General features: G+C 41.9%; 2 protein-coding genes across 3 annotated transcripts; one reads left to right on the top strand and one right to left on the bottom strand.

Moving 5' to 3' along the window:
* The first annotated feature begins 38,997 nt into the window (after window positions 1-38,997).
* On the top strand, window positions 38,998-87,356 carry NRDE2 (NRDE-2, necessary for RNA interference, domain containing). Its single transcript, XM_063090552.1, has 14 exons — window positions 38,998-39,080; window positions 48,632-48,740; window positions 49,987-50,214; window positions 53,928-54,077; window positions 58,833-59,283; window positions 60,270-60,675; window positions 62,078-62,211; window positions 71,399-71,519; window positions 77,017-77,192; window positions 79,291-79,677; window positions 80,449-81,347; window positions 82,473-82,611; window positions 86,295-86,366; window positions 87,007-87,356. The coding sequence occupies exons 1-14, from the start codon at window positions 39,017-39,019 to the stop codon at window positions 87,130-87,132; spliced, it is 3,462 nt and encodes a 1,153-aa protein (XP_062946622.1). The 5' UTR covers window positions 38,998-39,016; the 3' UTR covers window positions 87,133-87,356.
* A 5,700-nt stretch (window positions 87,357-93,056) lies between these two features.
* On the bottom strand, window positions 93,057-106,684 carry PSMC1 (proteasome 26S subunit, ATPase 1). 2 transcript variants are annotated; one of them, XM_063089478.1, is made up of 11 exons: window positions 106,609-106,684; window positions 102,845-102,898; window positions 101,724-101,820; window positions 99,840-99,964; window positions 99,425-99,610; window positions 99,106-99,234; window positions 98,098-98,194; window positions 96,484-96,673; window positions 95,384-95,535; window positions 94,685-94,839; window positions 93,057-93,381 (listed from the first exon to the last, which is right to left on the bottom strand). In XM_063089478.1, the coding sequence occupies exons 1-11, from the start codon at window positions 106,609-106,611 to the stop codon at window positions 93,247-93,249; spliced, it is 1,323 nt and encodes a 440-aa protein (XP_062945548.1). In that variant the 5' UTR covers window positions 106,612-106,684; the 3' UTR covers window positions 93,057-93,246. The 2 variants fall into 2 exon arrangements, with proteins under 2 accessions (XP_062945548.1, XP_062945549.1); XM_063089479.1 differs by lacking the exon at window positions 106,609-106,684 and adding an exon at window positions 103,346-103,360.
* Window positions 106,685-120,628: the final 13,944 nt, after the last annotated feature.

Genomic DNA, 120,628 nt, shown 5'->3' with positions numbered 1-120,628 from the left:
AAAACAGATCCAAATATAATTGTTTTGCCTCCTTCCCACTGATATAATTTGAGATGCTGAATTATTCAAAGGATTTCTTTTGATGGGCATCCTGATATTTTATCTGGGGCAAAAATGGTAATTCTTCTGTTTAAAGTTGCTGATTTCATGAAGCTTTTTAATCAGGGCTCGACTTCCCACTGGTTTTCAATTTACTTTCAGTACACTTCAGTGTTTGTGAAGGTTTTAATCCCTTTCAGGTTGGAATGTAATTATCACAGTATAGTGGAAGGCAATGTTAGGACATGACTGACAATGCAAGCACTTGCTATAACAAATTTTCTTTTTCTTTTTTTTTTTGTTTTTTTTTTAAATAACGAATTTTCATTGGTATGGATCCTTACAACTGAATCAAATATTAGAAGTCCATATCAATCATAGAGAACTATAGGAGAGTTCGATCCAGACCGATATTAGCTTCTCTGGGCTCCCTTTTTTCTGAATGGAGACATTGGCTAAGATTACCTCCTACCTACTACCTCCTGGAAGGTTAATGCTTTTGCTAATCATCTCACGATTTAATGATCACATACTCTTTCTTTTTTTTTTTTTTTTTTTTTTTTTTGTCGTTTTTTCGTGACCGGCACTCAGCCAGTGAGTGCACTGGTCATTCCTATATAGGATCCGAACCCGCGGCGGGAGCGTCGCCGCGCTCCCAGCGCAGCACTCTACCGAGTGCGCCACAGGCTTGGCCCCACATCCTCTTTCTTTAGAATTTTCTCTTCTCTTGGGTTGACCAAGTCCTCTGATTGACTTTCAGGAAACAGTGTGAAGTACTATTTCTACATTGAGCCCAATCAGAAGACTCTCCCCTCCATATTTTTCTGTTTATTTTGGTTATTTATTTAAGATTTTTATAAATATTTTAAAAGTTTTACATTTTTGGTCAAAGTGAAAAGTATTCTTTTGTAGGCAGACTCTGGTAGTTTACTTAAAACATTTTTGAGAAAGCTTCTGGTGTTTACTTCTGCTTGCTCAAATCATGTTTCAAAATTTCTAAATCATGTATATATTTTTTTTTTTTTTTTTAAAAGATGACCGGTAAGGGGATCTTAACCCTAGACTTGGTGTGGTCAGCACCACGCTCACCCAGTGAGCGAACCGGCCATCCGTATATGGGATCCGAACCCGGGGCCTTGGCGTTATCAGCACCGCACTCTCCCGAGTGAGCCACGGGCCGGCCCTAAATCATGTATATTTGTTTTTATTCTTTTTTCCTCTCTTTATTATGTAGCCATGTTTCGTAATCCATAGGCTATAGACCTCTTTGGGTTTCCCTGGAATCTTTTTTTTTTTTTTTTTTTTTTTAAAAAACGACCGGTAAGGGGATCTCAACCCTTGGCTTGGTGTTGTCAGCACCACGCTCAGCCAGTGAGCAAACCGGCCATCACCTGTATAGGATCTGAACCTGTGGCCTTGGTGTCATCAGCACCACACTCTACCGACTGAGCCACCGGCCGGCCTTCCCTGGAATCTTGACTACTTTGAATTTCCTTACAGCAGGGACATCATTTCTATTGCTAATTATATGTCAATGCCCTTTTGGGGGATGATGCTTTTATTCTTAAAATACACTGTCATAAAATTAAGTGATTATACCAAATACCAAAAAATTTTATAGAAATGAAATTGCTCACAAAAATAAGTCACTTTAGGAAAGAAACCTCATAAATAATGAGTGTTTTTGTGAGGTTCAAGTTTAAAGAAAAAAGTAAGGTTTGAAATAATCTTGAAACTGAGCTGGCCTGTTAGCTCACTTGGGACAGCATGGTGCTGGTAACACCAAGGTCATGGGTTTGGATCCCCTTACTGGCCAGCCACCGGGAAAAAAAAGTAATTGGGCTTCGGGGAAGGACTTCAAATGTGTAATTTTCATATCAAAACTTAAATGCATAGCTACTATTTAATTTCAAAGTTTAGTTTACTTTCTCTTCTGCCATAGGAATGTTCCAGTGGCCATAAATCCCAAAATAAAATCATTGCCAATTTTATACCTTTTACTTAAATATGCAATTAAAATCTTTTTCTTTAGGCAATTACTTTTGGAAGAATAAGGTACCAATGTAAAATTTAAATTGAGCCAATTGTTTATATATGGCCCCATGTAATAAAGAATATTTTAAAAGCTTGTTAAGCAGAATTGCTTAATAATGGAATAAATTGGCTAGAAAAGAAGCAACTAGATCTATGAAGCCTTCCATAAAGACTCAAGCATAAATTGGGGGTCACTCTTGGGAATATTTTAGAATATATTTTTCACTGGAAGGGAAATTAGACCAGATGTACTCAGAGATCCCTTCTAAGAGTCTAACATGTTAGGAAACTTCAGACTAATCCTTTACATAGTTAACCTTAACAATTTCAGAGGGTATGAGTGAGAGACATTTTGGGGATGTCCAGTCATTGTTATGGAAATATATCCCAAGCTGGGGCAGTGGAGAAAAATCTGTTTCCCTCCTTGGTGCCATTGAAGGCATGCTGACAGTAGAGAGAGAGAAACAATTGAAATCCTGTAGCTCTAAAAGTGCTTAATAAAAGCAATTATCCATTTCAAGGCTAGCCTTTTAGCTTAGTTGTTTAGAGCGCAGCCTTATAACGCCAAGGTCATGGGTTCAGATCCCTTTACGAGCCAGCTGCCAAAAAAATTTATTCATTTCAAGTATCATCTCTATTTCTGCAGATCTGCAGCAAGTCCTTTTTAATAGAAAGTGAGGATCATTTCTTATTATTAGGTTATAGAGTTTGATCTCCCCAAAAAGATAATTTTCCTTTGATAACTGGCAATGTATGGTGGCACGTACCTTGTAGGATCTGGATGTTGATTAATCAATGGTGAAGATTTTTCCTTTTTTTTGGCTGTTGGCTAGTACTGGGATCTGAACCCTTGATCTAGGTGTTATAACACCACACTCTAACCAAATGAGATAACTGGCCAGCCTATTTTAGTGGAAGAGTCTTGAGATCAGACAAAAGGGAAGGATATGCAGGGTACCAGCTGCGTATCCTCTACTGCCCCCTAACATACATCTAGTTGAAGGGGAAAATAGCTTTGTGGCTTCCAGTGCCTGCCAGGTGTCCCTGAAGCACTGTGTTAGAATTCCTTGGGATGTGGTCTTGTTGACCAGGGTAAGTAGTAATGTGGTGTTTTGTTTCTGACCAGTGGTAAGCTGACCGTTAGCAAAACTATGACATAAGAAAAGGTGTTTTTGGCACCATTCACCCTGGTCCACACTTTTTCTCCTCCCTGCTCATCAAATCACAGCTTCCACCTTCAGACATTTGGGGTCTTGATTTAGTATTCTCCATGGCACAACCTCTACTCAAGCTTTTCTTGAAGAGGACAGGAGGAGGAAAGGGTATGTTATTAATATGCTAATAAAAATTTAGGTTAATGTCTTACTTCTCTCAGGGGTATGTACATTTTAGACTTTTCTAGTTATGGAATGACAGAATCAGCTGACAGCAGAGGTATTTTAGGGCCCTTCTGGAAATTACATCAGGTTAAACTATCTCAGCCTGTCTTCTTTTAAGGTCTTAACCTCTATATCCTCCTCATACCACTTTTTCTCATTCGTTTACTCAGTGCATATTTACAGAGCGCCAAAATGTGCCATGCACTAGACTAGACACAGGGGATACCATGACGAGCTAAGGAAAGGCACAGTCCCTGATGTTTGTAGTCTTATGAGAGATTTTGGCATTGGTCAAATAATTATATAAATAAATGTCAAGCTATAACTGTGTAAATGCTATGAAGGTGAAACAGTTCTGTTGTGTGTCGGGGGAAGCGGGGAGGGTTGGAGGAACTGGTTGGCCTAGCCAGGAGGTCCAGGACACGTACCCTAAGAAACTTTGAGCTGAGTGAAGTTAATGAGGCAAAGGGGATTGTAGGATATATTCGTTTCCCAGGATTGCCATAACACAGTACCAAAAACGGGATTGCTTCAAACAACAGATACTTATTGTCTTATAGTTCTGGAGGCTAGAAATCTGAAATCAAGGCATCTGCAAGGCCATGCTCTCTCTGACCACTCTAGGGGAGAATCCTTCCCATATCTCCTACCTTCTGGTGTTTGCTGGCAGTGAGTGATGTTCCTTGGCTTGCAGAGGCATCACTCCAGGCATGTGGCCCCATGTATCTTACATCATCGCCCTCTGACATGTCTGTGTCCAAATTTCCCTTTCTATAAGAACACCAGTCATATCAGGTTAGGGTCCACGCTAATGACCTCATCTACCTGATTACCTCCATAAAGACCCTATTTTCAAATAATGTCCCATTCTGAGGTACTGGGAGTGAGGAATTCAGCATCTCTTGGTGGTGGTGGAGGGGGAGGGACACAATTCAGTTCATATCACAAGGTAAGGAGCAGAGGGGTAGAAGAGTTTCCTAGGCAGGAGAAGCAGCACATGCAGAGGCTGTCTGTGTGGAGCAGAGTGAGAAGTGTGTGAGGGTCAGCCGGAAAGGGAGGAAAGGCGAGGCCGTGCAGGTACTTGATGGGCTATATTAGGGATTTTGGTTTTCATTGTAAAAGCAATGAAAAGTCACTGAAGAACAAGACATGATCAGATTTGTACTTTGAAATAATCCCTCTGGCTGCAGTGTGTAGGGTGTGTTGGTGACAGCAGGAATGGATGCAGGTGCAGCAGTCAGGAAGTTACTGCAGTAGAGCAGGTGAAAGAGGAAAGGACGTGGAGGAAATTGGTCACAGAAGGTTAAATCAGTAAGCCTTGATGACAGGTCAGATGTGGGGGTGGAGGCGGGAATGGTCAAGGATGATTCAGTCCTAGATTTCTGACTAGTTTGCCTGACTGCGTGGAGGGGACACTGAGAGAGAACCAGGTTAGGGACAAAATCTGTAGTTTAGTTTGGACATGTTGGGCTTGGGATGTTCCTTGTGGAAATGTCAAATAAGCATTTGTAGATCTGGAGCTTAGAGGAAAGGTCCTAGCCAAAGACATGTGGATGAGAGAGTCTAGAGGGAGAAGTCTAGGGCAGTAGCTGAAATAGACCTGCAAAGATTGAGGCAAAGCAGCCAGAGAAAAAGAGAAGACTAGGAAGACTAGCAGAGTGGGGCTTCACAGAAGCCAGAGCAGAGCTAACCACCCAGCCTGAGGGTGGTTATTTTTTAAATGGGAGAGCCTTCAAGCATGTTGAAATGTTGCAGTTGAGAGGGAGAGATTGAATATTTGAATGAGAAAAGGGTAATTGAAGGTTGTAGGTATACAGCAGAAGACAGAACAGAAGTAGCCTAAGGTAGGACAAGAGACACTTCCTCACTTAGCAGGACTCTTTAGGATTTTGTCACTTGGGGGATAACGGCAAGTGGGGGTGAAACTTCACCTTGAGTGGAGAGAAGGGCTTCTTCACCATGCTTTAAACTGCTAGGATGTCTTTAGGGTTTGTGACTGTCACTGTCCCCACCCTGCTACAAGAAAAGGAGCAGACTGTCAGTGTCTGCATGTTTAATATATTTCAAATATCCAAACAAATCAATTTTTTACTTCCCCTCGCCCCTGGGCAGGGGTCAGGTAGAGAAGTGGGAAATAAAATTGTGTGCTAATAAAAGATCTATAAAACATGGTGCTGTTTGCCTCAAGATCCAATACATTTGTCCTCCCCTCCCTTCTCCATCCACAGAAATCAGCATCTCAGGGGCAGGGTTACTCAAGGGCTGTCCTTAGGGTACCTGATGGGTTGGGGGTCACTGTGCCCACTGTTTTTCCCTCCTGGCTTTCCTGTGTGGCAAAGCAAAGTGGGTCTTCAGCATGTCAGAGGGAGGACCCCACACGCCTCCTTCTTCAGATGGTCCTTAGAACTGAGCTGATGCTGTAGGCCAGAACCGGTGCTCTTTACTCCTGTTCGATAGAGTCTAATCTGACAGCTGCTGTAAATACAGGAGGACCCAAAGGTCAAGTCTTTAGTAAGTCAGTTTTGGTAATTACTATAGGTTTGATGTTTGTGTCCCCCCAAAATTCATATGCTAAATCCTAACCTCCAAGGTGATGGTATTAGGAGGTGGGACCTTTGCGAGGTGATTAGGTTATAAGAGTGAAGTCCTCATGAATAGCATTAGTGCCCTTATAAAGGAAACCCTAGAGAACTCATTCACCCCTTCTACCAGGTGAGGACATAGCCAGAAGACAGCTGTCTGTGAACCAGGAAACAAGCCCTCACCAGTCACTGGATATGCCAGCACCTTGATCTCGGACTTCCCAGCCTCCAGAACTGTAAAAAATAAACTTCCATTGTTTATAAGCCACCCAGACTATGGTATTTTATTATAGCAGCCCAAATGGACTAAAACAGTGATCTAACTAGTTGTAGGGAAAATATAGGAAAATGGTCAGGGCCCCTCAGATGTTCAGAATCTTGCTGAGCATTTGCTGTAAATAGCCATGTGCTCCCAGGTGTTCCTCAGTTACTATCTGATGTAATTGTGTATGGGCCCCCAGGTGTCGTGGGTGATGGACCTAAGTATAAAGGACTAACTTCTCTGATACATAGTGCTTCTCGGGACGCTTTGGGAGGCCGCTAGGGTAGCTGTTCCTAGCTTTGAATAAAGCCTATTAATTTTTTACCCACGACTCCCAGGATCTTTTCCTATTACCTAGCTCATGGACCTGCATGTGAAGTGTTTGTGACCCAGTCTGTGCAGTGGACTTGAGGGGTCTGTGAGCCCTAGCCCTAGCAATAAGCTAGTAAATTATAAGACGTGCCGAATAGTAAAACAGATGATCATTTTCACTTCTTAAAATAAAACTTTGTGATTTTCAGTCACTTCAAGTCACGCATTTTCTATTGGTCTTTTTTTTTTTTTTAACTTTCTTTTTTGGCAGCTGGCCGGTAAGGGGATCTGAACCCTTGACCTTGGTATTATAACACTGCGCTCTATTGTTCTTCTGAGGCAATAAAAGAAATTATAATTTTTTTTTTTCATGCCACTATCTAGTTCAAGTCCAATCTAGAACAAAGTCCATCTAGTCCACTTCATCTGGGTGATGATTTATTTGGTAGTATTTGTTATTTCTGGCTCCTCTTATTTTTTTTAAATTCTGGATTCACTTGGTCCTAGATAAAAGCCTTCCTGGGCATTCTCTAATGTTTTCTTGTTTCAATGTATTTCATTCTGCATTTTCTCTGTCAAGTTTTGTGCCCCAGATATGCATTTGTAGGCTGGCTTTCAGCTGAGCCTGCTTGCGCTTATTGGTGCTACTGATAATGAGAGACTGAGCCCCAGTTGGTGGCCAACTCAGGAACGCTCTAGTTCATCCTGGCATAAATAGCCTTAGAATTTCCATGGAAACCTTTCTTTTTAATATTTTTATTTTTGTCTTTAAAAATAATTGCATAGGCATTTCCTGAAAATATTCTTTTTGTAAAAGATTTTATAAATCCCAAAGTATTTAAAGTAAGATGTTAAAAAAATTATCTGCCATCTCTCTTTCCAACACTCTCCTCATCAACCCTATGTACTATTTTCTAAGTATGGTTTGCATCTTTTCAGTACCTTTTCTGGATACATGTACCTAAATACTTCTGTATTTTTTGATGATGTATATGAATATGTATGTTTGAATTTATATGTACGTATACACACATATATACAAATACATATTTATGAGATTTTTTTACATTAACAAAATCATATCATACATATTATTCTATTGACTTGGATGGTGTGTGCGTGTGTGTACTTTTTTTTTTTCTCTTGGTGGCTTGCCGGTGCAGGGATCCAAACCTGTGACCTTAGAGTTACAAGGCTGCACTGTAACCACCTGAGCTAACTGGCCAGCCTATGACTTGGATTTTCATCTCATGTGTTTTTGCAGTTTTTCTCTTCCCCTTTCCTTCTTTCCTCCCTCATCTCTTTTTTAATCACTGCAAAATATTCCATAATACAGATGTATCATTATGGAGCCAATTTCCTATTGATGTTTTTTGCAAGTGGTGTCCTGGGCATATACATGAAAATGTTTTGAAAATACCTGTGGCATCCTTTCTGCCTCCATTGCTCCCCCAGGCTGTGCTACCCTGGACTCCCTGTGTGGCTTGACTGGTCTTCCAAGCTTCTGGAAGAAGGAGCAGAATAGGGGCTGGGGGCTGGGAGGGCAACATGACAACCATTGCTGCCATGGCCCGTTCAGTCAGAGAACCAAGAAAACTTGGAAATGTGGCAAAAGCAAAGGTGTCTTAGGAGGAGCTGCAAACACCAATGTTCCTGGATGTCCAGGAGCAGAGACAGGTACCTTGCTTTGGGAAGCAGAAATTTAAGATTCTGGGCTTTGACAGAGGACACAGCACATGTTGCAATCTTAGTTTGCTTCAAAGGACATTCACTTCTTCCAAGGCTTTCCCCAATGATATAAGTTGACACAATTGGCTGATTTGTATATAGAAAAAAAATAGTTTGATTTCTACCTTACATCATATATCAACATAAATTTCAGATACATTAAGATTTAAATGTAAGAAATAAAACTAGAATGTACTAGGAGAAAATGCTGGTGAATATTTACATATTCTGGGGGTGACCCTGACTTTTCTTTTTTTTTTTTTTTTGTCTTTTTCGTGACTGGCACTCAGCCAGTGAGCAGCACCGGCCATTCCTATACAGGATCCGAACCCGCGGCGGAGCGTCGCTGCACTCCCAGCGCCGCACTCTCCCGAGTGCGCCACGGGGTCGCCCGACCTTGACTTTTCTAAGCAGACACCAAAGGTAGAAATAAACCGATTTGACTAAAAGGAAATTATAAAAACTTTCACATGAAAACAAATTTCAACATAAGCAAAAATGTAAGGTGCACAACCTGTGAAAATATATTTGCAAAATATACAGTAGACCTGTGTAACATTTTATATGCATATGTTTGAAGAATTCTTATTAAGTAAATAAGACAAACTTCTCAATAGGAAAATTGGCAAAGATCATGATTAAGCACTTTACCAAAAACGAGATAGAAAGGAGCATAAATATTTAAGTATAAATTGGTACAATTTTTCTGGAGCTAATCAATCTTATATGTTAAATCATATATATACAAAGTTTTAAAATTTTTATTCCCTTTGTCCCAGCAATTCTACTTCTTAGAACTGATCCTAAAGAAATAATGATGGATGTGCACAGAGATTTAATTCACAGATATTAATTTCAGTTTTATTTATAATATTTTTAAAACGGGATATGTTCTATCAGTAAGAATTGATTCATGAATGGTACAACATAATGTTAATGAATTTGTAGTATATCATTGATGTAGAAAAACAATGACAGGCAAAGATGCTCATGGTAGACTGTCAAGTGAAAAAATCAGGTTCTGAAGCATCATGTACATGCAATGCCCCAACTTTTTGTTCCCTAAAATGCACTTAGTCATGGGGAAAAGGACCAAAATGTTAATAGTTAGCCAGTTTGGAGGGATTATGACTGATTTTAATTGAATTATTTTTTCTTGTCTTATACATTCTAAATATTTCGTGTATTACAAAATTATTTTTAAATAAATTAATATTTTCCATGTACTATTTTTAATTCATTGATCTTTAGTTATCTCTTTATATGTACATATTAAAACATTATCTTCTTTTGTTGGGTCTCCTATTTGGGGTCTTTATTGGAGAAATCTTTAGTAAGTAGAGGTGCTAAATCCTACTTTAAAAAATAGGAAAGAACAGATTTAGAGGTAAAAAAATAGACTAAAATTTCTCTTTTTTTTTTTTTGGTAATAAAACTTATTACAATTTAAGACAGGAGACACACTCTGTGCAATAAGTGCCTCACAAACACACTCCTAGAAATACATCAAGTAAATTCTGGCTCACTTTTTATGTGTGGACAAGTACTGCTATAGATATTCAGGAATGTAACAAATATTAACACTAGTACTTTTTTCTTTCTTTCTTTTTTTTTTTTTAAAGATGACCAGTAAGGGGATCTCAACCCTTGACTTGGTGTTGTCAGCACCACGCTCAGCCAGTGAGCCATGGGCCGGCTGTAACACTACTGTTTTAATTACCATAAATATTTGTGTATGATACAATGAATTAAGAAAAATTACATCACTTTCAGTTGTTAGCACTTCTGAACTGTGGAATTAGTTCACTCAAGCAGTTTATTTTTAATTAATTTTATTTTTAATTCACTTGATTTAACTTAAAATCATTTTTCTGCAAATTCAAATGGAGCTCTCCTTGCAAAGCAACATTACCCAGACACATTGAACATGATTTTTCGCTTCATCTCCCATTTCCATCTTTGGTCATAGCTGCAAAACATGGTTTCCAATGAAGATGGATTTCATTATCAAGTCCTCTAAAGAAAGTTACCATATTCCTATAGATGAGTGGTCAGTTTTAAATTGTTTATTATTTTGGGTTTGGTGAAATCCTTTCACAGATATTTAAGATAGCTAAGTAGAGGAGCATGGTGGGATATTCACTTATTCATTCAACAAACTTTTATATAGCACTTACAAAGTGCTAGGCATTACACACTGCCCCCCGTTCCTTTCTTCAAGCCTGCCATGTGCTGCGTGCTGTGCTAGACTATGAGGATACCATGCTGACAGGCAAACTTGCCCTCATGGGGCTTGCATTCTAGTAGAAAAAAGACATACATATAGATGAGTGCAAACTGCAGGTACTTGAGACAAGTATGTTGGGGAACAGTGGAGAGAAAAGAAGAAGATCAGAAAAGGCATCATCAGCAGGGCCGAGCCCATGGCGCACTCGGGAGAAAAGGCATCATCGAGGAGAGGAGTCTGGCTGAGTCATAAAAGATAAGGAGATGCTTCTGGTGAAAGGGAATTCATAATTCTGATGGCAACATGCAGAAAGAAGAGAGAGAAACTGCACTAGGCAGGGGGCCTGGGTGAGTGATGGTAGGACCCTGGCCTGAGGGAATAGCTGAGGTAGAGATAGAAATGCAGTCTTGATGCCCAGATGTAGTGGATTGAATTATGTCCCCCCAAAACTCCCTGAAGCTTGAATTGTGTCCCCAAGTTTTATGTATTAGAAACTTGGCCCCCACTGTGACTGTTAAGAGGGTGGGAAATCCTATGATGGTAATTGAGAGGGGGAGCCTTGAAGAGGTGATTGGATTGTAGGACTTTGCAGTAGTGAATGGATTAAAAATGGTGGTCAGGGGCGTGGTTCTGAGGGCTTTAAAAGAGGAGAGTCTCTCTCTCTACCTCTCTCTGCTCTCTCTGCCTCCACCATCTTGCAATGTGAGACCCCTGGGTCACTGTTGTCACCACCAGATGGACTTTGGACTTCCTAGCTTCAGAAACTGTAAGCAATAAATTGTGTTTTTCTTTATAAATTACCTAGTTCCATGTATTTTGTTATAAGCAACATAAATGGACTAATACAGAAAACTGGTACCAGAGAAGTGGGGTGTTTCTTATAACAAATACTTGAAAATGTAGAAGTAGCTTTGGAACTGGGTGTTAGGCAAAGGTTGGAGGAGTTTTGAGGACTCAGAAAAAGACAAAAAGATCAAAGAAAGTTTGGAATGTCTTAGATACTGGTTATGTGGTGGCAAGCAGAATGCTGATAGAAATAGGCACTGTAAAGACCCTGTAAGGAGGTCTCAGATAGAAATAAGAAGGAGTCTATCAGGAACTGGAGCAAAGACCATCCTTGCTGTGAACTGGCAAGGAATTTGGCAGCATTGTGTCCATGCCCTAAGAATTTGTGGAAGTTGGAACTTAGGAGTTGTGAACCAGAGTATCTAGAAGAAGAAATTTCTAAGAAATTTCAAAGCATTGAGGAAGCTGCATGGCTACTTGCAACAGCCTATGCTGAGTTATGGTAGCAAAGGCACAATGTAAAGCCAGAATTTAAAAGGGTAGCAGAGCGTAAAGATTTGGAAAATTTGCAGCCTGGCCATGTGGCAGAGAATCAGAGAGCATTCAGTGGTGCAGCTCAGCGAACATTAGTTAAGAAAATTAGTACAAAGGAAAGGGAATATCAAGAGAAGGAGAAAAAGGCCCTGAAGGCATTGCAGAAGCCTCCAGGGCCAATTCTTCCATTTCAAGCACAAAGACCTAGGGAGACAGAATGGTCTTGGGGAATAGGCTTGAGTAGCCCTCTGTGGGCTCACTGCCCACAGCTATCTTGGGAAGCCGCTTCCAGCACCAGCACCCCAGCTGCTTTGGCTACTCCAGCTATGGGTAAATTGGCTCCAGGTGTGGCTGGACATGAAGCTTTGGAAAATACAAGCCAGAAGTCTTGGCGGCATCCATGTGGGGTTAGGTCTGCAAGCTTGAAGAATGCTAGAGCTGTGGAGGCTTGGGAGCCTCCACCCTGATTTCAGAGGATGTATGGAAAAGTCTGGCAGTCCAGGAAGAGATCTGTTGCAGGGGCGGTGTCACCACAGACAACCTTCACTAAAGCAATGTCAAGTGGAAACGTGGGGTCAGAATTGCAGCAGAGAAACCCCATCAGCACCATGTCTAGTGGATCCGTGAGTGCAGGACTACCACAGAGACCCCAGACCTGTGGAGCTACCAGAGTGGAACACCAGTATGGGAGAGCTGAAATGTGGCCCGAGACCAGAAAAGCCATAAGAGCAGAGCTACCAGAGGATTTGGGGACCGAATCCCCACACCGGCATGCAAAGGACATTGAACATGGAGTGAAGTTACAAGATACACCAGCTTTGAGATTTAATGGCTGCCCTGCTGGGTTTCAGGCTTGTGTGGGACCTGTTGCACCTTTCTTTAGGCTTGTTTCTCCCTTTTGGAACAAGAATATGTACCCTATGTTTGTCCCACCATTGTATCTTGGAAGTAGATAATTTGTATTGATTTCACAGGTGGGACTTTGAACTTTGGACTTTTGAGCTGAAACAAGACTTTGGGGATGAAATGAATGTATTTGCATGTAAAAGGGGCATGAGTTTTGGGGGGCCAGGGGCAGAACACAGTGGATGGAATTATGTCCCCCCCAAACTCCCTGAAGATTGAATTGTGTCCCCCAAGTTTTATGTATTAGAAATTTAGCCCCCAATGTGACTGTTAAGAGGGTGGGAAATCCTATTATGGTAACTGAAGGGTGGAGCCTTGAGGAGGTGATTGGATTGTGGGACTGTGCTATAGTGAATGGATTAAACATGGTGGTCACGGGCGTGGTTCTGAGGGCTTTAAAAGAGGAGAGTCTCTCTCTCTCTCTCCCTCCCACCCCCCTGTCACTGTTGCCACCACCAGATGGACTTTGGACTTTCCAGCTTCAGAAACTGTACTCAAAATAAATTTTGTTTTTCTTTATAAATTTCCATGTATTTTGTTATAAGCAACAAAAATGGACTAATACACTGGATATGAAGAGTAAAAGCAATGAAAGGGGTGAGGAAGACTCTTATTCGGGAAGCCTTAAAGTCACCTGGGAGGGGGACATTGGTTCTGCCCCTGATGCAGGAACAGATTGGAAGGAGATGAGCCGACTCAGGTTGGAGCACCTGTGAAACCCTGGCTGAGTGCTGTAGGTCGAAAGGCAGGGGAGCGCCTGGGCCAGAAATACAGAGTTGAGAGCTACAAAAGAGCCTGATGTTTTAGAATCTTAGACTCTCACTTTAATTATTACATTGACAGAGCCACTCTTTCATTTCCAATATTTCAAGTTATTCATCCCATAAAGAAACATTCCCAGCAATAATCACAGCACTGTAGTGACTAACTTTGCATTATAATCACCTAGGCAGTTTGAAAATATAGTCCTGGATCCCTCCCCAAGATTCTCATTCAGTAGGTGAGGCAGAGACAGTCAAGGTTCACCAAATATCCAGGTACCCACCCCTGCCACACCCCCTCCCCTGACCCATATCTCTGCCCCTGTTCCAGTTGTCAGGGGGTGGGATCATGTGAGGAGTTCTGGCCAACAGATGGTGAGTAGATGTGATCTGAGTCGCTTCCACTCTCTCCTTCCCCTGACACAGCAACAGCAGGAGGCCTTGTCTCCAGATAGGGAAGCCATAAGAGAAACAACGTGTATTCCCAAGTGCCTGCTTGAACGGTTCCCTGGAGGACTCTGAAACCCAAAATAGACTTTGCATGAAGGAGAAATAAACCTTTCAGTGTTAAATGGTTGAGGTTTTAGGCTGTCTGTTACTGCAGTATAGCCTACCCAATCCTGATCAATACAGCCTGCCTTCCCAGGAGCCCCAAACCAGCTTTTTAAACAGGCACTGCTGGAGATTCTGGTGCAGAGACCCACTGACCATATTTTGTGATCAGCCACCAGACAGACTGTGATTGCACAGTTCTCAAGGGTACCTTAGAAACTTTCTTACCACTCAGAATGTTAGATCTGCCATAAAGGAGCTTTGGGTGGCAAATGGTGTGTCCTTCACTGAGAAATGTTAATGGTATATGTCATTGAAGGAAGCATGATTCGCCAGTGTAATTAGTGTGGTGATCACAGTTAAACATTTACTATGTGCAAGGCACAGTGCTAAGTGCTTCGCACACGTTATCTCATCATCCCCACCCTTGCAAGGTAGATATGATTGTACACAGGGTGGAAGTGGTAGAGTGTAATTTGAACCCAGTTCTGTCTGATTCCAAACTTGCACTTTGACTTACAGACTCTCAATTTGCAAACTTTACTCCCCTGACATTTTAGAGCTGGGGGCCCACAACTGAGGGTGACTTTAGTGCCCCCATCAGAATGACTTGCAAAGATGTAATAATACTAAAGGCTGTGTAATTTTAAATAGTAAAAACATTTTAAAACCTACTTTCAGATTTTCAGCTAAGCATTTTTCAGGCCTTGGATCTAGCATACTTTCAATTTTCCTAACAATAAGTGAAGATTTTTTATTTCTAAAGGATGCAAAGGAAACTTGTTGTGGAATTACAATTCCTTTTATGGGGATCCCAGATTCTAATGAGTTTGCATATCAGCAAATCAAATTGATAGCACAAATTACTTGTAATAGAATTTCAAGTTTTATGCATTAGCTATGTCAAGAAGTCTAAAAAATATTCTCCAAATTAACAGTCTATGTGATTCGTTCTTTTGTGATTCTCAGCAACTCATTGTCTTCCTACCTAAGAGCAGAACTGTCTCTTCTTGAGGCGTTAAATTCTCCATCTTCTCTGAGTCATATAATTTTGCATTTCCTGCCTCTTCAGGACAGGTGGCAGGAGAGGCCATGCAGACAGAGAGAACAGTATGACCCACTGAAAACCAGAATTCAGTTAACTAGCGGATGGCCAGTGGAGGGGGTAGGAATGTTTAAGCATAACAAGAACAACAGAATGCCTCAAATGCCTTCTCAGTAAGAAACTGTTGTCCCAGCAGACTGTGGATGTGCTTTTAAAAATCTTTTCAATGTCAAACCAGTGGATAGGGTTATTGTGAGGCACCCTCCCACAAGAAATGCACTTACACACCACTCGTGCAGAAAAGGGCAGTTTATTCACTCCAGCTGGCCAGTGTTCGTCTCCCAAGGAGCAACCAAGGAAGAGCGGCCTTGGGCCTTGGTCTTGTGGGGTTTTTAAAGGCAAAAACTACATCCTGTTGGCCCATGGGTTTGTCCAGGTGCACAAAGCGAGGTAGGGAGCTAGGTCACAGAGGCCGAGAATGAGCCGTTCGAGCAGTCAAGCATACAAGTTTTCATTGTGTATGGTTCCTGTTCCCATGTAATAGTTCACTGTGTATGGCTCCTGTTTCTATGCAATTGTTTTTGTTTCTATGAGAAGGTCAACTGTTTCTCATGCAGAGGGGGGTGTAGTCTGCAGGTCAGACAGGGGCAAAATGGAGTTACTTAGGTTAAGCAAGCAATTCTACAGAAGCAGACAGCGTACGTTATGAGCGTGTAGGGAGCTCTATTTCATTCCCAACTCCTCTTTAGGAAGGAATCAAATCATTGATTCATTGGTACTTAATTTGTTGTACTTAGTACGTAAGACAAGGAGTTTGACTGATTCTACTAGTTTTTGAATGTAGCTACTGAGGCAGGAAATTATGCAGGGTCCAATAGTAACTAGGAAGAGATGGAGGACGAGGGGACCAGAGATTGCTGTTATTAAGGTCATTAACCAAGATGACCAGAAAAAAAGATTTTCAAACCAATTTTTATCATTCCTATATGACTCTTCTCTTTCTTTAATGTGTTTTCTGTCTAGTGCAAGACTATCTCTAATAACAGCCAAATGGTTGGTATAGAAACAACAGGTTTTCCTAGAGCCATATATAATCCACCTTGTTAGTCTGATTGTGTGAGGATTATATATGGGAGCAGCTGCTGCTGTGCATTTAGACAAGTCCAGCCTCTGTGTAGGACACAATGACCACAGCAAAGCTAACTTTTTACAGCATTGTTAAATTGACCACTTGGTGTAAACTTTTTTAATCAAAGCACTTCACATTTTAAAATTGTTATTTAATTGGAAAAACTCTCAATAAACTAGGAATAGAAAGCACCTTTCTCAATCTAATAAAATGCATTTACAAAAAGCCCACAGCTAACATCATACTTAATGGTGAAAAACTGGGTGCTTTTCCCATAAACTGAGGAATAAGGCAAGCATGCCCATTCTTGCCATTTTTCTGCAGCATTATATGGGGCCGGCACTGTATACTAGCCAGTCTGCTCATGACAAAGAAGGAGGTCCAGATTGGAAAGGAACAAGTAAAACTGTCTTTGACTATAGATGGTGTGGTTCTGTGTGTAGAAAATACTGAGGAATCCATACAAAAAGCTACTAGAACGAAATATGTTTGGCAAGTTTGAGGATCTGAGATTAAAATGAAAAAAGCAATTGTACTTCTATATACTAGCAATGAACAGTCTGAAAATGAACTTAACAATTTCATTCACAATAGCATTGAATAGAAGAAAATGTTTAGGAAGAAATTTAACAAAAGCATGCAAGACTTGTCTGTTGAAAACTACAAAATACTGCTAATAGAAATTAAAGACAATCTAAATAAATGCAGAGACATTTTATGTTCATGGACTAGAAGACAATATTGTTAAGATGTCAATTCTTTCCAAATTGATCTATAGATTCAATGTAACCCCTCTCAAATTCCAGAGGGCCTTTTTGCAGAATTGACCAATTGCTTTTGTCAGTGGGTAGGCCTCTCTGACCAAGGGGTGAATCTGGCGTAGTACCTTTTGGAGGGCCTGAAGAGACTGGTTAGTGATTTCAGCAAGTTTATCATCTTTGACACAGGGCAACAGAGAGAGTGTAATTCCTTGTGTGTAGGGGGGTGCATTTAGCCCTTAGGAAGTAGGCTCACCCAGTTCTTGCCAGGCTCTAGTTTTAATTTGGTAAGTGTTTCTTTTAAAGTCCAATTCATTTGTTGTACCTGTCCTGAACTTTGTGGCCTATAAATACAATGTAAATTCCAATTTATTTTTAATGTTTTAGCTAATAATTGGGAAATTTGGGCTGTGAAAGCTGGGCCATTGTCAGACCCCAAGGTTACAGGTAGGCCAAATCTGGGGACAATTTCTTGTAACAATTTTTTTAGTGTTATCTGAGTGATTTCAGTTTTGGTAGGAAAGGCTTCTACCCATCCAGAAAAAGTGTCTGTGAACACCAAAAGGTAGCAATACCCATATTGTCCAGGTTTTACCTCGGTGATGTCAATTTCTCAGTGTTTGCCAGAGTTGGTTCTTTGTGCTCTGGTTCCAGTGGGCAGCCTTGATTTTGGCCCTGGATTTACTTGTGAACAAATTTTATATCTGGTAACAATGCCTTTTGTTATTTTGTCAAGATCTTGGATGTAATATTTTTTTAAAGTTCATTTAATTTTGTGGATCCAAGATGTGTTCCTTGATGTATCTGTTTAATCAGCAATCTGCCTAGAGCTTGTGGCAGAAGCAGATAGCGTACGTTATGGGGGTATAGGGAGCTCGATTTCAGGGTCAAATGTCGACAAGCATTCAAAAGGGCTTTTTCTTATCAAATAGAGAGATTTGTTGCAAAATCATTATCTACAGTCTACAGCAGTTGGTAATCTTGTTAGAAACCTTTACTAAAAGGCTTTCTGGGTTTTGGGTTTTTTTTTTTTTTTTTTTTTTTAAATTCCCTTCAGAAATGGGTGGCATGGAGGGAGAAGTTAGTGTAAGATACCGTGACTGGGAAAGTGTTTTTCCTGCTATTGCTAAGAAGGTTTGGTTGGTTGATATAATTTAATGTCAACTCCCAAAGCGGTTGAAAATGTTAGAATAATTACGTGCAAGTCCATGAAATATCTCCAAACATGATTTGCTCAGATTCCATTTTCAAACAAAGGAACGTGGAAGAAAAATGCCCCTGCATTTCCAAAGTGACCCATCCAGGAATCCACACCTTGCCTGTGCTGAAGAGCCACAGAGAAAGGAATTTACCCTGAGTGGAAAGTTCACTGAACTTGCTGTGCTGATTATTTGAAAATTACTTGTTCCAAAAGCCCTTCAGAAACCAGTAATCCTATTAGCTGGGCTTCTGGAACAGTTACCTACCTGCAGTAAAAAGTAATTACAACTGTCAGCCAGCAAATAACTGCTCCAGTGCCTAAATGAGTGGGAATTGTCTCTGGAAGGAATTATTGTTCCTAAGTGAGTCAGCTCAGCCCATCATCTCTGCCTCGGTTGCTGACAAATTGGGCCATCTGCCCAAACCAGTGAGGAAGGGTGAAAAGGGTGAAGGAGCTTTAATTGTGGGAGCAAGGCAGGAGAGGGATCACTCAGAGTTTATCAGCGGGAGGCTTTCCTGAGCCACGCTGGGGCAACGAGACTGCTCTGCTGAGCCACCTTCAAGCCTTTGGTACCCAGGGCAGGTTTTACATCCAAGATCTTGGCCACTGGCTGCATCATAAAACCTCTGAAGCTCCAACCCTTTCTTTCCATTCTTTGCTTCTAAACTTTACAAGGGGATCTAACAGACACAGATCCCTCAGCACACACTGGCTAACAGTGTAGTGGCATTAAGGTAGACCATTTCCAAAGGAAATGTATGGGAAGGGTTCAGCAAGGGCAGAGAATCAATTTGTATAAGGAAAAAATTCCAGTACATTGGGAAAAAGTCTTTCCAGTAATACTAAAAATCCCAGGTATTCAGGAGTCCTATAGGTCCCCAACTCTACCTCCTGAAAAGCCAGTTCTACTTTGCTTGGTATCTCAATGTCACCAATAGCTGGAAGGACTGCAATCTGTGGAGCCTACTCTGGACTGGGAGAAGCCAGGCCATGAGCCAGCTGCACAGTCTTTGACCCAGGTTTTCTAGGCCTCAGCTTCATCTTGTGTAAAATGAGAGAGGCAGTGGTTGTTGAGGGCTCTCCTGTTTTGAAATTCTCTGCATTTGGGGCACAGTTGGGCGGTGTGGTCTGAACACTGGCGGAATGCTGCAGGCAGCCAGCTTTGGGGATAAAAGTTTGGAGGAGGTCTCCAGTGATTTCTTTTTGGAGTTCTCAGGGACTTAACTGAAAGGTGTTTAAAAGTGTCCCTGTGCATGGAGGTCCAAAGGGCATGGTTAAGTCCTGGGGGAAACAGAGATATGGAACTGCTACAGATTTGGGAGGGAAGAGATTGTCAAGCAGAGGCCTGACACATGGTAGCTGTGTGCCTAGAGGCTGGGACCTGTGGAAGTGACCTTACTTTCCTGGTCTAGATATTATCTTTTATCCTCTGCAAATGAAAATGAAGCAGGAACATTCTGTTGGTGACCTCCGCTGACACAAAGGACGAGCCACCAGCCTCCTGCTTGGTCTTCCATCTCAGTAACAGCTCATTTGGCAACTCAGCATTGCCTGCGTAAATAACAGACCTTAGAACAGTTACGTCGCTGTGCGCTAGCCCTGTTTTTGGTTCTCTCTTCAGCCCAAGTTTAGTACTAATATTGATTCATAATATTGAACACCTAACTTGTCTGTGAACACATTTACTCCTTAGAGACCAACAATATCAATTTAGAATAGGTTCCTAAGAAGACATGAATTCTTTCCTAAATAATTATGCCTGGGGTTAGTTGCATAAGTAATAGTAATTAAGAAAATGCCTGAGATGATTATTTACTAATTATTAATTCAAAGTGTATTTCCTTTCTCTCCACTTCAGATTTACTTTGTAATCTACGAAAAATGTTAATAGAAAAATACATTTAATGTGCACTTACTAAAGATATCACTGGGCTTTTAGTGCACTGCTTTAAGCTGCTTAGCAACCACAGTGCTTTTATAAATAACAGGGATTTTTTCCCCTCTTTTTTATTTTTATTTTTTCCTTTTTGGAGGCTGGCTGGTTCAGAGTTCCGAACCCATGATCTTGGTATTATAAGGCTGTGCTCTAACCAACTGAGCTAACCACCCAGCCCAAATAACAGTTTTTGATGCAAGGACTAGGGCAATAATGCATCTATTTTTTACAAAGTACTTTGTTTGACCTATTTTGCTGGCAAATTTTGGCCCGGTGAGACTCTCATTCCCCATCAGATATGCTTTATTTTCAACATAACACTCCACATTCATTTTGTAAGTGTCGAGAGTTACTCTTTGCTGAGCCCTGAGCTGGGCACTTCAGTGTGGTGGAAACTGAGAATCAAGAAGCTCCTGACTGCCTTCTGCTCTTATTGACCTTGGAGAGCTCTTTTGCTCTGGAGAGAGCAAAACTTGGAGAGCTCATCTTGTCATGATTTTTTTTTTTTTTTTTTTTAAAAAGATGACCGGTAAGGGGATCTCAACCCTTGGCTTGGTGTTATCAGCACCACGCTCTACCGAGTGAGCCACGGGCCTGCCCATCTTGTCATGATTTTAAATTCTATGCTGACAACTCTCATATGGACATTTCCAACCCTTTGCACCTCCAGACCCACACCCCCAATCGGTTATTCTGTTATTTGAAACCAAACTCTCTCTCTCTAGGCTGGCCTGGGTCTGGGAGGAGTCTTTTGCTGAGCCTTGAAGCGTCGAGCGTGGGCAGGCATGCAGAGGTGTTCAGGTAGGAAAGCAGCAAATGAAGGGTTAGGAGTAAAAGTGATGTGGTGGAGTCAAGGTGAGGAGACTGGCCAGACTCCTGTGGGTGGTTCAGATGAATCAGTTAAACCTTGTGTTCGATGGATGGAAAGACTGGGCGAGATCCATGTACAGAATGGACCGGAAGGAGGAGACTGGAGTGGTGGCAGGGGGATCAGTCAGGAAGCTGTTTAAATATCACAGATATAGTGTGATGATAATATTGATTAAAATGACAGATTTTGGTTCTTTTGGAGGAAGAGAGTGTCATGGGCCCTTTAAAAAAAATTTTTTTTTAAAGATGACCGATAAGGGGATCTTAACCCTTGACTTGGTGTTGTCAGCACCACGATCTCCCAAGTGAGCTAACTGGCCATCCCTATATAGGATCTGAACCTGTGGCCTTGGTGTTGTCAGCACCGCACTCTCCCAAGTGAGCCACGGGCTGGCCCTAAGCCCTTTGAGAATAGAATGCAAACTATGAGTCTTCTCCCCAGAAAAATATGCACACATGTACCAAGTATTATGTGTGATTTGGGGCTTTATGGGTCCCCACAGGTGATGAAATAAGTGGATTTGGGATTCCCAAAGGAAACAGGAATATTTGCACAGGGTAATGGGTAGAAATCAATAGGGAGACTTAAGAAGCAGAAGCAGTTTGGGAAAGAAGGTAACAAGTTTAGTTTCATACAGCGGGACGTGGGAGTGGAGCTGCACTTTGGGCGGCGTGGCTGGAGGGGGAGATCTAAATCAGTTGACTAGATTGCAATAGTCTTCATTTTGAAATTGAATGACCTCCCTTAATTAACAGACAAGCAGAAAGCAATCAAGTATTTCCCAATGTGAATAATGGGGGCAATGTTTATGCAGGTAATATTCCTAAAAGAGTTTGGGATCACTGTGATAAAAACCATACATAGAAAAATAGACACCAGGTGAATTCCTAAGTAAATTATTTCATTAATACTTGCTGTAAAGCTTAAGAATTAAACTTAAGTTGTAAGAATCATGATCTGGATAGAGGCTGAGCATTTAAAATTATAATTATAATATAGTTATTATAGTTAACAATAAGCTTAAGGTGAACGGATACATTGAGATCTTTAAACTTTTCAAAATCACTTTCGCAGCATCTACATGCTGCAATGGAAGAAGTGGAAATCAAAATAGCATGCCTCTGCTGTCTGGGGTTCCCTGCCTAAATCACCCCAAGCTGACAGCTGGGGCGTATGCATTTTTTGATCCTGTAACCTGCACTCAAGTGAGAGCTCTTTGGAGACTGCTCTCCTAGGAGGGGTCGGGGAGAACGATATGTTAGTTCCCAAAATATCTGGAGCTGTGTCCACCCTGTACAAGAAACCATCACTCTGACATTTGGATTTGGGGAATTCACCAGTTCTAACTGGGGTCAAAGGGACACACCTATTCCAGAGTCTAGGTGGGATGTATCCCTGAATCTTCCCTCCCAGGCTCTTCCCACCTTCCCAAAGGGCCTGGTGGTCCTCAGACAGGCCATACAGAGGCCTGCATGGATCCAGGCTGGGACTGATCTCACCATACCCACAAACCACCGCAGAACTGAGCACTTATGACTTTCTCAGTACCTGCATTTTCTATTCATTACAACCTATACACTTGCTCTCTCCCTCCAGGTTCATCAAATAACCTGAAAGCAGATACTTTAGGATGAATTATCTGGGTATTTCTGGGCAGAATGGTTTATTTACTAAAATAATTTTCTATGGCAGTTTTGGAGGCCTAAAGTATCTTTATTTCCCAGGGGCTACATAGATTTTGGGACCCATTAGAATGGGTCTAAAAGACCACCATAACAGGCCTAAAAGACCACCACTCCCCAGAACTTGCAACATCTGGAATCCTGTTGCTTATTTATCTTTGTAGCAATGGTCTCTTATCAGAAAACATCAAATGACAAGAGAATTCACTCCAGCTAAGGATCCCAGCATCTGGTCCTCATACCTGATGAACCATATTAGTTGGACAAACTATAACTCTGTATAGCCTTCGCTGATGTTCGGAATGGGGATTCTTTTTTTTTTTTTTAAAGATGACCAGTAAGGGGATCTTTTTTTTTTTTTTTTTTTCTTTTTCGTGACCGGCACTCAGCCAGTGAGTGCACCGGCCATTCCTATATAGGACCCGAACCCGCGGCCGCTGGGAGCGTCGCCGCGCTCCCAGCGCAGCACCCTCCCAAGTGCGCCACAGGCTCGGCCCAGTAAGGGGATCTTAACCCTTGACTTGGTGTTGTCATCACCATGCTCACCCAATGAGCTAAGCGGCCATCCGTATATGGGATCCGAACCCGGGGCCTTGGTGTTATCAGCACCACACTCTCCCGAGTGAGCCATGGGCCGGCCCGGAATGGGGATTCTGAGATACGCACATCTCTCATCATTGAGGAGGGATCAGACGATAAATCCACTAGGTCTTTGAAAGCATTATTTACAATAAGATTTGAAGAAAAGAAGGGTTTCTCCTTGGCCCAAAAAAGAGAATTACCCAGAACTGCTTTGGTCTGTTCAGCTGGAGGAACCAGGGCTGGCATGGTGGGGACCTGTCCTGGGTGAGGGGCTCCTGGAGGGTCTCACACAGGCCTCATTAAAGGGATGGGTTTAAATTAAAGAGGAAGGAGGAAGATAAGGAAAAAGTCCTGAGTATCAGGTCCGAGGGGTAGGAAAGCCTATAAGCAGGGAACAGGTTGGGGGACAAGAACTGAGGGGTCAGGCCAGACAGATGCAGGTATGACAGACTTGTGAACTGGGCCAGCCCTGTGACCTAGGAGGCAATGGCCCTGGGGGGACCTATTGTAACTCAAGGTGGCCAAAGGGGTGAGGGCGTATTGGCCAACTAAGACATGCCAGAACAGACTAACCAGGAAAATTCTAGAGAACTGAGTTTCCCTTATATTTGTGATACAGAAATAAAATTCCTAAAATTAGAGTTGAGAGTTTCCTTGTGTGATGGGTGTTTTGCATAAGTTTACAAAGGACTAATGAAAAATGCTTATTAATGGGCCGGCTCCGTGGCTCACTCGGGAGAGCGCGATGGCCAGCTGAGCGTGGTGCAGACAGCACCAAGCCAAGGGTTACGATCCCCTTACCGGTAAAAAAAAAAAAAAAAAAGAAAAAGAAAAATGCTTATTAATTAAACTGCTACCAGCTCCTCTCAAGCACAGGTTTCCTTCTTGTGTTTTGAGAGAGCTGGTCTCAAATTGCCTGAGCAGCCAAGGGACTGCCCAAGCCTCTGAGGTCTTAGTAGCACAGCGTCTTATCATCAGGCCTATTTTTCTGTGTTAACAACAGATCTTTCTTCCTTGACTTCATCCTTACCTGTCTTTTTTTTTTTTGGCAGCTGGCTGGTACCAGGATCTGAACCCTTGACTCTAGTGCTTGGTGTTAATCAGGACCAGCTGTAACCAAGTGGGTTTTTTAAATTTAATTTTTCTTTTTTTTTTGGCTGCTGGCCGAGTACTGGCATCCAAACTCCTGATCTTGGTGTTATAACACTACACTCTAACCAGCTGAGCTAACTGGCCAGCCCCTCATCCTTACCTTTGAATATCAAATCCCTTGTGCCAAGCGAAAAGCTTCCATTTCTATTGGTGCATCTCAAATCCCTGTAGAGTTAGGACCACCTGGCAGAGGGAGTTGAGCTGGCTGGAAGAAGCCTCAGCCCCAGTCGGTGTCTACCCTGGCCAGGCCAGCTGGGCTTGCTGGAGCTGAATGTGGACTCCCACAGAGCCCTTGCCAATGGCTCCCCCTCACTTCCCGCTGCTCTTCTAGCTCCTCTATGATTATGGGAGCAACACAGTGAGGCCTCCTCCTGCCTTTCCCTGCTCAGCCTCACCTCCCTGTGAGTTTTACAGCAGGGACCATGTTCTACATGGGGTGCCCCTCCTGGCAATGACACAGGATTTCTACAAGATTAAAAACCCTCCCTGGGGGAATGTTATCTCTGTGTTATGTGCCCTCAATCCTCAGAACCCAGGACACTGCTAAGAGCCTTGTCAATGCTTAATCCAAGAAATTGTCAAATAAATAAAATGTATGGACACATTTAGGTCTTGGTGCAAAGCGTTGCAATCACTTCTGGTGGTTCAAAGAGTTCATAGGATGATTTGACACAGTGTCAGTACTTTTAAAATCTCAGCTGCCTCTTGCTAATACCATGGATCCTAGAGAGTCTTGCTTTCCACCTCTGTGGCTGATGATGGTTTGCCATGACTTGCACAGTTACTCAAGGGCAGGAGACCAGATTTTCCTGTGCATTCTCATTGTGAGACGTTCGCTTCTAGAAGGTTATTCACAAGTCCACCAACATGGAGCCCAGTGTCACTGGCTGGCATATTAGAGATACTAATTTAGTCTTTTGTCTTCATTACATGATCCCATTTAAAAGAAAATCTCCTCAGCACTGTTCATCTGATTGCTCAGAGTCTCGTGCTGTGATGTATAAAGTTTTACAGTAATTGAAAAAGTAATGAATAATACCCAACGCAGCAAATAAATCATTTTCAAGTTCATTAACTCAAAGCACCAAATGTAGAACACTATACCAGGTGTGAAATAACATTACCCGACACTAAGAATGGGGAAGTGGGAATTCATCTCATTTTAATTTTTAATGCACTTTTGACTGCTTAAAAAAAGATATTAAACATTAACATAATTTAATATGTACACTGGCATTTATTAAACCATTGATTTGCAGGCAAAATAAGCCACATGTATTTTTAAAGATTCAATAGTGGTAATTAAGTTGAAGGTCAAGGAGGAAACTATTATCAGCATATTTGCAGAATCCCCTGTAGATTATGCAACCCATATGCTGAAGAAATGTGAAAAGTTGCAATCCACTGCTTGATGCTCTCAGGAACGTTGAATTATGCTTTCACTTGTTCTCATGAAACAGTTAGCTAAACATTTGAGGATAGTGACAAATCATGGGATGAATTTCCATCCTTGATGCCACCTTTCCGTCTGGTGTAGAATGATCTGTCTCTTCTGTTTAAGCCAATCAAGCTGCGTTATGGAAGTTCTGTTTATAACGTGAGCCTCACTAATGAGGCAGAATGGAGTACTGCACTGGGAATGTTGCTTCCTCTCAATGACTGTCACTACCATGTGACATTTCATTGCTGAAGTCTTTGAATTTGAGGGCCCTGACTTGAATTTTGATTCTTTAAATACAAAAACTCACTCAAAATAAGTAGCAAATTGGGATGGTTTTTCACTAAGGGAAAAAGATGTTATGCTGGGGTCTGAATTAGTTGTTAAACCAAATCAGGAGCTATATCAACATATGTGTTGGTTTTTTTCCTAGTTGTAAAAGTGGATTTATCTGTGAAAATCCACTTTGTGTTAAAATTGCACATAGGATTCCAAGCGGCTGAAAAACAGAACTTTTAAAATTTGGTCAGTGTATTTGTCCACTCTAACAGGCCCTTTTGGCTTAAATTATCTAGTTTCACCAGCTACAATGATCAAATTAACTAAACCAAGTATCCACTAAGCACACAAATAAATTCTATTAACGAAATAATAATAAAATTCATTTCCACTCCAGATTGCTTTTTGTTCACATGTGTGGCCTCTTTGCTTTTGTACCTTGTAGAGGCTCCTTGGTACATGGATTGCAATTACTTATGCAAAAAATTAGCAATCAGAAATGGAAATTTATTTAAATAATCCCGGAAGATATAAATTTGGGACTGAACTGTCCTTTTGAAAATAACTTTTTCCTCCTTTATCATAAAGGTAAAAAGATTCTTTATATGAGTACAAGATGTTACTGTGTTTACTTCGGGGTGTATACACATTATTTTTCAAATACATATATATATATTTTGTTGCTGTTATTCCCCAGAAGTGTGGTCAAACTAAGCCTATTGTCTTAAAACCTTTTAAGAAGAATGTCAAATATTGTGGCAGCTTTCCATTCTAATAAGAATAAATTGACTTCACCAATTTTTTTTTTTTTTTTTTTAAAGATGACTGGTAAGGGGATCTTAAACCTTGACTTGGTGCTGTCAGCACCACGCTCTCCCAGGTGAGCCACAGGCCGGCCCCATCTTCATCATTTTTAAGGCTTTTTAGGTTGTTCCCAATTTTTTACTATTGTAAACACAATTGATGCATATTTAAGATAAATTCCTAAAAAAGGACTTGCTAGTTCAAAAATATTCCCCTTACCTCCCTCTCTTTCCCTCAACCTGCCTCTTTTTTTCCTCTTGTGATTTTTTTGATACATATTACCAAATTCCCATCCAAAAGATTTCTAGCTAGTTATCTCCCCACCATAAGTGTATTGTAATGTCTGCTTTCCCCACATACTGGTATTTTCAGACTTTTAAATCTTTGATATCATTTATTGTGGTGAAATTTCCAATTCTTCTGGTTTTGGCGTGTGTTTTTGAAAATAATTTAATCAACCAAAATTCACTTGGTATTAAGGAGAACTAGAATACAGTATAATTTTCCCCCCAAATTAAAATTTATTTCAAAATAATTAAGTAATCCATACTCTATTCACTGATTTGAAAAACTGTACTTATGACGGACTAAATAAGAACAATATATTTTCACATGATTATTTGCATATCTTCTTTTGTGAATTGCGTTTTCATTTTATTTGCCTGTTTTATGGGAGAGAGTCACATTTTTCTTATTTATTTATGACAGCTCTTTATATTTCTTTTTATTTTATTGGCGGCTGGTCAGTACAGGGATCTGAACCCTTGACCTTGGTGTTATAACACTGTGCTCTAACCAGTCGAGTTAACTGGCCGGTCCTCTTTATCTATCTTAAGGATATTAGTCCCAGATAGTGTAAATAGTTTTTTTTTTTTTTAATTTGTCTGCTGGCCAGCTGCCAAAAAATTTTTTTTTGTCTGCTTATCTATTTATATTTGGTTTTGACAGTTTTCTGTAGTTCATAGGTTTTACATTTTAATCTAGTAAAATCTATTAACATTTCCTTTTTAGAATTTCTAGCTTTGGTGTCATATTTATGATGTCTCCCTAGTTTTCTACCAGTGCTATACCATTTACATTACTGTAGATTACTATAACAATATGTTTCAAATATATTTAAACAGTTTACTATTTGAATGGTGTTCTCACATGATGAAGAAGGTGTTGCTATTAAAAATTGAGTCTTTGATCTCATCTTTGCTGCAGTTATACTGAAAAAACATCTTTCATTGTCCTATCACATCATCTTATGAACATTATCTGCTAATATATGCGTTTCTCTTTCCAGATTATGAAATCCTTAAAGGCATCTCTCACCTGGAGATGATATTGTATCACCAGTGCAGAGTGTAGTACCTAGCATGCAACTGAAAGATATTTATACTTTTTAATTTTTTTTTTTTTAAAGATGACTGATAAGGGTATCTCAACCCTTTATTCGGTGTTGTCAGCACCACACTCTCCCAAGTGAGCCACAGTCTGGCCCTATACTTTTAAATTTTTTAAAATAAAAAAGAAGGAGCTATTCTTTTGCTCACTGTTTTTTGGTAACTTTTTCATTTATTTTAGTGGATTTTTTTTTTTAATTGAAGCATCATTTCAATATTAACCCAAAATTCTTGTTTTTGGTCTTTCAGACCATAAACATCTGTTTATAAGTTGTTGTTAAAACTACAATTTGAATTAGATAATCTTTGCTTAATAAAAACCTACATTTGGTGAACCTGTTCTAATAGATGTTATTAATCTTACACTATATTCTGTGTATTGTAGTGAGCAGGACTGAAGCCATGTTAGGACCTAAAACTTCATGTGTTCTAAAAGATTTCAAAAGGACAATGACTGGTTGGTTGGCTCAGTTGGTTAGAGCACAGTGTTATCACCAAGGTCAAAAGGTTTGGATCCCCAGATCCCTGTACCAGCTAGCCACCTAAATAAATAAATGAATAAATGAATAAATAAATAAATAAATAAGTAAACAAACAAACAAATACATGAATAAATAAAAGACACATTTGTTTTTTCTTAGCATGCATTTCTCTGAGTTTTCTCTTTTCCCATGGTCATTTAATTTTTTTTTTTTTTTTAAAGATGACCGGTAAGGGGATCTCAACCCTTGGCCTGGTGTTGTCAGCACCGCACTCTCCCGAGTGAGCCACGGGCCGGCCTGGTCATTTAATATTTTGAACCTTGGTTATGTGGCAAGCTGACATTATTTACATGAATGTAAAGTTGTTTTCCAGTCAGCCTGGAGCTGCAGACTTGCAGGTACTGTCCAAGGGAAACCAAGGAAGACATTAGTAGAGCTATGCTGGTTCCACCCCTCCAGCAGGACCCTGAGATAACAACAGGGACAGGAGCAGAGACCAGGAGTCTTGATGAGACTGCACCTGGCCCTTTGCACGTCCGCCTCCCTCCTTTTCATTTCCAATGTTCCATTCCCTCAGCTCCTCCTTAAACCCCTGCCTGAAACCTTAGAGCAAGGAGACAGTTCTAGTCTGTCTCCTTAGACTCTGATAATAAACTTCTTGCCTCGCACCAACATTTGGGACTGACAAGTCTGGTTTCTAAGCAGAGAGCAGCAGGACCTGGACACCAGTAACATGTGAAAGAATCCATCACATGATATTGTAGGATGGATTCCTGGTAGACAGGAGAGTGAACGAAGGAGGGAATGCTTGCTATATTATGTCTTTTTCAGGACTGAAACATGTCTGTATCTAATCTTATTCCTGGTGATGAGGTTTTTTTTGTTTTATTTTTGTTTTTTTCCCACAGTGATCTCCATGTTTATTAGGATTTAAATATTTATTAAAAAGTAGAGTGTGTTACAGTTGCAGTTTATTAGAGATTGTGCAACATATACTTGCATCTCTTTTTACTAGTCTATATTTAAGGGAAACAGGCAGAAAGCAACTGAAAAATATATTGTCTTAGATGTACGCATTTGTTGATGTTGATGGTTTCACTTTTTACCATAGTAATTAAAGGAGAATCCACTCTCCTCTTCCATTCTTAGGAGGGCAATGCAGAATGGCTTGAGAAAGGGGGCAGCATAGACTAACGGCGGTAAGGGGATGGCTCTGGGGGTGTGTGTGTGTGCTTGTGTGTGTGCACGTGTGTAAAGGATTTGAAAGGCAGAACCTTTACAACTGTACCTTTTTGATGGTGATGGTGACATTTTTGTTGGTGTAGGCAGGAAAAGTAATATCATTTCCTCACGTCACAAGGTTCATGGCTAATACTCTATGATACTGTGAAAATATGTATTTGGTCTCGTACCATCCCCTGACATACCATTCCTAAAATCTTTAGAATCTCCAAAGTGATAAGTGTCCTTTTGTATGCTAATGAGGGTTGGCAGCCCCTGTGTAACTTCAGGATGAGGGCTGGTCACAGGAAAGATCAAAGCAGGACTTTCAGTCCCATCCCCCAACCGCCCGGAGGGAAGAGAGACTGGAGGTTAAGTTGATCACTAATTGCCAATGATTTAATCAATCATGCGTATGTGATGAACCCTCCATTAAAAACCCAAGAGGCCTGGGATTGAAGAGCTTCTGGATAGCTTAAGCTCCCAGATAGTGGAATTTCCTGGAGGGTGGCATGCCCAGGAAGAGCATGGAAGCTCCTTGCCCCTTCCTGCCATCTCTTCATCTGTATCCTTTGTGATATCCTTTATAACAAACCGGTAAATGTAAGTATGTGCTTCCCTGAGTTCTGTGAGCCCCTCAGTAAATCAACTGAACCCAAGGAGGGGGTTATAGGAACCCCAATTTATAGCCAGGGGTCAGAAGCACAGGTAAAACAAACTGTAGCTTGCAATTGGCATCAGAAATGGTGGGGGGGGGGGCAGTCTTGGGGACTGAGTCCTCAACTTGTGGGATCTGACATTGTCTCCAGGTCAGAATTGAACTGGAGGATACCCAGCTGTTTCTGCTGAGAAATTGCTTGCTGATGGGGAGAAATCCCCACACATTTGGTTGTAGAAGTCAGTTCTGTGATTGTGATCACTGCTGAGTAAGAGTATAGGAAAAACACCCACTTTGTGTTTTTTCATAAATACTTACACCCCTATAACAAAAGACAGATTAACAAGATAAAAGCATAACAAATTTATTGAACGGAAGGTTTACATGACACAGGAACCTTCAGAAATGAAGATTCAAAGACCCAGGGTAAACTGTAATTTTATGGACTGCAGTGCAGGGTTGTGATTGGAGAACAAAAGGGTAATTACCAAAAATGATAATTAACTGGGGGAATTTAGCAAGGCCTGTTTGTTCAGATTCTTCTTGGTATCTCTGAGTCTTCATTCCTCTCCTCTGGGGTATAGGGCAGGACACCTGTCACATGAGGGTCTTATGACCGACTTTCAGGGGAGGTAGGTCAGAGAATTTCCCTATGGCCACGTGTCAGAAGAGAAAGGCAGGAAAAGGCCAGTGGGTGACCTTTCTGCTTCTGCAGTTTTCTGTTTCCTTCAGCTTAAAACCCTCGGTATGCCATGAGGTCTGTATTAGTCAGTTATCTGCTGCTTACAATGGAATACATGAAACTGGATAATGTATAAAGAAATAAAATTTATTTCTTATAGTTTTAGAGGCTGGGAAGTCCAAAGTTGAGGTGTGTATCTGGTGAGAGCCCTCTTCTTGGTGGGGAGTCTCTACAGAGTCCTGCGGTGACCCAGGGTGTCACATGGTGAGGAGAGAGGGGCTCAGAAGACACTGCTGTGATCTGAATGTCCCCCAAGCTCACATTGGAATTTAATTTCCAATACGGTATTTGAAAGGTGAGGCCTTTAAGAGGTGATTGGATCATGAGAACTATGCCCTCTCAAATGGATTAATCCATTCATAGGTTAATGTGTTAACGGTTTAATGGGTTATCACAGGTGGCTTTATAAGGAGAACACAAAAACGCTCTTCCCCCTCATTATCAAGTGTTATTGGTGACATTTTTCTCTAATTTCTGCACAACTTCTCAAAACGTGACATATTTCAGACAGATTCTTGAGGATGCGAATTGTGAGTTAGGCATAAATAGGCTGGTTTAGCTATGACTGAAGAACTGTTGCTTGGGATTGTGTCCCCATATCAAAGACATTTTCAGCCTAAGAACCCTACTCTTCTCCCCTGTCCCCCCAAACAAAACAAAACAGAAAGCAGATCACACCAATGAAGTGGCCCAAGCTCTTTTATTTCTTTGCTGATATCTCTAGTTTCCAAAGGGCACATTTTCTTTCTTTCTTTTTTTCTAAATTTCATAGGGACTACCAGAAAATTGCTTAAGGTTGAATGAGTTGATAGACCTGTTTCTCCAGTTTGCCTGAGGGAGTGAGTGAAGATTCTTTTCCTCCTAAGATGAAAGGAGTTTGCTTTTACATGCTCTGGGTATGTAAAAGTCTAGTTTATCATTTAAACTAATTGGAGATGTTGGTAACACCAAGGTCGAAGGTTCGGATCCCCATGCTGTCCTGCCACTAAAAACCAAACCAAAACAAAAAAACAAACAAAATTAAATAAACTAATTGGAATACCTGGGATTGTGACCTTGAGCATTGAAATGAGCTCTAAGATTATGACCTTGAGTGTGGAAATGGCATCGTTTAATCATTCATTCTGTATTATTTAGGACTCAGGGAGGCAAGTGACAGAAAGTCAACTTGAATTTGTTTATTGAAACAGGGAATGTATTATAATGATGTTGGGCTGTGTCCTAGAACCCAAGCATAGGAATGAAGCTGAGCTCCAGGGACAACTAGACTTAGTTTCAGAACCTCTGGGATCCTCCTCTCCCACTTGCATCTGATTTTACCCTTGTCTCTCCACAGTCAGGTTTCCTCTGCTTTTCCACCAGCTCCTGGGCCAATACATCTTGCAGTCTAGACAACAGAGACCAGCTTTTCTTTTTCAGTTCTAGTTCCAAACTTCCTGGAAAAGAACTTTGCTTGGCCTGGCTTGGGTCAGAGCCGAGTTGAGCACCTACCAACTAAAAATTTGGCTGAGTTGGGCCACATCACTCCAACCTATCAGATTGGGCTAGGACAGCCAGGCCACATTGTGCTGACATGGCCATCTCGTGGAGTCAGAAAGGAAGGTAATAATTAAGCAAAGCAAAGGATGTCCACTACCTATTCTTTTTTCTATACTAACCTTCTCCAAAGTAAGTGGGAATTATGTAGGCACAATTTTGCCAACAAACAAGTACTGAGTACCTACGTATTCTGGTTCTAATAGCCTCTTGTCAATCCTTTTGTTCATATTACGTCTTCTTGTGACATTACCCTGAAGACTGTTTTCTATCCCCCTTACTTATGCCCACCTCTTTTTCATTCTTTATGGCCAGACTGGCTGCCCATTTTACTAAAATCAAGACTGTACATTTCTCATCCAACTCCTCTGCGACTAAAACAATGACCTCTTTTCACATTTCCCTCCTGCACATTTTTCTTTTTATTTCCTTCACATATCTTCTCTTCCTTCCTCCCAGCTTCAGAGAAAAGATTCACTCTTGTCAGTATCCAGAAGTGATTAAGATCCATGAGACAAACATAGGCTAATGAGAATACACCAGAGACTGAGATAGATGCTAGACCAGCAACTTACCAGGGTAGAGTGAGTTGTCTCTGCCACAAAGAATAGAAATACTTAAAAGTAGAAGGCTGGTCAGTTAGCTCAATTGGTTAGATGCAGTGTTGATAACCACAAGGTCAAGGGTTCAGATCCCTGTACTGGCCAGCTGCCCCCCCCCCCCCGCCAAAAAAAAAGTGTTTGTTGAGCAGTGCACTCTTCGTTTAGTCAAGCCACATAGAAAAGTCAAATCATAATTTGAAACCACTTTTGGTTTATTCTGAGAAAACTCTGCCATATGCATTGGAAATACCCAAAGTCTACAGATTGGAATAACAATAATAGTAATAATAATGATAAATAGTTAAAGTGAGTTGTTTTGGTGCCTTCTGGGGTGGTTTTTCTATGCAGAAAAGGCTATTCAAATGTTTACTTTTAGTTGAATCTAACAGTAAAACGTTTGCAGAGGTCTAGCAAACTATGGGCATGAGTCAAATCAGCTCACTGCCAATTTGTATGGCTCATGAGTTAAGAATGGTGTTTACATTTATAAATGTTGGAACAAATAGAAAGGGGAATAATATTTTGTGACATGTGAAAATTGTATGAAATTCAAATTTCAGTGTAGTTACAACAAAGGCAATATGTCCTGCTAAGTCTAAAGTATTTATTGTGTGACCTTTTTCAGAAAAAGGTTGCCATCCCCTGGTTTAAAAGATTAGAGTTCAATTTATTAAAGCAACAGATTCTTTATTTTTAAGCTTTTAAAAAATCAGGTGGTTACACACTTGTGAAACCACCATCATAATCAAGACACAGAACGTTTCTATCACTGTCAAAAGATTCCCCATGTCCCTCTGTAGAACATCCTTGCCTCTGCTCCCAGAGCCAGGCAACCAGTGATCTACTTCCTGTCATTATATACTAATTTGTGTTTTCTAGAGTTTTGTATAAATAGAATCATACAGTAAGCACTCTTTGTGTCTGGCTTTTTTTTTTTTCGCCCAGCATATAGATTTTGAGATTCATTCATATTTTTGTGTGTATCAGTAGTTTGTTTCTTTTTACTATGCTTTTTATTAAAAAATGAACTTTTACATTTCTAGTTAAAAAACTTTGTATTATGAAATATTAAAATGTACTTACGAAAAAAGGGCAAAATAGTGTGTAAATCCCCATGTATACATTAACCCAGTTTCAACGATTATCAACCCAAAGCCAATCTTTTTTTTTTTTTTTTTTAAGGTGACTGGTAAGAGGATCTTAACCCTTGACTTGGTGTTGTCAGCACCACGCTCTCCCAAGTGAGCTAACCGGCCATCCCTATATGGGATCTGAACCCGTGGCCTTGGTGCTATCAGCACTGCACTCTCCCAAGTGAGCCACGGGCCGGCCTTCAAAGCCAATCTTGCTTCTACCACGCCTCCACCCATCAACTCCCTCCTGTATGAATTTGAAGCAAATCCTAGCTGTCATACCATTTCACTGTGTTTCAGTATGTACTTCTAAAAGATAGGGACCCTTTAAAAAAGATAAAGCCACAGTGCCATTATCATGCCTACAAAATTTTAACAATAATTACTTAAGTTTATCAGATATCCAGCCAGTGCCCAAATTTTCAGCTGTTTTGTAAATATCATCAGTTTACTTATATAGTTTGTTTGAATTAGAATCCAAATATAATCTGTGCAATACTATTGGTCAAAATGTCTCTCAAACCTCTTTGAATATATAAGTCCCCTGTCTTAATCCATTTGTGCAGGTATAACAAAATACCTGAAACTGGGTAATTTATAAAAAATAGAAATTTATTTCTCACAGTTCTGGAGGCTGCAAAATACAAGATAAAGGTGCCGGCGGTTTTGGTGTCTGGTGAGGGCTTCTCTCTCTGCTTCCAAGAGGGCATCTTGTTGCTGTGCTCTCACATGGCAGAAGCTAGAAGGGTAAGAAGTGGGGAATGCTAGTTTTCTCCAGTCCTTTTATAAGGTTGCTAATGTCATTCATGAGGGCTTTGCACTCATGACTTAATCACCTCCTGATGGTCTCACTTTTAAATACTATCACACTCGTGGTTAAGTTTCAACATATGGATTTTGGTTGGGACACAGATGTTCAAACCATAGCATCCCCCTTTGGTTCTCCTGCTTTAGTTTCTTTCCTTCTACTTTATTTGTTGAAGAAACCAGGTAGTTCTACAGTTTCCCACAATCGGAGTTGTGCTGACTGTATCCCCGGGTGGTGTTTAACATGTTTCTCCATTCTCTTCATTTCCTGAAAAGTGGTTGTTGAATATAAAGGAATAAATATTTTAATTGAAGAATAATGTTCTTAAATTTTCAAGCGAAGCTTACAGATTTTATTTTATTTACGTCCGATAAGTTTTAGCCATAATTTTTAAGGGTTTGGGGTAATGTTTGTTCTAATTTACAAAGGCAGTCAATTAAACATTGTCCAATATAATATAGGATTCTTTGGGGCTGGCAAACTACAGCTGTGGCCCCACCACCTGTTTTTGTAAATAAAGTTTTATTGGAACACAGCCATGTCCATTTATTTATATATGTATTGTCTATGACTACTTTCCTAATACAATGGCAAAACTGAATACAGTAATTCCCTTTTATCCATGGGGGATACGTTCCACTATGGCCAGTACATGCCTGAAAACGTGGATAGTACCGGACCCTATATACTATGTCTTTTCCTGTACGTACATACCTATAATAAAGTTTAATTTATAAATTCAGCATAGTAAGAGAATAACAATAACTAACGATAAAATAGAACAATTATAATAATATACTGTAATAAAAATGTAAATGTGGTCTCTCTCTCAAAATATCTTATTATACTGTACTCAACCTTGTGATAATGTGAGATGATAAGATGCCTACGTGATGAGATGAAGTGAGATGAAAGACACATGTGTAGTGATGTAGTGCATGTCAGAAGGAGGGTCATCTGTTTTGGGTGGTCCTGGATCATCAAACCATCACGAGGCTCATGATTGGATGTCAGGGGCAGACAATGCTGATGATCAATGGGTGGGTAGCATTTACAGTGTGGGTGTGCTGGACAAAGGGGTGATTCATGTCCCAGGTGGGAGGAAGCAAGGTGGCAGATTTCATCACAATGCTCAGAATGGTGCTCAATTTAAAACTTATGGATTGTTTAGTTTTGAAATTTTCTATTTAATATTTTTGGATTTTGGTTTCCCACAGGTAACAAACTGAAAAGGAAAACTGTAAATAAGGGAGTACTGCTGTAGCTGTGACAGAGGCCCTCTGACCCATAACGCCTAAAATATTTATTATGTGACCCATTAAGAAAAACTTTCCTGACCTCTGCTGAGCATTTATACATTTCATATAAATTTTTAAATTTAATGTTATTTCCTTTTTAGGTACTTAAGGTATCTGACAGTGTATCAATCTTCTTCGAGTATTGATTCTTATAAATCTAATCAATTACACTTACAAATATGGTAAATCTTATATTGTCTTAGATGTCCTGAAACTCTGCCTAAACATTATTAAAATTTCAACTTAAAACCAGTAGTCTGTATCAGTTACTCAATTACACATTTTAAATTGTTCTTATGATGGAGTCTTTCAAGCCAAATTCTCTTACACATCTGTAAATACACAAACTACCTAATATGCCCAGATTCTTTCTTATTACAGAAATATTATTATGGCTTTGATTTCTTAAACCTTCCATATTAATTCTTATTTTTCTGGAGTAAAAAGATATGAAGCCTAGGCAGAAGACTGTTACTATCCCAGGTACCTGAAGTGATCTGCTAAGAAAGGCAGATGTTGCCCCAATTAATTGAAGTAACTTAGAGTCAGAGATTTTTGCAGGACATGAGATTTAAAGTTGCAGACGTTCGGGGGATTACTGCCCATACCGTCATGCTAAGCCCCTTTTGGTAAGTATTAGGTCGTGGAGTTCACAGACTGAAGGGTGCTGATTTTGGATTTACGCACCCAAATTCTCACACAGATCTGCAGCCTTCACAAGAATCCATCCATATCTTAATTAGATAATTAAATTGGTATCTCTGCTTTCTAAAGTATTTCCTATTTAACTCTTAAAATCTTTGAACTCTCTGGAATCCAAAGAAATATATCTTTATTTATCTATTCTCAGTTGCAAATACATACCAGAACTTTAAAAAGTAAACTCAGTGCCATTAGTTTATTATTACATCTAACAGGATTACAATTACTTGATGTCATGTAATATTCTGCCCACCTTATTTCTTCATTTGTCTTAAAAAGGTCTTCCTATAATTTGTCCAATCAGAATCATAATGTGGTCATATACTGTATTTGGTTGATCTCCTACGATCTTTTAATCTACCGCAATCTCCTGCCCTCTTAAAGGCATTGATTTGTTGAAGAAACCCTGTTAATAGTTTTCTATAATTCACCACATTCTGGATTTGCCTGTTTCCTTCCAGGTGGTATGAAGTCTTTCATTTTATTTTTATTTATTTATTTTTTTGGCAGCTGGCGGGTAACAGGGATTGAACCCCTGGAACTTGGTGTTCTCAACACTGAAGTCTTTAAACTTCTTCCTTTATCTGCTATATTTCTGGTAGCAGGCTTGATTAGATTCAGATCCAATTTTTTTTTTGATCAAGAACGCTTCAAGAATAAATAGATTTTCCAACTATCAAAGACCTTTGGGGGCCGGCCCGTGGCTCACTCGGGAGAGTGCGGTGCTGATAACACCAAGGCCCCGGGTTCGGATCCCATATATGGATGGCCGGTTCGCTCACTGGCTGAGCGTGGTGCTGACAACACCAAGTCAAGGGTTAAGATCCCCTTACCGGTCATCTTTTAAAAAAAAAAAAAAAAAAAAAAAAAAAAAAAAAGACCTTTGAACTAGATGGGCCCTTGCATTCTTCCTTAATCCTAGGATTTTTAAAATGGCAACCCGATTGAAGTTTGGCTATCTTCCATGGCTTTGAGTCGAACTTGCAGTCACAACTCACTTAATAAGTGCTCTTCCCCGGTTAGACACAAGGCTAAACACTTTATATATATATATTCATTTTATCTTCTCAGCGTTTCGCAGTTGAGTAAACTAAAGCTTACAGAGATTGATTAATATGACCTAGTCAGCAGGTGAAGGTGTGCGTTCAGAGGTCGACCCAGAACCCGAATTTGCTAGTCCTTTTCTGCTCTGAACTATCCCGCCTCCCAGTTTCCGCATTTCCGGTTTCACAGGAGCTTGCGGGTACCAACCACTAGGAAGTCGTCACTCTCTGCGCGACCCACCTCGGCCCCGTCCCATCGAGCCCCGCCCCTCCTGGCCCCGCCCCTCCTGGTCCAGGATCAAGACCTCCCGAACTCTAGAAAAACCACACTTCCCAGAGTGCACCGCGAAGCCAGAGGCCTCAGACCGGCGCGCGCTCGCGGACGCCATTTCTGTAGAGGGGGACGGCGGTGCGGCCTGTAATCATGGCGCTGTTCCCGGCCTTTGCAGGAGTTAGTGAGGCCCCTGATGGCGGGAGCTCCAGGAGAGGTAAGCACACAAAAGGACCGAAGAAGGCACTCGGTGAGTTTAAGAGGCAGTTTCTCGGGCCTAGGTCTCGGCCCTCGCCTTGTATTTGTTTATCCATTTTTATCCCAGAGTTCTCTGCGGCGCTGCAAGGCCTTCTGGGAAGGGCTCCGGGCCTCCTCCGGGGTCTGCGGCCCAGATGCTTCTTGTGGGGCTAGGGTTGTAGAGTTATGGAAAGGGGAAGAAAGCTGGGGGAGATGCCCTGGAGTTGGGACTTCGATATTATCATGTTGTTGGACCTCATTCTGTCTCCGAGCGTCGGTTACTTCACTTTTAAAATGGGAATCATGGTACTCCACATCTCAAGGAGACACCTGATGCAAATGCTGTGTGTTTTTATTACCTCTTTCTTCCTTTCCTGTTTTGCTTTTTTCCGAAATGCTCATTAGGTTCATATATTTTGGCAGGCCTGTAGTAGGGGATTGGAATCCAGAGCCTAATCAAAGTCTCCAGAAGGGCACTGCTCTGAGGGAAGAGAGCTAAGATTTATTTCTTGAGAGCCTACTGTGTGCCAGGTTATGGCTGTACATATTTTATTTAAGCCTCAAACATTCCAAGAGGGCCGCATTGTTAAAAATTGAGACGTATAGTGAATTCATTTAAAAAATAGTTAATCCTGTATCATGTGCTTTATGTGGCAGGGCCCAATTGTGTCTGACACCTGTTATATCCTCAGATTTTTTTTTTTTTTGCAGCCATTTATAATTATTGCTTAGGTCCATTATTTCTTTGAAGTTGCAAAGTGGTTATTTTCTAATTTTATCATTTCTCCTATATTTATTAGCATCAGTTATTCTGTAAAGAACTATTGGGCCCTGAAATATAGTACAGGCAGGGAAGACAGGATGAATACATGATTCATTCCCTTTGTCAGTTTTCAGAATAATGAATGTCCTAGCAACTTCTAGAGGTGACCAATGTGGTGTTTTTTGTTTTCATTATGAACTCATGAATTTTTAACATTTATATTTCTGTCCATTGCAGATAGTAGTTTTCCCAATGTTCAAATTGTCCCATCGTTGGCTAATGGGTGCTTAATCAAGTTGGTGCCTGAGTCCTTATGGCATGACCGAGTCATCTTTAATAGCTTCCTTGCTTTCTGTCCCAAAAGATGTCCAGGGCTCATCATCACTTACATATTCTGTTGTAAGGGATGAGCCCTGAACTTGGTCATTTCTCCAAGGAATCCTGGTTTCTTTTAGTGGAAAATGGAATGGATATATTAAAACCACAGACTGGGTGTTAGGGGTATCATCGCTACTGGGTTGTCGTTACTTTCAGACTTTGTAAGTGGACAAAACCAGGAAGAGAAAATGCGTCATGAATTCATATTGATATTTTCAGTCCAAATTTAAGATTATGAAATTTTTACCTAACTGCTTTGATTTAACTTTCGTGTTTTTTTCTTTGTATGTTCAAAATAACAGTATTCATTGAATGCTAATAGTTTCAGATTTCTTTATGGTTCTATTTGTTCTTGATGTGTGGTCAAATTATTGTGTTTTATAATCACTTGAAATAATTCTCTGTGTGGTTTTGCCACCAATTTGATACACAATTAGGTATATATGTTACATTTCTTTTCAATATTTAGGGATCGTTTTTTCTTCTTTTTGATTTGATCTTGTTTTATAATGATGTAAAACATTTACTAGTTCTAAAGTTGAAAATATAAACCAGGTATATTCAGAGAGATAAAAGCTGTCATCTCTGTTCTTCCAGCCTGTTACTTTTCTTCTCCTACAGATTAAAATTTTCATTAGTCAATGGTATCCTTCCATTTTTTCCCCTTAATATAAGCAACTATATTTCTCTTCTCTTTCTTAAATGCATACTATGCTGCATTTTACCTTAAATCCCCGAGATCACTCTAACAGAGTGTAGAGAGCTTATTCATTTCTTTTTACTGGCGCACAGAACTCCATCATGTGGATGTCACATACTTTGTTCAACCAGTCCTCTATTAGGACATTTGGACTGTTGCCAGTCTTTTGCTGTTATAAATAGAAACACTGTAAAATGCTATAAAAATGTAAGATAGCATTAGTAGTAGTGCATGTAGAGTTTCAATTAAAAAACATTAAACTCCTGGACGAGAAAGACAGGCAAGACCAAAATGATTGAGAGGGGCTCTGCCCTTCACTGTCCAGGAACTGTTAATAGCTAGGCCAGGATTTAAGTGGGCATCACATTCGGTAATGAGTCAGGTTGCTCAGAGGCTATATTCAGCAATATTCATTCCTTCAACCGGGTATATGGAGTCTCCATTGTGTCACAAGCAGCAGAGAGCCCCCAGTGTCTGATCCCCCCAATTCTCAAGCTTTTCTTCCTACCTTCAGATTGTTTATTAGGATTGTGTACCCTAAAACATTGTTGCTTGGGAGTCAAATATTTGGACAGAGTTGGGATGGAGGATGGCATATCAGTTCATTTAACCTTTATAACAACATATGCAGGTGTATTATCTGTATTTGGGGAAGAAACCAAACTCATTGTGTTTTTACCCCAAACCTGCTCTATTTTTGGTGTCTACATATCAGAAAATGGCACCACCATTCACCCAAGCCAAAACTTAGACACATACCTCAACTCCCCACTTCCTCCCATACCTCAACTCCCCACTTCCTCCCATTCAGTTCTTCATCTAGTCCTTCCAAACAACTCTGACATTTTTTAGTTTCTTTCTGTTCTCACTACCACTGCCTAATTTTTGCCATCCTCCTCCCTTGTATTACTACAACAGCCTCCCAAAATAGTCTCCCCGTCTTTAGTCCTGCCTTCGTTCCCTGAACCGCTGTCCACACTGTACCAAGAATCACTGGTCTAAATGCTTTACAAATATTAAATCATTGAATCTTCATAACAGCCCTATGAAGCTGATACTGTTGAAATGGAGGCACAGAGCCAGTAAGTAACTTGCCCAAGGTCATGTGGCTAGTAAGTCACAGAGCCAGGATTTGAGCTCAGGCAGTTTAGCTTCAAAATTCATGCTCTTAAATACCACTCTTTGATGCTGATCTTTCGAACACTAGATCTGATTTTGTCACTCTTGCTCAAAACTTTCTACCATCTATCTGCCCGTTGCTCTTAGGGTACTTCCAAACTCTCTAATATGTTTTTTTAAGGCCCTACCTTTCCAGTTTATTTTGCCCTCACCTCCCCCTCAGTCCCAGTGGTCAAGCCACAATAACTTACTGCTGTTTCCCAGAGAGTCATGCTTTCTTACTTTCAGACCTTTGTATGAACTATTTCCTCTGCGTAGACACTTCCTAGGAGCGTATTTGCTTAACTCCTTATTCTTTAGCTATTAACTGAGATGTTCTCCCTGGCAGCTTTCCCTGATCCATACCTAGTTATGTGCTCTCATTATACCCTGTATATCTTCTCTGTCTTGGCGTTTGTTGCATTTCATGTAAGTGACTATCAGTATGTCAGTTCCATAGGGTAGTATTGGGCCTGTCTTGTTCATTGTGTATTCCTAGCACCTAGAACAGTGCCTGACTGTCAGTAAAAAATTACTGAATGAAAAAAAGAGACTCGGATTAAGTATTTTGCTCAGAGTTGCACAACTAATAAACCATAAAGCCAATTTGAACACAGGTTCTTCTGACTCTAGAACTTGTTTTATAAACCATGCTATAATATTAGAATGTTGGGATTTTTGTTGTTTAAACAGTACCTTTGGAACTCCTGGGTCTCTTCAAATTGTAGCTTAAGTTCCATGGAAAGGCTGACTTTGCTCAGGTTCTCTGTAATTGATGTCTTTTTCTCTATAAATGATAGGCTTTTTATAGCAATTTTATGTTTACAGAGAAATTGAGCAAAAAGTACTGATAATTCCCATGCCCCGCACCCCCAACAATTTCTCCTGTTATTAACATGTTACATTAGTGTGGTACATTTGTTACAGTTATGAAGCAATATTGATGTGTTATTATTAACTCAGTTACATTAGGGTTCCCTCCTTGTGTTGTACAGTTCCATGGGCTTTGCCAAATGCGTAAAGTCATGTGTTCACCATTACAGTATCACACAGAGTAGTTGCGCTGCCCTAAAAATCGTCTGGCTCTGCCTTGTGATCTTCATCTTAAAGTTCGCAGCCAGGTTTGCTGGTGCTTTTTGGACAAGTTAGTTTGTGCTCCCAGATTCTTTGTCAGAAAATAAGGGTTTTGATCACAAAAAGAGCTTGGCTTATTTTTTTTAAAGGAATAAACCTCTTTCCTAATATATACGAAGGGTCTTCAAAAAGTTCGTGGGAAGATTCCACTTAATTCCATTTTTCCACAAACATTTCGAAGTCCCCTCTATATGCTAATTTATTTATACAGTCAGCCCTGGAAATGTTTTTTTTTGAATTATTATCTCTGGAGGGGTGACACTCACCTCTGAGTTCACTTAAACTAATAATCTGCTATTTTGTTCTAATGGAATGGGTGTAGAATATGGACATTTTATGCAATTATGATTCAAAATTTGTTTTAAAGTTTAAGTCTTCATGGCAATTTTTTCCTCCCTCTATCCATAGTAGAATTGAATTAAAAAGACCTATTTTTCTTCTAGTTTTGGCATGCATTTTTAGAAATATTTGATCTTTGATCCAACTAGATTTTATTTGGTACTAAAGAGAATTAGGATACAATATAATTTTTCCCAAAAATTAAAATTTATTTCAAATCACCAGTTAAATAATCCATATTCACTGATTTGAAATACCATACTTATACTAAATTCTGTTTCTATGCTGTTTATTCTGTTCTATTATGTCTAGCTAGTTTTATACCAGTGCTATACCATTTAAATTACTATAGATTACTGTAGCAATATATTTTAAACCTGGTAAGGCAAGTTTACTTGAATATTTTAATTTAAATGGTGTTCTCAGCTCTTATTTCAAGGTTATAAACAATAGTTTGGGTATGATGAGGAAGGCGTTGCTATTACAGATCAAGTCTTTGATCTTATCTTTGCTGCAGATATACTGAAAAAACATCTCTTTCATTGTCCTGTCACATCATCTTAGGAACGTTGTCTGCTAGTGATGGAGAAATAGAGTTATGTAATAAACTTACCACAAAGAGTATTTCAGCTTAAAGTATTCAGTGATGATTCATTATATTATTTTCTGTTAAATTACCCTGAAAAAAATACACATGCTTTGGTTCTACCAGATTCCTGCCTATTTTTGTTGGGCAGCAGTTCTAAAGTGTTTTTTCTGCCTGATGCTTCTGTCTTTCTTCCTTTCTAAATTATGTGTATCTGTAATAAGATGTACAGCACAGTGCTAATTTCCAGGCAAGTTCCAGCCTGTGATTATTTACTAACCCACAGGGATTAAAGGTTTGTCAGACAGTAAGATTTTCTCTCTTAAGCCCTAGGCATTTGGTATCCTGCTGGTCTTCTCTGTAATATGTTACATCTTGCTTAGTTTTGGCACCATTATCTAAATACATATTTGATTTTTATCAGGAACTTGTAATTTATGTGAGGATATAAGTAATTGTTGAAAAGAACTTTGCAATTTGATTAATAAAGCATCTTTTAATCTTAGATAACTTTCTCCAGGAATCTGTTTAACTAAATCCTTTTTTTTTTTTTTTTTTTTTTTTTTTTTTTGCAACTGTACAGGGATCAGAACACTTGACCTTGGTATTATAACAGCGTGCTCTGAACAACTCAGCTAACCAGCCAGCCCATTTAACTAAAACTGAATTTAACAATCTGAATGTAGTATTTGAACAGTTAAAGTTATAATTATAGGCATCATGTGAACAGAGTCTCTGTTGTTCAGCACTATACCCCCAATACCTAAAACTTTGCCTAGGCACATAGTAGGTACTCAAATATTTATTTAATGATTAAATATACATTTACAATAAAGAATGGAAGAGTAGTAATACTTGTACTTTATACCTAGATAATGGATTTTTTTGAAGATCTCAAATTTCTTTAGTTGGTTCAGTCAATTAAGTACTGGGGAAATAAAGATGCAAAGATATGGTCCACATTCTCATTCATTTTATTTTTTCAATAAATATTTATCAAGTCCAATTACTTTGTGCCAAGACACTGTGCTAGGAGTTGGGAATACAGGAGCGAACAGGCATGACTATGGCCCCTGCCCTCATGTTGCCTATAGTTTAGCAAGAGACAGGTGGGAAGAGGGAAGGGAGCTGGAAACTTGGATACAAGATATGTAAACCAGTTGGCCTGTTTGTTTGGCAGAATATTTGTTTTCCTTTTTTCTGTTGCCACTCTCTATAGTGTCACAGTAATCATTACTAACCCGGTCCCTGTAAGGATTTGGGTTGTTGACCCTTTGGTTTAGAATATAATGGGAAGACCGAATTGCACATAATGAGATTACAACGTGAAAATTGTTGAATAGCTTCATTGCAAGGAGACTTTGGGAGAATCAGCTCCTTAGTTGAGGAAGTAAAGAGTAGCACCATGGTGTGGTGGAGAGAACTAGATGAAGAATCACAGATACAGGTTCAGATGTGTGCCCTTGGCCATGTGATTTAACCTCTTTGGGCCTTCACCTGTTGCTCTTTAAATGAGAGAGCTATGCTCCAGAGAGCCTTCTCTGACCCACTCCTCGCTCTGAACCCGCAACCAGAACATCTCTGCTCTTTCTGTTCTGCATGTTGGACTTCTCTGAAAGATTTTGTTTGAAAAGTGAGTTCCTTGGTTAGGAAAGATTTGAAAATCTATGAACTAGATCATCTCCAAAATCCATACAGGCCAAGCATCCAGTGATTAATACGTCTAATAGTTCATGCGTGTTCACTGCTAATATCCTACCAAAAAACAAAACAAAACAAAAAACAACTTCTTGTCAGGTGAAAATACCTTTTGCCTTTATGGAAGTCATTTGATTGAGATGAAGGTCACACAGAGGGTTCATGATAATTTGGGTTCAAAATCCAAGAGTTTTGGTTCTTTATAAACTGTTTTTTTCCCAGTGGTCCCATATGACAAAGCCTCAATTGCATTGTTTAAAAAGCTATTTTGCACCGAAGGATTTTAGGGAGTCACACGCTTTATGTTGTTTTGATGTCTATTTTTCTTTACATTTCCTTCTAGCTATCATCATTATCTAGGATATTTATGTTAAAATATACTGGAATTTTTTGAGAACATCTCTCCCTGCATAGTGTTTGTTCCATCTTTTTCCGCTTTTCTCTTTTTTGTTTGTGACAGAATATGATTATTGTGGATGTGGTTGTGATTTCATTGAGCAATAGGAACTATTTTCACATAGCTCTTGCCAGTAATTAAGCCCAAGGGAAGAAAACCAACCTCAGAAGGAAAAAGGAGAAAGTAGAAGAAAGATTGTGTAGCATTTACTAGGTATGACCTTACTAATTACTTAATCCCATTGAGCCTTAGTTTCCTCTTCTATAAAACAGAGATCATAATACCTCCCATAGAGCCTTGTAGTAAGGATCAATAGATGTGAAGGAGGTAAGTACCTAGTCTGGTGGTTGGCCTACTGTAGGCACTTAAGTTAGAATTTCTCTTTTCTTTCCTGTTTTCCTGTGCTGTTAATTCTTCTTTGGAATTTTCCTTCCTTCCTTCCTTCCTTCCTTCCTTCCTCCCCTCTTTCCTACTAATGTTTATTGAATACCTGTTGTGTGCCAGGCATTGCTCTAGATGCTGGGGACACGGCAGTGAATAAAACAAAGTATCTCTCATCAGGGAGCATGCATTCTGGTGTCTCCTGCTTACTTAGATGCAGTTACCTAAAGGACTAGTATTCAGAATAAATAAAGAACTCTTAGAGCTCAGTGATGGAAAGATAACCCAATTTAAAAAATGGGTAAAGGATTTCAATAGATATTTCTCCAAAGAGGATCTGTGAGTGGCCAGTATACACATGAAAAGATGCTTAATATCATTAGTCATGTGGGAAATAGAAATCAAAACCACAATGAGATAACACACCACACCAACTAGGATGACCGTAATCAAAAACACAGACAATGGTAAGTGTTGACGAGGATGTGGAGAAATTGTAATTCTCATACATTGTTAATAGGAATCTAAAATGGTGTAGCTACTTTGGAAGACATTCTGGTAATTCCTCAAATTGCTAAATAAGAGTTATCATATGACCCAGCAATTCTACTCCTAGATATCTACCCAAGAGAAATGAAACTTGTTTGTATAAAAACTTGTAATGAATGTTCTTGGCAGCATTATTCATGATAGCCCAAAAGAGGAGATAATCATAGTATCCATCAACTGATATATGGTATATCCATAAAATGGAATATTGTTTGTCAATAAAAAGGAAAGAAGTAGTGATACATGCTATGGTGTGGATGGACCCTGAAATCATTATGCCAAATGAAAGAAGTCAGTTACAAAAGAACACATTTTGGATGAGCTCGTTTATATTAAATGTCCAAAATAGGGAAATCTGCAGAGACAGAAAGTAGATTACTTTTGGCTAGGGGTGGGGGTGGGGGAGAACAGGGAGTGAGTGACAGAAATCAACTGCTATAATAGATATGAGGTTTCTTTTTGGAATGATGAAGATGTTCTAAAGTTATAGAGATGGTTGCACAACTCTGTAAATATATTAAAAACCATTTAATTGTGCACTTTAAATGGGTGAACTTTGTTATGTACATTATATCTCAGTAAAACTGTTTTAAAATGTGGTTACCGTCCTTTCTTATATCTTCAACCATTTCACTGGTTCCTTCTCCTTTTTCTCATATGCTCAGCCTTCCTGTCCTAAAACAGAACAGGACAAATACAAACCCCTCTGTGGGCTTCCTTGCTACTGCCATCTATGTTTTTTTCTTCCCTCTACAGCTAAGACTCCTAAAAGTTAGAAAATAAGTAATTTAGAAATAGTTCTTTGTGGAAAAGTTAGAAATTATGGATAAGCAGAACAAAGAAAAATTTTAGACATTTAATCTTACTACCTAGAGATAATCATTGTTGACATTTATATCATTTTAGCATTAAAAATTGACATCTCTTTTTATTTTCTAAGAGAAGTACTGTTGTAGGGAAAGGTTTGTTAAATTATACTAAGATAGAACCTTGGAATATATTTTAGAAGATCTTAATCTTCTGTAATAACATTAAGTATGGTGGGCTTTTATGCATGATTAGATTTTTTAACCTTTAGGAATTGTCTAAATCAAATTTGAGGTCATTAAAACCTGATGCCTCGGAAGGTTCACGCTCATTAGACAATGTGGATGGAACATACAAAGCCTTGTTGCCTTTTAGGCCACACTTGTTATATGGCTTTTGCTTAAGCTGCAGCCTGATATCACAAGAGAATTTCAGTCTTAAATATTTTAAAGTGTGTTAAAGCACCATGCCCTGTGAAATAAAAATTTCATGGATTCCGTTCAGCTTCTATGGACTGTTCCAAATGTCTGGTTGACGTTGGCTGCGCATTAGGATGTCAGCTGATCAGATGGATGGATTTCCTGCTTTAGAAATCATATTGAGCTAATTTCATTGATCTTTTCTCCCTTTTGCATGTATAGAGTTAGACTGGCTGAGCAACCCAAGCTTTTGTGTTGAAACCATAACGTCACTGAGCCAACAAACTGAGAAGGCCACAGCACTTGTTTCTGAAGGGACACCATTGACAAGGTAGTTTTTGATGCATGGGTTTTAGTCTTTGTCAGTATACCATCTAGAGCTTAGCTTAAATGATGCTCCTTAGAAAACCCTGTGATAAAAGAGCTAAGTAAATCTCTTTTTTTAAAATTTAAAGTAATGAGGTGATCTTTATTTTCCCTAACTCATTCTTATAGATTGTTCCTTTTTTTTCTTTTGCATTACAGTGGCAAGCACACGACACAGTTAGTGCCTATAATTAGGCCATGAGGGAAATGGCATCATTGTGATTCTTAAGTAACTTTACTAACCTCATTAGTAACCTTTGGAATCAGATATTTCTTTAGTTGTATTTTTATTTTTATTATTTATTTATTTACTTATTTATTTTTAAAAAGATGACCGGTAAGGGGATCTTAACCCTTGACGTGGTGGTGTCATCACCATGCTCTCCCAAGTGAGCTAACCAGCCATCCCTGTGTGGGATCCGAACCCGTGGCCTTGGTGTTAACAGCACCGCACTCTCCTGAGTGAGCCACGGGCTGGCCCTTTAGTTGTTTTTTTAACACTTTTGTAAAAATAGAAGGAACTCATATAATATCACATAGGATAAAATCTCACAAAAACATTGAGGAAAGCAGAATGGGACATATCTCCACCCAGCTGCGAAAGAGTTTTGTTGTAGATCATTGAATTGAGAAAGTGTGCTTTCTCACAGATATGGACGGTCTCATTAATAGGGTGAAAGCCCTGTGAAACCCCATACTCTGAATGTGTGAGAAGCCTTTGGAAATTGAGAATAGTTGACGGACAGAGAGAGGCTTTGTAGATATTTCAGTAATGAGGAAGAAGAACTCACTGTCACCTTTAAAAACAAGGATCGCAATCAAAAATCTTTTTTTTTTTTTTTTTTTTATGAAGACATGTTGCCGTAATATGTGGCACTGAAAATAAACCTGTTATAATGTTGCTTTAAAAGAATACTATATTTGATAACTGGTAGGTTGCTTTCATTTAAAAATGTATACGTATGAAAGTATAGTATAGAAACTATTAAAATAAGAATTTATTCACCTGTGTTTATTTTATGTTTAATTCTTAAGTCTTTAAGGTGAGTTGCAATCCAGGAAGTTACTGTATAGAAATGAGCAAATAGCCTGTGTGAGCATTTACAGCTTTCCCTATTACATACTTATTTGTTTATTTACTTACTTACTTACATATTATTCCCCCTCCTCCTCTTTTGAAAATAATTTTGAAGTTGATTTTCCCAAACTAGGAGTCCTCTGAAATCAGAGCCTTTAGATGAAAGTGATACTAACAAAAGGCTCAAACAAACAAGCAGGAAAAAGAAGAAAGAAAAGAAGAGAAAAAGGAAGCATCAGCACAAGAAAAAGAGAAAACATGGGCAGTCAAGTAGCAGCGGATCTGAGTCAGATACTGATTCTGAAAAGGACGCATCTTCCAGAAGCATCACAGGCAGTAAAAAGGAATCTGAAAAACCAAAGTAGGTTGCTTATTTTCAGATATTTACAATATTTTAAATCTTGAATTTTTCTCCTTTGATTATTGCCACAAGTGAGACATTTGGATGATTATTTAGCCATCAATCAAAAGAGAGCTCTCCCATTTGATCAGCTTTAAAAAAAAATGAAAACTGTCATGAGAAAATTAGGGGCATGATTTTATTTGAGAAATGTTATTTAGACACAGTGATGATTGTGTTAAAATCTGATTTAGAGAAAAAGTCTTTGGGATTTTTGAAAGGTGGCAGATGTGACCCATAGTGGGGATATGGTCAATGCAAATAATTAAGGGCTCCATCTCTGAGAGCTAATGGCCCTCACACTCAGAGTAAGAGAAACATCTTATTTCTCTTCCTTGGTATATATTTGTTCAATTCTGTCAGCTCCTGTGTACACACACACACACACACACACACACACACACACCACACACACACTCTCTCTCTCTCTCTCTCTCTCTCTCTCTCTCTCTCCCTCCCCTCTCTCTCTCTCTCTCTCTCTCTCTCTCTCATCAGGGTTATATAGCACTTAAATAATTATTGTGTCTTTCCTTCTCCTTTTCATGTTTCACATTTGTTTAGAACCTCTGTGTTGAAGGTGTAGCTCGTGACCACAGTACTTCCTTTCCCTCTAGCTACTTTGTATCCCTGAAATGCCATTCCCTTGTATTCCCTGCCAAGAATGATTTAGAAGTCTCTAGAATCTTTTATCTGTATCTGGGCAGAGCTGAAAAGCAAAGATGGAACAACAGTTGATGACTGTTTTGACTACTTTGGCACCTTCTTGAGTCAGCAGAATTATGAACTGATTTTCTTTAGAGGAGGAAAGATGTTAGATGCCAGAAAAACCTTCCTTCCCTCTCATTTAACTCCGGGGGAAGTGGTTTCATTTGTATCTGAGCTGAAAGTCTGTAGCTCACAAATTGGTTCAAAGAGATCAGTAAGAGTCTTGTTTTACAGCAGACTTTCACGATTCTACCCTTTATGAAGATGGTCCAGATGTATAGGCAAAACATCGTGTAGAGTCCAGACTGTAGAAATGAGACTGAAACCAAGCCTAAGTAATATTGGCTTGGGGGCTTCATTTCTTCCCGTATTTCATTCTGCCATCCCCCTTGAGCATATCGTTCCAGTCATTTTACAGAATGGTCACAGCATAAGTACTCAATGTAGCTTTCCTCTCTACTTAGTTGAACATCCTCCTACACAGAGAGGCACTTTGCCTGTGGGTGGGACAGGTGGTATGTGGTAAAACTATCTGAATTATTGCCCATTTAGCTTTTTTATTTTCCTTCCTCATATGGTCTAGGAGAGAGAAAATTTAAGTACCTATCCAGGGCATACTTTAAAAAAAAAATAGTTCTGTTGAGATTTTTGCAACTCTTCAGGGATTATTTACTTTTGTTGTGTCTCGGAGTTCCGTTGATGTCAGTGAGAGCCCTGCTTTGGAGCGAGTCTGGAACCTGGACCTTAGTGTTTCCATCAGAGTCAAACACCGCAGTCTTCCGGGATCCCTCTGTCATCAGATCAGTTTTGGAGAGCACTGCAGGCCTTCTGCGGCTCAGAGGAGCCAGATTTATTTAGCTCTCTGTATCTCAAGTGCTGTACCTGTAACCCAAGTTTGCTTTTGGGAGGAAAAAATAAAGGAGTTAAGCAAAAAGGTCCTGAATTTGACTGAGTTTATGAGGGCAAGAACCATGCCTGCCTTGTTTAACACTGTATCCGCCTGTACTTAGGACAGGGGATTCATAAAACAAATTCATATAGCATTTTTGTTATATGAATGTATGAATGATTATATCTTTCCTCCTTAGTATGTCTTCAAAGCAGACCACTTTAATTGTTGTATCTTCTAAAAACTTACCTTTTAACTGCTTGTCCTTTTTAATAGCTGAGGGAAATGAGTTTTAAAGGTTTTCCCCAAATCGTGCAAGAACTGCTGTTAGAACCTGAAAGATAGTTAATTTCAGCCTATACTTAACCACATTAGAGGGATCTTTGTAACCTCTTGGTAGTTTTATGATCCAGATAGCATTTTTAAGTTTGTTGATATTTTTTCAGAATATCCATATTAAGGTCAAAATAGATTGTTCTTTTCCTTTTCTTTTACCATCTTGCATTAACTTGTGTAGTTTCTACCTGGGAAGGTGACCTGGAAGAATTGTTTGTTTCCACATAGACAAGGACTAAGATATTAATGAGTTGTGAGAGTCTTTCCTTGATGTCAGGAAAGTGGGTTCATGGAGGGTAGCAAATCATATGGGACTCTATTTCAGAGTGATCAAGGGACGACTTCCCCAGAGGTTGCAGCTACTAATTGATCTTTGTTTCCTGGGATGACCTTTTCTTCACCTTCAAGTGGAGACAGATCCTTCCTTGCACACAGCCCAGACCACATCCTGCTTCCTGACCTCAATACTCATTAGGGAAGGGATAAGGGCTTGTTTACTCCCCAGGGGTGGTCTGCAGCTGGCCATTCCTCCCTCCACCTCCTTCATTGGCTTTCCATTTCTTTTTGGTTTTTTTTGGTGGCGGGCCAGTACTCCATTTCTTTTTGGAATGCATCAGTCTCTTTCCAGTGGGATCTCCCTCCTTTCACTTATGATTTTTGTAGAGAGAAAACCCTCCATAGTTGATCTGAAGGGGAATGTGTTAAAATCACTATATATTTTAACCAGAGGCTGATCATTCAACAAATATTTATTGAGTAGCTACTTTGTATCCCTGAAATGCCATTCCCTTGTATTCCCTGCCAAGAATGATTTAGAAGTCTCTAGAATCTTTTATCTGTATCTGGGCAGAGCTGAAAAGCAAAGATGGAACAACAGTTGATGACTGTTTTGACTACTTTGGCACCTTTTTGGGTCAGCAGAATTATGAACTGATTTTCTTTAGAGGAGGAAAGATGTTAGATGCCAGAAAAACCTTCCTTCCCTCTCATTTAACTCCGGGGGAAGTGGTTTCATTTGTATCTGAGCTGAAAGTCTGTAGCTCACAAATTGGTTCAGAGAGATCAGTAAGAGTCTTGTTTTACAGCAGACTTTCACGATTCTACCCTTTATGTAGATGGTCCAGATGTATAGGCAAAACATCGTGTAGAGTCCAGACTGTAGAAATGAGACTGAAACCAAGCCTAAGTAATATTGGAGACTGAACAGTTCAGAACTGTGGCTTTTTTTTTTTTTTTTTAAGTTTTGAATTGAAATAAACTATCTGAGCACTTTGAAATAAGTTAGGTGAAGTAAGGACAGTTCACTTTAATGTCAGTGGTTGTAACCTTTGAAGGTGTGGTAGTTCCCTCTGCCTCTCTAAAGTGCCTCAGAGCAGGGATGCTTTTTAGAAAAAAACTTTGTTTATAAATATATTTGAAATTCAAGTTACAATCATTTAAATGAAATATTTAAAAAGAACACATATCTTTCAGGTTAATTTCTGAGATAAGGGGATTTCTTCTTGGTGAAGTGTCATTTCATGGTGTCAGATTTTGCTTATTTTTTAAAACTCTTTTCCTAGAACAGGAGTCCTCTTCCCAACTCTGAGGCATGTATGTGCACATTTTATGTACCGAGGTGTGTTTGATGCCATGTGGGGTTTGAAACATTTAACTTTCATATTTCTGAAAATGCCAAATATGTCACTGGAAGATTTCTGAAGTACCTCTCCCTTTTCCTTCTTCACATGTCTTTGTCCCACAGTCAAGGAAATAATGCTGCTGCCGAAGTTGGACATCGCTTAGTTTGGCTTGAGGACATTCAGGCTCTGACAGGAGAAACCTTCAGAACAGATAAGAAACCAGATCCTGCAAACTGGGAGTATAAGTCTCTCTATCGAGGGGATATAGCAAGGTACCCATCATGTTTTTCCCTGATTTTTACTGTTGAGCAGTAACTTCTTTCTCCTTTGAACTTTCTCATTACTGTCTTCCTGTTTGCTTTTCTCTCTCTCATAGATTCTGTTGGGTTTTATCCGTTGTTAAGTTGTATCATCTCACATTCTAAAGTGAAAACTTAAACGTTGAGGTCAGGTTGGATTAATCTTATGTATCCCTGGTGATTGGCATAGTGTTTGGCAGAGTAGGTGTTCCATAAATGAATGAATCTAAAAATACCTTATAATAATTAATTGTGACAAAGTACCCAAAAACCATTTGGTCTAATCTGTATGCCATTTAAAAAGTTGCAGAAGCCTTTTATTTATCCCCACTACATATGCCATTTAAAAAATGACATTTAATGGTAAGGACATTTTCAAAATGTTTCCAGCATACACCACCAGATAATCATAAAAATAGGTGGTGATATTTGCTTCAGTAATGAGCTTGAACTTTCCCCTCTAATCTGTCAATCAAAAGTGTTTGAGTATTTACTAAACCCTTTAGACACTTAGTACTTTGTAAGAAACTGTTGGGAACATAAAAAACAATAATACACAATCTCCCAAACAGTTGACAAGTGATGAAAATTGAAGGTAGAAAATCATGGAATGTAAAACTAAGAGGAGATCTTGAAGATCATTATTTTTAATAAGCTAATTACTTTTTAAAATAAATTTCATTTTCCATTGCCTTGCTGCACCTACAAATTTCAATGTTTTCACTCATCCTGATGTTACACCTTACCACGTTAACAATTCCAACTAAAATTTCCTGTATAGTAGGTTTATATCAGTTGCTTTTCAGTGCATATTTAATTAACATACTATTAACTAAAACCCCAAAGCTGAGAGTAAATGAGTGTCATATTTAAAAGGTATTCATATATTTTTGAATTATTTTAATACTCCCTGAAGTCCTGTCTGACTTCCATGCTGCCACAGGGTAGTGCCACAGATATGGTGGGTGCCCAGTAAAAGATGGGGAAGCCAGCAAACACTGATTGGGCATGGTCCTGTGCCTGTTCTCTCCTGTGTTAGCCTTTCTGATCCTCACAGCTGCTCTGTGAGCAAGAGGAGAGCACTCTTATTTATGGAATCTCAGATCGGTTAAGTAATAGCTTAAGAGCATGCAACCGGGGAGCAGCAGGGTTGGAATTTGAACCTGTGTTTCTGTGATTTCAAATATTCTTTCACTGTCCACAAATAAAGATGAGACAGTTTGTGTGGTAGGACATTTTCTAGATGTGGAAACAGAGGACTCTGGTTGTCATTGTGACTTTGCCATTTTCCAGCAGTATAATCCCAGGCAAATCACCTAACTTGTCTGAGCCTCAGTTTCTTCATTTGTAAATTGGGAATTGTAACTCCTGTCATGCCTTGCACTCACATATCAGAGATATTTGATATGGAATTGGAAATTGGTGTACAAATATAAAGGGTTATTATTTATTAATAGATGGAAAAAGGAGAAAATAGTAACAAAGAGTGGCTCTTGAGCTTCTCCTAATGAATGGCACAGACCTTAGGAAGAGAGTAATTAGAGATAACTTTATTAATTTAAACTGCAGAGATAATACTATTAAAGGGCTTAGGGCAGTTGTGATTTCTTTGTAACTTAGTAAAGTTTAAGTGAGGTACATCTTGTCTGTATTAATAGCTTTTTAGACTATTAGCATCCAGGTCTAGGAGATATTAATCCCATGGCACTCTGAGCTGATCAGAAGACAGTGCGAGTATTGTATCAGGCACTGAATTTTCCCACTTGAAGAGGGACACTGACAAACTGAGAGCATTGAGAGGACAGTGAGAGTTACTTATGACTTGACTAGCACCATCCTTTGAGGACTACTTGAGAGGTTATGGATATTTTGCCTATGGCAGGGATATGATCATTGATCTTCGCTCAACTGGCCTTTGGAAGGTGGCTGGACAGTGTTCTTTGTGACTTGGGAAGGCAGAATCAGGACTACTGAGTGGAAGTTCCAGGAAGTCAGATTTGGCTTAGTATAAAAGCACATCGTCTACTGGTGTGAGCATCCCAGCAATGACAGGGTATGTGTTGGTGTGTTTTGGTAAACGGGTTAGGCTCTACAGTTAGTGTATAACGTGAAATTATATATCAGAATTACCTTCAGAAAATTCCTTAGGACTAATACACTGTCAGTGGAGTTCAGCTCAGTCAGTTTTTTCTCCATTTTTGGAATAGATTGCTGTTTTTTTGACTATACACCAGATAAAATAGTTAGCTTACATTTAGGAGTCAAGCTTTATAAGATAATAATAATTTAAACTTATCATATTCTTCTAAGGACTTTACAAATATGAACATTTTTGAGCATCCCAGGAATTCTGTGGCATAGGTACTGTTATTCTCCCTATTTTATAGATGAGGAAACTGGCACAGACAGGTTTTAAAAACTTGATCAAGGTCCCTCGGCTGGCAAACAGTGAGGTTGGAATTTGGACCCAGGCAGTCTGGCACTATGAGGAGCATGTGAGAATGGAAGCCACTGAAGGAAAGGCGAGTTCGTGTTGTCAGTCCTCGCCCACTCCTGGGCTCAGACCCACTGAGCAGATTCAGGGCAGGATTGTGTGCTCCATTTAAATGTATTCTCACTTTTCCTCTTCTCATTCCAACCCCCATTTTATGTGTGTGGCCAAGTACCTATAGCTGCATTCATTTAAATGAAATGTACATACGATGTCATTCCCTGAACTTCCAAACAAAGTGGGGGTTTCTACCTCTAGAATTATTCAGAGAACACTAGCTGATTATTTGATAGGGATTTTATAGGAAAAGTGCCTTCATTTGGGGGAATATTGCAATATTACATCCTAGGTCCTGTGCAGTTATTAACTTTCTGTGATAAGTGATAAACTGATACAACCTAAATGTCCAACAAGAGGGAAATGGTTAAAGTTTGAAGCCAATAAAAATTATATTTTTAAAGATTAATGGTTTGGGGGAAATGCTTAAAAGTAGGGGGGAAAACCTGAAACTATACAACATCAACTATTTTAGAAAAGTATGTGTGTATATACCTATAAATGTATACAGAAACACGTATCTGAAAGTAGATGATAATATCAACCTGTACAATTCTTTTTTTCTCTTATCATTTTCATCTAATATGCTATAAAAAGGTAGCTATTAATTTTAAAGTAAAAAAACTAAATATTTTTAAAGAGATTATATGAATATTTAAAATACTGTACATTTTTAGTGAAACTGAGGAGAAATCAGTACTACTAAAATAGTAGTAATTAAGGAGAAGAAAACTAGCTTTTTTACTTACAGTTTGTTCCTTAGGGAATGACAGGCTGACTTAGAGCTGCTTTAGCACTGTTTGATCTCCTCACACCTTTCTGAAGGTTGGTTTTGACTTACAAGTGGAATGGAGAGAGATTATCGTGAGGTAATCTAGAAAGAATTGGGAGGGAGGATAGAGAAAGGGTTTGAGAGCGAATTTATATGTAATGTTTTTGAGATTCATCCACATGACATTTATCAGTCATTTGTTCCTTTTTGCTGTCGATAGTATTCCAGTGTATGGCTGTACCACCATTTGTGTATCCGTTCTTCTGTTGATGGGCACTTGGACTCTTTCTAGTATTTGGCTGTTATGAATAAATCTGCTGAGAATATTTGTGTGCAAGCCTTTGTGTAGACGTGGGGTTTCCTTTTTTTTGGATAAATACCTAGGAATAGAATTTCTCGGTCATAGGGTAGGTCTGTGTTTAGTGTTTAAAGAAACTGCCAGACCTCTTCCCAAAGTGATTGTACCAGTTTATATTCGTACCAACAGTGTATAGGGAGTCCTGGTTACTCCACAGGTTGTTCACTGACATTTGTTATTGTCAGTCCTTTTAATTTTAGCCATTCTGGTGGGTATGTGGTGTATCTCATTGTGTTTTCCGTTTGCATTTTCTTGATTGACTAATGATGTTGCGTACTTTTTCATGTGCTTATTGGCCACTCATGTCTTCTTTTGTGAAATTTCAGTTCAGATCTTTTGCCCACTTTTAAATTGGGTTGTTTGCTAGCATATATGGAGAAAAGTGCACGATTTTCCTTAGCTTTTGCCTGTGCACATATTCAGTAGTCATGTGTTTGTAATTCTGGGGACACCTACACATTCCATAAAAGCATTTTAGAACCCAGCCTCTTTTCCTCTAGAGTAGAAAATAGCCAAATGTAATTTCATTTGGACATACTTTGTTTCAGGATTTTAAAAAGAACCTTAGACTTATATATGTTATCTTTTTAAGTAGGGACATAAGACAATATTGAGAAAACAGGACTGGACTAGGAGACAAATGGCCAAGGTTCCCAGGTCTCAGTGTCCATATTTAGAACAGTGTAAAAGAGGGGATAATTTCCGCCTTGCCTGTCACATCTGACTTTAATATTCAAATGACGTAATGTATGTGAGCTTTAACTACAAAGCTCCAGGAAAGTAGAAATTACTAAGATCTAGAAGACAGGCATGATTTTAAATTCATGAGATGCTAATGAAGAGTTGAAGTGTTATAGGAAGAAATCAAGCTAGGCAGAAAAGTTAATTGCTAATCCTCGTATATCCATAAATAGAAACAATTTGAAGGTAATGTTAATTTGGATATATGCAGTTAACTTGCATAACAAGAGTTTAGGTATAATGAGCCTTCAATCATTCAGAGGTAGTGTACGTATTCCTACAGTAACTTTTTTCTTTTTCTAATATAAGGTACAAGAGGAAAGGAGACTCCTGCCTTGGCATTAATCCTAAGAAGCAGTGTATATCTTGGGAAGGAACTTCCGCAGAGAAGAAGCACTCACATAAACATGTTGAACGCTATTTTACGAAGAAGAGTGTGGGATTAATGAACATTGATGGAGCTGCTCTTAGCAGGAAAACTGATCTTACTTTGTCTGATCCAATCTCCTTCATACCAGTGACTGACTCGGGTGATGTGGCTCCTCCTGTTACAACCTGGTTGAATCCTCTGGGGATTTATAATCAGTCAACCACACAGTGGTTACAGGGACAGGGTCCTTCAGAGCAAGAATCAAAGCAGCCAGTCTCACAGGCAGACAGCGAGAATGCAATTCTCAAGGCCAAGGTGGAGGAGTTTAACAGGAGGGTTCGGGAGAATCCTCGGGATATTCAGCTGTGGATGGCATTTGTTGCTTTTCAGGTAGGTATTGCTGTCCTGGCTCTTTTACCTTAGAATGACATTCCTGATTTTGAGCAAACTAATTAACTCTGTGGCAATTTTTGAGCTCCTATGAGGAACCCTGGCACTGGGCTTATAAAGAGTATTAGAGTAGAGCCCTTGCCCTGAGCTTGCTCAAAGTCCACTGAGGAAGACTGATACATGAAGAATACATGCGCCTTGGGGTAGTAAATGCTGTAATGTGTAATTTGGGAATGAGTGAGGGAGTGACTTGCCATGAGGGAGGAAGACAGGACTGCCACAAGAAGGTGAAATTGGAACAGTCTTTTTTTTTTTTTTAACTTTTAAAATTTTAACATTTATTTGTACATGTTTGTGGGGTACAGAGTGTTGTTTCAGTACATGCATATGCTGTACATTGATTCACTTAATATAGGTAGCACGGCTTTGTACCTGTTAATCCGTCACTTCCCCTCCTCCTAGGTTCTGGTAACCGTCATTCTGCTCTCTACTTCACCAGGCAAAATGCATAGAACTGTGCAAGAGGAAAGGCTGCTGCTCAGTAACTTACCGAGTTAGAGCCATGTGCTCCCTTTCTAAAATGTATGCATTTGTGCTCGTCCCTCATTTTGAACCACTCATGTCATGCAATTAGCATTATTTTGTCCTACATTTGGCTGTTTTATTGGTAAGACTGGCTCTTCGGAAAAGGTTTTAAAGGCATTGTATGTTAGTTATTGACACATAAATCTAAGTTTAAGTGACAGAGTGGACAGGTCAATCCGGTGAAATACACACAAGATCAAACATACTAGGGGACACAGGTACCTTAGCAACCAAGTTTTCATTAAGAGGAATTGTGATAAACAAGTGGTTTAAGGAAGTCTGAATAGCAGTTCATTTTGAGAAGTAAAAACCCATTGGGGGTTGTAAGTAAATCTACTGTTGAAACGCAGAGGATCCCCTAGTTCTGTCTGTATTTGTAACTTGGTGTTTTTGTTGTTGAGGACGAGGTCATGAAAAGTCCTGGCCTGTACGCCATCGAGGAAGGAGAGCAGGAAAAGCGGAAGAGGTCCCTGAAGCTCATTCTGGAGAAGAAGCTGGCCATTCTGGAGCGGGCCATCGAGAGCAACCAGAGCAGTGTGGATCTGAAACTTGCCAAGCTGAAGCTCTGCACAGAGTTCTGGGAGCCCCCCACTCTGCTCAAAGAGTGGCAGAAACTGATATTTTTACATCCCAATAACACAGCCCTTTGGCAGAAATACCTTTTATTTTGCCAGAGCCAGTTTAGCACTTTTTCAGTATCAAAAATTCACAATCTTTATGGAAAATGCTTGAGTACTTTGTCTGCTGTTAAGGATGGCAGCATCTTGTCTCACCCTGCGTTGCCTGGCACGGAAGAGGCCATGTTTGGTAAGGAGGTACCACATCCAGTTACGTGGGACGAGTTATACTTTCTTTTGGCTTTACTTGAAAATGAGGATTTATTTTTGGTTTATTCTAGAAAAAGTCTAAATTGTCAAGTACAACTGATTTAAAAATGTATTGTGACTTTTGTTGATTATGACACATTCTCTCCATGGCTCCTTGGTTGGGTGGGGGTGGGGGGGTATTAGAGCCAGTAGAGTGAGGAAAATATCAGTGAGCAAGAAGCTCCAGCTTTTCTACCTGTTAACCAGGTAAACAAAGTCTCTTACTGCTTTGGCAGTCAATGGCCTTATCGGTTGAGGTGCTTGTACTTGTCTCACCAGTTATAGGGTCTCAGGCAATAATGTGCGGGAGAGGCCCTGACTGACTGCGAACCACTGCAGAGAGATAACTTATTGGTATCATCATACTGTTAACATTTTTGGTGTGTCCTGAAAGAGCCTAGAATATAAATCTTGGCAGTAACTAGATGTAGGAGGCAGCATGTTATGTAAGGGCCAGAGAGTTATCACGCTTGCGCTTGAATCCTGGGTTTTTCCTTCATTTGCTCTGGTTTTACCTTGGGCAGACTCCTTAACCTGTTTGAGCTCCAGTTTCTCCATCAGCAACAATAGTATAATACTTGCTTTGCTAGACTGTTTTGCACATTAAATGAGATAATATATGGTGAGTCTACTTCAGAGGCTGGCACATAGCAGGCATTTATTTGATTGAAACCCCTGCCATTGAGTATTACTATTAGCATCTAAAGATATAAATATGTTGCTCTAGAAATAATAATCATTTACCACAGTGATGTAAAGAGTCTTATATTTGGTATTATTTGTGATGTGTTCAAATAGTTTAATGTTATTTAGTAAACGGAATTGTGCCACAGTTAAGAAGAACTGAAATTTTCAGGCATGGAACCTTGATTTGTTTACTGCATACTCTGAACATAGGATGAAAGTTGCTGGTGAATAATGCCACCTAGTGATCAGTTGAGCACAGACGTTGCTTCCTGTTAAAAATCTGCTCCCCCATCCTTTTCCTGTAATTTTTCTTGTAATAAGCGTTGAGCATTTGATAGCCAACATGCAGACCAACCTCTTGACTTATTTTTATGTACTGTATATAGTTTTTATTGTTAGTATTTGTATTCTGTGATGGTTTCTTCAAAAAAAATTAGAATAACGATACTTAGATTACCTATAGAATAACTATACCTTAGATTACTGTAGAATAACGATACTTAGATTACCGTACTGTTGCGAGTACTTTTAAGTCATGTATGTATTACAGCTTTGAAAAGATGTTTTTAGTGTTTAATTGCACGTCTTAAGAAGTTACGTTCTCTCCCTTAAATGGTGTCACCAAGGATTCTTCCCCTTTGCTCTCCCGTCTGCAGCACTCTTTCTTCAGCAGTGCCACTTTCTGCGGCAGACAGGCCACTCTGAGAAGGCCATCTCTTTGTTCCAGGCCATGGTTGACTTCACCTTCTTCAAACCTGACAGTGTGAAAGATCTGCCTACCAAAGCACAGGTGCTAAGCTCTACTCACATGGTCTCTCCGGGAGTGGGGAGAGGGAGAGGTGTGGGTAATAGGAAGTGTTAGTATTTTTAACAGATCATGTCCTTCTTTGTATCAGTCCTGCTAAGGAGGATTTCTCAGAAATAGTCCAGTGTGGCAAGGAGAATTCCATAATGAAAGTAATGAAATGTGGACAGATGAAAGAAGATGCCCCCGCAGCCCCCAGTTTATTTTTATTTTTATTTTTATTTATTTTTTTTTTTAATTTTATTTTGTCGATATACATTGTAGCTGATTAATGCTCCCCATCACCAAAACCTCCCTCCCTTCTCCCTCCCCCCTCCCCCCCAACCATGTCCTTTCTGTTTGTTTGTTGTATCAACTTCAAATAATTGTGGTTGTTATATCTTCTTCCCCCCCCCCCCGGTTTGTGTGTGTATGTGTGTATGTGTGTGTGTGAATTTATATATTAATTTTTAGCTCCCACCAATAAGTGAGAACATGTGGTATTTCTCTTTCTGTGCCTGACTTGTTTCACTTAATATAATTCTCTCGAGGTCCATCCATGTTGTTGCAAATGGCAGTATTTCATTCGTTTTTATAGCTGAGTAGTATTCCATTGTGTAGATGTACCACATTTTCCGTATCCACTCATCTGATGATGGGCATTTGGGCTGGTTCCAACTCTTGGCTATTGTAAAGAGTGCTGCGATGAACATTGGGGAACAGGTATACCTTCGACTTGATGATTTCCATTCCTCTGGGTATATTCCCAACACTGGGATGGCTGGGTCGTATGGTAGATCTATTTGCAATTGTTTAAGGAACCTCCATACCATTTTCCATAGAGGCTGCACCATTTTGCAGTCCCACCAACAATGTATGAGAGTTCCTTTTTCTCCGCAGCCTCGCCAGCATTTATCGTTCATAGTCTTTTGGATTTTAGCCATCCTAACTGGGGTTAGATGGGGTGTGGTTTTGATTTGCATTTCCCGGATGCTGAGTGATGTTGAGCATTTTTTCATATGTCTGTTGGCCATTTGTATATCTTCCTTAGAGAAATGCCTACTTAGCTCTTTTGCCCATTTTTTAATTGGGTTGCTTGTTTTCTTCTTGTAAAGTTGTTTGAGTTCCTTATATATTCTGGATATTAATCCTTTGTCAGATGTATATTTTGCAAATATTTTCTCCCACTCTGTTGGTTGTCTTTTAACTCTTTTAATTGTTTCTTTTGCTGTGCAGAAGCTTTTTAGTTTGATATAATCCCATTGGTTTATTTTTCCTTTGGTTGCCCGTGCTTTTGGGGTCGTATTCATGAAGTCTGTGCCCAGTCCTATTTCCTGAAGTGTTTCCCCTATGTTTTCTTTAAGAAGTTTTATTGTCTCAGGGTGTATATTTAAATCCTTAATCCATTTTGAGTTGATTTTAGTATACGGTGAGAGGTATGGATCTAGTTTCATTCTCCTGCATATCGATATCCAGTTATCCCAGCACCACTTGCTGAAGAGGCAGTCCCTTCCCCAGTGAATAGGCTTGGTGCCTTTGTCAAAGATCAGATGGCAGTAAGTGTGTGGGTTGATTTCTGGATTCTCTATTCTATTCCATTGGTCAGTGTGTCTGTTTTTATGCCAGTACCATACTGTTTTGGTTATTATAGCTTTGTAGTATAGCTTAAAGTCAGGTAGTGTTATGCCTCCAGCTTTATTTTTTTTGCTCAGCATTGCTTTGGCTATTCGTGGTCTTTTATTGTTCCATATAAATGTCTGAATAGTTTTTTCCATTTCTGAGAAAAATGTCTTTGGAATTTTGATGGGGATTGCATTGAATTTGTATATCACTTTGGGTAGTATGGACATTTTCACTATGTTGATTCTTCCAATCCAAGAGCATGGAATATCTTTCCATCTTCTTGTATCCTCTCTAATTTCTCTCAGCAGTGGTTTGTAGTTCTCATTATAGAGATTTTTCACCTCCTTGGTTAACTCAATTCCTAAGTATTTTATTTTTTTGGTGGCTATTGTAAATGGGCAGGCTTTCTTGATTTCTCCTTCTGCATGTTCACTATTGGAGAACAGAAATGCTACTGATTTTTGTGTGTTGATTTTGTATCCTGCTACTGTGCTGAAATCATTTATCAATTCCAAGAGTTTTTTTGTAGAGGTTTTAGGCTGTTCGATATATAGGATCATGTCATCTGCAAACAGGGACAGTTTGACTTCATCTTTTCCAATCTGGATGCCCTTTATTTCCTTCTCTTCTCTGATTGCTCTGGCTAGTACTTCCAACACTATGTTGAATAGGAGTGGTGAGAGTGGGCATCCTTGTCTGGTGCCTGTTCTTAAAGGAAAAGCTTTCAGCTTTTCCCCATTCAGGATGATATTGGCAGTGGGTTTGTCATATATGGCTTTAATTATGTTGAGATACTTTCCCTCTATACCTAACTTATAGAGGGTCTTTGTCATGAATGAGTGCTGAACTTTATCAAATGCTTTTTCAGCATCTATAGAGATGATCATATGGTCCTTGTGTTTGAGTTTATTAATATGGTGTATCACATTTATTGATTTGCGTATGTTGAACCAACCTTGCATCCCTGGGATGAATCCCACTTGATCGTGATGAATAATTTTTCGTATGTGTTGCTGTATTCTGTTTGCTAGTATTTTAGTGAGGATTTTTGCATCTATATTCATCAAAGATATCGGCCTGTAGTTTTCTTTTTTGGTTATATCTTTACCTGGTTTTGGTATCAGGATGATGTTTGCTTCATAGAGTGAGTTTGGGAGATTTGCGTCCGTTTCAATCTTTTGGAATAGTTTGTAAAGAATCGGTGTCAATTCCTCTTTGAATGTTTGGTAAAATTCTGCTGTGAATCCATCTGGTCCTGGGCTTTTCTTTGTTGGGAGCCTTCTGATAACAGCTTCAATCTCCTTTATTGCTATTGGTCTGTTCAAATTTTCTACGTCTTCACGGTTCAGTTTTGGGAGCTTGTGTGTGTCCAGAAATTTATCCATTTCCTCCAGATTTTCAAATTTGTTGGCGTATAGTTGTTTATAGTAGTCTCGAATGATTCCTTGTATTTCAGATGAATCAGTTGTAATATCGCCTTTTTCATTTCTAATTTTTGTTATTTGAGTCTTCTCTCTTCTTTTTTTTGTTAGCCATGCTAATGGTTTGTCAATTTTATTTATCTTTTCAAAAAACCAACTTTTTGATTCGTTGATCTTTTGAATTGTTTTTTGGTTTTCAATTTCATTCAGTTCTGCTCTGATCTTAATGATTTCTTTCCGTCTGCTAACTTTAGGATTGGATTGTTCTTGTTTTTCTAGTTCTTTAAGGTGAAGTGTTAGGTTGTTCACTTGCCATCTTTCCATTCTTCTGAAGTGAGCATTTAATGCAATAAATTTTCCCCTCAATACTGCTTTTGCAGTATCCCACAGGTTTTGGTATGATGTATCATTGTTTTCATTAGTTTCAATAAACTTTTTGATTTCCTGCTTGATTTCTTCTTGGACCCATATGTCATTAAGTAGAATGCTGTTTAATTTCCATGTGTTTATATAGTTTCCAGAGTTTTGTTTGTTATTAATTTCTAGTTTTAATCCATTGTGGTCTGAGAAGATACATGGGATAATTCCAATTTTTTTGAATTTATTGAGACTTGATTTGTGACCTAATATGTGATCTATCTTGGAGAATGATCCATGTGCTGATGAGAAGAATGAATATTCTGAGGTTGTTGGGTGGAATGTTCTGTAGATATCTGCCAATTCCAATTGGTCTAGAGTCTTGTTTAGATCTTGTGTTTCTCTACTGATTCTTTGCCTAGATGATCTGTCTAATATTGACAGTGGAGTGTTCAGGTCCCCTGCTATTATGGTATTAGTGTCTATTTCCTTCTTTAGGTCTAATAGAGTTTGTTTTATAAATCTGGCTGCTCCAACATTGGGTGCGTACATATTTATGATTGTTATGTCTTCTTGATGGATCAGTCCTTTTATCATTAAGTAGTGTCCCTCATTGTCTCTTTTTATGGTTTTTAGTTTAAAGTCTATTTTGTCAGATATAAGAATAGCCACTCCAGCTCGTTTTTCTTTTCTGTTTGCATGGTAAATCTTTTTCCATCCTTTCACTCTTAGTCTGTGTGAATCTTTATGGGTGAGGTGGGTCTCTTGTAGGCAGCATATAGTTGGGTCCTGCTTTTTGATCCAGTCAGCCAGTCTGTGTCTTTTAATTGGGGAATTTAAGCCTTTAACATTAAGAGTTGTTATTGAAAGGTGTTGATTTATTCTTAGCATTTTATTGGTTGTTTGGTTGTCTTAGGTGTCTTTTGTTCCTTGCTTTCTGATTTACTGTTTGGTTTCTTTGTTTGTTGGTTCCTTAGGTTGTAGATAGTGTTTTTGTTAGCTTGTTTTCTCTTCATGAATGCCATTTTTATTGTACTAGCGGGTTTAGATTTTTCTTAGGTTTTTATGGCAGTGGTAGTTATTTTTCAGGAACCAAACCCAGTACTCCCTTGAGGATTTCTTGTAAGGGTGGTCTTGTGGTAGTGAACTCCCGCAGTTTTTGTTTGTCTGAGAAATATACTATTTGCCCCTCATTTCGGAAGGATAGCCTTGCAGGGTAGAGTATTCTTGGCTGGCAATCTTTGTCTTTTAGTATTTTGAAAATATCATCCCATTCCTTTCTAGCTTTTAGGGTTTGTGATGAAAAGTCTGATGTTAACCTGATTGGGGCTCCCTTATAGGTGATTTGACGCTTCTCTCTTGCAGCTTTTAAGATTCTCTCTTTGTCTCTGAGTTTTGCCAATTTGACTATGACATGTCTTGGAGAAGGCCTTTTTGGGTTGAATACGTTTGGAGATCGTTGAGCTTCCTGGATCTGAAGATCTGTGATTTTTCCTATACCTGGGAAGTTTTCTGCCACTATTTTGTTGAATATGTTTTCAATGGAATCTCCATTTTCCTCCCCTTCTGGAATACCCATGACTCGGATATTTGAGCGCTTGAGGTTGTCTGATATCTCTCTCAGATTTTCTTCCATGTCCTTGATTCTTTTTTCTTTCTTTTTGTCTGCTTGTGTTATTTCAAACAGCCCATCTTCAAGTTCAGAGGTTCTCTCTTCAACTTCGACAAGCCTGCTGGTTAAACTCTCCGTTGTGTTTTTTATTTCGCTGAATAACTTCTTCAGTTCAGCAAGTTCTGCTACATTTTTTTTCAGGACATTGATTTCCTTGTATATTTCCTCTTTCAGATCCTGTATACTTTTCCTCATTTCATCATGATGTCTAGCTGAGTTTTCTTGTATCTCATTCAGTTTCCTTAGAATTATCACTCGAAATTCCTTGTCAGTTATTTCAAGGGCTTCTTGTTCTATAGGATCTAGAGTATGAGATTTATTAACTTTTGGTGGTGTACTTTCTTGATTTTTTGTATTTCTGGTGTCTTTTTTTTGGTGTTTATTCATTGTGGCAGGGGGTTTCACAGTCCACCAGTTTAAGACTAATGACTAACTAGGATGTTGCTGTGGTTGCCAATTTGGTATGGCTCCCGCCGTGACTGCTCAGTTGGCCTCGAGTGTCTTGTGTGTGTGGTTGCCTCGGGTCTTGGGCTTCTCCGGGGATCCACCTTTCTGGTCAGCTTGGACTCTGCTGGGCTGGTGGATCACGTACCACAGGGTGTGTGATCTCTGTTGAGCTTTCACTTTCTGTACAGGACTTCTCCCCGTTCCGTGTGCTCTGGCCCAGGCTGTTAGATCGTGCAGTGGCGACCCCACCGGGTGTGTGGTTTCTGTCGAGTCTCCGCCTCCCTGGCCGCACGTCTCCCCCCTCTGTGCACACTGTGCTGGGTTGGGGCGTGTCTTCTGCACCCCTCGTCTATCAGCTGGGCCTTCAAGACCCTGCTCAGCACCGCCTCGCCCAGGAAGTCTACCAGGTTTCTGCTAGGCACAGACGACCGGTCTCTCTGGGTGCCTTTGTAGCACTGTGTAGATCTTTCTCGGGTCTTGTTCACCTTTGTATCCCCCCGGTATAAACCGAGTCTAGTGCCCGCCTGCAGCCTGCTCTCCGGCAGGTTCAAGCGGACCTGGGAACTCTCCTACCACACTATTCCCAACCAGAAATTCGTTAGGCTTTTTTCCAAACTGGTGGTCGCAGAGATGGTATCTGCCTCCCAGTAACAGGAAGTTTACCGGGGCCGGAGTCCAGGGTGTGGTGGAGTGACAGTCGGCCCGCCCGTACTTCCTAGCCCTCCCAAAACTGGTCGGGACGCCCCATACCCCCAGCCCTGCCAGAGAACCGTGGAGGGAGTGGGAGAGGAGGCCGGCCCGCAGGGTCCGGAAAGCCCCGCGCCAGGCCAAGCAAATGGGCTCAGTGATGGCCGAGCAGGGCGGAGCTGCCCGCACCTGGGAAAATGGAGGCAGCACCGGGGCAGTGAGTGGCCTGGTGGTGCAGGCGGGGAGCCGCGCGGGCATCCACCCCCCGAACAGAGCTGTGCCAGGGATCACTCACAGTGCTGTGCCAGGTCGGGCGCTCGCTCTGTCTCTGGTTTGTTGCCTTCCGTGTTCTCGGCGCTGCTGCCTCGGGCTGTTCAGTCGCGGCGCCGCTCGGGCGCTCCCAGGAATCTTCTTTAATGCCGGCCTGAAACCTCGAATCCTGGATAGGGCAGCTGGCCGCCTTCAGTGCGGCCCCAGCCTCCGGGATCCTGGCTGCATCCACAGCAGCCCTGGCGCCGTGTTCCCTGTTTCAAGACTCACTTTTGCAGCTAAGAATCAGTTCTTTTCCTGCTCCACACTTCAAAGCTGTTGCCTGTAAATGAGGCAGCCTCTCCTGCCGGGGGCAAAGTGGCGTTGAGCCCCCATGACCGGCCAGCAGCAGCAGTCCTCCCTTAAGAGATGGCCAGAGGAAGGTCCACAAGTTTCCCGGCTGCCCGAGGCCCAGTGGCCACCTTTTCCACCTCAGCTACTCCGCGCCAGCCGCCGCAGCCGCCGCCATCTTGAAACTCGCAGCCCCCAGTTTAAATACTCACTGATGTACTTTCTTTCTTACTGTGGCCCTGTTTAAAGGTCAGCAGTAAGGAAAACAGTTGTCATGCTATTGTAAACCACGCATCACTCTCTCCCACCCTTATGCATTCTAATCTGGGTCTTGTGTCACTTTCCCAATTAACCTTTCCGTTACATATAATTTTTGCTAGAGTTGCACATGAAATTACATGTCACTTTGTCATCACAGTTCCTAATGGGGGAGGGGTCAATCCTTTTTATAACAAGTGAATTTTGTTATGTGAAGCAATAAAAAAAATCATATCATAGAGCTGTGCTTATAAGAAAACCTGTCTTTTCTCTTTTTCAACTGAAGAACATTGAGTTTCCTATTCTGCAAAGAGACTGGTGGAAGAGGAACAGAATATCTGAATTGGTGGTGAAACTTCAAAAGTCTTTTTTGAGAGTCAAAGGTCTTCCTCCATCATGTGGAAATTTCACGAATTTCCAGTAAAGACCATTTTTATCATGACACAAAACTGTGTTAAAGAATTATTTATACCAGTTCATATTGGTATAACTGATTATTACTAAGCCAGACAACAAAGTAATTTTAAGACACTTTTTGATATTTTAAGAAGGTGCTATGCTACAGAAGTGATTCTTAGCTGACTCTAAGGAGTATTGTGGGTCAGGATCAGAATCTTTCTTATCCCCACCCCTTTACTGAGACTCACTGTCTATGATGCGAGCAGTTACTGATGGGTGGGAGGGCTCTGCCCATGACTGGCGCATCAAGGACCGCTGCTCTAGGGTGTTGAGAGACCTAGATCCACATTCTTGGGGTTTTAAATACTAACGGCACATTTATTTCCAAAGCATTTACCTTGACAGCTTTGAGATGAAGCTGCTGCTTTAACAATATTCCATATTGCTTCTGTAACTGAGAGACTTCGTTACTGTAAATGTAGTAGCATAACTTAAAACAGGCAGAGTCTTATATTACTGGTCTGAATTTCTGTGGAATAAACAAATTGATCATAATCATTTATCACATTGTTTACAAAAAATGCCCGTCTTTTTCCTGAGTGCACTTTCTTCCATAACTCTGACAAGAGTAAAACCTATAAAGAGGGAGTGTAGCCTTCCCAGTGCCCCTTCCAGAGGGTAACTGACATGCACTCAGACTACAGAGCCCATGTCAGGACGTTCACCTCCCCTGACTCCTGGAGACTGAGCTCTTCCAGGCATGTGTGGTGCTGCCTGGGGCTCAGGCTGGATAATCCTGTGGCTCCTGGACTATGGTGTGCCCATGGGAAGTCTGCTTGTCCTCTTCAAAAGGTTTCGTAGGAGAGCTTTTGTTGAGTAGGTTATTGGCTGACTTTTAAAGTCCTCTTGTCAGTTGATAACATGATCACATTTCTGTTCATTACTGTGTTCATATTCTGTTCCATAGGGCATTATTTATTGCCAGTGAACTGGTTACCACATACTGCAGACCTAATGCCCGAATGAATGAAGGCTCACGGGAGCAGGCTTTATAACACAGACCTTCTTATCACTGGATGCCTGCCTTCTTCAGATCTGTGCCAACAGGCATTTATTGAGTCTCTACTATGTGTTGAGCACCGTACCAGGTGTTAGGAATATAGATACTTAAGATGTGGTTGTGCCCTTAAGAGCTCACAGTCTGTCTTGTTGAAACTTTGAATCCCTTTCCCCTTGAAAGGTCTTGAAAGCAATGTAACTTAAAGGACCAGGTATGGAGCCCAGTGGCATTAGGGGAGCTGGCAGTGCCACCATCCTTGGTTAGGTTGGCCTAGCAGGATCAGAATTGGGCGACCACTCTTCTTCTATCCAGCTGCAGCCCTTCTTGCTGAACCTTGGCCAGTCTTTTATAACCTAATCTCAGAAGTGTCATCCCATCACTTTTGCGATATTATGTTAGAAGAAGTCACTAGGTCCAGCCCACATTCAAGAGTGTGAATACCACTGGGCAGGGGTGGAGTCCTGGTGGGCTGTCTTGGAGGCTGCCTACCACACTAGATTTTTTTTTTTTTTTCCCTACTTTGGGGTATGTATCATGTATCTATTTCAAACAGTGACGGCAAACATGATTTCAAGAATCATAACTCTATGTCCACCAGCACTTATTTTGCCCAGTGACTCAGCAGTTTTGTACAAGTTAGGCCTAATGTCCATTTTTAAATCTCAACAGGTGGAATTCTTTGAGCCCTTTTGGGACAGTGGAGAGCCCCGGGCTGGGGAGAAGGGAGCGCGAGGCTGGAGAGCGTGGATGCACCAGCAGGAGCGGGGTGGCTGGGTGGTCGTCAACCCAGGTGAGGCACCTCTCAGCAAATATGTGTCTGCCTTTTTCTTCTGGAATGTCTTTTTACATCTTTGTGATTATTTATCTGCATAAGCTATTTATTTTACATTCTTCTTTTTCATACTAGCTCTTTGAAATCTGGCGTGTATTTTCCACTTGTAGCACATCTCAGTTTAGACTAGGCACTATTCAGGTGCTTGGTAGCCACATATTAATGGCTGCGTATTGGCCAAAGCAGCTCTTAGATGTTTAGGGACTGCTTCACTCCTGAAAGACAGTTCCAGCATAAAGGGGGATCTGCCAGGGGGAAAGAGTGATGGAAAGGGACTCAGGACACTGGCTCCTTGCTGACACTCAGCCAGCCTCATCTCACAGGTGTGACCTTTCTGGGCCTTGGTTCTTCATCTGCAGAATGAAAACTTTGGATTAGGTACTGTCTGCATGGCAGGTCAGAGCTCTGGGCCAGGTGGCATCTCTGATACCGCTAAGGAAGGGGAGGGGCCCGTCAGGTGTTCGGAGGTAACTTTGCTCTGGGCAGTGCCATCAGGTGATGATCATGCCTCACCTGGGCTGTGGGGGACACAGCTGCTTAGATTTTCCTTGAGTGTTCTTTTCTGAAAAGAACTGAAACTGTTTTTCAAGCTAACAAGCGGTTTTTATATGTGAGGAAAAACGACGTGCATGGCTCAGTGGAAGTAGAGATTGCACTGTTAACCACTGGGTCCACAGGCACCCAAAAACAGAAGTCTTAACATTAACTCTTTGTCTGAGTAACTGATTTAGCATGGGTCTGTGTTTTTAGGCTGGTTGTTTGTTTTTATTTATTTGTTTTTATTACGGAGTGAGTCTGCTACAGTGCATGGTATCTATATTATAAAGTTTGCCATATTCTGCATTTCTGTGATGATAAGATAGAATTCTCAAAGCAGTGTCCACAGACTAAGTTAACATTACTTCTCTGATAAGGGTGCAGTCTCTAATGGTCACTCATAATCACATGTAAAGTTAGTTTTCTCAGAAAGGTAATGCAGATATCAAAATCTTGATTTTTTAATATCAAGTGAGAGATGTGTGTTGGTACTTACATGCCCTGTAAGCTTTCCATACATTTCCATTATAGAGAATCTTCTACTGAACTTAATGAGTTTCTGTCCAATGAATTTAATGGGAGTCCTCCAGAAAACTAGCAGAGTGAAAAGAAGGGTTGAAAGTTTTCTTGTTTGTAGAAAACTAGTTGATAACAATTTTTTGTTTTTATTTTTAAGTTCTCGTCATTCTGACCAGGTTGGCATTTAGAGGGTAGTTGGGATTTTATCATGCATTCTGAGGTAGCTTATTTCTTCTCTCTTGCCCTCACTTCCTGTTAGTCTGTAATTGTTACATATGCATGCCTGTCCGAAACCATGTAATCTTTTGAATTCTTAATGCAATAAATTCAGGTATCTAAGTCTGATGCATGACTCTCGGGTAATTTCTCTATGATAAGAGTTTTTCAGAATGATTAAAGGATTGCTTTAAATACAGATGTTTAGGGCCGGCTGGTTAGTTCACTTGGAGAGCAATGGCGTTGGTGACACCAAGGTCAAGGGTTCAGATTCCATACTGGCCAGCTGCCAAGGGAAAAAAAAAATAGATCTTTAGAAGAAGGTGATAGTTAAATTTTAGTTTTCTTCTTTGAGAAACTCAGAATGTTTAGGCAGAATATTGGGTTTAAAATGCTAATATATACATTATGCATTTAAATTATTTGGGTTTTTCTAAAAAAAAACCTCATAGATTCACAAGAAGTTGAAAAAAAAAAGTACAGAGAGATTTTGTGTACCCTTCACCTACCATCCCCCGTGGTAGTGCTGTAGTACAGTATCACAGCCAGAGAACTGACATTGGTACAATGGTACAATCTGCAGCGTTTATTCACATTTCAGCAGTTTTACATGTGCGCGTGTGCGTGTGCGTGTGTGTGTGTGTTTATATAGTACTAGGCAGTTTTATCACGTGTGTAGCTTTGTGTAATTACCATTGCAGTCAAGATACAGAACTGTTTCATCACCACAAGGCCACCTCGTGCTACCTCTTTTTAGCCACACACCCCCGCCTTAAACCCTGGGAACCAACTGATCTGTTCTCCATCTCTATTATTCAGTTGTTTCACCAATGTTATATAAATGGAAACATATGGTATATAACTTTTTTCAACAAAATGTTTTTAGTTATAAAATATACACAACATAAAATTTACCATTTTAACCATTTTTAAGTGTACAGTTCACTGACGTTACGTACGTTCACAGTGTCTTACAGCCGTTACCTCTGTCCATCTCCATAAGCTTTTCCTCTTCCCCGACTGAAGCTCTGCACCCATTAAAGTCTAACTCCCTATTCCACCCCCCGCCCCCAGCCCTGGCAGCCACCACTCTGCTTTCTGTCTCTATGAATTCGACTACTCTAGGATACCCATATAAGAGGAGTCATACAGTATTTGTTCTTTTGTGACTGGTTTACTCCACTTAGCATAGTGTCTTTAAGATTTGTGGATGTTGTAGCATGTGTCAGAATTTCCTTCCTTTTTAAGGCTGAATAATATTCCGCTGTAGGTATAGACCACATTTTGTTATGCGCTCATCTGTCAGACACGGGTTGCTTCACTTTTGGCAGTTGTGAATAATGCTGCTGCGCACATGGTGCACAATGTCTCTTTGAGTGCTTGTTTTTGGTTCTTTTGGGTATACAGCTGGCCTTCCACATCTGTGGATGCAGTCAACCGCAGGTCAAAATACTTGAAAAAAAAGCGTCTGTGTTGAACACGTACAGACTTTTTTTCTTGTCATCATTCCCTAAACAATACATTACACCTACGATTTACATAGTATTTACAGTGTATTAGGTATTATAAGTAATCTAGCAGTGCTTTAAAGTGTATGGGAGGGTGTGCATAGGTTATATGCAAATGGTGTTTATCAGGGACTTGAGCATCTGTGGATTTTGGTATCCGAGGGAGGACCTGGAACCAGTCCCCCACGGATACTGAGGGACGACTGTATATCCAGAAGTGCAGTTGCCCGATCGTATGGTAATTCTGTTTAATTTTTTGAGGAACTACCAGACTGTTTTTCACAGTGGCTGCACCATTTTGCATTCCTACTTCAATGCGCAAGGGGTCCTGTTCCCCACTTCTTGGCAACACTTGCTTTATGGTAACTTGAAGTTGGCTTTTTCTCATGCTGCATAATTCCCCTGAGACACATAAAAATTGTTGTGTGTATCTATAGTTTGTTCATTTTTATTGCTGTCTGGTGGTGTAGACTACCGTAGTTTGTTGTACTACTCTTCTTCCTTTTTTTTTTTTTTTAAATTTATTTTATTTATTGAATCAAAATCGATTATACATATTTTTGGGGTTGAACATTGAGATATGTTGATTAAATCAATATTACTAGCATATATATTGTTACAAATCATAATTATTCTTTATGCCCCTTATCCAACCTCTCCCCTTCCCCCATTTTCTCCCCCTCCCCCCTCTAATTGCCCTAGATTTCTTCTCTCCTTCTGAAAGAATAATGGTTACTCTGTTAACTTGTTGTCTAGATGATCTGTCCAATGCTGAGAGATGTGATCCGGTCCCCCAATATTATCATAGAGCAGATGCTTCTTCTGTCACTCTGAAATGGGTTTTGTGGAAAGAGACATCCTCTTCTTTTCTTTGTCTCTGCTGGTGACTCTTCTTGTGTGAATGCACTCCAGTGGTTGGTGGACAATCTGTGTGGTGGTTGTGGCATCTTAGCTGCTTTTGAAGCAGCCATGGTTATTGTGGTGGCTGTGGTGAGCCACCCATGTGGAGGTGCTGTTTTTGGCATGCTCCTTGGCACTGGCGGTATACCTGGTTGTGGGGTGTGTTTGGTCCTCTTCTCCATGCGTCTGGTCCCTGGGCAGGCCCCAAGGTACTGGCGCTATGTGCCTGGTTGTGGGAGAGGGGTCCAGCCCCCTTCTCCATGTCCTGCGTTCCTGGGCAGGCCCCGAGGTACTGGTGCAGTGTGCCTGGTTGTGGGAGGAGGGTCCAGTCCCCTTCTCCATGCCTCCAGTACCCAGATGGGCCCCGAGGTGCTGGCATTTTGTGCCTGGTGTGGGAAGAGGGTCCAGTCCCCTTCTGCATACCTCTGGGCGAGGCAGTCCTTGAGGTGCTGGCACCGTGTCCCTGGTTGTGGGACAGAGGTCCAGTCCCCTTCTCCTTGCCTCGGGTCCCTGGGTGGACCCTGAGGAACTAGCGTGCTGTGCCTTGTTGTGGGAGGAGGTTCTGGTTCCTGGCTCCATGCCTCCGGTCACTGGGTGGGACCCAAGGTGCTGGCTTGGTGTGCCTGGTTGTTGGGGAGAGGTCCGGTCACCTTCTCCATGCCCTGGGTCCCTGGGTGGGCTCTGAGGTGCTGGCATGGTGTGCCTGGTTGTGAGAGAGAGGTCCAGTCCTCTTCTCCATGCCCCAGGTCCCCGGGTGGGCTTCGAGGTGCTGGCATGTTGTGCCTGGTTGTGGGAGAGAGGTCCAGTCCCCAACTCCATACCCCGGGTTCCTCGGTGGGCCCCAAGGCCTGGTTGTGGGATGTACTACTCTTCTAATATAGGATATTTGGGCAGCTTCCAGTTTCTGACTATTGCAAATAAAGCTGCCGTGAGCATTAGTGTCTAGGTTTTGTGTGAATGTAGGTTTTCATTTTTCTGGGATCAGTGTCCAAGAGTAGAGTTACGGTAAGTGCATTTTTAGTGTTATTAGAAACTGCCATACTTTTCTTGTGTGGTGTACCATTTTATATACCCTATTTGTTTATTTTTAAGTATTGAACTTTACAGATAACTGAGACTTTTCTCCTTATCCATTCTGCATGTTCAGAATTAGGAAACATTGAAATACAATTATTGGATATCCTGAATTGTCTTTTTTTTTTTTTTAGCAACTTCTAGTGAGCATAGGTCATAATTATTTTGCCACTGGCTAAAAATTCTGATGACCTAAGAAAATCTGAACCAATGCTGTCATTAAATGTCATTTGGCATTTTAAATTTGTGTTATCTGATACAGTAGTCTCTGGCCATATGTGACTATTTAAAATTAAATAAAATTAAGAATTCAGTTCTTTTACTAGCTACCTCTCAAGTGGCCAGTAAGTTACCTGTGGCTGGTGGCTACCATATTAGACAATGCAGATACAGAGCATTTTCATCATTGCACAAAGTTTTATTGGATAATGCTGTTCTAGGATACATGTTCCAATTTTAATTGCTGTGATAGCATTAAAAACCATATGATTTCATCAGCTTGTCTGCCTGTTTTTCCTGGGAACTTGACTGGTCACAGGAGAGTCCTTAAATGCCACTAAGTGCCCCAGAAGGCTGGCATGGCTGTTACTCATTTTGGCATTCCAGGTGCCCACACAGTACTTGGCCAAGCAGGCCGATTGGGTGATTATGGTGGTTTTGATTGCTGATTAAGGTGAGCTAGAGGTTTCTTTCTGTTCTAGATGAGGATGATGATGAACCAGAAGAGGATGACCAGGAGATAAGAGATAAGACTCTGCCCAGGTGGCAGATCTGGCTGGCTGCTGAGCGTTCCCGAGACCAGAGACACTGGCGGCCCTGGCGCCCTGATAAGACCAAGAAACAAACGGAGGAAGACTGTGAGGACCCAGAGAGACAGGCAAGTATCCTCCACTCCCGGAGGGAAGCTGACCATGGGATCTTTTTCTTCTTTCTATTCCTGTTGTGCTGTGGTTATCTGAAAGAAGGTTGCTGGGGCTCCTTTAGCACTTGGCTGGCTTAGGAGATGCCAGCCTGCCACCGTTCATGTCTGTGGAAATTTTCCTCCTGCTGAATATCGAGATAGAAATTTCATTGGCCACTGGTGATGGGGGAGCATTCAGACACTTGACCAGATAGTTCCTGGCCCCTAGTAAGGGAGTAGGCTGTCATGGTCACTGCACTGGACATCATATTCCAGGTTATTCAGGTAATTTTTCATGTGGAACTGTGTGCACTCAGGTTCTAAAAACCCAGAATCACTGTCCTAGATGAGTTAATCGTGTCCACTTTCCCCAGCCCACTCTTGGATCCATGAAGATGTAGCACGTAGATCAGACTCTGGAAGACCAGAGGGACTGGATGTGGAGTCCATATTAGGACAGTCAGCATGCAACTTGTCTTGCTGAAGAAGGAACTACCTGTTGTGTGCCAGGCACTTCACTTAAGTTATCTCTTTTACTGACATTATGTGATTTGGTACATCTGCTCTGTGTTTACTGGCCAGCAGCCTTGGAGGTTTTAAATTAAGATGAAGGAAGAAATTATTTGATATCTGGGACTGACCTGGTTTCACAAGATACCAACTCTGTTGCTTGGCATACGACATGTTATGGGTACACATTGATAGGTTTGTACAGTAAGGAGGCTCTGTGACCCTCCCTACAAATCAGATGTCCTGAAGGTAGGGAGTTTTGTCTCTCTTGTTCACTGCTGTATCACCAGTGCCTAGAACAACGATTATCCTGTGGGGAGGGCTCAGTTAATATTCTTGGATGTCCAAGGAGTATTTGCTGGCACATCTGCTCTGGGCAGAGGGATCAGCACGAGGGAAGGCCGCAGAGAGCCTGAACTGTCTGAGGAGGGCCCTGTGGAGTGGCCAGACTGAAATTGGGATACAGAGAAGTGGGGATAGAGATAGAGAAAGAAGTGATCTCTGGGCAGGAAGCAGGGGCCAAATGAAAGGAAAATCCCAGCTCACTGGAATGCTCAAGGAGGTGACTCTGCATGGGAGGCTCTTTCCTGGATGAAGCTGAATATTTAGAGAAGAAAGGGATTTTTTTTTTTTTTGGTGTTTGAGGATTTTATAGAGGTCTCAGTCACCCTTTTGGAAGTTGGTTCTCTAAGCCCAGCATTCCGGCAGTCTTCCAGAAGCTGATTCCTGGAGCGGACTGCTGCTGTGAGCAATTTCTTGTCACTTAGCCTTTTCTCTGATCAAAAGCTGGGAGAAAAGAGCTTTCTGATTAATTGATGGTTTTGATTAGTTGAGTGTCAGGTAGTCCAGTTTTACTGTGCTTATGTTTTGATTTCCTCTTTGCTGAGAGCCACAAAGACCAGTCAGATAACCAGCACCTTGAGACAGAGGGTAGGCTCCTTGGCTTTACCTTTTTAAATGATTACATGAAATCAGCTATCAACATTTACAGTTAGTGTTAGGCTCTTCCAGTTGCTCTTAACATGGTCTGTTGCTCTTGTGGTTTCCTTCTTACTTCGCTGCTGTTTGTTTTTGAGAATATTTTTTATTTCCTGAAGCAATTTTCCCCAAAGAAACCACAAAATAGTAGAGTTCTTATCTTCCATCTTAAAATAAATTTTCACAATTGTAATTTATCAAAGTAACTACAAAAGCAATTATGTATGCTTTCAGAAGTAAGCATGATTCTAGATTTTCTACAAATCCATTAGGATACTTTGAAAGCTTTTGGCTTAAGCTTATTTGTGTCTTGCCTCCTTCCCAGTATTCCTGGGTGTGTGAAAAATGTTAATGTCCCCGCAGGGCTGCTGACAGTTTTTCTCCAGTTGTTCGGGTTGCCTTGTAAGGACTCTAGCTTTTTTTTGCATTTTGCAGACAACTTAGCTCCTGTCTGTGTAAAATTTATTTTAATTTGAATAATGTTGAATCTTTAGTACATTTACATGAAAAGAATAGTGGAAAAATTTGATCAAATCATTGATGTATCAAACATTAAGTGGGTTATTTTGTTTTCTCTTGGTTGCAGGTGTTGTTTGATGATATTGGACAATCTCTGATCAGAATTTGCAGCCAAGATCTTCAGTTCCGGCTGATTGAGGCCTTTCTGCAGTTCTTGGGTGTGCCTTCTGGCTTCATTCCTCCAGCCTCCTGCCTTTATCTGGCCATGGATGAGAACAGCATCTTTGATAATGGACTTTATGATGAAAAGCCCTTGACTTTTTCCAGCCCTTCATTTTCTGGCATCAGCTGTGTTGGCCGCATGGACCCATTGGGCTGTTCATGCTGGACCAGGGGTCACGATCGAGAGGGCGAGGACTTCATCCGCAACCTCTTCCATCTTGTCATGCCTTTGTTTTCGGGCAAGGAAAAGTCTCAGCTCTGCTTCCTCTGGTTACAGTATGAGATTGCAAAGGTAACTCCAGCCTCCTCCTCCCTGTGTTTGGGGACTTTTCATCTTGTGCAGTGTTTATGAGTAGGATTACAAGGCTCTGAGTGCTCCTCTGGGAACTGTGTCAAGCACCTCCTCCTTCAGTGACTCCTGAAGGCACCTTGTGTGTGATTGGCCCTCGAAGGGGCCAGAGTGACGAGGAGGAAGGCAGGAGTTAGTTCATCTGCCTCAATAACACTAGAGCTGTTTATGGTGTTGAGTCTGGCATTACCAGATGCCTGTGATTATGTGAGCAGTTAGTGTTAAGAGCAAGCTTAAACTTAAGCAGGGTTAGAGGATTTGTGGGTTTATTAAAATAGATAAAATAAGCTACTTACTGATCCTGCTCTTTATATCTATCTAATAAAAATTAGTCTGGATTGACTCTTCTGCCCTCTGCTGGCCACCAGTTAGTATTGACTCTTACCACCCAAGGTTCTAAAGCTTCGCGCACACCAGGTTGTATTAAAATAGTGTCTCTGATGAAATTTGGTGGCCACGTGTCTTTGAGGAAGAACATCTGGAGTATATCAGCCTTGTTTATTGTGATTTCCGGTGGAACCCTGGATGTGTTCATCTTGGGGCACCTGTGTCTGGTAAAATCCTGATTTCTCACTCAGAGAGCCCCAGTGTTTACAAACGTATGATGAAGTATAGGCGCCTTTGTGCCGTCAACGCTTTCTAAATGTGGCAGTACAAAGGGTTCGCTTTAAAATTACAGAGCACTTGGTTTCGTTCTTCTCTTTCTGCCTGTAGGTCATTTGGTGTCTGCAGACTAAAAGCAAGAAGAGATTAAAGTCACAGGGGAAGAACTGCAAAAAACTAGCCAAGAATCTCCTTAAGGAGCCAGAAAACTGCAACAACTTTTGTCTCTGGAAGCAGTATGCACATCTGGAGTGGTTGATGGGCAACACAGAGGATGCCAGAAAAGTTTTTGACACAGCACTAAGCATGGCGGGAAGCAAAGAACTGCAGGACCACGAACTCTGTGAGCTCAGTCTGCTCTATGCCCAGCTGGAGGTGGAGCTGGAGCCTGACTTGAGAAGGGGCACTGCAGCCCGAGCCGTTCATATACTGACCAGACTGACTGAGAGCAGTCCCTACGGACCCTACACTGGGCAGGTCTTGGCTGTTCACATTTTGAAAGCTCGAAAGGCTTACGAGCACGCATTGCAGGGCTGTTTGAGTGAGAGCTGTGTCTCTGATCCACCTCCCACCAATTCATTAAACCGCCTAGTTAGCTTGGTCAAATGCTTTATGTTCTTCCAGTATTTGACCAAAGGGATTGATGCTGCTGTGCAGATATCTGAGCAGGTATTTGCAAAACTGAAGGGCTCTGTTTTCACCTCCCAGCGTTTGACCAGTATTCTCGAAACTGTCACTCTGCTGCACATGAGTCTGCTGCGATTTCACATGAAAGTCAGTGTTTATCCTCTCACCCCTGTGCGAGAGGCATTCTCAGAGGCTTTAAAGTTGTATCCGGGCAACCAGGTTCTTTGGAGGTCATATGTACAGATTCACAGTAAGTCCCACAGTGCCAGCAAGACCAGAAGATTCTTCGATGCAATCACGAGGTCTACCAAACCCTTGGAGCCTTGGTTGTTTGCAATTGAAGCCGAGAAAATGAGGAAAAGACTGGTGGAAATGGTTCAGAGGTAATCACAGGCCGTCTTGTTCATGTGTTCCACAAGCCCCTGTGGAATGCTCGCCGCATTCCCGCTGGCTTGCTAGGTCTCGGGAATACAGAAGTGGACGCTGCAGAGTCCCCGGAACACCTGCTTCGTGCGGGTGCTCTAGGTGTTGTAGAATAACACTTGGAAAGATGAGCAAGATGCTTACAAGGTAGCAACATCTTTCCTTAGAGGCTTTGATGGCTGTCTTCCTAGGCCATGGTTCTAGAAGGGGAGTCTGCATGTTGCTTCTGGTATGCATGGGTGGAGACTGTCACGCCATCGGGGTATCTGAGAAACTATGACAAAAGCATATGGTTAAAAGCACAGGCTCTGGGGTTCCCTTCTCTGGATTCCATTGCCAGCTGTGCCACTTCTTGGCTGAATGACCTAGGGCAAGTCACTTCACTTCTCTAACAGGTTCTTCTGTCAAATGGGAATAATTAACCTACCTCAGGGTCGCTCTGAGGGGTCAGTGAGGAAAGTGCTCGGCACAAAGACTGGTTAATAATTGGTAGCTTCTATCAGTATTACTAGTGATAACAGCGGCACATTTTAAATGTCATTTTTTGATACAAGGTTTTATATGTGAAAGTTAGTCTAGGGACAAAATAGCTTAGGCATCATCGTTCCTTCTGGAGTCTTTGCTCTTGCTTCGCTCTGGCCTTCTAAGTTATGCAGAATTGCCTTTGAATAGTATTTCCCTTTACTCTTTTTTTATGTCTTGCATGGGGTTAAACGTTCACTCCATGTAAGTCTTAACTATGTCTACTTTAAATTGAAAGGTCTTTCCTTCCCTTAAAGTAGAATTTGCCTTCTGCTGATTAAAGGGTAGGTTTCTTTAGAAAACATAAAAGCAAAGAGTTTGCCTGAGACTTCTAGTCAGATTCAGCAGGTGTAGACCCCACAGAACCCTGGACCCAGCCTTCCTCTGGCCTCAGAGCAGCCACATCACACCTGCAGTTGGCACCACTGTGCTCACACACCGAGGGACACACTCCCCTGACACTCTGATCCAGTTGTTGCTGACACTTGTCATCATGATCTCTTCCTGCTCTCATGTTGGGTGAGAGAACTTGTGTCAGAGTTACATGAGCCTTTTCCTTGCAGGGTAGATGGCAGAGAGATCCACGCCACGATTCCTGAGACCGGCTTAACACATCGCATCAAAGCCCTGTTTGAAAATGCATTGCGGAGTGACAGTGGCAGCCAGTGCCCCTTACTGTGGAGGATGTATTTGAAGTTTTTGGTGAGAAAATATGTAGACTTTTTCTTGTTATGCAGAGTTCTGCTTCTTCCTTCATAAGTGGGAAGTGCAGGTGTCCAGGGCCCTTTTGTGGGGAAGCAGGGAGGGCTGTATTTTTACCCCACACCGTCTGGCATTGGTTAATCCTACGGGAACCCTGGTGGAATAATGTCAGGTCTCTTAGGATTTGGGAAGGGGTTGCAGGTTGCGTAATTTGTGAATGTGAGTGTACAGACTGAAAGGTGGTACTTTGGCTTCATGGAGTCTGTGAATTGGCCTGGTCCCGGGTTAAAGGCCGGCTGTTGGATGGGCCTCATTTACTGTAATCATCTACTGTCAAGTTGCATGTCGTTTTAGAAAGAGTTTTCTAGGCCTCTTGCACTCTATTTTAGTTCAGAGCTACTCAGTCACATCTAGGTGACCTCCAATGAATATTGTACCTTCAGAAGCCAGAAGTGACCTTCCTTATTCATAAATTTTATGTATCTAATTATTTCCATCGGATAAATTCTCAAAACTCAAAGTATTTGAACGTTTCTATTTGACATATGACAGAGCTGGGATGTATAAAATGATACAGATAGTAATTTGGGGGTTAGGGGAGGATTGGGCCTCCCCCTCACTCCTGTCTTAGATTCCAGAATTCATCTGGGTGTGCCTCTCTGACTGCTGAGAGCGGCCATGTGCTGAAGGGGGAGACAGGGCACATTATCTCAGGACAGCTGCTCATCTGCACATCCAGGAACAATGGCCACGTTCTTGGGGGCATAAGTCGGCATCAGAAATGAATGACCATAAAAGTGGTGCATTCCCCTGGCATTTATACTTCACATCCAGAAGCTCGGATTTTCCCTTTTGTGAGATGGAAACCTTAAGAAGGTCACACAGCGGTGCGGTGTTCAAGGTGCATTCATGGCCTGTGAGCAGGACACTACCTGTCGATCAGAGATGGCAGCTTGGTGCAGCAGAGTCAGGAGAGAGAGCTGCGTTTATCACATCTCCACTCTTGTCATCAGGCCGCTCAGTGGAGGGAGCACGTTAGATGCTCCCTGCTATTTCCAGTGCTGATATGCTGCCAGTCTTTCTGAAATGAAAGCCCTTCACATTTAAAAAGGGAGAGCTTGCAAATTTGCCGCTTTAACTTCCTCAGTCTTTTATAGGCAGAGATGGGGGTAAGGTGCAAACTCACAATATTTTTACTGAGAATCTGCTGAGAGCCAAGTTTGGTTGGATTGTAGGCAAAAAATGCAATTGACTTAGAAAAAAAAAATCTAGGCCCTTAAGGACTTTCTCTTTTTGGAAAGGTCATATTGGAACTAAGGATTAATTAGAGCAGTGAGTTCCTGTAGTAGTTCCTGAGGCATCTGGGCGGGCACCTCGCACTTTATGAAACTGAAAAAATCAAATTATGGCCAAAATGCAAGGTATAGGCAGCAATTGCCAGGAGAGGCAGGAGAGCAAGCCCGGGCCGTCATGAATGGGTGAGGCTCTGGAGGAGCGAGGTGTTTGCTGTGCACCCGTCCCTTCCTGTGCACGCATCCACACACACGAGCGTGCTCGCGTGCCTGTAGGCCCATTTGCTTGCTTGCTTTTTCCCTGCAAGAATGACCGAAGGAATGAAAGCTTACTCTTGGCCATGGAGAATGTGGGGGAAAAAGGAATTGGACAAACAGCAGTGAATGTTTTCCGCTAAGGCTGGAACTTAGCAGGCCACTGTTCTGCACACACATTAACACATTCAGCCAAACTTTTTTTTTTTTTTTTTTTTTTAAAAAGATGACCGGTAAGGGGATCTTAACCCTTGACTTTGGTGTTGTCAGCACCGCGCTCACCCAGTGAGCTAACCGGCCATCCCTATATAGGATCTGAACCCGTGGCCCTGGTGTTATCAGCACCACACTCTCCCGAGTGAGCCACAGGCCGGCCCCAAACTTTTTTTTATTGGCTAAAATTGCAGTTATTTCCTAGATTTTTAGAGTCCTTTATTTTTGTCACCTACCTACACAATAAAGAAGGAAATTTAAGTGTATAAGCCAGTTAACTGATTTCATGGAACGGATGAAAGTAGTCTTAATAAATAAAAAGGGAACAGTGGCATTTCTGAATTGTTAATCGAATTGTTAATCATCAGATTTTCTTATACCCTCCAGTACAGTTTCTTCTTCATCCTGTTGACAGCTGGCAGAAGTCAGGATATACTGAAAGGCCGCCATTTACCAGAGCTGTGGGCGGGAAAGAATCCCCTTCAGTTCCCCTCTCTAGGGAAGGATGAATAAGCCTCCTGGCAGGGTATCAGTCTCCCTTAGGAACATGCACATGAAGCATTGTAGAAATCTTTCTTTTCTTATTTGACGAGGGCTGGCTATTGGTTTTGTCAGATTACTTTAAAAAGCTAACATTTGCTCAGACTTCTTTGTAATGAGATAAGAACAGAGAATTGAATTTTGCAAAAGCCTGAAGACCTTCAGCCCTCCCATTTTCTTAGAGATGTTGCTTCCCCTGTGTGGAGGTGGCTCACGTCAGATAAGAAGGTACAAATGTGCCAAAACAAGTGATTACTAAGCGCCACATTGCTTCTGTAGACAGAGAGCTGGAACGTCACTACGTGGTGGATGAGGCTGGCCTGCCGGGCACCTGCCTCTCCACGCTGCCGCTGTTATTGTCCTCCCAGCCCCGCCTGTGTAGGGGAGAATCTATGATGGCCCAGCCCAGGTCTGACTCACGGCTGCCCACAAGCATCTTGTTTGCTGAGTTCTTCATAGGGTGCGTGGGGCGCTCGCTGCCCGGGGCTTAGTGTGAGGGAAGGGTGGGCCCCTGTGTGAAGTCTCCGTTCCCTCTGGGCGACTTGTTGGAGGATCCTCGGAGACGGATCTGTGTTTTCTTTGGTTCTGTGCAAAGCCCCGGTGAATGCCTTGAGATGCTCCTGGTCTGCCCGAGCAGACACATTTACCCAGTCACAATACCATGGGGTGACAGGAGTGCCATGGGAACATCAGAGCAGAGGGAGTCGCCCCCTGCTTCTGTTTTAGCCCTGACTTAGGAATTTTCAAGGAATCTCTGTTGTCAAGATGAAATTGAGACGATGAGGAAGTAAGGAAGACCGGGAGAATCAGGTAGCTCCCAGGAAGTTTTCTGTCACCCTAGGCTCTCTTCTCATCAGAGGCCATGTCTTAGAATAGGAAATCCTGGACAGAGAAAGCGCACCTGGTCACCACCACGCCTTCCCCTGGCGCCGGGCCCTTCCATAGCTGACGCAGCCAAGGCATCTTCCAGAGGCTGACTGATGAAGGAAACGCGGAGGGCGGCTCTGGCTTGCGGCTGGCCTACTGTGTGCTGGAGGTGTGGGGCTCCAGGGCTAGCGGTCATGGTTGAGAAGGTACAGTCATTGAGAAGGTACAGAGAAGATGCAGGCTTTCTGTGTTCCTTCAAAAAGGAGAAAAAGGCTTAAGTGTAGTCAGGTTTTTAGGAGAGGACATTGAAGTATGTTGGCGTGGGAATGACTGACAGCTCACACTGGCTCCTTGGGTGTACGTTCAGAGGCCCAGCGGTTGCTGTGATGGTGCACAGCCATCCCCACAGGTGACCCACTGCTGCGAGGAGCCCCATGCAGATCAGTATGGGGTCTTTTACAGACTTTGCCTCTCCGATTCAATTCATCATTTTTTTTTTTTTTCACCTTACGTCAGGTTTCCTTAGGAAATAAAGAAAGAAGCAAAGGAGTGTTCTACAAAGCTCTCCAGAATTGTCCTTGGGCAAAGGTATGTTTTAAAGACCGTGGCATCTTCGGATTCCCGGGGACCTTCCCACCAGGCCTCAGTCTAGCCAGTGTTTGCCTGGCCCGCCCCTGTGTCATCGGGGATGCTCAGCACTGTGGATGCCAGTGCCCTGCCCCAAGGCACATGCAGGGCCTTTTCCTAGTAGAACTGTCCCCTGTGCAGTCAGAGCTTTATGGACATGCTTTTCCTTTCCCTGTGCTGGAGCTGGCGTGGCCTGGGTTTGTGGCTGTGGGTAGCTGGCTTCCCAGCATTTGCTCAGAGTTCAGTCCAGATGCTGAAAGAGTTGGGATCCCTGTACCAACTCTGCCTGCAGAGCCCAGGTCAAGAGACATTCAGAAATCAAGTTGATGGTGACTGCAGTGTCTGCCAACAGCTTCTGCCCCCACGTTTGAAAGTAGCAGCTCACTGGAGTTCCCTCGCTTTCACTCGGCTTTTGTGAGCTCGGTGGCCTCCCTGAGCAAGGCAAGGTGCTGTCTGAGGTGCTGTCTGAGTTAGGAAAGCCAAGCAAAGGGGCTGCAGGCTGTAGAGGGGACCGGGGGGCAGGCTCACTGGGCACCTGAGCTCTTCCCCGCTGACAGGAAGTGGCGGGCTGACCAGGGAGGGTCTCTCTCCCTGCCTCCAGGTGTTGTACATGGACGCTGTGGAGTACTTCCCTGATGAGATGCAGGAGGTCGTGGATCTGATGACCGAGAAGGAGCTCCGGGTACGCCTGCCACTGGAGGAGCTGGAGCTGCTGCTTGAGGACTAGAGCCCGGGAGGGAGGGGTCCACAGCCAAGGCGCCTGCCCTGTCATAGCCGGGAGGGGTCCACGCGAAGGCGTGTGTCGAGAGACCTGCTTCTGAACTGTTCCTTGGTAATTTGTGTCTGGGTTGTCAGTCTCACATCAGACACATTTTTGGGTGTGTAAATGACACAAAAGCTATTGATTTACATATTATATATGTGAATATGTGTACATATGTATGAAGAATCATGCCGAGTGGTAATTAAACCGCGTATGGTTGCGGTATGTGCGAATTCTTGTTCATTCTGTCCTTCCTCTGCCCAGCCAGCACCAGCCCCACCACGGCGATTGTGTCCCTTGGGTGGCAGCCTTGGGGTCCGGCCCAGCCCCCTCTGAGAGAGTTTGGACATACAGGTCTGGCTACTCAACGTCAGGAGCTCCTCCCTGGGTTGATGAGTAGGAGAGCAGACTTTGCCTGTATCTCCAGACCAACCCAGCCAAGAGGCCTTTAGCCCTTGTCCTGGCCCGTGTCAGTGCATAGAAAGTTTCTCACCATCCCCTATGCCCATAGACCAGCAGCATCCCCTGGGAGCTTGTGAGGAGCGAGACCCTCAGCCTGCCCCAGCCCAGCTGAGTCCGAATCCGCTCTCTGACCTAGCCCAGGTGACCTTGGGCGTGGTACAGTGTGGAAGGCACTGCCCGGGGCATGAGCATCCCTCTGCTAGGTGACGACTGCCATCTCAGAGAAGAGTGGGGACAGGGGCCAACCCGACCCCACTTGCAGGCTGCGTGGAGGTGCTCCCTCTTTCCTGAGCACCAGCACCGCCAAGACTGGCCACGCTCTGGTTTTGATTTCTGAGGAGGGCTATGAACAGAAACAAATGTATGTTTGCACCTTCAGACTGTTTCTGCTTCTGCAGAGATGTTTTGGTGTCTTGTAGTCTTTTTCCCTATTAGCATCTGGCTGAGAGGAACTGCTTTCTTACCTTCCCCGAGCTCCAGTGCTATAGAAGGTAATTTTGGCTAGAAAGTGGTAGACATGGGTTGGAAAAAGAAGGCAGGACCATGTACCTAGAGCACTTTCTAGGGTGATATCTCAGAACACCAAAGGCACTTGGCCAGCCTGACCTGGTGACCACCCTCACCCGCCTCTCCCCAGATCCTAAGCTGCAGGCAGCTGTGGGCAGAAGCCCACCCAGTTGTTCCTTAGCGATGGAGCTGGGCTGGACGCTCCCCTTGATACCTTTCCACAGAAGTAGGCAGAACTTCAGGACGGTGAGAGCTCAACCCTGAAGGGGGACTCACCCTCAAGAGCTTACTGGGGCTTGCAGCTGGAAAAAGCCAAATTCCTGGCTGCCCTCAAAGGCAGAGCTTTGCCACCCCCACCTCGTAGACCCCATTGGGGACATGAAGTAGGAAGCCTAGGAAGCCAAGCTGTGTTCCCCGTGATAGCTGCTGTCTCAGTCCGCATCCAGTGCCTGTGTCTATTCTCATTTGGCTCAGAATTTAGCAGAGTGGCCTGGGATTAACCTGTCCCTTCAAACTGCAATGGCAGCCTGTCCCTTGGGAACCTGGAATGGATTGTACAGATGGGCAGCAAACCACCTGAGAGATGATAAAACCACTTCCGAAACTGATCACTAGTGCATTATGTGCTGCGTGGGAAGAGGTTTAAAAAAAATGAAAGATTCCCTATGGGTACATGTTTTATAGGAAAAAGGATGGTGAGGTGATTATTTTTATGTTTCCTTTTTTTTTTTTTAAAGCCTGTTTGTTAAACATGCCAGTCTGGAAGATGATTAGGGTCCTTCCAAGTCAACCTGGTGGACTGAGAAGGGAATTTCTAGCTCATTCATGTCAGTGAGGCACATGCTCTTGCGTTTCATCAGGAAGCTATTTCCCAGGAGGAGCTGCCGTCACAACAGCCCATACGGGTTGGCCCCATCTTGGTTTGGAACAATGTTTTTTCTCCGGAATGAAGCAGTGCCAATGGATCTGGCACAAGGATCACTGGGCCTGTGGGAAGAGCTGCCGGGTGGCTTCTGTGCTGGGTCCCAGGTAAGAGGAGGCAGTAGCTCTGGTGACTGTCACTTATAAGACACATGCATTCATTCATTATTTTGCGTTAGAGAAGTGAAGACATGGTGATCCCTGGGAAAGACCATGTACCTGTTGCACAGGGAGTGATGAGAGAGTTCACTGTGAGTGGTTCACTGAGGAAGTGCTTCTAAGAAGCAGTGGTTCCTCCACAGGCACACGGGGCTGTCCCTGCCCTGCTCACCAGGTACAAGAAGCTGGAAGAAGTTGCCGTTCGAGAACCCTATTGTTTCCCATGCCCTTCATCCCTTTGTCTCCAGCGCCTGGCACTGTAGGCCTTGGTGACCATCTGCAGAAACAGTGATTTCAGCATTATTCAACAAGCAAACTGGGGAGACAGCTGGGATGGGGCGTGGGTGTGGTTCAGCCTGTTACCCTGCTGCAGCCCCTCTCACCCCCTGCTCCCCCCAGCACTGGCATTTGTCTTCGCTGCTTTTGAGAATTGACACAAGGGAGGCTATCCCTATGGATAGAGGAAAGTGCTCAGATATTACCAAGGAGGAAAAGGAAATACTGATGGGCTGTTTTTTTTTTTTTTTTAAATCTCAAACTTACAGAAAAGTTGCCATTACATTACAAAGAACTTGTTTCCCTGAACCACTTGAGAGCTGCTGACAGTCTCCTACACAAGCATGATACAGACGTGCCACAGGAAATGAGTGTGGATGCGGTACCGCATCTGATCTTCAGGCCCTGCCCAGAGCGTCACCGATGGTTCTGATAATGCCCGCTGTAGGAAAAGGACCCAGTTTAGGACCATGAGGTGCACGTGGTTGTCATGTCTCTTTGTTCTGTCTGGAAGCTTTAACTTGACTTTCATGCTTGGACATTTTTGAATTGTCCTGAATTTGTAGGATGTCCCTCAGTTTGTGTGTGCCCAGGGTTCAGGCTAAGCATCTTTGCCCAGAGTATCTTGTCACACCTCCTGGGTGATGCATACTTTCAAGGTGCCCATTACTGACGATGTCTGTTTTGATCACTTAGTTAAGATAGTGTCTGCTGGGCTTCTCCAATATGAATTGCTCTTTTCCTTTCAAATTGAAAAGTATTTTGTGGGGAAACTCTAAATACCCCATTCCTCATCAAACCTTACATCCATTAATATACGTTAGTATGAGCCCATAGCTTTTTTTATTTAAAGGACTATATTCCACTAATATTGTTAATTATTTTGATGCTTAAATTGTCCCAGACTTGGCCAGTGGAAGCCCCTCAAGCAGGCATCTATGTCCTTTTGACATGTCCCCATCATTCTTTGAGCACTCCCTTGCTTTCTGGTTTACATCAGGGTCATCTTGGACTTCCCCTACATAGCTCTGGAATCAGTCCTAGTGCCTTTAAGTGCAGAATGACATTTAGAAGCAAAGATCTGGGTCTAGGTGTGCTCAATGAACTTGGGGTGTCACCGTTCCCAGGTGTTTTCGGTGGGCAGAGTTCATCCTCATTTTCTTCCTTCGTGTCTGTAATCCCCTTCTCAGGTAGTGAAACCTGGCTGCCGCCATCCTTACGATGTTTATTTACCTGACTGCCTCCATGCTATGGGTTAAATATGTTCCCCAAAAGTTCATGTATTGGAAACTTGACCCCCACTGTGACAGTGTTAAGAGGGTGGGAAATCCAACTATTGTATACGAAAGGTGGGGCTTTGAGAGGTGATTGGATCAGAGGACTGTGCTCTCATGAATGGATTAATCTGTTCACGTAATGAGTTATCACGGGCGTGATTCTGATGGCTTTATAAGGAGAGTGAGCAAGCAGGTTAGCTGTGTTGCTCAAGACATTCTGTAGCCATGTGATACCGTGTTGCCACGGGACCCTGTAGCGTTCCCGTGCAGAAGGCCCTCACTAGATGTGTTCCTTGGACTTTGGATTTACCAGCTGCCCAAAGGTAAGAAATAAATTTCATTTCTTTATAAATTACCTAGTTTCAGGTATTCTGTTATAAGCAACAGAAATGGACTAATCCACCCCGAATGTAACCACCCTCCCTCCTCTGCCACCGTCCAGTCCCGCTCGGACGCCTTCCTCAGCTGCTTGGCTCCAGGACTCCACATCAGTCCGCCCAAGCTGACGCCCATGTTGGGCACCCCCTTCCCCTGCATGTGCACTCCTCACTCTACGTGGGCTCCAACACCCCACATGGATGCCATCTTCCCCCTGCTCCTCCACGTGAACACCCTTTCACCCTGCTAGGGCTGACACTCCACTTCCCCACAAGTAAATCATTGTCCTCATCTTGCACGGGGCCACCCACGTGTACAGAATGTCCGCTGTGGCAGGCAGAATGGCCCCCCCCAGAGATGTCCACACCCTAAGCCCTGGGACTTGTGACTGTGTTACATGGCAAAAGAAACTTTGCAGATGGAAATTAAGATTGTAGACCTTAAAACAGGGAGGTTATCTTGGATTATCTGGGTGGATCCAATGTCATCACAAGGGTCCTTGAAAGTGGAAAAAGACGGCAGAAGAAGAGTCAGAGAAATGTAAAGATGGAAGAAAAGGCAGGAGAGACTCAGAACTTGAGGGACTTGACCTGCTGTTGCTAGCTTTGAGGATGGAGGAGGTGGCCATGAACCAAGGAAAAGGGTGGCGCCTGTGCAAACTGCGAAAGGCCCTCAGCTGCCAGCCAGCGAGGAAACACCTACCTCGGTGCTACAACTGCAAGGAAACTTAATTCTGCCAGCGACCCCCACGAGCAAGGCAAATGCCCCTAGAGCCTCCAGAAAGGAACACAGGCGCGCCAACACCATAGTCTTAGCCTGGTGAGACCAGTGTTGGACTTCTGACCTGTAGAACTGAGATAAACTTGTGGCGTTTTAAGTTAAATCCGTGGCAACTTGTTATGGTGGTAACAAAACTAATACACCCTCCTCACCCAACGTGGCCTCAACAACAAATGCCAGGCCACCCTGCCAAGTGGAACTTCACCTTGATCTGTCCTACCTAATGGCTTTAGGACTTATTTGTTCAGAAAGGAAGAAGTGAAGGAAATAGATGGAGAAAGGGAAGGGCAGGGGAAGCTGACATGTTTTTGAACACTTTAGAAGGGGATGAGATTTCTGAACCCAAGAACAAGGGGAGGCAGGGCAGGTATGAGATTCTTCAGTCCTGACCTTTTGAGATTTCTTTTAGGAACCCTCAGTCTCCTGGGAACGCCAATACTTATTTCCTGCCCCCAGAGTACTGAGAACCTCCATGGTCCACAGAACTTTACAAAGGGAAAAGCTGTATTTCCTTTTATTTGGAAGCAAAAGCCACATTAACTCAGCCTTTATTTAAACAAAGATTATTGGCACTATGATTTCAATGCCCCCTCCAAAACTTATGTTGAAATTTAACTGCAATCTATCAGAGGTGGGGCCCATTAAGAGGTGATTAGGCCATTAGGCTCCACCCTCACAAATGGATTGTTACCATGGGAGCAGGTTCATCATGTCAAGAGTAGGTTGTTGTAAAAGCGAGTTCAGCCCTCTCTTCCCCTTCTGCTTTCAGCCAGGGGATGACGCAGCACGAAGGCCCTCACCAGAGGCTGCCGCCATGCTCTTGGACTTCCCAGCCTCCAGAACATGAGCCAAGTAAATTTCTGTTCATTAGGATCACCCAGTCTGTGGGATTCCGTAATAGCAACATAAAATTGTCTATGATAGCTGGCCATGTGGCTATGATCCTTTCTGCCCCAATTACTGTGTGCCATCAGCTTTGGGGGTATAGGGGGGATGACCACAGGTATGGAGTCAGCACTCCTGTGACTGCCAGCCTGAGGTTTCCTGCCCAGAAGCTTCCCTAAAGCTGAATCCACCCACTTGGTGCTGCTGAGCAATAGGTGTGGAGACTCCAGAAACACGAATGAATTGGTCTGTGAAAAAGCATGCTTTATTGGGAGGCAGAATGCTGCAGAGTGACCACATCATACTCCGAAAGATATACAGGATGTTTAGCTAATAAAAATCAACCGGAACATGGTTTCCTCTGGGCAACTTTCCCCACCTCTTGGGGGTTGGGAAAACTCTCAGCCATTTTTCTGAACGCAACTGTGGTTCACTAGAGATACAGCCCCTCAGGGGTGCCTTCTTGTTTTTTATAAAGAACATTTTCCTTAGATTTTTTGAAGTCTTCATTAGTTACTTTCATTCTACGTTCTCTCAAGGCCATCAGACCAGCTTCTGTACAAATTGCCTATAAGAAAGCACAGTATGTTCAGAAAGTGGAATACTTATATTTATTCTAACAAGCAATTCAGAGTACTATCTTGAAATAGGTATAAGACAGACTAAAACAAGAATTGCTTATTTGGGAATATATTAGATTTTTAAAATGTATTAACATTCTAATTATTTTCTGAAAGGATATGAGGTAGCTTAAACTGGGAGTAACTACAACTAAGAAAGAAGACTGACCAGAGGAATCAAGGTTGTGAGTTCTAGGTTTGGCTCAGGTTCTAACGAGCTGTGTGGCTTGGCAGGTCATTAAATTCTTACAGCTCCTTTTGTTAAAGAGAAGAAAATTGCTAGGAAATAGATAATATTATGCCCTGAAATGTAGAGCCAATTGAGAGTATATGTCCATCATTTACCTAGTCATAAGAATGTATTCTGGTTAGATACTGTAAGCTGAAGTATAGTTTTTATTCTAATATATTTATTTTCTCATAATTACTTTCTAAAGTAAAATAAAACAAGAACCCATGGAACATGATGTGTTAAAAACACAATTAATCCCGGCACTGCAGTTTCTATGTGGCTACGGCCATCAAACTACTTCAGATGGTTTGGCAGAAAAGTACAGAGAGAGAACACAAATGGTAAAATGTTAACAATTGGTAAATCTAGGTGATGGGTTTATGGGCATTCACTGTACTGTTTTTACAACTTTTCTGAAGGCAGGGCTTCGTGCAGGTGCTAACCTGGAAAGGCACTACACGTGCCATCCCTGCCTAACCATGACACTTATGCCTGATGAAAATCCAGATCTTCTCAGGGAAAGCGGGTGGCAGGGATTCACATTCAATGATACCAGGCCTTGAAATTCTGGTCAGCTGGGAAGAAATATCCTAACTCATGTACATTTTTGATAAAACCAAGAGGTACAATCTGGTACAACCTATCAGAATGCAAATTGGGAATATGAATACAGAGGGTGCTGGCCCCCTGCTCTGCAGCATTGCAGCTCTCAGGGGAGTTTTCCCAGCAGACAGTCTCCCCCTGACCTAGGACTGAGTGGTGATGTCTACCTAGCAGATGAGGCAAGCTTAGTGCCAGTAACTCATTCTTGTGGCTACAAGGGATTTAGGATCATTTACTTCATAAAATGAGGCATTAAATGACTTCAAATAAAACATGAATCTACCATTTGGATGTAACAGTAAACCAACACGATTACAATGTTAAAACCCAGACATCCACACATCCAGCCTAATCACCCCTCCAAGAGCATGTGCTGACTTTCCTGATTGATGGGCTGACCTGGCCTAGGTTCTCACCTTGATGTCGGCACCCGAGAGGTCATCTTTAGCCATGATCAAGTCATCCAGGGTCACGTCATCGGCCAATGTCATCCTGCTGGTGTGAATCTGAAAGATGCGCTTCTTAGTCTTTTCATCGGGCAGGGGGAACTCGATCTTCCTATCAATGCGGCCTGCAGGTATAAAGTTTTCAGTCAGACCCCCATCCAGACCTAGGCTCTGCCCATTTAAAAGAAATCCTCTCTGCTTTAGTACCTTCAGATATAAATGAAAGGAGCATTCTTGAGTAACATATTTAGTGAAAGAGGACAGACCTGTTTTATTAAAAACATTACAAAAGATAGCAAAGAAATTTGTGCTTTTTCTAGTGCTACCTGAATGTAAAGAATAAACCCTAGCTATCATATGAATTATTTCTTCAGGAAAAAGAAGCAAGCTTTTGAGGCTAAAAAGGGGATATTTTGGGAAAGAAAAGGTCAAGTCATAAGACTGGAATTCAAAGGCCCAAGCTGCATGCTCTTACTTAAGTATAATTGCAAGGGAAAATATTTTGGGTAAATTATTTTAAAGGCATTACAGTATTTGCGTTTATATATATCATTTTATAATCCCCCCAAAGCACACTTAAAACACACACACACACACACACATATATATATATATATATATATATATAAACATATTACTACTCCATGATGAAACAAAAGCAAATTTAACCTGGTCTTATAAGTGCTGGATCCAAAGTTTCTATTCTGTTTGTGGCCATGATAACTTTCACGTCTCCCCTTGAATCAAAGCCATCCAACTGGTTTAACAGTTCCAACATTGTTCGCTGAATTTCTCTCTCACCACCAGAATTTGAGTCATATCTTTGGAAAAGAAGAGAAGGAATGAAGAACCTATTCTCCTGCTAAAGGGGAATTACAGCAAATACCTCAAGACAAAACACCTCAATGTTCTTTTCTTAAACTAAATGTCACTCCTTCAATTATTCGAGGAAGAAAAACAGCACCCCTGCTTTAGTCTGAATGTGTCCCCCAAAATTTGTCTTGAAACTTAATCCCCATTGTGGTGGGATTAAAAAGTGGGGCCTTTTGGGAAGTGATTAAGTCACGACGGCCCCGCCATTGTGAATGGAGTAGTGCCTTGTAAAAGGGCTGGAGGGATCTAGCTTAGGCCCTTTTTGCTCTTCCACTCTTCCGCCATGTGAGGACACAGCATTCACCCTTTTTTGCACTTCTGGAGGATGCAGCCACAAGACAATATCTCGGAAGCAGAGAGCAGCCCTCAGACACCAGTGTTAGTGCCTTGACCTTGGACATCCTAGATTCCAGAACAATAAGAAAATAAATTTCTGTTTTTTTATAAATTACCCAGTCTCTGGTATTCTGTTACAGCAGCACAAACAAAGACACCCCCATCAGCCAAGTTACAGATCACATTTCTTTGTAGCAGTTTCTATGCCTGAAACTATCATTTATTCTGTCTCCATGTTTGGTGTCTGATCCCCCAATTTGACCGCAAGCTCCTTGAGGGCAGAGACTGTCATGATCCTAGCTGTGTCCCTATTGTCCAGATGGTTCTGGCTCAGGGCAAGTGCTCAAGACAGGGTTATTCACAACTGACCAATCTCCAGACACTCATAGCTCCTGGGTAGTTGTCACCAGCCCTGGGGAGAGCAGAGCCTAAAGCATCCACAGAGGGTTGTGTACAGCAAGAACTGTGGCCACACAGGAAGAGCACAACGGTCGTTCATTCTGAGAGAGGAGCTGAGGTTTTGCCTCTAAACAATGCAAAATATGTAAGAAGAAGTCTACCTTTTTGTCCCAATAGCATCAATTTCATCAATAAACACGATGGATGGTGCATGTTCTTCAGCAACTCGAAATAATTCCCGTACAAGTTTGGGCCCATCACCTAGGTACTTCTGAATAAGTTCAGAGCCAACAACTCTCAAGAACGTGGCTGAAGTTTGGTTTGCTACTGCTTTGGCTAACAAGGTTTTACCTATTTTAGATTAAAAAAAAAAAAAAAGATAAAGGAAAAAACATTCAAGTGCTGTTTTAACTTAAAAACTCTATTGTTATCACCTTAAATAGACACCAACCATGTGCAGGCCCCAGTGATGCAAAGGCATGCCACCATTCAGGTGTCTTGACAATCTGTTCTAAGTAGGTAAAAGGAAATTCAGAAAAATCTACTAACATGTTTTGATTATTTTCTTAAATTCATCATGATAATGTCAAAAAATACTTTTTATTTGGTTATCTTCAAACCTTGACCCAAAGTTTCCACTAAAGTATTATAAACTATAATTACCTGCAGGAAGACTTGCTCTGTACCAGCAATGAAATAAGTCTTTTTTCTCTGGGTCAGCCTTTCTTGGGCACCTTCAAAGGTACATATAGTATTAACCTGACCTATCCAACTCAGGATTAGAGAACTAAACTAAACTCCTACGAAACTATCACTGATGAATAAAAAGGTCTGGGAATCCTAGGTTTGACCCAAAGGAGGCATAGTAAGTGTTCCCGAGGGCCCGGTGCCAGCACAAGAGTAGCTGCTGGATGGGCTTGCTGCTGCCTCAGACAACTGAGACAGGACCGGCTCCTGGTGAAGCCCACATAGTGAGCTGCAGCAAGCTCGGGAGACTTTTCTCAATCTGTGGCCCACCCTTCCGAAGCAGTTCCTCACCAATCTCAAGAGCGAGCTCAAACAACATTTCCAATACTACTCTATTTCCTGATATTTCTCTTTTGGGTCAAAACCAAGAGTCTGCACCCAATCTGAGAACTTTAGGGCTAGAAGACCTTGGCCCCACTGATTGTGAGTGAAGACATGGGCAAAGGCTGGGTAGCTGCCTCAGGACACAGAGGCACGATTTCCTGAGCTGTGAGATGAGGAGCTGCTCTTCTAGTTCCAGGCCTCTGGGTACAGGTGTCGCCCAGTCCCTCCAGCATGGGCAACCCTCAGAAAAGATATTTGCAGGAACACAGTTTCAACTCTTTCAAGCAAATGACTGCTTTCTTTAGAATTTGCATAGCGACGAACTGCTAAGTCCTGGACCCTACAACTTCCTTAGGTTAACTTATGGCATAATGAACTATATATATACACATGTACTTTTATCTTCATTCATTTAGTCATCCAACATTTATTTCCTCAATACCAGTGGGCCAGGAAAATGAACCTGATCTGAACACCACAGAATAGCTTTTACAGCAGTAGTTCACCACCACAGCGTTGAGGCTTGGCCACACTCCAATGTGAATCTTTGGGGCTGGAACCAGGTATCAGTATTTTTTATACCTCCCAAAATGATTCCAATGTACAGTCAAGGTTGAACACTCACTTTAAACTAAGGAATCTCGGTGGCCTCACTCAACAGTTAAGTAACACTTTGCCAGCAAAATGTTAAACACAGAGCATACCTGTGCCAGGTGGACCATACAGAATGACCCCCTTGGGGGGCTTTATACCCATCTCTTCATAATATTCAGGATGAGTGAGAGGAAGCTCCACAGATTCCTAGAGTAAACAAACACTCAGTAAAATGAAAGGCTTTCTTACTGAAATTATTAGCATAACTAATTGGCATCATGAGGAGATACTGCTTTTGACAAAAATGAGTGAAAATCCCACTTCTTAAAGACAATGTGCTTAAATTCCATCAGCAAGGACATACTGAAGAAGACACCTGTCCTACCTGGGCTTCCAGCACCCATCCCATCTTCCTAACCACACCCAAGTTCCCTTTTACTTTCTAGTAGAAGTCAGCCTTGAGCAACATTTAAGCTCTTCCTGAGTTAAAGAGACTTAAGAAAGCTAAAGTTCACCCTTTTCAATTACACTACAGACAGGACCTGGAAAGATTTCCTGATTGCTGTTCCCACCTAGGGACATTACGGTTATTTTTCAACCATCTATGAAGTCACCAGTGGAGATCTGTGAAAACTCTGAATGACTTTCCTATAGATGAAAGAATATGCAGACAGCTGGCCCACAGCCATCCTGAATGACTACCTCCTCCCCACTCCTGCAACCCTCAGGACCACTGCAGAGCTGGGATTATGTTCTAGACCCCACCACTGTGTGTGTGCAGGTTTATATGTTACCCCCATACCACACTGGATACTTCCTCATATCCACAGCTGAAGCCAAAACAATTGGAAACATATGTACTTACATAGACAATTCATTAAACATTATATGTAAAAAGTATTACGCTGCAGCAGGAAGTATCATACAATTTACTGTTATGTCTATTATCTAACTCAGTATTAACAAAAACAAAAAAAACACAACTGGCAAGCTGTGAATCCCTTATTGGTCTGATCCGTAGAGAAAAACAAATATGCAAAACAACTCCAAAGTACCCTAAATGGGACAGCAGTAAGAAACCAAAAGTCTAAGAACCCAGAGCTGGTTCCCAGTCATACCTTAATTTCCTGGATTTGGTTGTCCAGCCCCCCAATATCAGCATAGGTCTCCTGGGGGGCCTTTTCCACCTTCATCACTGTGACTAGGGGATCTGTGTCATCCATCAGCACCCCAATCACCGCATGCACCTATCAGGGAATGTGAAGCTTTAACACAGGAATGTGAGTTTCACATGATCTGTGTGTGACAAAGCAATGCTAATCACAGCATCTTTCTCCCTCTTAGGCATGCTCTGGCGATCCACTCACACAGGACAGGGATAATCTAAAAGGAAGGAGAAAGCACTCGCATGGACTTTCTGAGATGCTATCAACTCACTTTGTGGTTGAGCAGGACTGAGCAGCCTGGTTCCAGCAGATCCTTGTCTACAAATGAAAGAATGCTGACATAGTGTTCTGAGCCCACAGATGTAGACACGATAGCATGATTGTCATCAATGATCTCTTCCAAGGTTCCTACTGACATTGGGGTCCCCCTCAGATCATCCACCTTTGATCTTTCCTCCTATATGAGAATATTCCAAGAAGGAAAAGCAGATGAGACCTAAAAAGTATATGATTCTGATAGTTTGCTAGATTTACAAAAGGTAGCTAATGCTTCTAAGCCTGGACAGGTGGAACTACTTGAGTCTCACTTATTCATTTTTAGTTTTAAGTTCTAAATAGAATTCAATTTCTTAAAAAAAAAAAAAAAAAAAAAAACCAAAAAACATTACAGTAACTTCTCAACTTACCTCTTGCTTTTCTTCTAATGGTTTCATTTGTTCCTGATTTCTAATGAATTCTTCCTCCATGAGAAGATAGTCTTTAATTCTCTCTAACTTCAATAATTTTAACCGGCACTGAGTGTGAGGTGTCACTGTAATTGAAAAATAGTTTTATTATACTTGGAGCTTGAAGTTTGCTATTAAGGAAAAAATATTAAGATTTTGAAACAAGCTCATCTTAGTTAGATACACTCTGAAAAATTCAAAGCTTGGTAACTCCTAAAGTAAGTGGTGCCTAAATGGAACGGAGTTTTGGTAGTTATAAGCAAGCATCTGAAAATGAAGATGAAGTTTATGACCAAATAGCTAGCATAAAATGACATATACTGACTGAGCAGTCTTTACATGCAAAGAAGAAAAAAGCCATTGACCCACAAGATAGCTTGGTTTAGTTTTTTTTCCCCCAAGGTACTAAAACAAAGTTATATACGCTGCTCAGTCAGTATACATGTTGTATGCTAACTGTACACATACTCATCTAGAATTTTAAAATATCAGGGATATTAACTGTCTTTGTCATATACATGGCAAATATTTTTTCCAAACTTTATTGTTTCATTTGGCTTTGTTTTAAAGTCTCATGCCACAAAGGAATTTTACTGTTTGCATAGACAAATCTGTCAGTCTTTTCTTTTACAGTTTCTGGTTTTCCCAGCTTACTTCAAAAAGCCTCTTCCCCCCTAGGGTTAAATATATTCCTGAATTTTCATTCATTTATTTATTTATTTTCACAAGTATACCTGTATTTTACCTGGCAAAAGGCACAGAATCTGATTTTATTTTTTCTGGACAGAAAATAAAAAATGCCAGCCATTTATATTAAATAACCCATTCTATTCCCCACATAACTGTTACCTTTAACATATATTAAATATCCATGTACCCTGACTCTGTTTTTGGATTTCCTACTCTGTTCTTGTTACCTAATTGTCTCTGTACCAATACCATACTGATTCATTAAAGTAGATTATGGCTGGTTTTACTATCTGACTTCCTTTGTTCTTAACTGAGCTATATATACATATATACATATATGTATATATTTTTTGGGGGGGGTGGCTGCCTGGTACAGGGATGCGAACCCTTGACCTTGGTGTTACAAAACCATGCTCTAACCAGCTGAACTAATCAGCCATCCCTTGAGCAATATTTTAAAAATTAGCTTATTTCTTCTTAGTTTTTTCTTCTCAGCAGGGAGGGACATTTTTAGATGGGGGTGGGGGAGATATTTGAGCTGAAATACAGGGATGAGTAGCAGGCAGCCATGGGAAGGACTGGGGCAAGAACATTTTAAGTGGAGGAAAGAGCACAGGCAAAGGTCCTGATATGCAGAAAAGTTAAAGAACAGGAGGCAGGCAGTGTGACTGATGAGCAAGGGGGAGTGGCAGGGCTAAGGATGAAGAGGTGGGCTTGTCAGATCACCTGGTTTGAGTTCTAGTCTATGTTCAGCAGGAAGCCATTGAAAAACTTTAAGTTCAGGTATTGCATGATCTGAATTTCAATACAGTGGCATTTCATTTCATGAAACAGGCATGTTTCTGAGTTATTCAAATTCAACCTGGGCTTTGTAACCTAAAACTATACTTTTAATACACTAGAGGAGCTGACTATTTGAAGAAAATTAATGGGATTTTAAAACATGAGACACATTTTATACTGTGTTTTAAAACAAAGTATAACTTTTATGCCAGCCTAGAGGACTGTCACACACAAGAGCTGGGGTTACAATCACAGAGGTAGAGCTCCAACCACCACCAATCTCCTGTCTCACCTTTCAGACTCTAAGCTACATGCACAGAGATGGTTCCCCCTAGGAACTGGAAAGACAGCAAGGAGGAACCATGTCATTACCCAGTGGCAGTTTGCTGGCAGCATCTGGTCCCTTTGTTTTCTTCTTCTTTTTCCCCACTCTAGTTGGTACAGGAGGTTCATATTTCTTCTTCTTGTCCTTGAGTTTTTAGAATAGCAGGGGGAAAAAAAATCATATAGAAATCATGTTAAAACACAAGTTCTGACATTTTTTTTTTTTTTTTTGCAGGGGAGAAATCTTTAAGCCAGTGTTTTATTTATTTATTTTTTTTGGTAGCTAGTTTTATTTATTTATTTATTTATTATTTTTTATTTTTTTAAATTTTATTTTGTCGATATACATTGTGGCTGAGTATTGCTCCCCATCACCAAAACCTCCCTCCCTTCTCCCTCCCCCCCCCAACAATGTCCTTTCTGTTTGCTTGTCGTATCAACTTCAAGTAATTGTGGTTGTTATATCTTCTCCCCCCCCCCGGTTTTGTGTGTGTGCGTGTGTGTGTGTGTGTGAATTTATATATTAATTTTTAGCTCCCACCAATAAGTGAGAACATGTGGTATTTCTCTTTCTGTGCCTGACTTGTTTCACTTAATATAATTCTCTAAAACACAAGTTTACTTCTGTACCACCATCATCTATGTCCAGGCGGTACAATTTTCCTTATTTTTTAGGATGTTATTAAAAAGTGTCCTTTTTTAAAAACTAGGTTTCATATTTCTGCAATTTTAATAAGGAAATGTAATTATAATAAGTAAATGTAAACTTTTTACAACACACATAAATGAGTGAGTCAAAATATTCCAATAAAATATGGAGAGGTCAAAATTAAGTTATATGCCAAAGTTTGAGTAATTTGAGACAATTCTTCACACCTTAGGATATTAAACACTAAAATTACAGGCAATTTAACACTTCCATAATGTTACTGCTTTTACAAATTTAAAAATCATTAACTCACAAATAGCTATTTGATGTCAATAACCTTTTCTAAAACTTGAAACAGGTGTTGTTTTTGTAGGCCAGGCTACTTAGATAGTAGTAGTTAAACAACTACTAGATCATTTAGCTCTTTAAAAGTCAGGAATCCCTGAAGAACTTCTCCGCTGAGACCTAAGAGATGTCTGTAATTTGCTCACACCACAGTACATATCTCTGGCTTACTTACCTTGTCATCTTTCTTGCCACCTCCAGGACCATGACCACCACTCTGACTTTGACCCTGGGGAAAAAAAAATCAGATACATATGTAAATTCAGAATATGATCACTCAAAAGAAAATCATTCTTACTCTCCTGTGATTCTAAAACATGAACGCTTCTCCCTCAATCTAACATTTCTGAACCCAAGATGTACCTTGCTGTCAATGTGTACATTTAGTGTGGTAGAACTTCTGCTTCCCCGAAAAGCTGTTTAATAGATTACTGGTGCACCTAGCAATTGACTGCATCTTAGAATCAAGAACACTCTATTAAGAAGTGGATATAACTAATGAAGCTGAGAGTCTAAGATCACCCTCTCTTGATGGGAAGGTATAGAGCTTGACATTCTTTAATATAAAACTGTCAGACTAGGGCTACCAAAAGTACATTTCACAGAATCACTCTATGAAAGCTAAGTCATTTTACATACTCAACAATCATTTATCAATCATTTAATCCTCACTTACATCACACCAAGATCCAGAAGATTTTCCTTTTAACAGCAACTTATCCACTTCCCATCCTGAAAGCCTGAGGGCTCTCGGGCAGGTCTTTCTTCTCAACCAGAAAGAACTAATCACCTTGAGGTGTTAAGAACTTAGTGTATTAATGAGCTCAGTGAGATTTCAGATTTTGAAACAAACCCTTCAATTATAGGACAATGCTTAACACAGAGTCTCAGAAATGGTGACATTTTAAGAATCAGTAATTTTTTTTATTAGTAATATGTATATCGTTACAAATCATACTTATTCTTTATGCCCCTTATCCAATCTCTCCTCATCCCCATCACCCTTCCCCCTCCCACCACTCATAACCCTAGATTTCTTTTCTCCTTCTGAAAGAGTCATGGTTACTCTGCTGATTTGTTGCCTAGATGATCTGTCCAATGCTGAAAGGTGTGTTCGGCTCCCCCAATATAATCATAGAGCAGATGCTTCTTCTGTCACTCTGGAATGGGCTTTGTGGAGAGAGACATCCTAGTCTTTTCTTTGGTCTCTCCTGGTGACTCTCCTTGTGTTACTGTACTCCAGTGGCTGGCTGACCATCTGTGTGGTGGTTGTGACGTCTAGCCACTTTCACAGCAGCCCTGGTTAGTGTGGTGGCTGTGGTGGGCCACCCACAAGGAGGTGATGTTTTTGGTATGCTCCTTGGCGCTGGCAGTGTGCCTGGGTGTGGGTGGGGTGTCCAGTCCCTGGCTCCGAGCCGTGGAAAAATTAGTAATATTGAACTTACTGATTAGAGAGGCCCACTCAGCTCCCTCAAATCACTTCCACATAGGCACCTCTAAATACACTGACAGCTTTTATTATCAAGACAAAACAACCGTATCATGGTTACCTAGAGGAGTTAATGTCAAATGTATTTCCCCAAATGCAAGATTCTCAAAACTTTATGCTTTATTCTGAATATGGTAATTAGGGGCTCAGAGAGATTCTGTGTAATAGAATCAGTTATGCTGAAATAGGCTGTCCAATTACAGAGCTTTAGCAATTACTTATACCTCGTAAGGAAATGTGCTGATGACTAGGGTAGCTAATGTGTGTAGTAGGGTGCTTACTATATGCCCAATTCTGTACTAGACATTTCCCCTTTATTATCTCGTTAATTCAATACAATCCTCCAAGATAGGGTTCATTATTTGCACTTTATAGATGAGAAACTACAGCAAGCCTGAGAACATGGGCTGTGAAATTAGATAAATCCAAGTCTGAATTCTGGCTCCATTGCTAATAGGCTATGTGACCTTGGGTAACTCAGGTCACTTCCTTGAACTCTAGTGTCCTTGACTGGAAAGTGGGGATGATACTAGCTCCTATCTGTTGTTGAAAATGAGATAACCCCTGTAAACCACTTAGCAGTCACATGACTTAAGTACTCACCAATATAACATTACTGGTGAATACAAAAGGGCAGGGTCAAGATTTTACCTGTCAGTCTGGTTACAAAATTTGGGTCTGAAACAGTCCAAACCATTCTTGTTCAGTTCTTTATTTTCTCATCTACCTCCCATATCCATTTCTCCACCTGTTTTTGTCCAGGCCATCACCTCTTACTTGAACTCTAGCGTACCAAATGAGATTGATTACTGGGTCCAGTTTCCCCCTCACCAAACCAGCTATTTTACCTTCTAAAACAGACAGCTGACCCTTCGAAAACCTCCAACTGCTCCCTAGCATTTATGGCAGGATGTTGAAACTCCTCCGTTTGACATGCCTGGCCCTTGCCAAACTAGCTACAACTGACCTTGCCAGGTTCATCTACCTTTTTCATGATCCTGCCAGCCTGGTCCCAATGGAGGACATTTTCCTGAGCAGATCCCACATTTCTTCAACCTCTGGTGCATTTTACATGTTTCTCGGTTTTAAATTACAAGCATACCAATCGCTGAGCCCTTACTGTATGCCAAGCGGTGTACTAAACATTCTCGGAGTATTACCCCATTTAATTCTTATAAACACTATGAGATTGGCACTATCATTACACCTAACTTACAGATCGGGAAACCAAGGCCCAGAAAGGTTAAATGTGCCTACTGTCACATGGCCTGTCAGAAACAGAACTAGGAATCACACTCAGGTCTGCTGGACACCAAAACCTCACACTCAGGTCTGCGGGGTTTCTCTACTCCTCTAGAAAGGACTGACAGGCTTCGTATTCTAGCACATCCACTTACTGTGTTGCAGTTTCCTCCTTACCAAAATGAGAATAACAATAATGATGACCTCAAGGAATCTTGTGAGGAACAAATGAGAAAACGCTGGAAAAGCACCCGGCACATAATTACTACCCCGAAGTCCTTTCAAGACGTGTGCGTGTGCGTGTGCGTGTGCGTGGCCTTCACCTTCCTGCCGTCGCTGGTTCAGGCTGAACACATTCTCCCCGCAGGTCCTCTGCACCTGCTCCTCCTGCCCGGACCACGATCCCCCCAGATACCTGCACGAGCCACTCCCTCACTTTAGGCCTCTGCTCAAATCCCGCCTCCTCAGAGAGACCTTCACCGACACTCTATCAAAACCACCAGCCCTCCCCATCCTACCCCTATGACAGCCAGAGGACAACGGCCCCGCCACCCCAGCCCTAGCCCGCTCCCTCACACGTCACGTACTCCCTTCTCTGTTTACTGTCTGCCTTCTCCTCTACAATGGGAGCTCCATGAAGGCAGGGCCAGTCCTGCTCACCCCCTGCACCCTCAGTGCCTAGGACAGAGCCTGCCCCCCGCAGCAGGTGCTGGGTAAGCAGCCGTGTCACGCAAGCACGAGTGCGTGCCAGCTGTCTGCATTACGGACGCGCCGCGGGCCCTCTCCCTCCGAGCTCCGCCCGTCACAGAAGCGTCAGGCTCTAAGGCCCCTTCAAGTGCCCCCGACTCCGGACTGCCGTCCACGGCTCCGCTGTCCCCGTCTCAGGGAACGAATCCCACCCTCTTCTGCAGTCCTAGCACCCTTCACTCGAGCGGCTCACAAAGCACTCGTCCCGCTTCTTCGAGAAGGCGCCCGTAGAAACTCCCCGCCCGGGTCGGCGAAGGAGCAAAGCCAGCGACAGGACCGGTTCTGTCACCTACAGGCCCGCCCGGGGGACTCTCCGCGCCAAACCCTGGCCGCAGGCACCCTGGGTAAGGCCCGCGGTGGACCTGGGCATCGTCGCCGGGGACCTCCGCCCTCGCTCTCTCGCCTCGGGCCGCTCCGACCCCTCGCACCCTGACTACCGGCCGAAACCCTTAGTCACTCACCATCTTGCCTCGGCCCCTCGAGCTGCCGCGGCCGGAAGTGCCCTCACCACGGCTACCCGTCCCGGGCGGAAGTTGTTGACGGACGCTACGGGAGCCGATAGGAGCCAAATCCTGCAGGGACGACCCGCTCCGCGGGTTTGTGAGGGCGGATCGGGGCAACCGAGTCGCTTACGAGAATGGTGTGAGCCTTATCAATACCTTACTTGAAAACAATTTTTAAACCGCCGTTATTAGGCTTTTGTTAACAATTTAAGACTGATCTCGGCTGTTAAAGAACTAGGACAATTGTCAAAATGCGAAACATTTAAATTATACAAAAATTATCGCTGGGGAGAACTTGACTTACTGCTCCAAGGACAGGAATGACATTTGGAAGTGCGAAGTCGGCGTGTACGTTCGAGCAAAACATTTAAGGTCTTAGTGGTCTCTGGGATTACCCTGCTCGTCTCAGCCGAGTATCTCTCTGTTTAATGAGATGTGTACACCTGTTTTTTTCTGATGACCTGTGATTCGTGTTGATGTCACATGGTGTCTTCAGATTCCTCTCTTGAACTTAGATCTAAAGCTCGTCACGTGGACTCCCCAGTCGGGGAGCGCCCTGCCCTAGAGAGGCGGGCAGGGCAAGGCGAAGGCGGGAGATGGTGGGGGCCCAGGAGTAGCTCTTGTCTTTTTTACATGTGGAAGTGATTTCTTTTTCTTTTTTTGTAATTTGCCTAGCCTCCATTTAGAACATGCAGGAATTTAAACACAATATGGAATTTCATATTTTGCCAACAATGTATTAAACTACCAAAGCGAGGTACTGAAAATACCTGGATGAGTCCTCAAAACTCCATAAACACATAGGTTTGGTCCTGGCCTTTTTATTAGTGGTTAGTGAAATTACAAACCAAGTATCCGCACCCCAGTGAAAATGCCCACTAGGTTACTCACAAGTAACCAAAAGGAGTAGGTATCAGGGGCACCAACCAGGTAGCTCACGACGCCTTGCTCCACCTCACCCCCTCGGGACACAGCCGTGATGAAAATTAAGCAATGAAGGAAAGTTTGACTAAACTACACTAACCTAGGATTGGAAAATTTCGTGCCAGCCATCGTGGTCATACGATTAATTCAACAAACAAAGTTCGGTGTAAAGCGTGTTTAAGAGTACAAACAACAAAGTTAAACCATGCCCAAGCTGTAAAAAGCCATAGCCAAGGACAAAGCAAACCACGAAAGTGACTTTATGACAGTCTGAACACACGACAGCTGGGACCCAAACTGGGATTAGACACCCCACTATGCTCAGCCATAAACCCAAGCAGCCAGCTAAACAAAGCCGCTCGCCAGAGCACTACCAGCAACAGCCCAAAACTCAAAGGCCTTGGCGGTGCTTCACATCCCTCTAGAGGAGTCTGTTCTGTAATCGATGAACCCTGATATACCTCACCATCTTTTGCCAACTCAGTATATCGCCATCTTCAGCAAACCCTTTCAAGGCACAAAAAGTAAATGCAAGTATTTACATAAAAACGTTAGGTCAAGGTGTAGCCTATGAGATGGGAAGAAATGGACTACATTTTCTGGCCAGAACAACCCACCCACGACAACCCCTATGAAAACTAGAACCCAAAGGAAGATTTAGCAGTAAATTAAGAACAGAGAGCTTAATTGAAAAAGGTCATGAAGCATGCACACACCACCTGTCACCCTCCTCAAATACCACTACAAATAAAATTTCTACAGAAACAGTCGCCAACAAACTTAGAGGAGATCTAAGTCGTAACAAGGTTAAGTGTACTAGAAAGTGTACCTGGGCACACCAAAGTGTAGCTTAATCTAAAGCATCTGGCCTACACCCAGAAGATTTCACACCAACTGACCACTTCGAACCAACTCTAGCCCAAATGACCCAAACACGAAAAAAGAACTTAATCTTAAACCAAACTATTTAACCACCTCTAAAATTATAGGAGATAGAAATTATCCGCAGGGGCTACAGAGACAGTACCATAAGGGAAAAATGAAAGAATAAGTTTCAGTACCAAACAGCAAAGCTTCCCCCTTGTATCTTTTGCATAATGGATTAACCAAAACAACCTTGACAAAGAGAACTTCAGCCCCAAATCCCGAAACCAGATGAGCTACTCGCAGGCAGTCATAAGGATGAATTCATCTATGGGGCAAAATAGTGAGAAGACCTGCAAGTAGAGGTAGAAAGCCAGTCGAACCTGGTGATAGCTGGTTATCCAGCACAGAATTTCAGTTCAACTTTAAATTTACCTAAAGAACACACTACTCCAAATGTAAATTTAAATGCTAGTCTAAAGAGGTACAGCTCTTTAGACACAGGACACAACCCCTACAGAGAGTAAGCTACTAACCATCCATTGTTGGCCTAAAAGCAGCCTCCAGTTAAAGCATTCTAGCTCAACAACCACAAAAACTGATTAAGTGGCCCACCATCCATGCCAAACTCCTAGCACCCAACTGGATCAATCTATACCTATATAGAAGAGATACTGTTAATATGAGTAACAAGAACTTTGTCCTCCCGGCATAAACCTATACCAGCTCGGATGCCCACTCATAATTAACAATATAATAAAAATTGCCCAACCAAAATCCACCTGTACCTTCAATTGTTAACCCAACACAGGTGTGCACAAAGGAAAGGTTAAAAGAAGCAAAAGAACATTTATAAACATACTTATAAATGTATATAGTTGTGTACGTATTCATACATATGCTTGCGTTTGAGAATGTGTCTGTATCTATTTTCCTCTCTGTACCTTTGTATCCCCTCTCTTGTGTATACATCTACAGGGATGTCCTACAGGTATTTAAAACTGAATTTAGCACCTTCTCCCAGGACCTGTTCTCTCTCCCACATATTTGTTCTGTCTAATGACACCATTCAGAGCCCCAAGCTAGAGCCTCTCCTTTTCTCACACCCATCCTCAGCCAGCTGAGTGGTCCAGTCTTGTCACTTTACCTCTGTCTGCCATATTTCAACATCCCACCTCTCCCTCCCTCAATGCCTAGTTCACACTTCTTTATCCCATCTTGAGATTTATTCAGCAAATAATTTCTGAGCACTTATCATGCTCCAGGCTCTCCTCCAGGGTCTGGGGATACTGCAATGAACCTGCAAGACAAAAATCCTTTCCCTAAAAGATTTTACAATAAACAAGTAAATAAGTAAAATATATATTGTATGCTACATGGTGGTAAATGCCGTGCATGACTTTCATACATACTTATCTCCTGCATCCTCAAAAACATTTTGCAAAACTACATATTCCCTGCCATGTTTCTAAGTTGGCATCTAAATTTTATCATACGTTTAAATAACTGTAAAGGATTCATTTGCCAGAAGTTATAAGTATTGACATATATACTTAAAAATTATGTACACTGGCTCCTCTTAACACTGAAATATTTGCTTCGTTCTCTTGTCTTCTTGAAGTCAGTATTTCTATCCCACTTGTCACGCGTACTTTTATCCTGTCATGTATTTTAATGCTTGAAAATATTTTATTGATCAACCTCTCATATATTTCTGCAAATATTTCATATAAATCAGAATTTTATCATGTATTTTATTTTCTGTGTCTTTAGGGCACTATGTGCTAGAATGTTTATGTTGAGTTATTATCAATTATTATGAGTACACTCCTTATCAAAATGATGTACTATGTTCCAGTTTGTGGTAAATTAGTTTTTAAGAATTAAAGTAAACATTTATTGGAAATATGTTTTGTAGTGAACTGACAGACCCATTCTCCCTCTTTTTATCTAATCTGTGGATGAATATGACCTTGTCAGAATGAGGCAGGGTTCAGCACTAATTCTATTCTTATTTGTTATTTTTACAGATGTTTGGGCTGAGAGCTCATGTTTACATAAATGGGAAAGGAAAGGATTTTGCAATTAAAATGTCATTCAACTTTTAAAAATGTTTGCGTCAAAAATAAAATTTATTATTAATGATGACTTGAATAAAGTTTTTCTTCGCTGTGATTGCAAAGAAGTAGAAAACATCAGATGTGCAAAATGATTTGTTGGCCAGTCATCAGGATCATTCACTTTCTCAATTTATGGGAAATGTACCCAAAAGGCTTTACCAGGACTTACAAAAATTATCCATTATACCTGTCACTCTTTCACTCAGAGTTTAAACTGATTGCCTGAAAAAGGGCTGGAAAAATTTTAGTATCATTAATTCCATTATACCTTTGGAAACACAACATTTTTAATGTTTTTTTTTTTTTTTTTTTGGTCATATAACCTCTTTTAAATTTATTTTTTGTCAAAATCATGGCATAGCAGAGTTTTAGAGCATTTTATTTATGGGAAATGTCCAATTGACAAGTAGTGCTCACTTTCAAGTCACTTGGCCAAATCAGATTTATTTCCTGTAAGAAAAAAAAAAAAAACCATCCTGACTTCATTTTTCAATTACATAACCCTCTTAATATGTAATTCAGGGAATAAGATTTTTAAAATGACTGAGAAATAAATTATGGAATGCATTTTATAAGACAAATGATCAAAACCAGTTAAGATAAAATTAAAATAATGTATCCATTTTACAATAAGTTATAAAACAAGATAAATTAATATTTGTTTCTCTTTTCCTAATTCTCAGTAATGCAATATAATGTAGCTAGAAAAATGAGTTATCTGTGAAGCAAGAATTATGATAAAATGTACAGTATTCTTTGGCATATGTGTATATGTGTAACTTTTTGATTTCTGATGTTTGATCTTTGAAAATAATTACCTAAGAATCAAGTGTAAAAATCAGAATAATCACATTAATTTTGTAAGACATTTTCAGGATCAAACATTTTCTATGTATTTCTTGAAAGAGGAAAAAAATATAGAATTGTTAAAATTTAATTTTTCTGGCACATAAATTTCAAAAATAGGAAGTAAAAAATATAAAACATTTTAAAAGATAAAATATGAGGATTGATCACAACTGGAATAAATATTTCATATGACTAAATAAAAATAAGTTTTATAAACTTTATAGAATAATACACACTGAATCTGAAAGAAATTAAGTTAAGATTTAATCTATGGGTTTTTGTTTTGTCTGAAGTATCCTGAAATATTGAATAGCCCCAGCAAACATCGTAGTGACACCGAAAAGAGTGTGACAAAACAACATTGCTCCAGCTGATCTAAGTTGTGTTTTGTCCCAGGGGCAAAAATTGAGATTAGCTGAGAAAATTGCTTATGTTTAAATGCATTTTAAAAAGCTGTTTTCAGCTTCAGTATCTCTTAGCAATGCTTGTTTGCTTTACTCTGCAGGGACGCTTTGTCAAGAGTGATGCATTTCATGTCAATGTATTTTACGAAAGAGGACAGGTCGTCAAACGAAAATCGCCACACTCCCACCTTGCTAGTCGCCCCTACAACACCCCAGCATGGGCTATGGTACCCAATCCCGATGCTAGACTTCACCCCCTACAGAACTATGTATAAGACAGGGGAAAATGGAGCCCCGGGCATTTATGATGCCTTGATGTTATCCGTTAAAGGAAGCTTTGCCAAACCAATGTTCTGAATCATGTCTGTGTGAGACCCCTGCCCAAGGTGTCCCTTAGTGAGATATGGGTGAGAGGGGGTAGGTGGAGTGGGTGGTTTTCTTCCGTTAGGTGAGAGAAGACCTTTTGTGGATGCAGGTCCACTCTCAGATCAACTTTTAGGAAGGAGAACACATGGCAACCCAGGAACACGAATTAGGTCCCCAAACCCTGGTGGCGTACCCAGATTTGAAGACTTCTATACAGTATATGGATGTAACAGATAAGTACACTTTTGGAGATTTGTTTATGCAAGTAGAAAGCTAACTAAATGCATACCCAAATGTGATTTGGTGCTCAGCTTTGTTTTTGTTTGTTTAACTGATGGGTGAGCCATCAAAGAATTGTGGGGACCACTGGTGGCCTCTAGAAGAGAGGCCGTGGGGCAGCAGTTAAGGCAGCAATACGCCCTGTTTGTTTCTTTACTCACTTCTCCTCCCTCTGGGCCCCTTGGGCTCCCCCTACAACCCTCTGCCCGCTCCCTTCTTCCACCCATCGGTCTCTGAGCGCCAGGCACTGCGCTGGGCCCTGGGGGTGACAGGATGCAGGAGGTGCCTTCCCGGGGTTTCCTTCTCTGTGAAGTCTGCTTCTTGGAGGTTCCTGAGCACACCTGTTCTCAACACCAGCCGCCTGTGTCCTTCGTTCCTCTTGTTCCCTCTTTAGGTGGCCTGGTGAGATAATTGTCTTCAAATATCAACAATGGTTGTTTTCCAAGTCCTTTCCCCTTTGTCCTCTCTTCCATGCAGCTGGGCTGTCCTGGACCCACTGTTCCAGGAAGGGGTGGGAGGTTGGCACAAAGCAGAAAACAAGGAGCCTCCGCTGGCTCTTGAGTTTCATAAGTGAGCTTGAAGGAGATCTCAGGACATAGAAAGTAGATTCAATAGAATCTGTGAGCGTAAGAAGGAAGTTTTTTCTCCCAGGCTGATGGGGCAGTGGGCAAGGTAGGAAGAGGAACTGGGGAAGCAGTGGGTTTTTGGAGCTGGGTTTCCAGGGTGTGGGACACCCTGATGGGACACTTAGGAAAGTTGTGGGGCAGCTTTTAGTTGTTGCGATGATCAGGGATGCAAGTGGCATTTGGGGGTAGGATGGGCAGGGACGCCCTGCAGGAACAACAGTCCCGCACAATGAAGCATTATCCCTATTCTGCATGAGTCTCAGGTGTCTTCCTGCCAAGCATTTTTGTAACTGGAAAACATGTTGATGATGATCAAAGCCTAGAACCTAATTCTTTTGGCTGCAACCACGAACTCCCACCATTAAAGTGACTACTCTTTCCTCTCAAAGCTTAGATTCCTGCTGTCGGACAGAAGCCCCTGGGAAGGGTTTAAATGTCACTTGGACTTTGGTGTGAAAGGAAGTTCTGCAACAGAGGAAAGGAGGGTGGAGCCAAGGAAGCAAAGGGCAGAATGTGGCAAAGAGCCGGTGCTCAGGAGAGGCTTGTTGACTGAATGGGTGACGCCTCCCGCCACGGGGCAGTGTGGTGTCGTGGGAGGGGCACTGGCCAGGAGTCAGAGACCTGCGGTCGGCATCTGGCTTTTTCTTCACCTTTCTCAGTGTTCTCATCTTTTAAAAAATAATGAGGGTCATAGTCTGGAAGTTCCTCAAAAGGCTTAACATAGAGTATGACCCCACAGTTCCACTCCTAGATATATACCCCTTAGAAATGAAATATATGTCCACCCGAAACTCGTACATGAAAGTTCGTAGCAGCATTATTCATAATTGCTAAAAAGTGGAAACGATCCGAATGTCCATCAGTTGGTGAATGATAAACACAGTGTGGTATATCCGTACAATGGAGTCGCATTCAGACATAAAAGGAATGGGTTTCTGATACACGCTGCAGCATGGACGAACCCTGGAAACGTTAAGTCAGAGAAGTCAGTCACCAAGGACCACGTGCTACATGCTCCCATGTATACGAAATGGCCAGGACAGGAGCATCCACAGAGACAGGAGGCCTGGAGGGTGGGGGTGGGGCTGACTGCCAATGGTATGGAGCTTCCTTTGGGGGCGATGAAAATGCTCCAAAACTTACAGTGGCGATGGCTGCACATGTCTGTGAATATACTAAAATCCACTGAATTGTGCACTTTAAATGGGTGAATGGTGTGAATCACAGCTCAACAGAGCTGTCACATTAAAAAGAGAAAAAGGAGAGCCGGTGTCGTGTCACCAGAGCACACCCCGAAGCCAGGCTGCCCGGCTTGACCCCGGCTTGCCACCCACACAGCACGGCAGCGGGGGACCCCAGGCGTCAGTTTTCTGGGTGTGCTAATAGATCCTACTCACAAAGGTGCTTTGAATAAAAAATTAGGCGGCATTTGTCAAGTACTTAAAACAGTGCCTGGCAGGTAGAAAGCACCACATAAGTTTGTTTAGTAATTAAAAAAAAAAAATAAAGTGTGTGGGTCAAATGACCTGAGGTTTGATCACCTGCCCAGGCTGCTTGTTACGGTCCGTGGCGTCCTGCGCTGGCGGAAGAGGGACCAAGGTGGGCGGCCGGTTCTCCCGGTGACAGGAGCATGCAGTTCAGCTTCTCACCGGAAGAGGGCGGCGCACAACCAAATACTGCGCAGCGGCCGGTTCTTCCTCCGGGGTGGGATGTGCCTCGTGGGCACGTCTCCGCCCTCGGCTCCCAAACGGCCCTGGGAGTGTGTCCGCCCACGCCCCTTGCTCAATCACTCCCCAGGTGAGCAAGCGGGGCCCTGGAGCTCTTTGGCTGAGAAGCCTGGTTTCAGCCTCTGTTGTGATCAAACCCTGACCCTCAGGCACTGCTTGTGGAATCTTCTCCCTGGTGCACCCTCCCTCTCTCTGTCCAGGCTCCACCTGGCTGGCCCACCCATGCTAGAGAGAGGCTGGCACTGCCCAAGTTACTTTTGGTGCTGGAACCAGACCACCCACGTCACTGGACCCCCAGTCCCATCCTCCTCTCCCTCCACCTCCTTTCTTCCTCCTCTACAATGCTTTGATGCTGTCTTCTTGGTGCAAATCTATTCCTCCCCACTGTATCCCTGCCCAGGTGTCTGGTGGGGCCCCCTGACTGTTTGCTTGTGGAAAGAATGGGGTCCTGCTCAGATATGGACAGCTCAGCTGTTCTCCACGGGTCTGGTCAAGCAAGGACAGTGTTAATCTGAAATCCATTCTCCTGACCCTGCTCGTCATACATAACATTATGTTTTTTCTAACTCTGGAAGCAGCATATGTTCATTACAAAAATTTTAAAAGTAGAGAAATAATATAAGTAAGCAAATATAAGCTAGCCATTGTTAAACCCCTTAGATATCACCCCAGTGAAATGTATTTCCTTAAGCTTTTTTTTTTTTTCTCTATGTATAATAAATACTTAAGCAAAATTGGGACCATACTACATATTTAATTTCCCTTTTTACTTAAAATATTATCACAATCCTATTATCATGAATATCTCCTCCATGTCATTAATTACTCTGAAAAAATGATTTTTAATAATCTCATACTGTTCCATTATACAGGCATATTTATTCTTCCAACAAATATTTATTGAAAGTCTGCTTGCTATGTGTCAAACACTGTTTTAGGCATTGGAGAATAAGCCAGGTGAAATCCACCCCCTCACAGAGCTGACCTTCTAGTGGAAAAGAAACATTCAGTAAAGCTAATAAATCCACATCTCTAGGATTTTTTTAAAAATTTCCATTTCTCTGTCAAACTTCTCATTTTGTTTGTGTTGTTTTCCAAATTTCATTTAATTTTCTATCCATACATTCTTGTAGTTCACTGAACTTAAAAAATTATTTTGAATTCTTTGTCAGTCATTTTATAGATCTCCATTTCTTTGGAGTCCATTATTGGAACTTTAATAGTTTTGGTGCTGTCATGATTCCTTGTAATCTTTGTGCCCTTGCATTGGTGTCTGCACATTTGAGTAGACAAACCACCTCTTCTGGCCTTGCCAGGTGTTCTTCAGCAGGGATAGACCTTCATGATTCAGTCTAGCTTTTGATTTTGGGTGGGCCAGCTGGTCTAGACTGCTGGGCAGACAGAGCTTGCTGTCAGATTCTCTAGTTGGGCTGAGTCATTGCCTTTGCTCTGAGGTTGGGTGAGACCACTGGCTGTGATCTGTAATCCAGCAGAGCTGCTAACTGGATGCTGGGATTGCCTCTGATCAGGTTGTTTCACAGGGTATATTCCCTGGCTGGGTAGTACTACTATTTGGATTCTGTAGTTGGGCAGGGCTGCAAACTGGGCTCTGGAGTTAGGCAGAGTCACTGCTTGGGACAGACAGGTCCAGGCTCTATAGAAATGCATGGCTTTGTCTTGCCTCCCTGCCTGCATGGGGCCTTGAGGCACTTTGAGGCTGAGATGAACTGCTGTTTAGCCTGCTGGGTCAAGCAGGGCCAGCCCCTATGCTCTGTCAAAATGCATGGTGGTGGCTGTTTCAGAAATTAGGTAGAACCTTCCCAAACTGAGAACAGTAACATCAGTATCTTCCACATGCTGAGAGAGGTGCTAGATATACCCCTGTACCCCTGCAGGACTCAGTCCTACCAACTCCCACCAGCTGCCATAATGGCCCCTGTAATGAAAGACTAGATATTGGAGAGAGTACACATGGAAATAGAAAGTGCTCTGGATTTTCCCTTCCCCATCCCAAGCCAAGTGAATGAGACTCAAGGAGAATCACTTCTAAAGGTAGGGTTCCCCTAAGAAAGGGGACTGGTTTCTCATTCCCTGGCTGCAGTTTTGCTAAGTTTCAGACACATGTGGGCACCAGGTTGCAGCGTATGAGAGTAGTTTGGGTGAGAACTTGACGTGTATGACTGGTGTTGGGGGACTCAATGAACAGAGCTTGATCTCTGTCTTTCACCAGCAGAGAGATCATAATGAGAGCAGCTAGCTCACTGTGGCATTTGGAAAGAGAGGACAGCCTGCACTTCTATCACTCATCATGGGACAAGTGGATGCTGTCTGTCAGCATGATGGAACCCCCAGGGGAAGGAGTTTGGGGGGTCATAAGAGGTCATCTAGATAAGGTGAAGCCCAAATCAGGGACAGGGCAGTATGGAGGTCCCCACAGGGAGCCTCCACAGAACGCCCAGGTGCTTCATGAAGGAGCTGGCATTGTAACCAGCCAGTGTCAGCCACGGGAGCATGGCAGTCACTTCCAGCCGAGACTCAGTTCCCAGAGTAAGATATTATCGCTCCCTTGGGGAGCAGGTTTCAGCATGGGGGGGGCGTGTTTTTTGCTATCACAATGATTGGGGAATGCCCTTGGCAGTCAGAGAGCAGGGACACTGGACATCTTGTGAGTATGCTTGAGTCCAGCACAAAGAAGAATGGCCCTTCCAAAATGCAGCACACTCCACTGCAGACACTGTGGGGTCTTGAGCCATGATGGGGTCTGAGTTGGGGGTTGGGGGATGCTTTGGACTGGACCAGACTTTTTAATCACAGCAAGTCTTCCAAAAATGTGATTGTTCTTAATACCAGAAATGACCAGAAATGCTGGGCTCTGCCTAAGGGGTGATTCTTTCACCCATGCCTAAGATTCTTTAAGGCATGGGTGAATGCACAGGTTGGAGAAGATTAAAACCATTTTAGGTTTGAACTTTCCATGAATTTTAATAAGCCAGTTGTTCATTTGTTCATTCATTCATCCATTCAGTATTCATCGAGTGCCTGTTATGGGCCAGGCCCTGGGCACACTGACAAATAGACAAAGCTCTTGTGCTCAAGGAACACACATTATAGTGACTTTTTCTCTCACACCTCTGTGCCTTTGCACAAGTTTTTCCCTCTGCCTGGAATTCCTATCTCTCTTCATCTTCCTGCATGTAATTAGATTCTTCCACAATTAGGTTGGTCTTCACCTCCTCCCAAAGCCTCCTCTGTGGGGCAGCACCAGGAGCCCCTACTTTCCATTCCCTCACTTACGATAATACTGCCTGCTCCAATCATTGGCTCGTGACTCAGTTCCCTTCCTAGCTTGCAGTCGCCTCATTATCCCCAGCACCTCAGTGAAAACATGCATTGAATTGTTAAAGAAAATTCTGAAATGTCTGCAAGTTCATTGGAAAGATCTGCCTCCCTTTATTTGACATTTTCCAGCACTCCACACTGCAAGACCCTGGGCATGTTGTTCCCCACCTCGAAACCCTGGGCCTCACTTTCCCCACCTGTGAACTGTGTTTATCATCCTTCCCTCCTTGGGTGCTGTGAGGGTGAAATAGAATAGAGGGTGAAGAGGGGTCCCGGGCGCTGGGCTGCTGGGCGCTTCAGGCTGTGGGTGGAGGCATGTGCTAGCCGTGGTGAGACCCTTGCTGAGCACCTAGTAATGGTTTCTGGATTGCCCATCATGTTACAAAATTGAGACTATGATGAGCTTGCAAACGTTTTCTACAGCTTGTATATTTGCAAGTTGACTCCTCAGAAGGCATTATTATTATTATTAATCACCCCTGTCGTTACTTCTCTTGTAATTCCCTGCTTTTCAGCTGAATTGACTGACATCCATGTTTTTTGTGCATGGCCTGGGATTCCTACTTCCCTGCTTTTGCTCATACTTCTAACTCTGCCACTCTCTGTTGAACTCCTACTCAACCTTCAATACCCACTCAAATGCCACCTGTTAATACAGCTTTTTCTGATGCTCCCAGAAGTTTGTGCTCCCACCTTCCTCTCTTAAGGCCTTTTCATTCATTGACTTAGGGAGGGTGCGTGTGCCTCATCCTCTTTCTGAGCCCAGATCTCAGGGACCATGTCTGCTTGGTGTCTGTTTCCTGGGACCTGTGTCTGGTCCAGTGGCTGTGTATAGGGGTGATCCAAGGGACCTATCAGGGAATGAAACTGAGGCCACTGGGGAGGATGGGGGTGGGGGGCACGGGTGGGACCTGGGACAGGATCTGGGCTGACTTCTGTCTCCATCACAGTCTGCCTGGGCTTGGCTCTGCCTGAACCTGCCCTCACCAAGCCAGCAGAGCGCCCACCAGCCTATGCCCGCGCCCTCCCACCAGCTCAGCTTCCTCCATCTTCCAGGAGAAATCAGCTGCGCGCCCAGGGAAACCGACACGGACGTACAGTTAGATGCAATTTGTTAACAGGAATGTTCACCAAATGTCAAAACTTGGCTTCTCTGTCTTGGCAAAACCGTCTTGACAGAGCAAACTCCCTGGAAATGCAGCAAACGGCAAGTCCCCTGGGCATGTTAACAAGCTGAAAAGCCAGCTGGGAAGGCTTCCAGCCAGGCAGCTGCCAGCAGTGGACTGACTCGCTGATGGAATCCCGATGGTAATATTGATGGCAAACATCGCTGCCCAGGTGTGTCAGCCCTCCCCCGCAGGCAGAGAGCCAGGCAGCGTGGGTAGAGGTGGGGAGAGCTCTGAATGAGGGTGTGGGTTCCAGGCCTCCAGATGCCAGCCTGAGGTATGACAGGGCTCCATGGCTGGGAATATGCCCGCTGGATTTCAGGTTGTTGTTGGGAAGCACTTACTGAGCATCTACTGTATGCCTGACCTACTGGCTCAGAAATTAGAAAACCTGGCTCTGCTGTTAAGGAGATGACAGACAACCAACTTTGCCTCTCCGGACCTTGTTTCCTCAACTGCAAAGTGACGGCTATAATGAGGACAGCTTCTGTTTAATGAGCACTTTTGAGGCAGGACAGAATAGGGACGTGCCCCAGTGAACCAGCTCATAAATACCAGACCGGATCGGCCAGGGCCTGGGCCTGTGCACTACGAGGAACGAAAGTGCAGATGACCTACGTGAACTTCCACTTGTGATGCCAAACCAGAAAGGACCGATATGGGAAAGTGACTCCACTGCACGTGCCCCAAAACTTTCAGAAACTCGGGGACGCGTGACAGGAAGTGGATGAAACCTCCAGCAACCTGTGAGGCTTTGATGATCTTAGATCCTCCCCCCACAGCTAAATATTCCTCTCCTAGGATAGAGAGGCACCCCTGTCCCAGAACAACATGTAAACCCACCCCCTAAGAATCCAAGGGCGCCTGCACTTCTCCCTGGCGGGGACACCTGCGCACTATTTCAGCCTGTACTTTTGCTTTGTAATAAAGCCCTATTATGTCCCACTTCTCTGTCCCTCTCTTCCTTTCCCTTTCGCTGGTCCTGTGAAAGGCTCTTTTTTCACAGATAGACTGAGAACCTCAAACTGCCGCCGGTAACATTTCAGTGTGCCAGGCTCCGTGCTAAGAGCTTCTCAGGCACATCTTATCCAATCTTCATAACACTCCTCTAATAGAACCCACTAACAGCACCATTTCATAGATGAAGAAGGAAAAATGCAAGGCTTAGGGAGTGTACTGGGTTGGATACATCCTCAAAATCCATTAACCTCAGAATGTGACCTTATTTGAAACAGGGCTACTGCAGACGTCATTGGTTAAGTTGGGTGGGTTAATATTGGAGTAGGGTGGGTGCTAACTCTGGTGTGACTGCTG

Source organism: Cynocephalus volans, chromosome 3, assembly GCF_027409185.1.
Source record: "Cynocephalus volans isolate mCynVol1 chromosome 3, mCynVol1.pri, whole genome shotgun sequence".
Lineage (NCBI taxonomy): Eukaryota > Metazoa > Chordata > Mammalia > Dermoptera > Cynocephalidae > Cynocephalus > Cynocephalus volans.
The sequence above is the reverse complement of the archived record's forward strand: the minus strand, read 5'-3'. Positions and strand labels throughout refer to the sequence as shown.

Coding starts and splice junctions, on each gene's coding strand:
- NRDE2 (XM_063090552.1), top strand. CDS start 39,017: ATGGCGCTGTTCCCGGCCTTTGCAGGAGTTAGTGAGGCCCCTGATGGC. Junction 50,215..53,927: donor AAGGAATCTGAAAAACCAAA/GTAGGTTGCTTA, acceptor TTTGTCCCACAG/TCAAGGAAATAATGCTGCTG. Junction 81,348..82,472: donor CTGGTGGAAATGGTTCAGAG/GTAATCACAGGC, acceptor TTTTCCTTGCAG/GGTAGATGGCAGAGAGATCC.
- PSMC1 (XM_063089478.1), bottom strand. Junction 99,965..101,723: donor TGCCAGCAAACTGCCACTGG/GTAATGACATGG, acceptor TTTCAATTACAG/TGACACCTCACACTCAGTGC. Junction 99,235..99,424: donor CAGTCCTGCTCAACCACAAA/GTGAGTTGATAG, acceptor ATTCCCTGATAG/GTGCATGCGGTGATTGGGGT.